Source organism: Gadus chalcogrammus, chromosome 15, assembly GCF_026213295.1.
Source record: "Gadus chalcogrammus isolate NIFS_2021 chromosome 15, NIFS_Gcha_1.0, whole genome shotgun sequence".
In the NCBI taxonomy this organism is placed as follows: Eukaryota; Metazoa; Chordata; class Actinopteri; order Gadiformes; family Gadidae; genus Gadus; species Gadus chalcogrammus.
Genome location: NC_079426.1, coordinates 12,312,264 through 12,429,763, shown reverse-complemented (window position 1 = coordinate 12,429,763; position 117,500 = coordinate 12,312,264). Strand labels below are relative to the sequence as shown.

At 44.2% G+C, this 117,500-nt stretch overlaps 2 protein-coding genes across 2 annotated transcripts; one reads left to right on the top strand and one right to left on the bottom strand.

The window, feature by feature from the left end:
• Positions 1-13,627: 13,627 nt before the first annotated feature.
• On the top strand, positions 13,628-60,987 carry sorcs3b (sortilin related VPS10 domain containing receptor 3b). The gene is made up of 27 exons (XM_056609951.1): positions 13,628-14,107; positions 28,731-28,798; positions 32,458-32,557; positions 32,801-32,959; positions 33,226-33,299; positions 34,326-34,390; positions 35,243-35,361; positions 37,446-37,535; positions 38,233-38,412; positions 40,709-40,855; positions 42,677-42,779; positions 43,088-43,164; positions 43,717-43,808; positions 44,643-44,750; positions 45,469-45,586; positions 46,132-46,265; positions 47,520-47,633; positions 48,369-48,540; positions 50,011-50,197; positions 51,353-51,486; positions 51,844-51,967; positions 52,714-52,826; positions 55,710-55,844; positions 56,136-56,235; positions 57,429-57,534; positions 57,992-58,152; positions 60,552-60,987. Exons 1-27 carry the CDS (start codon positions 13,628-13,630, stop codon positions 60,614-60,616), a joined length of 3,525 nt encoding a protein of 1,174 aa, XP_056465926.1. The 3' UTR covers positions 60,617-60,987.
• Positions 60,988-65,036: 4,049 nt separating this feature from the next.
• Positions 65,037-104,202, bottom strand: LOC130404998 (VPS10 domain-containing receptor SorCS1-like). The gene is made up of 27 exons (XM_056609950.1): positions 103,579-104,202; positions 93,655-93,722; positions 93,017-93,116; positions 92,587-92,745; positions 90,966-91,039; positions 89,569-89,633; positions 87,537-87,655; positions 86,984-87,073; positions 86,160-86,339; positions 84,644-84,790; positions 84,049-84,151; positions 83,548-83,624; positions 83,043-83,134; positions 82,279-82,386; positions 81,253-81,370; positions 80,835-80,968; positions 79,303-79,419; positions 78,102-78,273; positions 76,675-76,861; positions 74,987-75,120; positions 74,315-74,438; positions 73,221-73,333; positions 71,809-71,931; positions 69,802-69,901; positions 69,067-69,190; positions 66,911-67,065; positions 65,037-65,362 (listed from the first exon to the last, which is right to left on the bottom strand). Exons 1-27 carry the CDS (start codon positions 104,200-104,202, stop codon positions 65,304-65,306), a joined length of 3,666 nt encoding a protein of 1,221 aa, XP_056465925.1. The 3' UTR covers positions 65,037-65,303.
• Positions 104,203-117,500: the final 13,298 nt, after the last annotated feature.

Genomic DNA, 117,500 nt, shown 5'->3' with positions numbered 1-117,500 from the left:
TTATTGAATTGATAAGACATGCCATTTGTTTGTTTTTACCAAAATATACATACTGCTCCTTTATAACTACTTCTCAACTTCTACTCTGTTGGTTTGATTCCAGCCACCATTGTTTTTAAAACTAATAAATAAAACACCTCTCTCCTCCTTAGCCTCCAAATCAATTTTTTATCTTGAGTTGTTCTTGAACGTCAATACGATAAAAGGTACAGGACAAGAAAGCAGGCTTTTTATTTTGCATCAAAACAAAATGTTCTCAGACAGCAGAATAACAGCACAAGCCCTTACATGTTCTGTTATATTGTGGCAGTTGAAAATGGGTACAGAGAAAAATAGAAGAAAGCAGAAAAGGTCTTCATATAGAATTTACAATGAGAAATAATAATAACACATAAAAACTCTTTCAAGCCAACCTTATTTCCCTGCATTTTCTCTCTCTCTCTCTCTCTGTCTCTCTCTGTCTCTCTCTCTCTGTCTCTCTCTCTCTGTCTCTCTCTCTCTCTCTCTCTCTCTCTCTCTCTCTCTCTCTCTCTCTCTCTCTCTCTCTCTCTCTCTCTCTCTCTCTCTCTCTCTCTCTCTCTCTCTCTCTCTCTCTCTCTCTCTCAGTTCACTGGGCTCACCTGTTGAGCTAGTTGCACATTTACAGGTATACAGTGTTAATAATGAGATGGGCAGAAATGGCAGAAATGCCTTGCTGATTTTTCTTTCGCCGTGCAAACACGCGCCACAAACACACACACATTTACATTGCTGCAATGTGTGTTTTTTTGGCTTTGCTGATTCATGACATTTGAGGCATTATTTGGTAAGCGTTGGTCAATGCCATCATTCCATCCATATCCATAATGTATGACCGTCAGGGCTTCTCATTCACTAGAACATTGCAAATCCAACACATTGATATATTCATAGACGTAGTTTCACCTTGGCTCCACTGTCTTATCATTTTTCATTTGGTCCGTGATATTGCCAGAGAGATGTGTGCAATTCTCTCCTCTCGTCTAGCCTTGGAATTTCCCGGGATATCGTTTCTTATCTCCTTTTGGAGTCATCGTACTCGAGGTTAAAAACCTTAGGGAGGGCTCCCGGGTAGGGATAGCAAGATATACTTTAATATACCGATTATCTAGCCTGGCTAACGCCAGGCCTCATCATCTCAATCTACATTGAGATGAGGTCTGGAAACCACACATTCATTTTCTCGTATTTGAGCCGTGGTTTACGATTGCCCGGAGTCGTTTATTGGGCACTACGAATGTCTATCATATGAGTCTGTACGTAGCTCATAGCCAATCGTATCAATTATACCAGATGACTTACGTAGAGCGACAGAAATTCGATGAGAAAGAAGATGAGGGGTGTGTCGAATAGACGTCGTCATCGTCTTGCCATTCCTCCCCGTTCTGTGATTGGTTCCCTATCTCAGGCGAAATTCAGATCCATGGAATCCAGGCTGCCTTGCAGTGCAAAATGAAATCGCGCGCAAGGCTGCATTGGTATACCGAGGCAACCGATTATCTGGGTGAAAAATCTAGTCCTTTCATCAGTGATTTCACAGGTCTATATCTACCATATAGTTACTTTGGAACATCAAGTTTTTGATCAAATGTTTATTTAATTAAATTTCACAGCGTCTTATTTTGAGGATATTTTCCCACATTCAAGGTGAAAGTTGCACAAAGGTGAAATTAATCGGTTGTTATACCCTCCGTCTCTCTTTGTGTGCTGATTGCTTCCCTCTCTATCCTCCCCTCCATGATTCCCTCGTGAGAACCTTAATGAATCATCTTAATTGCCATTCACTTTGAGTACATTTGGGTTTGTTAACGACGATTAGCTGATTCTTGGCTTGTTGTTTCATCATGAAAGAACTGAGAAATCCTTTCATTCAACATTAGTATTCGACCGACAATTTTAATCTAAGCCTAATGACCTGGTCACCGATGCACAGTGCTCTCTTGGGAAGAAGTAAATATATTCATATCCCGAAAAGCATAAACAAAGTTATTTCAATGCTACAAACAAAATAATAACCGCGCCGCATTTAAAGGTTTTTAAAATCCCTAAAAAGCAGAGATAGTTTATAACCATTAGGAAATAAGGTTGGGGGGAACAAAAGTGATTCAAATATCCAAAGTATTAAGTGAGCAATGAAGTTAGCGGGCGTTTAATTGGAAGACTGGCGCAGGTTCGTCGCCCCAGTTTCAACCTCAAGGAGCGGCTAAATCCATCACACCCCGAACAAAGCTTGCTAGCGCGCCGACCCCCAGCTACGCCGCCGCGCGACTCTCCGATTTAATTTAGCGGTGTGCGGCGAGGTCGTCTAGAGCCCAGCGATGTTTGATGAAGGTGCCGTCACCCTGAATGAGAGAAGTAATTATCACAACAACACATTCTAAAGCCCTCCATTAGATTAGGGGCCACTTTAATAGACCCAGAGTGGGAGTGGTGTGGCACAATGTAATTGGTTAGCTAAACAAATGACACGCAGAGTGAAGCTCCGCCCCCGTCCCCCAACACCCCCTAAACCCTCTCCCCCGTTCCTCTGCGGAAAGCTTCACTTGACCGCTTAAATCTTGTTTCTTACTTTGACATCTCAGAGGTTCGTTTCCTATTCTCGCTGTTGCTGCCGTGTGTCTCCCCCATCTATAATACATGCAGAGTCTTCAATGGGCCCCGAGGTGCACACAATAAGACACCGGGGGGGGGGGGGGGGCGGGAGAGAGACAGAGAGGGAAAGAGAGAGAGAGAGAGATAGATAGACAGGGTGGATGAGAAAGGGAGATAGAGTGAGGGAGAGAGAGAGATAAATGGACAGTGTTGGACAGAGCGATAAAGAGAGGGGGGAAAGCGGGAGGGAGAAAGAGAGGGTCAGAGAGAGAGCGAAAGATAAATAGAGTGGGGGAGAGAGCAGATTATTCTGTGGCTGCGCCTTACCCACCAATACAAACTGTTTGCTTTTATTTGTTCAATAGGTATTGATTGGTTACTGATGAGTATGGGGTCCTTTATTACTCCGCTCAAATGGCTGTGCTTAGTGCTAATGAAGCATGGCTTAAAGGTGGTTTGTTTTCTCACTGGCTCCACCCAGGCTTACTCTACCTGCAGTCTCTGGAGCCTGAGCCCCTCGCTAGTCACGAGATGTTAAATGTCAAGCTGGAAATAACGTTGGCGGCTTTTGGCGAAATGTGGGATAAAAGGTTTATTTCATGTTGCACCGGGTTCCAGCCCTACAGCAGCGTATTTCATATTATATTTAACATTGTGTGCGTTTACTTTCCGCTTTGTATTCTATGTGAGCTGGGATTGAGGGGTTCTTACTGACGAAATTTAAGGGATTTCTGTGGACTGGACTGTGGACTCGCTGGTGTCAGTGTGGTTAATAGTTAATGTTGCATGCATCAATTATGCATGAATAAATAAATGGCGTGTGGATAGTGTAGGGGCCACGGTGCTCACCCTAGCCACCTGTGACTGCCTAGAGTGTTCATCGTAAGGCACTGGGATCGATCCCCCCCAATGTCGAGGGTCTTGTGACCTATAGACCCCCCTGAGCAAAAATGCCCCCTAACCCCAACCCTGCTTCTTAATGACCCAAATCTGTATTCACTGCAAGTCCCTTTGGGTGAAAGTGTCTGCTAAATAACTTAATAGTGGCACTAAATAGTAAATATACCTTTGCATGGCATAATGAGTGTCATCTGTGTCAGAAAGATTATCATAAAAATATATTTATGCTTATGCATGCATCATGCTCTCAGAATGTCTCGGGGTAAATACAGGGGACTTTTTATTGTTATTTAGGCTTGTTGTCGTGCTATGGGTTTCTCGTTTCCAATTTGCACAATTGTGACTGAGAATACCCTGAATGCTATGCAAATGTAAGAGCTGCAGTCCCTGGTTGCAACGAGCGTCAGCACGCAGGGGCCTGTGTATGAAACGGTTGCTTCTATTATTCACCTTGATCAGTGTCCTGATCAAGAATACCCCCTACTCTCCCCCCTGCATTCATCCCACGTAAGTCATAATTATTAGAAGGGAATACAGCAACGTCGGGCATCATGAAAAGTAAATCGCAGAATCAAAGGCCAGTTTGGAAATATCTGACAAATAAATAAAATAAAAAATGATAAAAAATAAAAAATAAAATAGAGCGAGCACCGGCAGGAGCGAGACCACGTTCGCCATATCGAGCCTGAGGAACTGAGGAAGGTTATTATCTCGGACAAAGTCAATTCCAAAAAAACTCCTTTTACAACCTCCCCACACCTCCACACACGAGCACCATCGCTGCCCCACAAACCTAATCTAAACTGCGTGAATGACAGCTTTGCAAAACTCAAAAAAGGGAAAAAAAGGAAGAGGGGTGGTGAGGGAGGGAGGGAGGGGGTTGGGCTCGAAGAAGAAGTAAAAGTAGAAGAAGATGAAGAAGAAGAAGAAGAAGAAGAAGAAGAAGGACAAGAAGAAGGACAAGAAGAAGAAGAAGAAGAAGAAGGACAAGAAGAAGAAGAAGAAGAAGAAGAAGAAGAAGAAGAAGAAGAAGAAGAAGAAGAAGAAGAAGAAGAGAGAGAGAGAGAGAGAGAGAGAGAGAGAGAGAGAGAGAGAGAGAGAGAGAGAGAGAGAGAGAGACTGAATTGGAATTGAGGTGCGATGGAAGGGAGATGGGTTGGGCTGCTCTCTCTGTAGGAAGATGTAACAGCCGCCCGGCGCAGCTGTTCCCTAGCCGTGTGCGGTAGAGTTCGTCCCCCATATATGTCGCACCGTCACCCCACCCACTTCGCCCGCCCGACTCAAGTCCAGACAGGGGGGGAGATGAGATGAGGGTGTCATGTTTCTATCTTACTGTGTCATAAGGCACCCAGCGAGAGGGGGGGAGGAGAGGGCGGGGGGGGGGGGGGGGGGAGGGCGGGGGAGGGGGGGGGGGGGCGGGGGGGGGGGGGGGGCGGGGGGGGGGGGGAGGTTGATGGGAGCACAGAGATGAGACAGTGACAGTGGTTGAGGTGGAGGACGAGGAGGAGGAGGAGGAGGTGGAAGAGGAGAAGGAGGAGGAGGTTTGGTTAATGTAGGCTCACAGGGAAGTCTTAAGCCTCCGTGGTAGCCGGGGAATGAGAGCACAGTGTGAACCGGAATGTGCCGACACTGCACAGCGCTGCGTCAGCCTCTCCCATCATTTACTGCCACCGGAAAGGCACACACAATTTCATTTGTCCCGAAAAATGAGAGGTAACGGTGTAATGGATGTAGGCAGATGTCCTCCCGTGACTGATATCCCAGTGTAACTGCTTAGCCAGCTATGTTTCTCTCTCCACCCCCCCCCCCCCCCCCCCCCCCACCCTCCCTTTACCTCAACACAATATGCACTAGATTCATCTTAACAACAAACTGAGATGTCGGCGGGGGGTGGGGGGGTTGTGTTGTGCTTGATAAGACTCAGCCTTCAGCGAGATGCAAGGCTGTCTAACCACTGGGATCGTTGAATGCCCAGCAGATGTTACTCAGGGCCGGTCTAAACCCCGCTAAAAGCTGTGCACTAGGAGTAAATCTGTCCCCTTAATGGTTTATATAGCGAAGGCCACGTTGCAAGCTGCCATAAAACAACAAACTGTTGTATTATTTATTCATATTCCTTCATCGCTTCTTGTTTGGCTGATTGTTGCCGGCATCATCAGTGATGTCCAAATCCTTTTTCTATTTTTCTTGGCTCCTAAAGAGGTCTCCAAATGAGGTTTTGTAAGACGTGAAATTATTCACGAGAGGGAGCGATTTGAAATTCAAATTTGCATCCGAAGACTGACTGCATGGCTCTCCATACAGGAACGCTAAGAAGAAAGCTACTAATTGACTGAGGAGAGCGGAGCAGTCAGGAGAGATCTCCAGACACAGTGGTGAGCAGTGCATCAAATACAAAACAGAAAAACATTCCAAAGGCGAATCGCCTTGACAATTGAGAGGGAAAAAAATATATACATCAAAACAGCATCTTTGTTGGAGTTTGTGTAATTCCTTAACCGCGCGCAGTATTCAGCGAAAGTGCACCTGGTGGGATTAGGGTAGGACTTGAATATAGCTCCTTAGCACAGTGTATTGATCCCAGAGTATTACTGTTTGTTTCCACCCTCCACACCTGCGGAGGGTAGTACCCTTCAGTATTTGCCTGGTTCCATCACCTGAATCCACCATCCCTGCCCAGAGGTTCAACATTAGTAGTTCTAACTGGAGAGACAGTGAAATCCGCGAGCTGCTGACCATCATGGGAGAGAAAGCTGATTCAGTCCCATAGAACGAAGAAAGATGGTGAAAGATGGGGAAAGATGGTGCGATCTATGAGAATGTACCAAAGGAACTTTCTTTACAAGGCTTTTGTCGGGATAAAAAACAAGTGGTCAGCAAAATATTTTTTTTTTGGGCGTTTTTGCACTTGTAAATAGTTAATCGCGTTTGTAGCCTAAACTCAGATGTGAACTCATTCTTGCATGAGAATGTCTTGAATCATAAAAAAATAAAAACATTCAGAGTATGCAAATTATTCTAAAGAGGTCTACTCTCCTTGTGTAGCCCCGCCTTCTCCAGTGAACCAAGAGAACCTGCTCCTTGACGAAGGGGGATTATACCCCCTCGGTTTTACACAGGCAAAACAGTGAAGTTGCAGGGCGTACCAAGCCGCGGCCAAACTGGCTTTGCAGTGTAAAAATGCCTATTCAGAGATCCCGTCCTCTCTTTCTCTCACCGATTAACACACAGCTAACACCCCCGTTCCAGCCGTCTCGTCATGAGATGAGCTCTCCTGAGACCCGGGGTGAGCGATCCAGGGCCTGGTGTCACTGGCTCGAGGGGGACAGGGTTCTACATGCATTTCCACAGACCCAATCAGTGCCATGAATAGGCTGGACTCGAGAAACAAATTTGCTGACAGAATCCATCTGAGGGGAGCAACGGAAAAACAACACGGTGACTCCTGTTGAGAAAAGTTTGGAGTCTGCCTGGCATCTTCAAAGTCTGTGGATTCTGCCATTGAAGCTGTTTTGAAACAAGAAAATTGGCTCCAAAACAACAAGAAAGCCACGTTACTTGCAGAATCGCTGTAACACCTTGGTCTAGGTGAAAGGAACCTCGCCCGGTCTCTGAGAACCTCTCAGACGGAAGGAACTTCAGACGGAATTATGAAGTGGAACAAAACAGAAACACCAGGCATGATTTTCAGGCTCCTACAGTATAACATGTAACACCCCACTACGTGCTCGTGTACATCAATTAAAACGGAGTAACGGGAACGATGCTCGTGAAAGCTGAATTCACGCCGGCGTCGGAGGTGCCGTTTCGCATTCCCGTCAGCGGCTGGCGTGCTTGATGAACGGACGTAATCTGAATGGCGCTCCTCTCTCCGAATCAGCAGGGAGGGATGGATCGGGAGGCTGTCTGGCTTCAAAAGAGGGGTTAGATTAGGAGAGGGAGGAGGAGAGGATCAGGGGAGCGCAAGAGTGAAACATGTAGAGGCGGTGAGAGAAACAATGAGACAAAGAAAAGGGAGAGGGGCCAAACAGTGTGTGTGTGTGTGTGTGTGTGTAGGTGTGTAGGTGTCTATTGGGGCATGAGTTTCAGATGTGTGTATATGCCTTTGTGTGTAAGCTTTTGTGCGTGTGTGTGTAAGCGTGTGTGTGTGTGTGTGTGGGTGTGTGTGTTCGAGTGTGCCTGTGTGTGTCTGTGCACGTGTGTATGGGAGTTTGTGTTTGTATGCGCACGCAAATATATATATTTGTGTGTGTGTGTGTGTGTGTGTGTGTGTGTGTGTGTGTGTGTGTGTGTGTGTGTGCCTCGAGTCGAAAAACAACAAGTAACCTTTGGCCCAGTTCTAAAGCTCTCATTTAGAAAAAAAACACAACTGACAAGTTGCCAAGGGTTATAAGACTATTGATTTTTTCTTCCTTCATTTTCTTTTTTCTTTTTATTTATTTCTTTTTCTTTTTCATTTTTTCACACACCTTGGGAAAGTCCCCTCTGGTTTGAGTTTTCACCCTTTATGGTAAATGCTGTAAATGTTGTGTGGGTTCAAAAAAAATCCCATCATCAAGAAGAAATATCTTTCCTTTGGCTACACTCAGCGCCTGTGAGAAATACAACTGTAGTAAACAGATATTACCGGTCTAAACCGGGCTTGTTTATGGCACCGGGCAGGCGGGATAGTGATGGGGGAGTGTGATGGGCTTCCTAATGTGCACACTTCCTCTCTTATTCCCATTCCGGACATGCGTCTCTCTCTTTTTAACGCAGCCATGAATCTGGCCCCGACTTTAAGAACAATTAAACCCAACAATAAGCGACTTTGCGATTTGCCCGCGGCCTGCCTTGATGCTCGTTATATTGTTATGGCCGGCCGTATATTGTTCGCAGCGGCTCGGCACTCTACGCTATGAAAAGTCCTTACTTTGAATCAGAGATATAACATAATAAATATGTAACAACATCGATATGTATGTTGGCTCCGTGTCGACCAATTAGTATGTATGAACATGAATAATTTTCTCTGAACGCTGGAATCGCGGAGCGCCAACCGTAGGATGTGACGCCAAGCTAGTATGTAGCCCGCAGGACTGCCTTTGACGGTGACATCGGCTGTGACTGCTGTACAAATCTGTAGGAAGTTTGAAGTAAAGATCTCAGCTTCCAATGAATAGTGAAGGACTAAACACGTTCAAAGCGCTTCTGCAAATCCAGAGCAGATCTTTGGAAACCGAGGGGGTTAGCTTCTTAACACATTTGCTAGCTTCTTGCTATCATACCGAAGTGGTTTTGCCTACAAGCCTGCACAAGAACATTCTCACAACTGCGTAGCACAAAGACAAAATGGGCTAAAATAAGCCGATATTTCCATTGAAGAGACAGGAAAACAAAGTGGGTCAAGTAATATTCCTTTGATACCAGCTGGTGGGTGCTCACCAGTCGCAACAAACAAACACGCTCATTAAGAGCTCCGTAATTGCATTATTGTATCTGTTAGTCAATTACTTCAGTCGTGACTGCGATACTATCAAAGAAAAGGACGTTTTCAAAATATCTATTTTCAGATAGCCTACACATTTTGTTTCTCACGGGAGTCGCCAATAGTGCAAATAATTACATTGAAAGCGCACATTGTTTGCAATACATTACCAGCAAGGGTACTGCTGATGAATGCAAGGATATAAAAACACAAATCATTCATTTGTTTTGAAAAGATTGATTACGGGCCACAAATGGGGTTTCGAAAGTTTGCAACATTATAGCAAAGGCAAATTTAGTAAATCGTTTTAATACCTGCTCGGCAAATTCCCTATAGGAGACAGCTATTACACGAGGCCTACTTATCCAGGTGCAAGAAAGCCTTTTAAAACAAACACATTATAAAGATAACGGTGTGATAGTGATTTGCAAATGAGCTCCTCCATGTCCGGTTTTATTGCGCTGGCCAACTGTGCGAAATTGCTCCTCCCTACCGAGATTGCAAAACGCTTGTGTCTCGACAATAAACTCGCTACCAGAGGAAAATAAACAAATAAACTAAAACGTTTTCCCTTCCGCCTTGAAAAGGATGTTGTTGTTGTTTGTGTCTTCCCCTTTCTTCCTTTCTGTTTTTAATAGCGCACGTGGAGCGAGCGCCGCACAGTGTGTCTCCGGAGTGTGAGTGCGCGCTGTCTGGCTGATGGCCATTACGCCCGCTATAGCGCCGCTCCGCCGGGATCACTGGAGTGTTGGAACTAACAAGCTGGGGAAGCGGGCGGCAGTGGAACCACAAATGGGATTTTTGATTCCTGATGGCTCCCGGGTTTGGCTCCCCCCTCTTAGTCTTCGTCGATCTCCGTTGTTGCAGGGTTTTTCTACGTTTCCCGCGTTGAGCGCACGTGTGTGTGTGTGTGTGTGCTTGACCCGGATGACGCACGGGTGGAGCCGATAATCTCACTAATGATCTGCACTTTATAGAGGAGGGCAAGAGAGGGAGAGTGAGCGAAGTAGAGTTAGAGAGAGAGAGAGAGAGAGAGAGAGAGAGAGAGAGAGAGAGAGAGAGAGAGAGAGAGAGAGAGAGAGAGCGAGAGAGAGAGAGAGAGAGAGAGGTAGTGATAGAGGTATAGGGTAGAGGTAGAGCGAGAGGTAGGGCGAGATGGAGCGAGAGGTAGAGAGAGAGGTAGAGCGAGATAGAGCGAGAGGTAGAGAGAGAGGTAGAGCGAGAGAAGGAGAGACAGACAGAGAGCATGAAGGGTTAAACAGGCCATTACACACAAACACTCACACACAGACGCACACCTCTGCATGCACATATGCACAGGCACACACGGACACACCCTTATACAGCCCCATGCAATCACACAGTCTCTCTCTCTCTCTCTAAGCTCACAACAGAAGCCCAAGACACACTCCCTGTGCTCCAAGGTTAGGCCAGATTAAAAGATGTGTCATTGATGGAGGAGTACCCCACCACTGCCTCCCCCATCTCTCTCTCTCTCTCTCTCTCCCCCCCCCCCCTCTCTTCTCTCTATCACCCTGTCGGTGTGTGTTGCGTTGGAAAGCGGTCCACTTCATCTCCGCTCCATAATGGGTAAACAGAATGTGATCAGTCCAATTACCCCCTCGTGGCGGAGGCATTCTGGAGGGGAGTATCCCGCCGAGGGAGTCGGCTCATGGTTGGGGGGGGGGGGGGGGGCGGGTGGTCACACACACCTGCTGCCCGGCGCCCCTCACTCGGATGCGTTTCAATTTGTTTCCACAGCTGTGGCAAAAAAAAAAAAAAACCGACCGGGGAAACTAAATGGAGTCCAGCGGAAGGGAGGTGGTCAGCCTGCCAATGTTGGCCTTTGTTCTGCTCCCTGCCTCTACAGCGGATTACACTCCGGGGCTACTGGGTAGTGTAGTTTTGGAGGTAAGACCTTAAGTCTGACTATATGTTCAGACCGCAGCTAATGAGGTTCTGAACCAGAACTTTTCAAACACCCTAACCATGACTCATTACTAAATGCTAATTATCCTGCCACCTACATAAGTAAAGTGTCTTGAACAGGGCAGATGTGCCGACTTTTTATTAAAGTAGTTCCTTAAGTACTATGAAATAAACATGAATGAAGGTTCATCCTGATATGAGGTTCTTGGTTCCAGCCCAATTTCCACAGTCTTGAGGCATCCTATAGAGATGGATGCTGTAGCCCGCACCTGCCCCTTAATGCCTAAAGGTACGGCCACACTGATCGCGTTACGCGCGTAAGAGGTTTAGAAAATCGGCATTTTTGCATAGGGAACCATTGGTTTAGGCGCGTAAATGCGTTACACGTGCTACAGCGTTACACGCGCTTAGACGCGTTTTACCCACCTAAATAACTCGTTCAACGCACCTACGTGCACAACGCACCTACGCGCCCAACGCACCTACACACAGAGTTAAAAAAATTGAACTTTTTACGTTCCTATGCGTGATGCTTAGCCGCGATAGCCAATCAACATTGAGCTTGACCCGACGTCACTGGCAGAGAGACGGAGGACAGGTGCTCCGCTGCCTCGCAGCTGATATGGAGCACCTGTAGTTGGTGTCCTGACGGGAGATCCTGGCACCAACCCGGGCTAGCAGGTCATCGAACATGGCCCCAGTCAACCGAAAATACTGCTGGAACCGACCGTCATCCAGGCGGAGTTCCTGGAGGAGGTGGTGAAACTCACCCAGCTGTGAGTGCCTACGGAGGATGTCATGCACCCAAACACGACGCCGTTTGGGTTTCCTACTCTCCTCGAACTCCCACAACAAATTCAGCGCAGCGATGGTGGTGATCTCAGCCATGTTTGTGGAGCAAAAGAAAAGTAGGCGCGTAAGGCGCGTTAGGCACGTTGAACCATTTTTTTGACACACAATGTTCAAGTGGCAGATTAGGCGCGTCACACGCGTAATCCTACGCACGTAACGCGTTCAACCTGGCCGTAACTTTAAGCTACGGCCACACCAAACGCGTTACGCGCGTAAGAGGCGTAGAAAATCTGCATTTTTGAATAGGGAACCATTGGTTTAGGCGTGTAGATGCGTTACACACGCTAAAGCAGTGCGTTAGCCACGTTTTTACGCACCTAAGGTGCACAACACACCTACGGGCGGGGTTCAAGAAATTCAACTTTTTACGCTCCTACGATAGCCAATCAGCAAGCAGAAAGAACATGGACGACCAAGTCATCGTTACAGTGTGTTTCCTACGTTCCTCGGACTCCCACAACAAATACTGCAAAGCAATGGTGGTGATCTCAGCCATGTTTTTTGAGCAAAAGAAAAATAGCGGGGGTAAATAAGTTTTGGGCGGGCTCATCTAGCTGCGTAGGTTAAGGCGCGCTAGGCGCGTTGAACCATTTTTGCGACACACAATGATCAAGCAGCAGGCTAGGCGCATTACACGGAGTAAGCGCGTAACGCGTTTGGTGTGGTCGTGCCTTTACGTCATGTTGATGTGACTGTGACAATGACATCTGTGACAATGACTCTGTCACGTTGAATGAAAACATTGGCAGAATTGTGTCATTATTCAAGACACTTCCATTCATCTGAGCAATCAATAGGTAAATCATGTGAAATTATTTCACATCACAGATTATTATGTTTTGTCTCTCCCAGTTGATGCAGCCATAACATGCATCTGGCTTTCAGCAATATAGGCTACCTGAAAAAACATTTTCATCAACAAATAATACCACAATACTGAAAATTGAATTCCCAATGATTAAAAGCAAGACTTCCAGAACGAATAGGAAAACGGTTCGATAGGTCGTTCCGAAATGAAGAGAAGGAAAATCCTGCACTTTTCAAATATGAAAAGCTACAAGTTTACAGGGACGATTAAGTTCATGTAAACTTTGAAGATGTTTCTTTATTAGGCTGGCACATTACCCATTCCCGGCTGCACCCCAACACCACGTAGCCAGTCGATGCATTGATGGAACCACTCAAAGCTGCTCCGACCTCAAAGACTCTATGCTCTCCAAGCTGGAACCCCGCTTGATTTGACTTTTAAATAAGCGTACCACTGAGTGAAAACCACACCAGTATTGCTATATTTTGTTACAAAGGAAACACAATGCAAAGCCAATATATATCCAGGATCACGAATAGCGCTTCCATCGAGAGAGTCCTTTCGCTCACACATTTGGTAATAAAACGCTAATGACGAGGTGTTAAAACGATGAAATAAAATGACGAGGTGTTAAAACGATGAATAAAACGATGAATGGCTGCATTAGTGTTGCTTTTTTATTTATTTAATACTGTTGCTTGTCGTTGAGCAGCGGCTCCTTGACGAACTCTAAAAGATTCCTGCAATTTGCGCGCTCTGCCAGATGCGCAGCGCCTCCCCAACCGGAGCTCACTTGGAAACGTTCCTGGACTGGAGCGGGAGAGCGGAATATAGGCTCGTAACGGCGGTGCGTTACACTGATCTGACTCACCTGAAGTAGCCACAAACACACTTTTCTACAGTTTGGTTATCGAAAATACTGTTCGGTGCCAAACATGTTTGGAATTTGGTCTCTGTGGTGCTCTTTGGCGTTCGTGTTTTCTCATTTGGACCACAAGTTCGGGGCACGCGGTGAGATAAGTTGCCCGGCATTGAAACGCAGGCACGAGCGTCTGCAGGTGATGCCGCCGGAGACAACGGGTGTTAAAGGCTCAGTCGTAAATAACAACAGAACAGAGTTGCTCAACGGCTTGACTGTGGAATACCCTATTGTTGACGACGGGGACCCCAACAGTGACGGAGCGCCGCAACAGGATCTAGCGAGAGAATCCGGGATGGAGGACCCATTTGCTCAAATCTCTGCAAACCCTTACCCTAACCCTGACCCGAAGAGCAAAAGGAGAAAGAGGACAATACGGAGTGTGGCGAGGAGACACGCCGAAGTTTTCGAGCGGATACCAGTGGGTCAGGCTGGGCCAAGTCTTCTGGAGACCGCGCAGGGAGTGTACAGCTCCAGGGCCGAGTACAGGCGCAGCGGGGAGGAAGGCAAGGGGTCCGGCCAGCGGCAGACTGAGCCCTACCTGGACACCTCCACCTTTGCTTTGGCCGGTGACTCCGCGCACAACCAGGCGATGGTGCACTGGTCTGGACACAACAGCAGTGTGAGTTGCGGGTTTTGCGATCTAAACATGTTGCAGCACTACACCACGCACACCTCCGAGAGGCCAACCAGATCACCATTTAACCAAGTATTGATTATAGTAGCTTTATTATTAACTGATGATAATAATAATGTTTTAAAACACTCCTTTCAGTCGTCGTCATGTGGTGCCATTACGCATGGCGCATTATTCTCCATACGCGCGCGTGTGTTCATTGTGGATCAGTGGTTATTTAGCTTGAAGTGTGAAAAAGTCCCATTTCACCCTGCCTTAAGATTCTGTATTACACGATGTGCTGTGGTTGTCTTGCATATCTTTGTCACTGCTCGTGAGAAACAAATGGAAAAGGCAAGCGCATTACGCGACGGTTTATGGAGACCAATCGTGGAGACGTTAATCTATACTTCTTTACCCCATCGGGCTTTAGACGACACGTTACAGAGCATCACTTTTACGACTCAAGCAGCACAACGTTTGTAGGTTAAAAAAATAGACTTTGAATAGGCTACCCTAGCCTGTTGCAATGGTAAAAAAAAAAAGATGCATTATCCGATATTAATCACCTGTTTAAGTGCCCGTGTCTTAAGCAGTCATAATTAAATACTTGACAGCTTCAGGCATTAGAAACACAGTGTGACCTTTATGAAGCCGACGCATGCACGTGTCTCCTCTTAACATTTGACTTTACACATTGTTGATTGCAGTCCTAATTGTCTGCCTGAATAGTCCTACATAATTGCGTCACATTCAATAAAGTGCAATCCCCCCCTTACACTTGATTGCTAAATGGCTGCTGCGGCAAAAATTCGAAATGAATTTACCTCACCGTCTGTATACATTGGATTATTCTCTGTAGACATCTGACAATCTCCTGCTGGTGGTTGTCCAGTTATTTCTTCATTCTACAGAAGCTAGAAGCACAGCATATAAATATAGGCCTTTCTTTCTTTTAAACACATTTTGAATGGAATACTATGTCCCGGCGTTAGCTAATGCGTAACCCCCCATATCTTTTCATCTCTCTTTGTCCTTAACATTTTCTGTTCCCTTCAGTTTTCTGACAATTCATTCTGTTCTATTCTGTTCTTTTCTATTCTCTGCTCTCCCCTTATATTCTATTATAATATTTTATATTCCAATATGTTCTATTCTAATGCTATTTTATTGGATGATCGATTGGCCAGTGGGTCTACTGTGCCTGATTCAAAGGTTCTGGGAGCAAAAGAAATGTCTTGAATGAATTTGTCATAATTTGCAGCAATTTAATGAATCTTCACACATTCATTCAGGTATCCCTCCTCTCCAGTCTGAATTACTTAATCGGCTATATTTTATGTTTTTTATGATTCTTGGCTTTTCTAAGTGGGATGATAGGATGATGGGAACTTTGAATTAGATTAGTGATTCCAATCTAAAATAAAATGTAACATTTGAGAGAAGAAAAAAACATCTGAACCAACCCGAGGGGCTCAAAGTGTTACCACGAGTTCAGTTCGGAAAGACGGAAAAATAAATATGTGAATGACACTCAAAAAGGAGTCCGGCACTCCCCTCCCACAAATAATTAGTCACCATCAAATCAATGTTTGGTTCCAAATAGACTTGTGTTCTCCTTGAAGTGAACATCTTACCAAGTCCCACCCATCTAGAGAGGCTCCATGAAGCAGCTCCTCAAGGAGGCACCGGGCTAGTGCACCATGCATTCACATCCAGTATAAAGCTCTGCCACTGCTGGTACTGCAGCACAAGCTCCACTCCCTGCAAGAGGCAGAGACTCTCTGGATCTCAGGGCCCCCTGCAAAAACAGAACGAGCTGAACCCCACTCCTCACCTCTTCCACTGATTCCCCTCAGGGGTTCCTATTGTTCTCGCTTTGTCCTCGCCATAAGAACCCCGCCCAGGGCGCCAAACTACTTGTTTTTGTTTCGTTTCCCGCCATTGTAGCCATCAGGACCTCCGACGGGCCCCCCCGGGCTGGCGTTCCTCTGCATACCCAATCAGACTAAATCGGTTATTGTTGCACATCATCTCCCCGTTATAAATAGATAATAAAGGTGGTGGTGGTGGTGGCGGTGGTGGTGGTGGGGGGGGGGGGGGGGGTTGGCGGAGCGGTGCCTAGGGGGACACCTGTGTCTCCAAATGGTTCATTAGATAGAGAGCCATTCCGTTTAGCGTGCGCAGGCTGGCTCGCACGAGGAGCTCCTTGATCCATGAAATCTACTGGAGTGAGCCCCCACCCAATACACGGAGGGCCCCGGCCGTAGACCGTGGGTGTATGGGGGGGGGGGGGGGAATGCGACTGTCTGGCTCTGGGAGAGAAAAACACTCACAACCCCATGTCAATGCTGAAATTGCATTTAGGAGTGCGAGAGGAAACCAGGCATTTTAAGCGGGAAGGTAACACTTGAATAAAGACTAATTCTAGTCAATAGGCCACCATATTTCTTCTAAGATCTACAGGATGCAGTTAAAAGAATGACATATGATGTCTGAGTGGAATTTGATTGCCTTTGATTCATTTGGCCCTTCTGTGTGAGCTTATACTTCAGTAGGGTACTTTACCCAATCTACATCAAGCCACCTGAGTATGGAGAGAAGCAAACTTCTCCTGGATTTTGTTGAGCGTATGCATGACATGACAATGTGACATTTACAGATAGTAGCAGTAATTGTGAAAAATATCAAGATCACTTGCTTTGTCCTCCCTCCATTTTGTCTTCTTCGTGTCCTGGTGTGGGACCCAGCCTGCCCCCCCAAGGGACATGCCCCTGTGTGTGTGCGTGTGTGTGTATATATATATATATATATATGATTCGAGTACAGGTCCCTGTGTGTGTGTCCCTGTGTGTGTGTCCCTGCGTGTGTGTAGGTGTGAGTTTGTGTGTGTGTGTGTGCGTGTTCGAATGCATGTGTGCGCGCTCACACACACACACACAGGTGTGCGAGTGTCTGTGTTTGTGTAGATGAATCTAGCAAAGCTCAAGCCTTAAAGGGTCTTTAAAGGTTACAGCCCCAAGTCATGTGTTTGCCGGAATGCAGAGAGGAACTGCAGTGTGTAGTACACGCGTACAACACAACATGTACTACACAACACACACACACACACACCACAGGACAAATCTTACATTGGAAAGTTACAAATCCACTTACAACCTACTGCCCTTTACCAGTCTGCATTGGAAGTGTGTTGAAAAAAAATTCTCCCCAATATGAATAATTTCCCCCTCCGATATGAAAAGTACGATTTCCCACTTTTATTTCAATGTACTTTTCACATGGGAACCAGTTCGTGGAATAATTCAGTAGGATCCTAGTTTTTAGCCCCGGGAACGGCATGCATGTGTGCCTTTGTCCATGAATCATTTGTGCGGCGGGACTGCGAGGCATTACATCAACGTGGGTTCTGAGCACTTTCTTGGCACTCGCGGTCTAGTTTTGCCCCACAAAGTGCATTTTAAGTACAAAATAAATGCCTCCCTTCAGTCGTACGCTCAAGAACACTCTTCACTTCTCGGGGGTTTCACTGCCTCCTTGCTTCCCTTCTTTTATCACTCTCATTTAGTGCGAGCTCGCTCGACGCTCCTACCGTCCCTTCCATCTCTCTCTCTCCCTCTCGCTCTCTCTCTCTCTCTCTCTCTCTCTCTCTCTCTCTCTCTCTCTCTCTCTCTCTCTATCTCTCTCTCTCTTCCCTCTCGCTCACCACTTTCTGCCTCACTCTCTCTCACATATCAATTCAAAGACGTATAGCCTTAACACAAACACAAAGACACACACACATGCACACAGACACAGAGACACTTTTATGTTGTGGAACTTATCAGGGATCAAGCATGCGCAGCATCCTATTTGATGTGTTTTGTGATGTATTAGCTAATTAGCTGTGACAACACAATGATATAGGCGGCTCATTTGGATGTGACTCACTCTAACGTAACCCCCAAACCATAAGAAAGTGTGGGAGGTGTTTCTTACATTTAGGTAATTATACATTTTAGGTCATTTAAAAATGTTCCTTGTTCATTAAAAATATGGGGAAGTCTTTTTTTTTTGCCTAGTTAGTTTATGCATACAGACATAAAAGGGCATATTAATTCATTGATTCTGCACACGGCCTGAAGAAATTAGTCTAATACATAAAAACATGTTTAAAGATGAGAGGAATTGTACTCCACTGGCAGTCAAATTAAATAACGATTTAACTTTAATATTTACATTACTTAGCGTTTAGGCTTGACAGAAACTAATTCCCTGTTACTACAGCAGTAACCTCACTTAAATAAATAAAATGGGTCACGATATTTTTAAAGATAGATTTATTGTATTTTTGGATGCTGATGAGGCAAGCTCTCTGTGGTAATGGGGTTATTGTCATGTCATTGTTAACCGCTCCCTGTGGGTTGGTCGGGGCCTGGTTCTCCAAAATACATTGAAAGTCATGGCCGTACGCACGGTCATATCATGTACATCCATGACTTCACGTCTCAGCGGAGCAGCACTAACTTCAGCAATCTCCCCAACACCTATTATTCCCAACCGTAAGGATTGTCTCAACCAAAAATCTAATCAAATGCTTCAGTAGGCTATGTCCTGCAGACGCTCTGGGTGTCAGGAGGACCCAATGGTCTGTACAGCTGCACATGTAGACACCGCTGAAAATAAACAAATAACAAGAATGCAATTTCTTGGTATTCCTTCATATTTTCGGAATTGCTTGATCTAATGATGAAGACGTATGGAGCATTTTGCATGTATCCGACATTGATTAGAAATGAACAATCATCGTTCATATTAATCTATGGCACAATATTATCGATAACCAATTCACTCAAAAAATAGTGCACATTTATATCTTTAGTGCTATTCAATTAATACTAACTGTCTGTGATCTATGCCCTTATCAAGATATTTTTTATTTGCATATCTGGCCTTCATAACAGCTGATGCATTGTTGCTATTGTACAATGTGTGTGTATAATTTGTCTATGCATGCCATCAAATCATTGCCAAATAATAGTTTATTGTGGAAATCTTTCTTTCCAACAACCCAGTGTCCAGCGGCCGCTGTTGTGTGTGCATGCAGCCTATATTTTGTGTGTGCATGCAGCCTATATTTTGTGTATGTTTTCTTCCTTGATCATTATTCATAGACCAATATTGTATGTTCATCAAGGCATACAATTTATTTGTGAAGGGCTGTAATGATATTAGAAAACATGCACAGCAAAATATTTTTAAAGCATATCAGTGTAGAGGGTTGTACCCCAACCCCCCCCAACCCCCCACCCCCCATCCCCAGCACCCCATACTTCAAACGTGTTCCCATGGCGATGTGCCACTCTACTTCAAGCATAACAGAAATTGACCTACAGTGAAGGTAGTATTTTCCACAGTCTAGTTGACACGCACACTGTCCAGTTGCACCACTAGGTAGATGGTCTTCTAATGTATACTCCGATCCAACCTGATAAGCAAAGCACGTTACATGAGAAAGTGTCTTGCTGAAACTACAACTGCAGAGGCAGTACAATGTCTTCCAGCTAGTGATGAATAACCCCCTCCTTCCACCGAAATGGTTAGTTTATTGTTATTTTACATGTTTTTCTTAATCCTACATAATTGGAAATCTGCAAACAAAAAACATTTGTGAAAGTTATTTAGCTAGATTTGGGTTAAATTTGTCAAAAATTTCGTCGCCATCAAAAAAGCGATTGAACAAAAAGAACAATTCAGCGGGGAATGTTTACCAATGACACCACACAGTTTAATCATGTTTTTTTTCCCACCATTTTATAAAAATAGAGCTCTCTTCAAGTCGATTATCCTAGCTGCTGATTTCAAGACAGTCATGCATGCCTTTATCTCATCTGGGATATATTACCGCAACCACCTCCAGTGTACCTGGCCCAATCAGAAGAGCACCTTCATGTTACAGCTAGAAACACTTCTAGCCCGCCCTCTAATCTAGGCCAAATGGGATCACGCTACACCCTGTACGAAGCCTCTTTATCATTTGCTGCCTGTCACTTAGGATTTATTAAAATTATTCAAATGACTTTTTATCACTTTTCCAGTTCAGATATGGCCTAGCCGCTTAAGTGCCCTGGTATAAACCAGGGTAATATACACCAGGCCCAGGTCATGTGGCAGGCCTCTGCGGTCCTTCCCAAGGTCTGATCTGGAAGACTATCCCATTTCTACCCCTTACCCCTTCCCATTACCTCTTCAAAACAAGGGGGAGGGGTAAGGGGAAGGGGTAAGGGGTAGAAATGGGATTGGGCCTAAAGGACCACTTTAAACCAGGAGAGACCAAAATACCAGGCTTTACAGATTGGTGCAGCTTTATCGTGTAAGAATAGATACGCTTCCACATACTATTTAAAATAGAATCAATTTCCTTTTCGGACATGTTTTAACCTTACTTTAACTATTAATTGGACTACTTTTTATTTTTTACCATTTCCGTTATAAATTAAGTATTCCTTGTATTCTGGTTCCTTATCAACCCAACCCGGTTCATATTACCATTGCAAGAGGGAAAACATATTTGTTGCTTCAGCAGTTGGATGCTGGAGAAAATGCTTTGATCACAGTGGTCTGTATCAACCAGGGTTCAATAGGGTTCTCGATGTGAATCAGAAACCCTTTAACCCCACGTCAAAAACACATCAAAATGCACTTTAACATCTTGTCCAAAAAGATTGATAACAGCTGCTTAGGTCTCCGATTTTCCTTTTAATCTGTTCCCTGCTAGAGTTAAAGGGTCAAATAACCTGAAAAAAAAAAACTTTTCTTCAGTTGAAACCGGCTCCCATCGGTTACACAACGAGTTTGTCAGCTGCGCATCCTAGCAAGGGTGAGTGTGACGTGGTTTCTTGACAATGTTTGACAATTCCTCTCACACTCTCAAGTGTCAGTATTTTCTAAATCCTTTCTTACTTTTTGCAACTCATAATATAAGTTCTCCTGCCATAATGAGGGTTTACTTACCCTTTAGTGAGTGACAATATCCTAACTCGGGAAAATTTGCCCTTACAACCCTCTCCACCAAGCACCGTAGTGGCAGTAGAATTAGCTCACCAACCCTGTTACCTTATAGAACATTATTAATGAAGCCAAGATGTTTTTTTCATTAACTAAAACATGTTAGTTTTGTATTCTCTTTTACGTTTGGCACATCAGCCTCTTCCGGTGCATTTCATTTCCTCTTCAAGTGGATCACAATACAGTCAGGATTTATCTTCATATCTGAGATCAGAACACTTCATTGGCCGTACGGAAAAGGAATTAGAAATGTTTGAAGTGCATACACAAAAGATATGCACGCAGACAGCACTGTCTGCGTGCTGTCTGCACGCAGACAGCATGCAGCAAACAGCCTAATCTGTTACTCATACTGTTTACCAGAGGTTTGTCCACAGAAGGTTTGGTTTGGCACATGCCGCCGCCGCCCCCCCCCCCCCCCCCCCCCCCCCCCCCCCATTTTCTTTATTTTTAAAGGCCCACTCGTTCAGAATTTGACTTATTAAGAAAGCACTCTGAACCACTCTGCCATCTCTGCAGTGTTGTGGTCCCCTTGTGTCATTCTTTGCCAATCCTAGGCCAGCCCTGGTAAATGAGGGAGGACACGCCACGTTTATATGACAGCTCGAGAAAAACAGTCATGCTGTTCACCAACCTCGAGATCAAGGAGCAAATGATGATGGGTCACCCTGGGCATGTTACGACAGAGGTGGTCACAGACCTAACCTCGTGGTGACTACTTTTTCACACTTGTGTTTCCAACGAGTGCTTAAATGTGTTAAATGTCACACAAAGAGACATCATGTGGTGGAAAAAAATGGTTTCTAACTATAGATTACCATGTGGTAATTTAGCCTTTAGTACAACAATTACTATTTAGTAATTTAGCAGATGCTACTTTTTCGAAAGATACTTGCAGTAATTGCTCATACATGTTATTAGAAGGTAGGTGTTGCTGAAGGATTTCCACAGGTCAGACTAAGGCCATGGGGTATGACCCAATAACTTGACTGTGGGTATACACCCTAACAACCTGATTACTCGTCCTGTTTAAAAGTTAAGTTGAAATAGTGATGTCATTGGCATATACAATAGTATAATATCCACAGTCATGTACTGTTCAGCCTCTCACCTAACTAAGAGGTATGCTTGACATCTATTTATTTGTTTGGGAACTATTCACCGTGTTTTGACCGGGACCACGCCTTCGTACTGTATAGATACTGCAGTAATTATACATTATAAAAAACGGAATAATAAATGTAAATAATGGAGCACAACAGAGAGGATAAATATTTATAACAAATGAAAAGATTTTCTTAAGACAGTATTAGTATCCACAACTCAGCCATTATGGGGAATAAGTGTATAAGTGATTTTTGAAAGCTGAAGACAAACCTGTGATTAGATTCCCTTCTGGAAATCAAATTACATGCTGGTGCTGGCGGCATGACGGAAATAAACAACCACAAAAAAACAACAAGAACAAGGGCATAACGTCAAAAACGTACTGCCACTGAAATTAACATAAGACGACAACAACTGCTTTAATGTCCATCCCGAGTGGCCGTTCCCCTAGCAGTGTAGGCTACTGGTTTGTCACCAACAATAAAGGGAAAAACAACCCTGTTATATTGAACCGATGGAGCGTTTCCATATTGACCAATCAGGACATTCCTTTGTCAGTAAACAGCGCTGCATTTTTTGAACCCTTTCAAAATTAAACCAATTCCCTTAATTCTGCCCCCCGAGATGACTGAATTGATTTGTGGGAAAATCTCTGAGGCTTGACGCACGGAGGATGCGGGACCCGGAGATCAGCAGTCGGAAGGATGCATACAAGCACCACCTATACAGGGATGGGCTAACACAGCACCATACTCCCTCCACCAGGGGATTTACACAATGAAAACACAGTCCGTCCCCCAGAGAATGCTTTCTCTCCCTTGTAAAAGTTCAATCCATCACGAGATGGACTCGGTGGCGCACACCGCAATGGTTGAGTTCTGCTGCTAAGTGGAGTCTTTTGAAGGCGCAAATTAAGATGTTGCCTTTCACGAGGTGCCGTCTCCTTGAGATGCGTTTTCGTTTCATTTTGTCCCCTCATTTCGACAACAACAACGACAGAGCCTTTAATGAAAATGAATGCAAATTCACCCGCTGATATTCCTCTCTCTCTCCACAGGTGTTTGCCGGGAAAAATCATCACGCCTAATGGATGCATGAATAACATTAATTGTTAATCATGTGAGCACAAACAAAAAGTGTAACCCATTATGTCTTTAGTTGAGTTGATTCACGGTTCAGGGGGGGTTGATACACAGGTCTTTGTTTGTTTTAGAATTGCCCGTTTTATATCAGAACTATGGGATCAGGAAAAAATAAAGGATACCAGTGAGCGTTGCAACTCTTTGCTTCCGCAACACTATCACTATGCTACATAATCAATTCAACACAATTAATTCAGAGCAGAAACGTAAATGTAATCTCAGTGGAAGCAACCTATACGGCATGCAGTCAGTACGCATTAACAATGTGTACAACAGCGGACATCGAAGGCAGAGCCTAGAATCCCGACTCGTGCGTCAAACCTCACCCTGCCTGTCTCATAATCCGCTCCACAAAAAAACCCTAGGTTCTCCACCAGATCCCGTCCTTAACCGGAACCTTCCTCCCGAGTGTTTCCTCGGTCTCCCCTCCTCTGTGCTGAGTCACACTAACCCTATTAGCCGCCGCACCGCCTGTCCCACGGCTCACCGGTGACATTATTCCCCCATAACCCAGGGAGGGGGATGATGGATAGAGATAGCATAGCCGTTTGAGCAGCAAGCTCGAGCTACAATTAAAGAGATTAATTGATCAGGCGAATCATTTATTATTTTTATCGTTTTCCTAATTGCCGTTTCTTTATTGCTCCTGGCATCCGTCTGTCCAAGGAGCAGGAGACAGGAGGGCGGTATATAAAAGTTGAACATCTAATCTAACGTCGGTATTTGACAACGCCAACTCCGCTGGCCTGGACGTGCCTCCAGTCTGGTCTGCTGGTTTCGGTGTCAGCCGTCACCATGTTGAACAGTGACAAACACGTGGTGTTGGGTTGTTGTTTGTCTGTTGTCGGGACATTAGTGGCCTCTCGGGCTCTGTGTTGAGAGGTTCTCCCCCCGTCGTGGCACACCATACACACACACAGATGTTTAACAGGACACAGCCGTGTCCATTGGGGCAGGATAGGATCGTGGTTCAGGGGATTTACTGCCAGCCCAAACAAAAAAAAGGTGCTGGGATTCCAAATTCCCTCCAGTAGGCAACCTAGAGACAGATGCCCTAGGGCCTAGCATCTACCTGCTCAGTAATGAATTAAATTCATGGTAAGTCGCTTTGGATAAAATGGTCTGCTAAATAAAATAGGCATAATAAAAAAATAATCCTATCAATGGTCCCTAATGCCGTGAGGGAGGTCAACCAATCACATCAAAGCAAACCCACTAACTAGCTCCTTACAAGCTATCATGGGTGCAGAAAGATACAAAGGTGTGAATTAATTTATTTATAGTATATAGTATATTCAATTCATGAAAAGTTATAAATATACAGCTTCTTTTGATCATTCTTGCTCCTAATTTGGAAATAAGTAGGCAGAATATACAGAAGGTCTTAGACACAGGGTCCCGGGAAACTGCTTATTTCTTCGCTTAAGCTTGTATTTTCGGCGGCGTGTGGTCAGTGTATTCATGCTAATGTGTATATTTCTGAGTTGTGCGCATGCGGCTAGGACGCTAAGTACTCCTATAGGGACGAGTCAAAGTGTAAATGTTACAGGAGCCGTCATCCATGATAATGAAAGGCATCTGTGATCAGCCGTTGGAATTTAACCTGCGGGTCCCCTGGAAATTAATTTGGATCCTGAACAGCGGTCCCCTGTCGTCCCCCCAGAACAAGGAGCAACGCGACGGACTGCAGAAAGACAGACAAAGAAAGGGACAAAGGAATAAAGAAAGAGGGCAAAATGGAGGGGGAGAAAGAAATGGGCTTCAAGAATTAAGCACTTTTTTTTTATTTAAAGAAAATGAAATGAAGGAAGGTAAAGCAAAAAGAAAGAAAAAAAGAGAGAAAGAAAGAAAGACAGGGAGAAAAATTATCCTTTAGAAAGGCTTGATACGGAAATAAGACAGAGAAAAGCAGGAAAAGAGCAACCTTGCGTAGCACTGGGTAATCTCTTAGCAGTAATAGGTCTGTTTCTCGCCTGCCCGCCCAATTAGAGGAAAATAATATTCGAGGTAGCCTGTCGTGATGACGCTTCGCTGGGGACTGTGTGAAGCAAGGTGTTGCAGGCACATCGCAGACCCGGTGCACTGTAATGAGAGCTGGGCTGGAGAGACTCGCTGGAGATCTGGTTAGACCATGGAAGAACAAATCCTGTGGACAGGTTGGGATGAGACACATCTCTTTTGGTGTGTCCTTGTGTGTGTGTGTGTGTGTGTGTGTGTGTGTGTGTGTGTGTGTGTGTGTGTGTGTGTGTGTGTGTGTGCGTGCGTGTGTGCGTGCGTGCGTGTGTGCGTGCTGTGTGTGCGTGCGTGCGTGCGTGCGTGCGTGCGTGCGTGCGTGTGTGCGTGCGTGCGTGCGTGCGTGTGTGTGTCTGTGTCTGTGTGTGTGTGTGTGAGAGAGAGATATAGATGGATCTATGAGATGAATAGGTGCAATGAAGATAGATAGATAGATGAGATAGGTACAGTAGATAGGTATAGCTAGATAGAGAGATAGTGAGATACCGTAGGTAGATAGATCGCTGAAGTATATAGATGGATACAGTAGATGGATGGATAGATAAAGTAGATAAGTTGACACAGTAGATCGATAGAAACAGTATATACAGTAAATAGATAGACACTAGATAGACAGATACACAGACAGATAGAGTTGGAGACATAAATTGTGGTTGGAATGGCACCTATCTATTGAACCACTTCAACAAAATCTGATCTTTGAGTTTCCAGAGAGCATCTCTCCATAATATACATTCCAATTTTATTTTAATATGCAATTATTTTGCCCCGCCTGGTCCGCGGAGGACAGAAAGCGAAAAAAGCCAGCCCCCAGAAGAAGCCACCAACAACTTGAACAGGGAGAGTAAATTAAAAGTAACGGAGACGAAAAACGAGGAGCGAACGACAAGATAAGGGGAACACTTAACTCCTCAGAGGCTGGGAGCCAATCTTAAAAATGATTGGTTAACTTTCCCGGGGCAAAGCTCCCTTTTCCCTCACATCAATAAAACATAAACATGAATAAATGCACAGCTTTTGGCCTTCCAGGGTCCTTACTTAATTTCATGTATGCAAGTGAGTGATGATATGCACGGCTAATTGTATTTGCCTCAGGGCTGAATAGAGTTGCCGCTGCCATTCTTGTTTGTCGGTCTGTCCTTTTTTTTGTTTTGCATTTACGGAAATATACAATACAGTGGTAGGAAGTCCTTCGAGTTGACACCGCATTTCATTCCTCCTCAATAAGCGTGCTGTGAATCATCCTGAGCCGACCCTACTTTTCCACGACATTTCCCCGCTTGTGATGCGCGTGTAATCGCAACCCTGCGGTGCAATGACTCGGACGCAGATTGGCGTCGCCTATCAATAATTTCTGAGATGTGTGCGGTGATGTGCTTTTCATGTTTCCACCGGGGGAGGATTCATCTCAACAGTTGTCCGCCTCACCAGCCCACCAGTCCCTGAAGTGGACCCTCTGTGACCCCGTGCATGACTGAGGGGACGGGACAGACGGACGTCGGTGTCTTTAATGAGCCATTTGTGCAGAAACGGCCTTGCGTTTGACAAAGCTCACATTGACAGCTGGGGGAGGAGGGGAGGTGATTTAGCGACACTATGTTTTGCTTGAAAAAGGTTGAGGCTGGAAATGTGTTTCTGAGCCTCCTACTTGGGCTCTGTGGCCAGGTCAGCTGAAAGGACGGGCCCTGGTTCAGTCCCCAGTGTCGGCAGCCAAACCTGTAGACGACCTTGCTTGAGATGCACCTATAACCCCTACCAGCATCAATTACATGTAGTGTGTCTCCATTCATTATCAGTCGCTTTGGATGGAAGTTTGCTTAATGAGTTGATAGTCAACAGTAACCTTATTTGAAAATTAGTCCATGAAGTTGGAAGAACGGGCAGAATTATGAGTCTTAGACATTTATAAAAACATTCACTACTTGACTTTGATTGCCATAATTGGGGTGGTGGCTGGATGTCTGGCATTTCTGAGCATGACGAACACGAGCAACTCTCATCCAAAGTGTGTTTCCTGCATCCTCCAGCAGCCAGTACCAAGGGGTCGATATCAAGGGCCACAGAAGATGAAGCCACTAATGATCAACACTGTGGCAGTTTCCCCTCATCATTCTGTCTTTTTTCATTTGAGTTATTGTAAAAAGCGATTAGTGGGAAACATCAGAGCCATTTAACGGCGTCTTGCCTCCAAATTGATTCAGACTGTACCGGTGCTCTGAGCAGACACGGTGTGTTTAGTTATGCAAACGGTTATCTCCCGGCGTGATTGGTTAATTAACCCGTAACGCAGATAGTCCGGGCGGCGAACAGTGGTCGTTTGAAGGCTAAATCTCGGGGGTCAATTGGGTTTTTAACATTTTCCACACAGGCTCGAAGGCACGTCATTGTTCGCACAACTCCTTTTTTTTCTCCCATCTTAATGACTTGCTCGCTGGGTCCTGATAGGTTAATGTGTTTAAACTCACTGTAATTGAGCTTTCGACCTATCTTTCAGCCATCGCTCTCCATTTTTTCAGCCCTCATTAATATCCCATGTGCTCCCGTCTCTACATTGGACGGCTGTCTGTGCTGGCGTTGCCGTCGCCTGGCTCCACAGCCGTAACGCAGGTGCCCCCTGGTTAACCGTCTCTTATTAGATCCACGCTTTATAGTGGTCCCCACTGGAAGACGTTTTAAAAGGCCATCAGACAAACAATAATGCACATCGCACATCATTTAATTGTGGCTGCCAGAGGCTCTTATAATGCGTCTCAAGGTTTTTTTTTTTTTTCTTCGATAAAACCCGAACTGCCACTGTCCTCAAGAACGACGAAACGAGGACGGGATATTTCTGTTCTCCGTGTGAGACGCAGAAGGAGGTGGAAGAGAAGGGGAAAATTGTCAGAGGAAGCACACGCACGCAGGCAGACGGTGTGAGTGCCGGCGGTTTGCGTTGTCTGTATTTCATTTCTTAGTTCAGTGAGCGATGTGCAGGTGTCTCTGTCATGCAGGTGTATCATTCCAGCTGAGCTACCGACACCCATACACACACACACACACACACACACACACACACACACACACACACACACACACACACACACACACACCAAGATCACCTGTCATTTGTGATGTCACACGTAGATAACGTTTATTGCAATATGATAATGCAATAAACGCCCCCCCCCCCCACCCCTTCTGCCCAGACACCCCTCATTCTCATTCCATGTCATTAGCAAAATTCAAGTAAAACATGGTTAATAAATGGATGCATGAAGGGATGTAAAAAGGGGCCTTTAATTGACGTTTAATTAATCATGGGTCTTGTTGCTATGCTGCAGGTGATCCTGATATTGACCAAGCTGTACGACTTCAATCTCGGCGCTGTAACCGAAAGCTCATTATGGAGGTAAGGAGGAGGGGGGGGGGGGGGGGGTAAATCAATGTTTATGTTGTTGCTATATATTATTTGACTTTTGCCTTCTCCATCTAAATATCAAAGCAAGTTTCCCCTACACCACCGGCGAAGGGTAGGGATTGTGTAAAAATGCAAAGTAAGAAGCAGAGATGCAATTGTGAGATAATGTATTCATGGGGAAAGTAGTATATGGTAAGTATGATTTATTTCACTCTCCCCACTGTGCAACAACAGAGTTATGGGGAGAACCAATATGAAATATGTTTTAATAAAGTGGTGTAGGAACCCCACCCTGCACCAGGGGCCTCCCCCCTCGGATACACGGGAACGAGAGGGGGGCTTCGGATGAGGACCACGTCCTTCTCCTCGTAAACCTCTTTTCCTATTATGCTGTACTGGCCGGGCTTGATTTGGTTTGACTCGGTTTGGGGCAGCTATTGCCGGATTGGTGTCCTTCACAAAAGGCGTGCCCGTTTGAAGGTATGTCATTAACTGATGAAGCGCTTGTCTTGAGTCAAACGACACAACAACATAGACTTATTGTAGCCTGTTTAGTTTTATATTGTAGCCTATCGTCAATTGGATTGATCCGTTGAAAGTCCATTTCATATATTTGGTTTGTTTCAAATTGACGGATCGCACCAAATGATATCCGCGGTGTGGAATTTAGTTTGATGTTCAATAGGCCTCCCCTCTTTTGCCATCTAATCTCAATAGCTCATTGAGTGACGATTTATTTGAGATTAGACTTGTTTACACATTTGCCAATGTTTAACACATAGTTCCAAGAGTTCCACATGATGTCCTTGATATTAGGAAAAAACATGTTGATTATCTTAATCAGCGATCTAATAGTGTGAAATATTGTCCAATGTTTAGTCTTTAGAACAAGAGTAATCTGAAAGAAATCCGTCCTTTTTCAACTAGCAATTTGGTTTGCAAGCATCATGCTAAAATCACTGCAGTGCACATGTCTCTAAACTTTCATTAACCTTTTATAAATGACATAGTTATATGAAGAATGAATAATAACCAATCCAGCTGTTGAACTATAGCCATACTCTGCGTACATGGCGTGCATCTCAGCCACAGGAACGCACAATTATTGTAACAAGTGTCAGGGGACTTATTCCGACACTTTGAGAGACAACCTGTTGCTCCTGACATCGAGCAGGGCTGAGCGGGCCGCTCGGAGGCGGGTCAGTCGCGCTTTCCCCCTACTGCAGAGATGTTCCATCTCGGGCCCAGCTCGACACAACACAGCACGTTCAAATAGGCAATGGAAACACAAATCGTCACGGCACAGTTTGACTTGGCGCGAGTGCCAATGGAAAAGTGCCATTGCCTTCAGAAATGATGAACCATTTCCAGGGTTGAGTTTTTCTCCGAAGGCAATGCATTTCTAATGTTATGGGATGAGCCCTGGGTTTGCATTTATTTTTTATCCATGCTTTTGTGAGCTTGGTGAGCTTGTCTGACTCACCGAGGCAAAGGCACGATTAAAAATGGGAACTAATTAAGATACATTCGATGTGCGTTGTGTTCTATAGTCACCTCTCCCCGACCTCTGATATCATACCTGCTTTTCACTTCAGCTCCTATGGATAAGTTTCGCCAATTTAGTAACGTTTTGCTGAGATTCCCCAAAAACCCAAAGCTTTTACAAGAGACTATATTGTCAAATTCTCCAAACAGTGAGGTCATTAGGAAATACACACAGAGCACGGGGTAGATATCAGCTTCAGGGGAGCTGCGGTCAGGATTTATAAACCACATGACAGCCCACGTTGTGTACGGGGAGGTTTTCCATCAGCCAGATGTCCGCTTAGCGACAGTTCCTTCGGTAAATCAGAGCTGAGACGAGGTGTGCGGCCCGGCCGGGTGGATATTGAGAAATGCAGTGAAGAGGTTTTCAATATAAAACAGTTTTGAGGTAGTAATGAAAAGAAAAAAAAAAGGAAGTGGAAAGGCAAACCTTTCCTTTTGTGTGTGAAAACAACATCAATTATTGATGCCGGCAGCCCCCGAGTGGGAAAAGTGTGGTAAATGTGATGTGATGATCATCGGACGACTCCCGGAAGCGTTCCAACAATCCTTGAGTTTCCTTTTAGTGTAAAACCTCTCATAGTGAGGAGTTACATGAAACAGTAATAAAGTATTGTAATATTCAGGCAACCCATAGACTCCCTTGGTTCAAAAAGCCCAAACACAACGTTGTGTCAACGGAGAGAAATTCTTAAAGCACAACATTCAGGTGTAAAGACTTCTGAAACAATGTCAAACAGCAAATGGAATGATTCGGCTTAATGCACAGGTAGCCGCTGGAGACAGCAGGGGTATCTATCCAATTACGCATTGAAATTACATTTGGAGTCAGTCAGGTAGAACTTGAGAGTGGATTGGCTGTTTATGGCAAAGACAAATTCAAGCATAAGGACTGTGGAGACTGCAGAGACGAACACACATGCATGAAAGAATGCGCACACACATGTGCATGCACACACACACACACACACAGACTCACACTCACACTCACACACACACACGCACACGCACACACACACACACACACACACACACACACACACACACACACACACACACACACACACACACACACACACACACACACACACACACACACACCATGATTCACTGAGAGGAGCAGGTGCATTTTAATGTGAATGTATCCCATTTGTTTGTAGCTGCTGGCTAACTCTGTGCTCTGCTAAGGACATGAATACTCCCTTATGCTGTAATAAGGAAGGGTACAGCGAACGAACAAGGTCCCAGCAACATGGGAGCAATTATTATTAGTGTCTCCTTTGTGTCATGAAGTAGCTCAACAGGGCGTCTGGCAACCGCAAGGTTGCTGGTTGGATCGTGGGCTCCTCCTAGCCAAGTGTTGAGGTGTCCCCGAGACACCTAGCTCTAGTCACCCCCTGAGCTGGCTGTCGCCTTGCATGGTTCACATAGGTGTGGGTGAAGGAATGTGTGTATGAATGGATGGATGAATGAATGAACGTGTGAACTGGTGTATGAATGGGTGTATGTATGCGTGTATGAATTGTGGGCTATAAAAAAGGAGTCCATTTATCATAAAATAAAGTTAAGTAAAAAGCCCATTTTTTTCTTCTTGTTTGTTTGACTGCCTTCTTCGTTGTTTGTTCGCTTGTTCGCAAGAAGTGTTACTGAGAATGTGCACAACATAGTATACACTATTATAAAGTTGATAAGATTCCAGAGCACAATCAAATGTCATTCTGATAGTGTGTTTAATTCATGTAATTGCGAAACGTACGGAATGTACTCATCTTGCAAATGCTATTATTTGATAGATTCTAAAGGTCTGAGGTTACAGGAGTGTCGAAATGTTGGAATGAAAGGATAACCGGGGAATACACACAGGTTTAAAGGGCAATACATTTGACAATTGATTCTACCTGCTCTGCATACAAAGTCTAGCCTTTGACGCAAAACCTAATATACCATTTGCGAGCCTACAGTTCGTACTGAACAAGCCAAGATGACTTTGAGAAACCCGAGGGTTAATCAATAATTATTAATCCTTAGCAAGTCCATTTATTATTGCAATTTATGTATATCCATTTCATTCGTTGATTTGTTTATACTTATTTCTCTCGTTTCAGATCCGTGAATTATGGAAGCACTTACACAAAAATGAATGACAAAATCCGCTCGAGAACGGTGTTGAGTTATCTTTATGTATGTCCGACCAACAAGAGGAAGGTAATATTAAAATCTCCTTGATATTATTTTTATTTCTCTGTACAATAGGCCCAGATCTTTTATTCACATCCTATATCCAACTATAAAAGCATAAAGATTTTCCCCCTCACTATCTCCCCCCCCCCTCTCTCTCTCCCTCTCCATCCCTCTCTGCAACTCCCTCCATCTTTCCCTCGCTGCCTCTCTCTCTCTCTTTCTCTCTCTCCCTCCCTCCCCCTCTCCCCCTCCCTGCCTCCCTGTCAGATAATGCTGCTGAGTGACCCTGAGATGGAGAGCGCAGTGCTCATCAGCTCTGATGAAGGGGCGAGCTTTGAGAAGCACCCCATTAACTTTTATATACAGAGCCTCCTCTTCCACCCGGCTCAGGAGAACTGGATACTGGCATTCAGTCACGACAGCAAGGTAGCCTGGGCAGAAAGCTTTCTCAACGACTCTCACCCTCTCTCTCCCCCTCTCTGCCACCAAGAGAGGCTCTGAGCTCTTAAAATGATATGTAAAATAGTCACCATAAAACTTCTTGTTTGCATGCTGATTGTGTTCCGGTTCAACTCTTCGCTTCATAACGGGAAGTTTGTGGTGTGCAGTGATATTATCTTAACCCTTACCCTGTATTGTGAGACTGTGACAGTGATATATGTTTATGTATATATTTATTTCTGTTTTTGCAGTTGTACAGTTCAATGGACTTTGGAAGGAAGTGGCTTCTCGTGCACGACAACGTAATGCCGGGCCGATTCTACTGGTACGTTCTTAACACACAAGAACACAAGCTGGATGTTATTCCTCCTTGTGTGTATCTGACTGCTTGTAATTGCCTATAATCACCATGTTTATAGCATTACGTTAGCTAAGGGTGATCCACTGACAGTATGTCAACAAAAAAATAGGATATTTTTCTCATGTCAACCACGGACAAAATAATGTGCTCCTTTTCTTTTTTTCCCCTATTTCAAAAACTAAAAGATATGACATGCTGTTTTTGTTGTCACTGTCATTTTGTTATCTGGTCTGGACGAGCGTGAGCTAGTGAATATTAATGCAGAGCTATTCATCCCATCTTGTCACTGTGTGCGTCAGGGCCAAAGTGGCTTTTGAGCTGAGCAGAAGGAAAGGCATGATTTTCGAGAGTCCCCTCGAACCGAAAGTAATGTGATGAATAAAAGCTGAAATAGGAACAAGAACAGGTGCTGTGGCACCCCATTACCCCCTGAAGACTAGCATGGTATAGGATCATATATTATATCAGAGTATGGCTTTGCATGAAATAGAATGAACAATGAAATAAAATACATAAATAAAATACACAATTCAAACGGATCAAGCATCATGAACGATTTAAATTTCTGTTTATTAGGTACAAAATACTCCTCATTTCATTGAATTTGTCAATATTCTAAGTGTCCAGTGTAAAGAATTCAGGATATCAAGATTAATTTAAAGAGAGCTATGGGATAACTCCTTGTCTCCTTGCATTTAACCTTTCTCACATGTAACACACACACACACCCACATTACTCTGATCCTCCTCTTCCTCTTACCCCTCCTCCGCCCTTCCTCCACCCTTACCCCCCATCTCCTCCTCCTTCTCCTCCATCTTCTTCCCTCCATCCTCTTCCTCCTCCTCCACCACCCCTACTCCACTCCTCCTCTCCCCCTGGTCCTCATTCCGCATTCTCCTCCCACTCCTCCCTTCCTCTTCTTCCTCTCATCCTCTCCTCCTCCTCCTCCTCCTCCACCCACTCCTCCACCCTCTCTTCCCCTTCTGTAGGGCAGCGGTGGGCTTGGACAAGGACCAGGACGTGGTCCACATTGAGACTCGTATCGCTAAAAGCCGTGAGTCGTGTTAGTCCGGCCGTTAGACTGTCTGTTGGTCAGTCCGTCTGTTAGTCAGTCCGTCCGTTAGTCAGTCCGTCCGTTGTGTCAGTCGTTAGACCGTCAGTTAGACCGTCTGTTAGTCCGTCTGTTAGACCGTCTGTTAGTCCGTCTGTTAGGACGTCAGTTAGACCGTCTGTTAGTCCGTCTGTTAGACCGTCTGTTAGTCCGTCTGTTAGACCGTCTGTTAGTCCGTCTGTTAGGACGTCAGTTAGACCGTCTGTTAGTCCGTCTGTTAGTCCGTCTGTTAGTCCGTCTGTTAGACCGTCCGTCTGTGGAGCAAGACCCCGTGGACCCCCGCCCCGCCCTTCGTGGTTACCACGTGGTCACCGGGAAGACGAGAGCGGGAGTCCCCCATGTCTTTTAAAGTAGACTAGAAATCTACGGGAGAAAAAGGGTAAAGTTACACAGAGCTTTGATCGATGCTTCGCCCTCCTTAATTATTCCCCGGCGAGCCGGCGGGAGAAGCCGAAACTCTGGCTAACACCGCACCCTGCGTTCTGTCTGACATAAATTGCGTTGGCAGTTCTACGGCATGGAGGGGGGAAGCCCGGAGCCTGGGCCCGGGAGACGGGGGCCCTCGCCCTGGGACGTAGCACTCAACGGCTCCGTGGGGGACTGGATCAAATGCTCTCATTATTAGACGGACCGGTCGACCTCAGCCACTATTCAGTCGCTATTTAAACGGCCCCTCTCCTGCTGCTCATACTGCGTCCTTCCGACGCACGCCTCGTACCTAATGCATGTTCTCTCAGGCGGTAGATGTTGTACCAAATGATATCTAAATGGATGATAATGTGTTCTCCCTGTCAGGAGCCCAGTACGTGCGGTGCCGGGCCCAGCGCTGTACAGAGGCCAATCGGCAGTACCTGTTCCCTGGGTACGTGGACACCAACTCCCTGGTGGTGCAGGACGAGTACGTCTTCACTCAGGTCTGTGGAGAAATGCTACTATACTATAAGCTGTACAGTACTATAGAAGACATGGCTCATCTCATCTAAGCTGTACGATACAGTACTAACATACTGTACTATTATATGCTATACCATAGGGAATCTATACTACATAGTAGTAGCCTGCTATCTTATACTATACTGTGCTTTCCTATTTTGAACAAAACTGAATTGCACCATTTACACATTACTGCACTATGCTATGCTATACTGTACTTTATTATATTATGATATTAAATCAAATCTCTATAGTATTTGATTAATCCCAGATGGGAGATTACACCTGAACAGATAAATAACATATCTGCTATACTACGCTATGCTAAGCTAACTATATTACACTACATCGTGTGGTGCTATGCTACACTACACAATGCGAAACCATCCGACAGCAGCTGCTGCACCCTCAGAACACTCAGTACTTCCCCGTGTGACCAACCCCTCCTCACACCTGTTACCCGGGGCGACGAGCTGAAGCCGGGGTCCTGCTCTCTGTATAGTGGGCCGGACTGTAAATGGCAGAGCGGCTGCGAGACGCTCCGTCGTCCGCCTTATTACTGTTCACATTAACATTGGTCTCATTAGCCAAGGCCGGCCATGTCGTTAGAACGCAAACTTCCAGTGTCCCCTGCCGTCATTGATTTCCCTCCCCAGCCGAGGAAGATTGTGTCTCTGCGGGCCGTTGTGATGCACTTTGCCTAAATAACGTTGACTAAAAACCCCAAACAAATCACTTGCACACACGCACACACACACACGCACACACACACACACACACACACACACACACACACTTACACTCAAACACACACAGAATATAACAGCAATGTTACCCTAACTTTGGAATGAGTCACTCTGCATTCGTTGCAATAAGAATAAACATTTGCATGTGTCTGCATTTTCTTTCCCCCCCCCTACATTTCTTTATCCATAAATTGACTTTGCAGATATGATAAGATGTCACAGAAGCAATATCTCATCGCTGACCCAATTTCTACCCCTCTCTGCGTACTTTATTAACTTTCCAAACTTGATTGGAATGGCTTCAAACTGATGGGAAAAAAAAACATATATATATATATACACAGCGATGTGCGATAGAAAAAATTGGCTTCAACACAATTTGGGAACTGAGTTTCTGTGAAACGCGATCATGACAGCGAATGGCATGAAGGGAAAAAAGAAAAGGGAGAAGACCAAACTGGACATGTTGGTCGGTGGCGTGGCGTCCCCGCACTCGGCCATGGTGGCTCACTGGTGACTTTCTCCTGACTTTCACTGCTCGGGGGCAGTTAGATTTAACTTGACAAAGAGTAATGAGGTTATCGATTGGGGCTACAACGAAATAAGCAGTCTTCAACACCTCCGCACTCTCCCGGGGACCGAGGAGAACGGCCAAGTGCAACATCCTGGAGGAGCGCGGCTCGGGAATAGCCAGTCCATTGATTTTCGATAGATTATTCTATTAGGGCCCCTAATGTAGTGTGGTCAGGGACAAACACCATCTCTCTAGTTGATTAGAAAATAAGCAATCACATGGTGTCACTGTGGGCCGTAAGTGGAGGCGAAAAGTGGGAAATGCATAAGGAATCTTTTTTTTACTGAGGCTGGCTATGGAGGTACTTCTGGCCGCCTTGTTTTGTAAGCCTCTTAGCTTTATGCTAATGGGGATAATGATGTCCTTTTTTCCTCGGCCGGTGTTATTATTCTCTGCCTTCCTCTGCGCCGGATCGTTTGTATTGGAGAGTCAAGTGGTGTGAGAAAAGTGTCCTTATGGGAGTGTTTCATCTAGTTATCTCAGGAGCACAACACCCTTAGATCTACATTTAGTTTACCGTGTTCCTATATTAGTGTAACACTTCTCCTAATCCTACTGGTGCTACAGTCCGCAAGCTCGGAGAAAGATTCAATTGTCGTTGACAGAAATAACACAGAATAATACGTCTTCCAAGGTTTCACTCTGAACCAATACCGTGGGAATGTAATTCTATAATTCTCATGATTGCCTTGGCATTATTTTTGGATGCCTTTTTTACAGCATCTTTGTATTTGTGTTTTCCAAGGTGACAAAGTCGGGGAGGGCCAGCTATTACGTGTCCTACATGAGGGAGCCATTTAAGCAGATGCAGCTGCCTAAATACTGTCTTCCCAAGGTAAGCAGCCAGAAAACAACACAAACACTTATGTGTTTCATCTCATCATGAGGGTCATGCATTGTGCGATTTGTCACTGATGATCATAATATTGCATTGCGTTATTTTGAGAACAAAATTGCAACCCGTTGCAATCGCACAACAGAATGCATGAGCTCTCTTTATTATCTGTCTTTGATTTATTTTTGTTTGCGCTGTGTGTGTGTGTGTGCGTATGTGTGTGTGTGTGGGTGCTTGAAAGTGTGTGTGTGTGTGTGTTTGTGGGTGTGTGTGTGTGTGCATCTTACTTCTTCATCTTCCATTCCATTATCATTTAGAATATATGCATGAAAAGCCTTGATAATGTTGTTTTTGCTTTTTGACCGGAACAGATAGAAAGCACAACTGGATGTGCCGTTTACCTCTAAACACATGTTGTTCCCGCTGATGTCAAACCAATTAATCATTAATCATTAATCATGTTTTGAGACACATTTTAGATTTGGTCAAATTGTTCCTTGTGTGCCCTATTGTGCATGTAACACGTCAGATATTAACTAGTTAACTTAAGCATGGAAAATAATTGGATAACAAATAGTTTTATCTATAATTCAACACACAAAATATGTGGATCACTAGAGGACAAACCTACAATAGGCTGTATATTATCTGCAGATGGATCTGTATGGAATGTAGAATTCTCTCCCTCTCTCTCCAGGACATGCACATCATCAGTACAGACGAGAAGCAGGTATTTGCTGCAGTGCAGGAGTGGAACCAGAACCACACATACAGTCTGTACATCTCGGACTCCCCCGGGGTCTACTTCACCCTCTCCCTGGAGAACCTGAGGACCAGCCGGGGCCCCGCGGGTAACCTGCTTGTGGACTTCTACAAGGTATCTACCGGATGTGTTGCTTGCTCTGGAAACTGTGAAAGTGTAGGCAGTAGGTAGCCCCGAAGCGACCCGGGTAGCCTTCCAACCTGCAGCCTTATGCTATGTGCTGCCTTTTCCTTTGCTCAAAAGTGACTCACAAGCGAGACTGACTCACTTGAAAGTAAAGAATAAGGCATGAGCCAAGTTTCAAGACGAGCAACTGGACAGAGTGCAGAAAAACTGAAGCTATAGGAATCTGAAAAGACAAGTCGATATTTTTTTCTCTACTTAAAGAGATGAAGAACTGCACACTCGCCTGTTCATGAGATGCTCTTCAGACATGTTTTGAAGATAAGGAGGGATTCAGCAGACTGTAGGAGGCAAACGTCCATACGCGTATAAGAGTTCTATAAATAAATCCACTATAGTAGCTCTGTTGCAGGCCAGAAACTGTTTTGAGTTCCTTTGTAACGTTGAAACAAAGTCCCATTACTCAAGGGATAAAGAAAAATATATATCAACTGAACTACCCCACCAAACGTCCAGGATGAAGGTTCCATACATCCATGTGAAAACTCTAAATGCTTCATTGCAGGAAAGGTCCAAACATAAATCCAAACATGTAGTCCAATGTGATTAAAAAAGTAATCTCCGAAGAAGTCAATTTGAAATTTGGCCCCTGCCCCATTTAAACTCACGCTTTAACTTTTTAATATAGTTCTGAGTAATATAGCCTAGTTTGAGTGCTTCTCTCGTTTCTCACTCTCCACAGGGCAGCCATCTTGGTTGCCCTCCAAACAAAACCAAATTGTGGGCGTGGCCAAATGATATACAAATATAGGGTTGGGTCATGGATCCACCTGGAAAGAGGGTGTGAAGGGGCATGACGGCTGATCGATCAACCATAATTTATTAAGCTATCATGAACATTCAGATCAGATAAGGTAGCATAATAATGACAGGACATGTCTATAAAGCAGAGGTTTTGTTTAACATGAAATTAATGCAAACAAAGAATCGAAACACACGTCAAATTACATTGACATCTAAACGATCCGAGTGTTTGTCACCCATAAAGGGGCTTGGCCATGAGGTTGTGATAATAACCCATATGTGCCGGTGTAAGTGCCATATTGGCTCGGCTACCAGATCGGCTCGGGGTCCGTCGTCTGCTGATTACGTCACACAATACGCTATCTACAGCAATAAGGTATTTTATGGCTTAAATTAAAGAGCCTGTAATGATCTTTCATTTTGAACATAGACCATTCCCAACCTATCTGTATGGATAGTTTTCTTCTAAAAACAAAACATCCCTCGGAATCATCTTGGCTGTTAAGATAAGCCGTCCGTGTTGCCAGATTGGGCACATTTTCAGCCTGATTTGGCTACTTTGAATCACGTTAGGCTGGAAAAACGGGACATATGAACACAAACCGAAACTAGACAGACCTACTCGCGCTCACACATGTGCTCGCTGTGGTTGCTATGACGACAGCCAGAGCTACAGCACAAAACAGCCAATCACAACTGTCCCTTAGCAGCCAATCACAATGTAGCCTACGCCCATTCAAGCGTACAGCCAATGATATTGTGTAACGTAATCAGCAGACGACGGACCCCGAGCCGATCTGGTAGCCGAGCCAATGTGGTACTTACACCGGTGTGGTGTATCCCTATCCCTACACAATCCCATGAGACATGGAACCAAACAAAAAAACCATCCCTTAATGCCAGGCCAGGGGTGATGTTCCCAAGAATGCTTCATATTCAAATATCAGGAGGATTTTTTATTGTACATTTATCTTCATTAGTCTCTGTCAGTGAGCGCTCTAGAAGCATGACCTCCTATTTTCTAAATCTTTCCATTTGTGTCATCACAAGTGGGAATGTCCACCTAGAAGTATGATGGTGGAGACATCAAACTCTATTCATCATGCACCCTATTAGAACAGTCTATTCCCCTGTGACATTGCTCGTGGGCGTGTCAACTCAATGTGTGATGTCAAAAGTGAATTCATTTTCAAAATGAGAGTGGTTGTGTCCGCTCCAAAATGTGATGTCACAAATGGATAGATTTGAAAACAGAGTCGCATTACAGTTAAGTTAAAAAATTGTAGTTGGTTGTGTCCACTCCTAAATGGGATGTCACAAATGGATAGATTTGAAAACTAGAGTCTCTTTACAGGTGAGTTAAAAAATGTGAAAGTGGTTATATCTACTCCTAAATGTGATGAAAACATTTAGGAGTTTGATGCATAGAACATGAAAAAAAATGTCTATGCATCAAACCTTGTTGTTCTCGCTTCATCTACAGGTGGAAGGCATCCATGGCATGTACCTGACCAACAAGCTGATAGACAACCGAGTGAAGACCTTCATCACATACGACAAGGGCCAAACCTGGGCCCTTCTACCGGCCCCGACCACGGATGTGTTGGGCAACAACCTCCACTGCGTACTGGTGAGTTCCTCCCTTGCTAGACTAGACACAGTGTAGTGTGTTGCGTGGTGAACACATATTTTAACAGGGAATGTATTCAGCAGCTATTTTGATGTGTAAATAAAGACGAAAGATACCAAAGGCCTACCTACTAATAATAACGCTATGTGCTCATAGTGCTTGAGTGAGTTCTCTTTGGGAGAAAGCGATAGTCCTGCTGTGCAATCGCATCAACAGCTTTGCACAATGTTCAGAGCACCTATTTGCGTTGCGGTGAATGGAAGTAGGCCTCCCTTCACACCACGGACGCCTGGAGTCAAGGAACATTAAAGCCCTGCTGTAACCGACCTGGACCTGGACGGCTGCGCTGCTTTTTGCGTTATTAAAATCAGATCAGGAATTGAAAGGGAAAACGCTGATTTGATTAAAAAACGTGATTCTGCAACAGCGGTCTCAACCGGCTCCCATTCAGGCAGTTTAGGATACGCGTTCAAATGTCTGTTGGATTTTATTCTTGGCACAGCTGCCCTCTTGAAAAAAGTGTTATTAAATATTGATAAAACAGTTAAAATAATCATCGACTGGTGTGATGATGAGCCTTATCACGTAACATTATTAAAAGCAAAAACATATAATAATTGCGGTGAACAGACAGCTCCTGTGGCTCCCGACGTGCCGCTGATGAACACGGAGACGTGGTCGACGGAGCAGGGCCGGGCGCTGTGCGTCGTAACGCTTTGCTGCTCACTGGAGATCACATGCTGCTTCTCAAGTGGCGCATGCAGTTGATTGTTCCTACTTGTGCGTCGACTTGCGTCATAGCAATCTCAACTGTGGCTGAATTACGGCTTCTGTGTAAGCGCAGCCTGTGACTTGCTAAGCTTAAACAAATCAGTTTGATTGGTCAACTCAAATATAAATGTTATATAATTGATCAATACAAATAAGCTAATGTTTCTGATTGGTGGGATGCAGCTCATTTGAGTGGTTGCACACTCTCCTCAAGACCAGCTGCACATCTTTATTTCTATTTTGAAAAAAAAAGCTATATTACCAAGTCTTAAGCAGAGGAGGAAACAGCTGGTTAGAGGAGACATATTTAAATGTTTGTGGCTTAGTGTGCGAGGCCTCGCGTTGTCACGTTTCGTTGCAGAGGTGAGACCTCCATTAACCTGCGTAAATTAAATTTACTCCTTCACCGTCGGTTCCTGACTAAAGACGGCTAGATTATTCCGAATTACAAGCAAGTGCTCCCTGTGCCGCCCCTCTCCCTTTATTATACATGCAGTCTATATGTTTGATATTGATTTAATCTCATCAAATGGTTGATAGGGAAGGTTCTCTGTAGAACCGGGGTGATGTTTGGACAACAGGTGATGTTTGGAACACAAAGTTTGCTATTACACCCGAAGTCTCCTCGTGCTCCTCTCAAACTAACTCCCGTTGTTTGAAAATCTCTATTGACGTTTGCTTTTTCTTCCACAAAACGTTTCACTCAGAGAGATAAGCCGAGATGATTTGAATCAATTTAGCCAGATTTATCAGTGCATCTTGGGGAATTTTAATTACATGCCTTGTCTGCTCGAGAAAGAGGGAAAAAAATCCTGATGCCCTCCGTTGTGTCCTCTCTTTCCTCTCTTTCAGTCGCATTTTACTGCCAGAGAGATGAGTAGAGCAAAGCGCCATTGTTTCATAAATAAGCTCTGAAATTGTTTTAGCTGTAAAGGTAAACTATAGCAGCAGGCCAATCTAATCTTTTAGTTTCCATCTGTTCCGACGAGGCATATTCATGTTGTTTAGAGACCCCTTCTTGATGAGGATCTGTTTTTTTCTTATGGTCAGCCATTTTGTTCACTGCATCTGCATCTGGAGATGTCAGAGAACCCCTACACATCTGGACGCATCTCCAGCAAAGACTCGGTGCCCGGGATCGTGATTGCTACAGGTGAAGAGGCTCCCAAATCCTAGCTTTTACTGTTTTTATAGCTGGGAATGGTTAGTTATGAGCCACTCCTGGCGGAAAGGAGGGCAATGATGCATCGAATTAAACATTATATTGGCACATAATGTTCAACTTTTGAATATCAAATTATTTTCTATCTTCAGATGAAAGTAATGCAGTGAAAAATACAGTCCTTTCATTAAAAAGAATGGATTCAATGCATGAGATATGTTAATGTTTTATTAAAAGGAGCTTCGATATATATGTGGTGCATGGTTTTACTTGCTAACCGCTCATCCTTCTGCGCCCAGGAAATATCGGAACGGAGCTGTCCTCCACCAACCTTGGGATGTTTATAACATCTGATGCGGCCAATACCTGGAGACAGGTATGATACCTGGCTAGTAATCTAGAGCCGCGGTTTCTTGGGGTTGCTAACCTACTCAGGGGATGACTGCATGCTGGGTTGTAGGAGATTGCTCATTTATAAGCTATAGATACTTGATGATGCATGCTTGATTACAAAATAATTGACAATGCTTGAAAGGTCTCGCAAAGGCCCTGTATATATAAACACACTAATGAAGTCATTATTTTGTACCCCATGAGTGTGTCGTGTGATGTGGAGGGTTAAAATGATTTGGTAGCAAATACAGGCTTGGGTTGCAAGGCTTTTCTTGGAACCATTATGACACAAAGATACGGTGCATTCATGTTGAAGGTGGATCCGCATGGCCGATCGCAAGTGTTTGCTGGGATTTGAACATTTTGACATTTACATTTAGGGCATTCTACAGACGCTTTTATCCAAAGCGACTTACAATAAGTACATTTGTCATAAGAAAGTGAAAACATATATATCGCTGTTGGTACAGTAAGGATGTTCATAGAGGTGCAAGAGCACCAACTATCGCTAGGTTTGACTGTGTGTTTTCTGCAGATCTTCGAGGAGGAGCACAGCGTTTGGTTCCTGGACAATGGCGGTGCTTTGCTGGCCGTTCTCCACTCCAACACCCCCCTCCGCCACTTATGGTGAGAGGAACTAGCTCAGGACTGGTCAACTTTGTTCAGAAAATAACCATATTTTTTATACTGTATATGGCCCTATATATCCTTTCACCGAGGCTTGTTCATATTCAGTCTATCTTCTTTTGAGATGCATTGCTGGGAATATGTCGGGGGTAAACCTTTGCACAAGTGTTTGTTTGCTGCCAATTTCCACGGAGACAATCAATCTTCCCTCCACTCGAGGAATCTCCTCAGCTCACAGCGCCCCCCCCCCATTAAACGTTTACTTCTTTCTTATTTTGCTGTTGAAGCGATGATCAGGAAGGTATGATTACAGTTGACACATCAGTGCCTTTGTGTGCATCAACAGCGCTATAGAACACTGCGAGAGGGAGGGAGCTGTTTTGTTGCAGCTTTTGTTATGCCCTTGCATGTTGTTATTCCAGCACAGTTTTTATGTAAATTAGGGTTTTTCATTGTGGAATATGAGAATGAGAGATGCGTTGCCCAGGTTCTCTTTTCGTTGACACCGTGTCAAACTTTATACTTTGATTTCCCCCAGTTTTCACTCCCTCTGAAGTCTCAAGGAATTAGGTTCTAGAAAGGGTGTTTTGTTTTACTATATATTAACTCTGTTCACATGGAATTGTGCTGTTTTCAAATTTGTTCAAATGGCTTTATTTCCAAGCAACTTTTTTATCTAAGATTGTATAGTGCCTAATGTTTACTTTTATTATCCTACACTATCCTTACACTATCCTTACACCATACACAATTCAATCACACACAGGCCACTGTTAGAATCAGGACATTAAGCATTGATAACTTGTTGTTCTTTGTTCTTTTTGTCCCCGATAGGATCAGTCTAGATGAAGGGAAGAAATGGACTCGGCACAGCTTCTCCCTGGCGCCTCTGTATGTGGACGGCGTGATGATGGAGCCAGAAGCTGAGAACCACATCATCACGTAAGATCACAGAACCCAGATCACTCCACCATCAGAACAAACCAATCGCACTGCAGAAGCGCTGCTGAGCTGAAATGACGATTTATTATTTAAGTCCTTTAGTGGAGTCTTTTATCCAAAAAGAGCCTTTCCTTGAGGGTGGAGGGAGGTCATTAAGGAGCAGGTGGGGCTGGTAGGGCATCTGTCTCAAGAACTTCAAACGGGTTAAGCCGCGGAAATCTGAGGATTGATCCCAGCACCTTTCTGACTGGGAGTTGAACAAGCTGGCTACCCTACACTCGATTTTAAATGCCACCAAACACAGCCAGCAGCTAGAACCAGAGCCAAGATTTATCGTCTTTTTTCTCTCCATGAACTTTAGACCAAAATAGTCTTGTTTGGTACGATACTGCCACGTGTGATAGGTTCGGCTATGAAGCGGTGTGTGGCTCGGCTAGAAATAGACCCCATGCCGAGCTCACACCATTTTATACCAAGGGCTGTCGCTAAGCTACATCTCTTGTGTTGTTTTCATCTCGGGAATAAAACCATTTTTTAAAAGCCCTTGTTATCTCCTGAGCCTCATCCCAGCCTTGACAAGTCGTCGACAATAATAACGACTGGTTACGTTGTCACCCCCCACTCCGTCCAGATAAGGGGCCATGATCCCACACCAGCCCTCTATAAATGGGAAGGGATCTCCCATTTCATGTGGTCTTGTCCGTTTCCCCCCCCACAGGTTTTTTGGACACTTCAGCCACCGATCGGAGTGGCAGCTGATCAAGATCGACTACAAGGGCATCTTCAGCCGGCGCTGTATGGACGGTGATTACCAGACATGGCACTTACACAACAAGGTAACGCACCTCCTCTTGACATGTGGAGGGCTATCGAGTTTTATGCCTTTTTGTCATGTCACCATCAAGAGACACTCGGTGGGGGTTGACAGCATAATCCCGCTGATGGTCGCATGACAGTGGTGGTCCTTCTAACAACATGTATTTTCTGTTCGCCTTCGTTCTTTTCCTTCTTCATCTTCCCCTATATATTTCTTGGTCTATTTATGTCTGTCTTTTTCATCACCTCGTCCTTTTTCTCTTCTTCTCTGTCTTCCCCTGTTGATTTCTTGAATGCTCCCCTATATCTTTCTTTTTGTCTGTCTTTATTTTTTCCTTTTTTATACCTGCATCGATTCTTTTCTTTGTTTCGATCATCCTTTCTTCATATTTGTTCATCCTTCCTTCCTTCTGTCCTTTTCTTCTCCTCGCCTTTCTTTCTCTATTCCACCCTTTCTCTCTTCCCCTATTTCCTTCTCCTTTCCTCCCTATCTCCCTTTCCGTCTCTCCCCTCATTCCATCTCCTCTCCTTCCCTCCCCTACCTCCCCCTCCCTCCTCCCCCCAGGCCGATCCGTGTGTGATGGGGGAGAAGCAGGTGTACATGAAGCGCCGGCCTGGTAACCGCTGCATGCTGACCCAGGACTACTCCAGGATCTACTCCTCTGAGCCCTGCCCCTGCAGATCCTACGACTTTGAGTGGTAAATCCCCTTCATGCCCCCCTTCTGGAAACAATGTCATCATATGGCAAAATGTATTAATTCTATTTCATGCATCATTCATTCATCCATTCACTCGTGTGTATATTCATGTATTCTTGCATAAATGTTCTCCCCGTGTACACGCGGGTTCCCTTACGGGCACACCGCAGAACAAGTTAACACGTCCGCCCCGCCGACCGTCGACAAGGCGCGGGCCCTATCCCCAGGAGCTGGGGCCCCGGCGGTCCCCTGTGGGGCGCTGCTCCAGGCAGGGTAGGACGGGTCCACTGCAGAGGACTGTCCCATAGGGGGATTCCAAAGTGTGTCTTCCTCTTGTTAAAATGTATCCGAATCCAGACTTCGCCACACATTCTGTTCCGCTTGTCTAGATTATTGTTGTGATGAAGGGCATATCCCAGGAGTAAATAATAATCTCAAAGTGGACCTTCAGTCATCTGAAAATACCCGTGACCCCCCCCCCCCCCCCCTCCTCCACAATCCAAGTCCAGTGTTTTTCACACCCCTCTGCAATAGCCATAGCAGTGGGGTGCATGATCTCCCCACTATCTCCTCCTCTGTTCATTTATCCATTCCTTCATCCATCTTCCCTAACGGTTCACATGTTTAATAATTGACAATGCAGTCGATTAGCAGAAGCGTCTTAGAGTGAGTTATTTTAGACCAATGCCATTAAGGATCAGGTAGGTCGGGGAGGGAATCTCGCTCAAGGATGCCTACAGTTAGTAGGCAAATGTTGGGGGTTTGACTACCTACTAGACTATTCTGTAATGAAGATTGGTCTATTATCCCTGACTGAACAAATCCCATGAACCTGGGATAAAATTCATTTATGTGTGTATATATATATATATATACACATAAATGAATGTGTATATATAATATATACACATAAAATGATAAATTTATAATATGCCTGCCTTGTCAGGAGAATTAATTAGAAGTATGCAAATCTTAGATGTAGGTTAGTAACTCTGCGAAGCGTCTTCAAATTAGCATAATGTTAAATGACTTGTTCGAATTTCATTAATAATAAGTGAACTGCTAAATGCATTTTAAATATCTTTTATCCATCTGTCCCTAAATTCCTTTTGATCTTTGCTTCTTGTCGCGTGTCTAGTCGTCGCCCTTATCGAGTCATGAACCCATGATGTATCGCCCCTGCTACCAACGCTGTGGCTGTAATTATTCCATTAGCGTGGCTTGGGTCGCATTGATTGAGTGTTGTTTTGGCAGCGATTATGGCTTCGACCGCCAATCGGACGGGAAATGTTCCCCTGCCTTCTGGTTTAATCCCAACACCACCACTAAGAGCTGCAGCACCAGCCAGAGCTTCCTCAACAGCACCGGGTGAGCATCCAGTCTACTACCGTCCATCTACTGAGTCTGAGTCAAATGAACTACCCTCTATGTAATGAATCTGAGTCTAGTTAACTACCCTTCATCTAATTAGTATGATTCTAGTGAGCTACCCTCCATCTACTACCACTGAGGCTAGTCTAGTCTACTACCCTCGATCTGCTGAATCTGAGTCTAGTCTAGTCTACTACCCTTCATCTACTACCACTGAGGCTCGTCTAGTCTACTACCCTCCATCTACTGAATCTGAGTCTAGTCTAGTCTACTACCCTTCATCTACTACCACTGAGTTTGAGTCTAGTCTCCTCTAGTTACCTCTATCTACTGCCACTGAGTCTAGTCTAGTTGACTACCCTCTACCAACTGCCACTGAGTCTAGTCTAGTCTCCTCTAGTACCCTCTATCTACTGCCACTGAGTCTAGTCTAGTTGACTACCCTCTATCTACTACCAATGAGTGTGAGTCTAGTCTCCTCTAGTACCCTTGATGTACACCACCTGCAACTTCGTAACATTCACAGAAATATGGGTCATGTTTTACATCAGATGCATCCACAGGAGAGCGAGTGGAAGAGAGAAAATACAACAGCTTTGAGCTTCCCCCGTCCACCCAGGGCTGTGTATTAAAAGACAGAAGAAGAAAGAGTAAAAACAACAACCCGGCTTTTGTTGTTGTTGTTGTTGTTATTGACTCAGAGTTGGTATTGATGTTGTCTCTCTGGTAAAGGTATCGAAAGGTTTTGTCCAATAACTGCAAGGAGGGAGGGAGGAGCGTGTTCTCCCCCAGGAGGCAGGCCTGTCAGCCCAGCCCCCCCCGGGGCCTGCGCCTGTCCACCAGCCAGGGGGAGCTGGCTGCGCCCGCCGGGACCAACGTCACCTTCCTGGTGCAGCTGGACCAGGTAAGAGGGGCTGGACCACCTTAAGACGGACTGCACCATCTAGAGACAGACTGTACCATCTAAAGACAGGCTGTCCCACCTAAAGACTATCTTAGACTATACCACTGACTATGCCACCAAGACAGGGTTTAAGATGAACTGTACCACCTATAGTCAGACTCTACCGGCTATAGACAGACTGTATATTCTATAGTTGGACAGTACCATCTATATACAAATTGCTACCTATGGTCTGACTGAAACATCCATAGTCAGACTGTACCACATAGGACTGTCACATGTATTTTCTGTACCATCTATAGTTGGCCTGGGTAGACTGGGCTTTAGACGGAATACAGCACCCATAGAAAGACTGTACCATCTAAAGACGGACTGTACCACCTATGGGGGACTCTAGAGTCAGACCATACCAACTCCCGCTTTAGGATATTCTCGGCCTTGGCTACCTATGTAGACAACTTAAAATGGGATTCTTTATGTGTATATATGTTTTTTAATTGGTGAATATGTGGTATCAATTTCCCAATATTATATAACTCGGTAACACTTTATAATAAGGTGCCATAATAAATAGAAAACTAGTCATTACGTAACCCTTTGTTAATATTTGTTAATTGTTACTAAAATATCTATTTGGCACAAGTTAATCGTTTTTTTTCACTGACCACAGAGTGTCGCTGGTTAGGGTTAGGGTCGTGTGTTAGGGTTAGGGCCGTGTGTTATGGTTAGGGTTAGGGCTTGGGCCGTGTGTTAGGGTAAGGGTTAGGGCCGTGTGTTAAGGTTAGGGCAGTGTGTTAGGGTTAGGGCCGTGTGTTAGGGTTAGGGCCGTGTGTTAGGGTAAGGGTTAGGGCCGTGTGTTAGGGTTAGGGCAGTGTGTTAGGGTTAAGGCTGTGTGTTAGGGTTGGGTTAGGGTTATGCAAACAACTAATATTTAATTAATGATGAAAAAACTATTAACTTGTTCCAAATAGATATTTTAGTAACAATTAAGAACTATAAAAATAAGGGTTAGGTAATGACTTTTGAGTTTGCAATTTATTAGGGCACCTTATTATAAAGTGTTAGCTATAACTCCCCTGTTCAGAGTATATAAATATATTTTTTTATATTAGCATATTCATAGTTAGAGATGTGAGAGTATCGATCCTATAATACTGATGCATCATGTATCACTATAAAATATTTCATAATGTTAATAAGTGGTATTCATGGCACCATACGATGGAACTTGTCTTCTTAAACATCTCCCAGACTTTAGTTTGTCATCTTTCCGTCCGAGTCAGCCTCCCCGTTGCTGTCTCCCTCATGTATTTATTTCCTCCCAAAATATAAAAATATTTCTGACACATTTCTCCTGAAGTACATCTCCACCCTTAAGTGGTGTCCACTCAGCTCCCAGTCTGGGAAGGGGAATCCAGCCCTAAGCCCATCTGACAGACACCCCTTGTCCTTTATCTCTGGGCCTGAAAGGGGGATTCTCAGAAGACCCACATCCAGCTGCACTTTGGGGACGGCATTAAGATCACATACTCCAACCTGAGCCGCACCAGCGACGGCATCAAGCACGTCTACAGCGCCACCGGGATCTACAGGGTGACCGCGCTCGCCGAGAACAGCCAGGGGTCCGACAGCAGCACGCTGTTCCTACACATCACCAGTACGTCCCCACAGGGAGAGAGATGAAATCTCCCGCTGAGTCACTCTGGCCATGGTGGAGATAATGGAGAGGTCGACCGACGGGGAGTCGATTCTCGATTCCAATTCGCTTCAATGCTGAGAATCGATTTAAAAAATAAACAGAGTTGGAGTTTGACTTTGGCCGCAGTTTCCACTACATACTGTGGAATCGAAAAAGATAAATGATTAGTTAAAGGCCTCGTCTTTACCAATCTGTGTTTGATTCCTTTGGTCTGATTTATCTCACTGGGTGCGTGTGTGGATTGGGTATCAAAGACGACGGAAATATTAAACAGAATATTTATTTTTTGATATTTGGGTCTATACGATAAATTTAATTGGGTAATTTCCAATAAGTTGGAAATCAGGACCCTCCATCTCTTCAGCCCTCGTAACAGTCCATCTGGCTGGAAAGTCCAGAGCTGTGCGTGTGTGGGTAAACTTTGGACTTTCCACTTAGTTTGCAGTCTGGCTTTATCATACAATCGCAAACAAACTCAATCATGGGTTGAAGAGCGGCTCAAAATTTCGTAAACAAATTAAATGAAACATTAGATTTATATCTTCTCATTTCTCGCTGCTGGCCTCAACCTGTGGCTGTCGATCATTTCATGGATTTTCCAGCTGTTTTAGTTAACAAGGAATCAATTTTCATTTCAGGAAAAATTAAAAAACCCTGGAGCCTTGTGAGCTTTGACTCTTTTTGTAGAGTGCTCAACTGCGTCCACTGTATATACTGTATTTATATATTCCATTGTGGTGGATAAACATCTTTGGAGGTAGTTTGTCTGTCTTGCTAGTTGTTGACGCTGTAAGCAAATGTGTGTGGGTTTGTGTGCATAGTGTGTGCATGTGTGAATGTGTGTTGGGGTTGGTGTGTGAATGTGTGTGTGTGTGTGTGTTTGTATATATAATGTGTTTATAGATCTTTGTTTATAATGTATGTGTGGAATGTGTGTGTATAATGTATGTGGGTGGGTTTGTGCGCATATTTTGTGAGTCGGCGTCAATGCGTGTGTTTGTTTTTGTGTCTGTGTGTGTATATTTGATGTGTGTGTGTGTATAGTGTATGTGTGTGTGCATATATATATATATATGTGTGTGTGTGTAATGTATATGTGTGTGCGCGCCTTAGGTCCAGTGGAGCGTGTTCACCTCTCAGCCCCCATGGTGGTGAGCAGGCAGAGGGAGGTCAACCTGACCGCCGTGGTGTGGCCCAGCCACTCCAGAACACTCACCTTCTTCTGGTGGTTCGACAACAGCTCCGAGGTAACGATCGCCATCAACATCCCCCGCCGCCCACCTCCCCCCCGTCCTCCCTGGTCTGATGCCGAGGACTATTCTCTGCTGACGCTTGGCTCCAGCCAAGCTTCCGATGAACGGAAAAATAAAATAACAGAATGTGTCGCTGTTTGAATGCAGTTGGTTTGGGTCGCGACCCCCCCCCCCCCTCCCCCCACTCACCCTTTGCTTAAAAAGAAAATAAAAACAAAAAGGTAAAAATCTGAAATGAGAAAAACGACAATATATCCTAACTAAAATGTAAATATTTCACTTTGGCTTTTTGTCTCCTCCCCTTCTACCGTTTGACAAAAAAAACACCAAAAACAACAACAACAACAAAAGCCCCTGATAACCTTGGAGGGAACAGTGTCGCACACCTTCCAGAGCGAGGGGACCAGTAAGGTGACAGTGCAGCTGTCCTCCGGGGGAGTCGTCATCCAGGACTCAAAACGTATAACCGTCAAAGGTGAGCTAGAGAGACACACATGGAGAGAGAGAGACAGAGAGAGAGAGAGAGAGAGAGAGAGAGAGAGAGAGAGAGAGAGAGAGAGAGAGAGAGAGAGAGAGAGAGAGAGAGAGCGAGAGAGAGAGAGAGAGAGAGAGAGAGAGAGAGAGACGGAGAGACAGACAGAGAGAGAGAGAGAGACATAGAGTGACAGAGAGATGGAGAGACAGACAGAGAGACAGAGAGAGAGAGAGACAGAGAGAGAGAGAGACATAGAGTGACAGAGATATGGAGAGACAGACAGAGAGATGGAGAGAGAGAGTGAGATTGACAGAGAGATGGAGAGAGAGAGAGTGACAGAGAGAGAGACAGAGGGAGAGAGAGACAGAGGGACAGAGAGAGAGAGAGATAGAGAGGGAGTGAGTAATAAAATTGCAGAATAACCTTTTAATTGGGAAGGGGGCAATCGATGTGAACATGAATATGCAAAAAGGAAAAAGGAAGCACTTGAAGCGAAGCGCTTACGTTGAAAGCGCTGCCGTGTTAATGTCAAACACAGGCCATGTCTAATGAGCAGAATGTCACGCTCCGTGAACACCGTATCTCCGACAGCAATTAACTTTGACTCCCCGAAAATAAAAGACACACTTAAACTACATGCAGGGATTATTCAGAAATCTAATTATAAAAGAGGCAATTCAACTCGACGACGCATAGTTTTTTTACGCTTTTTTTTTATCTGAAATGTTTTTTGCCCCTCCCACCAGAGCTCTTCAAGTCACTGCTGCTGTCGTTCTCGCCGGCGCTCGACGACCACAACCCGGACATCGGAGAGTGGAGGGCTGACGTGGGGCGGGTGGTCCGGAGGGCCCTGGCTCAGGTACAGCCCCCTCATATGCCCAGTCACCTCCTGGAAAACCCCATTATACACCTGGTCACCCCCTGGTAGACCCCCTCAAACACCCAGTCACCCCCCTCATACAGCCAGTCACCCCCTGGTAGACCCCCTCATACACCCGGTCCCCCCGGGTACACCTGGACCTAGGGCTGGGCGATATATCGAATATATGCGATGTATCGCGAGATGTTCTCCAGGGGATGTATAAAATGCCCCTATCGCGAACATCGAATATAATGTTCGCGATAGGGGCATTAGGGGCAACGAGTATGCCGCCGGCATACTCGTTGTGCTTTCACGCGACGGGGCGACAAGATCTCATACAAAGTGAACGTAGAGACGCGTATCTGCCAATCAGCGTTCAACAGCGTGGCCATTGAGTGACATGTGTAACGTAACAGCCAACCAGCGTTCAACCGTCAAACTCGGTGCAGTGCAGTCCGGGGTGAACTGCGGCACAGAGGAGAAAGTGATTGTTGCCGTTTGCGACTCCCGGAGCTCTATATATAATCATATATAATATAATATAATTGTTTATATAATATCACGGCCAAAAGCTCTGTGCGCTTCCTGATGGCCGTAGCGTGGGGAGCTCTCATAGGGATTGGGCTTCTCAGGGTTTGTTTAACGCACAGCGTTCCCTTCTCTCGCTCTTTCCTGTGGTGTCACACTCACTCCCCCCGCCCATTGCGAGTCCACGAGATTCTCATGGACGCGCGTGTGTGACGTAGTCTGGAAGGCGCGCTGCTGTAGGTGTGTGTACCTCCGACCGGTGAGTGAGAACAGCCAGAGAGAGAAAAAAGGATGGAAACTGAGGATTTGGTTTCGAAAAAGAATAGCACTGGATCCTTCGTCTGGCAGTGTATATATAATAATTATTATGCAAACAGTTAATAAATAATTAACGGTTTGAATAAATGCTGTGTTGGTAAATCTAACTTGCTGTGATTTTCCTTTTCTTATGTGCAAGTTCTAAATTGTTCCAATAGAAAGCACTAATGAGTTTAAACAATATGTTGTTTCATGTAATCTACATGCAGACTTATGTTTAAGTAATATTAGAATTATTACTGACGTAACATTATGCCAGACATGGTTGAATCGAGCATTTATGATGTGCTCTAGAGGAGATTCAAAATATATCGAGATATATATCGTATATCTCGATATATATATATATATATTGTATATCTCGATATATATATATATCGTATATCTCGATATATATATAAATATCGAGGTATTCATTTTGGACCATATCGCCCAGCCCTACCTGGACCCCCCCTGTACACCCTGTCCCCCTACACCCGGTCCCCCCGGGTACACCTGGACCCCCCCCTGTACACCCTGTCCCCCTACACCCAGTCACCCCGTGTAAACCTGGACCCCCCTGTCGCCCCCTCCACCCATGGCCCTTCAGGGGCCACAATCCGCATCAGCAGTTTCTCTAATGGCTTCTAAAATGCTTCTCAATGTGACTCATATGTCACATCCTGGCGCGTCCAAAGGGCAATGTTGCATTTTACAATGCTCTAAAACCAGTCCATTAATTAATGACTCAATTAACCATCAATTAATTCTTGAACCAATCAATAAATCAGTTTGTCACAAAGTGTATCAAAAAACCAATTAATCCATAAGTAAATCCATCAACCAATAAGATATAAACTCACTGAACTCACTCATCAATCAGTCCATCGCAGCTGAGGGAGGAGAGAGAGGAGCAGTTGTTATGCTGCCCAGACGCTTCCGGTGGTCATGTATTTTGCACAGGCAGCCTCATCTTTTTTATGCAGAATCCTTTAGTGTTTGTCGCTACGCGATGGGAAAAGAATTCACTGCTACCGGCTGTTTCACTGCATCTCCACAGTGTTATTCAAGAAGGTTCTGATTATTAAAGAATAATGTTGGAAAAAGCTGTCCTTCCTTGGAGTATCCGGCTAAAGTTACAAAGACTGTATTCGTCGCTCTCACTTTATGTGTAGTGAGATGCTGGCACGGAAAATGTAGCCGGCTGTACAACTTTAAATTAGAAGCTAAAATGTAATATATATAGGAAAAAAAATCTATATGTGTGAAAAATAGAGAACCAACCCTCCAACCCCTCCCATCAGTTTTTTAATCATGTCAAGAAATGTAACCTTACCCGACTCTCCCTGCTGCCTGTGGGCTGATTTCTATTTAGTTTAGACCAGGTTTTTTTTGGCAGGGTTCGCAGGAAAATAGGAAGGAAATGATGTCTAAAATGTCAGTTCTTTCATAGCATCATTTGTACATTTGATGTGCATTATATAAGATGTTATACTCATGCCACTCCCATTGTCTGAATTTTAACTACCGTTATGTTTTTATTGATGATGAAAATTGACATTGGTTTATGATTGTTACTGTACTTCCACACCAGAAGTTCATAAAGTTTGGCTGCAAATATTTCTGTTCGCTTTGGTCGCTCAAGTCGCTCATGACGTACAATTCAAAAGTGCCTGCCGGTGTTCCCGGGGATCCACGCAAGCGAAGAGCGTCTACATTCCGATTGGCTGTCAGTGTTTTGCCGCTGAAACACGTCAACAGTTTTCAACTTTTTTTGGACGCTCTGGTCGCTCAACTTTGGCCGCTGGTAGCGTTGGTCGCTTTGGGCGCTTTGGGCGCACTTGCCCATAGAAAGTGAATGACTTCCGGCGATTTGGTAGCTCAATTCGCTTCTGGTTTGGACGTACAGTTACTGTCTCAATCAATGCTTTGAATGCAAGAGCTTGAGCAGGCTGCAGTTTACTTACCGGCCAAAGGGGCCAGTAACGAGAAGTTATTTTTACTTTTAACCTTATCCTTCTGTTATCTTTATCCTATGGTAACTTGTGGATGCAGGCGTCCGGCTTCCCAGCGGACCGGCTCCTGGTGTCGCTGTACCCTGGCCTCCCGACTGTAGGGGAGCTGTTCATTCTGCCTGACACGCACACGCAGTCTGAGCACAAGAAGAGCACACAGGAAGCGCTGGAGAGGGTACGGAGACATTTTGTGAAAGTCCTTCAAGGGAATGACTGCGGCTAAACTTAGCTCTGTCTGGATGTTGTTTAAGGATTGTCCTTTTAATGTTAAAAAATTGTCCTCGCCCATGAGACACACTGTGAAAGACCTTGTGCTTCAAGTGTGCTGAATGAATAAACCTGCCTAGGCCATTTGTGTTCTGCTCGTTTTACCACTAAATATTATTATCTGGGGTTTGACTCTTTGTATGTGTGTATGCGTAATTTGCGTATGTGTGTGCGTCTGTGTTTTGATGACCTCAAACAGGTGTCTGACACGTTCATCAACGTCCTGAACCAAGGCTTGATCCAGTTTGAGCTGAAGCCTGAAGTACGCATCATTGTGTACATGACGCAACAAACACTGGGTGAGTTTGTTTTTAAAGCAAAGTAAAATACGTTCTCAGACTTACTATTAAGTCGATAAACAGACGCTCTCATCCATATCCACTCTAAGTGAATTCAGATACAAGTTATTCAGGAGTAGCTCGGGCAGCTGGTGTATCCTTCATTATCAATGATGCCTACAGCTTAGTCAGCGTACAGTAGGGATTAAACCAAGGATGTAGCTGGGAATCAAACACCTTAACAAAAAGACTCCTTTCCACCACGAAACCTAACCCTAACAGCACCAACATCACCTCCGAAGAAACAACTCTTACACACACACACACACACACACACACACACACACACACACACACACACACACACACACACACACACACACACACACACACACACACACACACACACAATCTGCTAAGATTCATCTGTTATCTCCAGGATGTTATGACATGTATTATTTATTTATCTATGCATTTCATCTTTGTTTTACAAGGCTCCGTATTGCCCCCCTCATGCACTGAATCAAACCTTTCCCCTGGCAGTTATCGTAAATAAACACACAACAACACTTACCATAAAATGTGGACGCCTCCCTCGATCTCTCCCTAACCCTAACCCTGGCCGTGTCTCGTCAAATACATTATGTAGGCGGGGCAAACTTTGGATATCAGGTCTCTGTGAAAACAGGTGATCAATTTGATGATTGACACGCAAGGTATTTGATATTCAACCGGGGTCGGTCAATGCGATATTAGCATATGGCTAAAGCGCGTGGACAAGCGGGGCCGGTGTCGGCTTTACCCTTTTCATCCACCAGCAGATCCGTCTTCATTGGTTGTCGGAATACAAAAGGTCCGGAGGGCCTTCAGAGATGATCCCCAAAGGTCACACCCTTCATGGGCATCTTCTAGGTGGAAGGAGGGGGGTGGAGGTGGAGGGTGGGAAGGACCTGTGATTTCAATATCACACCTCAGCACTTTAAAAAAACATGACTAAGCAAAGAACCTCTGTATGTGGGAGCCCTGGGGAGGGAGTGTCCTTACATTGGCCCCTGGGGATAATTCTTTAAAGAGGCCCCCTAGGTCGTCCCCAAAGTAATTAAAAAAAGAAGACAATTATTTTTCAATCACACATCTAAACATGTCCGACTCAGAAGCCTGTATATTATACCGAGCAAACATCACCTTATTGGATTTTTCTGCCTTTTTTCCAGCGCCTCATGTGGATCCGGGGTCCATCCACAGTGGGCCCGCCCTGCTCATGCTGCTGTCGGTGGTGTCCGTGGGCCTCGCAGCGTTCTTCATCTACAAGTTTAAAAGGTGTCCTGCCGTGTGCCTACTCATTACAACAGCGTCTTGTAGCCTCACACCCATATGTTTTGATCTCTAGCGTTGAAAGGATCTTTTTTATGGAACTTATCAACCGACGAAAACATTGTGTGTATTTCTACAGTTGCCAGTTTACACTGTTATTTAGAAGCCTTTAGACACTTTTTTAAAGTTTGCTATTGCTCACCGAGTTTGTGTTTGCCAATTATGCACAGATCCCAGCTTCCAACAAAATGATTGGTTGAGCTTGAATGAGCTGGAGATCAGCTGGAGTCTGATTTGTAGGACTAGGGTTACTCATGAACCCTTACAAATGCCTACACTAAAGAATAATGCTTATAACTGTATTAAGTAATGCTTATTAAGGGTTGATAAATGTACCCTTATAAGCGCTACCAGATGATCATTATTATCATCATTGTTATCATTTCACTATTTCTGTGGTTAGGAAAATCCCCTGGATTCACGTGCAGGCCGAAGACAGCCAGGAGAAGGACCCGGAAGTGATCAGCACGGTGGGTCAGAACGACAGCATGTCAAAGGTCAAGCTCAGCGAGTTCCCCTCCCAGAAGGACCTCCTGGAGAAAGAACTGGAGATAAGGAGCAGAGGTAGGTGTGAAGCTCCCTTAATCTAGGATGGAGTTCCCTAAATCTAGAATGAAGCACTTCTAAGGCTTTGTTCTAAGGCTAACTCTTTTTCTAATAAGATGATTATATTCCTTCCTTGTAGCTTCGAGCGGCAGTGTTGAGCACTGTTTCAACAATTGGAACAGTGGCTAAAATGGCGATCAAGGGAAACATCTGGAGATTTAGGCAGGGAATGTGTTGAATCGCTATACATGGGCTATTTGAATTCAGCCTAAATCTAGTGTGAAGCTCTCTTAATCTAGAGTGAAGCTCACCAAATCTTGAGGGATGCTCTCAAAGTCTAAAGGTTGAATTATCCTATAATTCCATGTTGAGCAGACACCGTAGATACACTGCGAGTTATTTTATCTATGATCCTGCATCGGGACTTTGACATCTGACGAACAAACGTCAGCAGGACTCACTAATTCAGTGAACATCTGGTGATCGCTATAATGTGAAGATGATGTTTAGTACAGATTCATATGCATTCAAACCTTCTCAACTCATTTTTCATGGATATCATGTACATCTTCAAAGAGGTAGAATCGTATACTGTATGTCGGATATTCGTTTCAAAAGTCAGTTTTGGGGAAGTTTGATACAAATATTGTTAAGTCAAACAGGATATAGGAACAGGACATTTTGGATTTTCAGGATATTCTGAATGAATTTGCTCAAATGTCGAATCCTGTTGGGTCGCATCGAAGGGATCAAAGTGGAAAAGTTGAATTGACTGTTGGAGCAGACTGAAATTAAAGGGCTTCAAGCTTGGTTGGTCTTTGTTCCGGCATTACAAATGAGTTGCAGTGAATGCCGCCACTCATTTATGCTTAACCCAAAATTCTCATTCTCAACCTCAACCAGTATCGGAATAACAGCAGAAACATATTCAGTAGCCTGTCTTTCAAATTGTCAGCCCTGAATGAAATTAACATTTATTCAATTAACTTGACTCTTTTGTCCAAAGCGACTCCAACAAATTAATACATCCAATATCGGCTCAACTCAGTATACGTTTGTGGAACTGGACCCCGCAAGTAAGAATTGTTTACAATCAAAATATATAAAAAAAGTGTTATGACAACAACGATCACCAGTCAGCTGGGATTGACAACCCAATTACCAACATGTCCTCCTCCCTCACAGTATTGTCGATCCGCCTGGTCATGCGTCTCCAACTTCTACCAGTCTTCCCACCGTTTAATTGATTGTAAATCAACATTCTTGTCGCAGAGTATTCACACACTGCTATTCGGCTCGTAGGAGCGTAACTCAGAAGAACGACGACTGTGTGAGGAGGCCAGCATGCCGTCCGCCGTCCTCTCCTCAACCGTGCGATCAAACCACTCTGTGCCGAAGTGTGTTGGCTTTCACCACACGTCCGACTCGCCTTCGACAAAGTTGCCTTCGATAACAAAAGCTGAAACTACCACTGAGAGTAGTTGAAGCATAGCGCTGGCGTGTCTATGTGTTTGCATGTGCGTGCACATCGTTTAAATGATGCACCTGCCTTGGTCACAAAGAAATAATGTCAAGTTGACAAGGCAAAGATTTTATTTATTATTTTTGGGGGAAGGGGGGGGGGGGGTGCTGATACCGGATACCTGCGGTGATCGCTCCCAGAGGAAACACAATTGGAGCCCAGCTGCCAGCAGTGAAGTGTGCTTGACAAGAGCAGCTCCACGTTGATCCTGACTGTCCAGCGAGGGGAACCACAGGGCCACTTTTCTGGTCCCTCAGCACTTTACCCCTTTTCTTTTCTTTTTCCGCCACTATATTTCCCCTCACTTTTCTCCCACGACCTTGCAAACTTCCAAGTTTTTTCTCTCCGCACGGATTGTCTTTTCCAAACTATTTATTCTCAAAGGGGCATAGCAGCGTGTGACTTCAGTTTCGTGCTAGGTTGATTAAATAAAGTCGCTTCCGGCTGCGAAAGCTCCTTCTAATAGATTTCATTACCGTGCGCAGATTTGTCTGCAATTTCTGGCCGAGGCACAGATAAATAAGAAAGACAAACTTAACGTACGTTATAATATCATATCATACGAGGTAATTTGAGCAAATTCACGTAAAGGTTAATATCATGTAAATGTCATGTGTTAAGGATACTCTGTGGTGGGTTTTTAATTTAGCTGGCGCTGTCAACCCCTATCTGCTCCTTAAAGGCATGCATCTCATTTACAGTGAGTTGAATTGCAAAGTAAGTGTATTTTAAAGGATGTATATTACGCCTGGTTCTCTATTCAGATACATAAACACAATAACTGGTAGGTTGATATTCAATTTCAAGATAAACTATCCTTTTGATTGTGAATCAAATAAGTTTTGCTTTCCCTCACTTCAGCCCTATTATTGTTTTTGTGTCGCTTTATTCCCAGGAGGAATGGGAAGAAACATGGAGAGAGTAATCACAAGGGAGTTTCCGAACTGCACTAACGTCTGATGTGGTCGTAGTCGAGAGTAAGTACAGGGTGGTTGGTGTAGTGATCGGGATGAATGATGTTTCGCTTTTACAGAACGTGTTCATCAAACACTGTTTTCTGCATTGGGACGCCACTTTTGACATTCATTCATAGAATATCATGAATATTATTATCGTGACGAAGAAACAAGTATTCTACAAAGCTGGACTTTAAACGTGTAAATACGTCGAACGAAAAAGATATGTAGTTACATGTGTTATTATTATAAAGTGATCTTTGACGGAAGAATTTTACGACACAAACAAGATAAGGGAATTGGGGAATTGGCGAATGTATGTGGCACCCTTTTGGATTTCCAGAAACGTGTGGCTATATATCATATAAACTGATATTGTATATTTAGTTGATTATCAGGGATGGGAAATGGTTCCCCCATGATCTCTTAGACGCTGATACATAGTGAATACATGTCATTGATGAATTGGCCATGGACGCCTTTCTACTAGGTGTTTCAATACATGTACTGTACAAAATAAATGATGGAATGTAAAAAAAATATTATTCAGTATATTTACTTCTTGTTATATTGCAGGACCCAATGAACAGGCCAAATGGCTACCGTTATTCTTGTTTTTTTTACAATATTAAGTTACATTTCTTTGTTTTATTTACTGTAGCACGCCTAGTAATCTTAGGACACACACACTCACACATACACAGTGTTCGTGGTGATTTTAAAGTTGACTAAAGACGAAGAATTAACAAAGATTTCGTTTTTCTAGTTGTGCGGTCGTGCATGATATATCAAATGGCTCTTTTCGGTTCTTGTTAACGTGAACATTCACTTGTTTGGGATCACATTTCTTACTGTGAACAAATAATTGTTTTCAAATTGTTTTCAAATAAATGTATTTTTTTATGGAATTAGGTTTGTTGTTATCGTCATTATTGATAGGATTGAATATCGTTTTAATGCGTTTCCCTTGGTCTCTCGTGCGGAGAAACAACTGGGGCGTGAACTGATGCAATTCCCTTTGTTTCTAACGCAACACTAATGAATCTCAGCGCGAGGATCTATTTGTCTTAATCCATCCGACCACGTGGTCTCAGACTCCCACCATATTATGGTCTGGACACGCCATTTACACAGGGCTTAGGCCTTGCATTTGCCCTTAAACAACCCAAGGGCCAACTCTGTTATGAGATTTCTGTAAAGAAAAATCTCTCTCCCGATGGACACCAAACGTCTGTGGCATGGCGTTCCCAACGGGGCACTGATGTTATTACACACCCTGCTTTAAATCAGAGTGGAGCGTCAATAAAGCCACACAAAGAGGACGAAAAAAACCCGATTTTAACAAATACATGTTTTCCCACTTCAATGCCCTTTGTGCTAGTCGAAAAAAACAACAACACACGTATTATGTTCTGTAAAACAAAAGGTCACGAGAGATGGAGGAATGAGTGTGACGTCTTCGGTCGTGCTGTTGCTGCACCCACCGTTCCTGACGCCCTGCCTACATCTTATACTTTTCCTGTTCCCACTTTCAACAACTTAATGTCACACACCAATCTTCATCACTACCGAATCCGTCAGCTCCCCCTGCAGCGAGTCTCTCCCTCCCATTCCCTCCCCTCTCCTCCCTCATCTCTGTGTGTGTTGTGGTTGTAAATGAACGAGGAGGCCTTCAACCTGCCGCCAAGGGAAGTGCGTTTCAGTCCACAATCAAATTGAACAGTGACAATCGCTAACGGATGATTGGTCACGGCAACACATGACGACGCTCAATAGAAAGAAAGAAAAAAAAAAATGAAGGAAAACGAAAATGTGCTCATCAATTTCACACCGCTGCTAACACAATCTCGCCTGTTGGCTATTGTTGTCGTGGGACACTCTTCTCGCAAGGTGCTACCCTGCCGGTGGATTTTCTCTCCTAGAAGACACTATTCGCTGGCTTTCCCAGGGAGGGGGATAATTAATTTGTTGCACGGCAAGAGAGCCGGAGAGCAAGCCTATTAAAATCACTCTGGGCCACTTGAGGCGTTTTGTTGTCCCTGCCAATCGCCCCGACGGTATTGTGCGAATAATTACAGCGGCACAGGGAATGCTAAGTAACCCGAGGCACAACGGAGGAGGACGGGGGGACGGGGGACGGGGGGGGGGAGACTGGTTTGATCTGGTAAATTGAAATTGTCTCAAACATCCCTTTTTAGTTCCACATTCAATTTCCCTCAGATGAGTGACTCCATCACTTTGGTAAAAAACAGATCCAGACTCCAGCATGGCTCATTAAATGGGTTGATTGACTAAATGAAAGGTCAAACAACTTTCCATGCGGACAACAGCTTGTACCTCATGACAAACTGGTGCTCCACATGGCTGACTTGGCCCGGGTGCCAGTGCACTGAAGTCAGGATTTAAGGGGCATTTTCTCATGTTGTCTAACTTAAGTTATCTACCCTGACATCACAAGTGGGAGTGTCCACCGAGAGAAGTATGATTCATAGATTGACTTTACCAACTTGACTTTCGTACTTATGATGTCACTACAGGGTCAACTGGCTTGTAGTGGCTAATCGTTGCTGCTGGTAAAATAGTAGACCTTTAAAATACTGAAGTATATTACTGAAGTAAGGATTTACACTTGTTCAAGAATAAAATTAAGGTTACCGCTTTTATTCTGAAAACCTCTGTGATTTCGTGAGCAATAAAACCAAAGTCAACGTAACACACAGAATGAAGCACATCAATAATAATCATATTAACAAATGTCTCGCCTATCCCCCAGAAAACTGTGGTATAGTTCACAGGTCTAGCGTTTCACATCCAACCAAGACTCTCATTAAGGAGACCAACAGAGCGGAAAAAATCTTCATGCAGAAATGTACAGTTTTTATATATCCACACGTTGCGTATTTAAGAACCTTAGCACATGAAGCCCAAACAGGTTCCATATAAATAACCAACCACAGGATTTAAAAAAAACATCAACAGCAACCCATCCTCCAGTGTCGGTCTTGAGAGAGTCCGCAGCATCGGGGGTGTGGGGGTCTATTCCACGCCGCGGGCCAGTCCACCCACGACCGACAGAAGAGGGACGTAGGCAATAGAAAAAGTTTTCCAATCAATGCGCCTGTCTGACACGCCAGTGGACGGGCACAACAATCGGAACACAAGAGGAAGAAGAAAACTCAGTTTGCGCTGAAGGAGAGAGCAGTTCAGTTGCTTATCCCGGAGAGACAAGACGCGGACCGCGGCTCTATGCGTAGGTAGAGAGCCCCTTGCTGACAGCAGATATGTCTTCGGTATCTCTGTCCCTTGCAGCCAACTAGACCGACACTATTGCAGCCCTTTCGCCTCCCCCACCACCCACCTCTCCTCCCTCTCACCTCTCTCACTCCCTCGGCTAGAGTCCTTGGAGGGGGAGACCTGGATCAAATGAAAGCAACGTCTTCTCGTATGAACACGTACAGTTAAACCGAGGAGAGGAGGAAATACAAAATGTAGCAGCCGTCAAGCAATATGTTCTGGAAGCAAAGCAAAGCCCAGGTAATGGCAGAAGCTGCAATCAACAAAGTTGTAAAACATATTGGTATTTTTTATTCTATTTACCTTCCCCTTCAGTTCAGTACTGTGTCAGTACTTTGACAAGTTAGTACCCTTGAATGCACTGCACTTGTGTTATAGATAAAGAAATCTTTATTTTCTATGAGCTGAATGATGTGATTTTATGTGGCTGATGCCTGTTTTGTTTCATTGCATGCACACATCACATACAAATGTATAATCTACCTCCAAACAGCGAATGTGCAAGGAGATGGAGGAGAAAGGGAGACGTGTATCTGCAGGATTCATTTTGGCATCAGTTGTTTCTTCAATTAATTTGTCAGGTTGTGGATTTGAGTGCCAATTTAAATTGTACTCTTTTTCATTCACTCGGCTCCAAGTCCCCCAAACCAGGACATGACATATCCCTCTAATAAACTCCTATATTTTGTGTTGGATAAGAAGTACACAGATGTGGTACCCTCCCGGATGGTAATTTGATTCATCTCGTGATAAGATCCACAGATTGTGGGTAGACATAATAAAGAAGCGAGTTTGTCTCATAGTCGTGTGTAATTTCACACACCGCCACCAAGTCCTGTGGGCTCCCCACTGCACCAACACCAGGCCCCAGATCTGTTCGATAACCATCATTCAAAATGATATTATTGTACAGCAGTGTCATGTTTCTTTCCCCACTGTTTTCATATATATTAGATCCTAGCTCTATTGCAGACACATGGACAGACCGACACAGACGCATGGCACAGATCTCAGACAAGATAAAACAATCTGAAAAAAAAAACACGCTCACGCGTTGCAGCTATGTACATACGATATTTACATAAAAATCGCAAGAGTTCCTTCCAAAAATACAAGTGCTTTGAGTCAGAGGAGAAAAAAAAAGCGCATTGTTTATTTTTGAGGAGCATATTGGCATATAAATCTGTACACATCTTCTCCCTCCGCCATGGTGTAGCGGGCAGCGTGGTGAGCGCTTGTCTATCCACGCACGAGCGGCGGAGAAAAAAAAAAGAAGGAAACAAACCCGGGAGTATTCACCGAGGCCGGGCCATTTCATAGTCTGTGTTTCAGCCACGGAAAAAGCCGACTGCCAAAGAAGACGTATTGCTCTTCCACTTGGCCATAGACTCCCAGCGTTAAGACACATGGGGCGCTGCCTCCAAGAGTTTGATGTCTGTTCGGGAAGGCAGGTAGCCTGGCAGTAGAGGGAAGGAGGGAGGGGGATAGGGAGAGGAAGGAGAAGGAGAGGAAGGAGAGGGAGAGGAAGAAAGAGACGGGGGAATTATTTTATTTTTATTTATTTATTCTCGTCTTATTATGCAGCATTGAAGTATTAACATATCCACCGTCGTCTTTTTTTTGTGCGTGTGAGTGTTTCTCTCCCCCCCCCCCCCCCCCCCCGCCCGTGTCAACCCATCTATCTAGGCCGCGGGCATGGAGGTTGTTCAGCTACTTTAGGTAAATAAATCAGATGGAAATCGGATCAGGAGGAGCAGATGAAAATGCTTTCAACGCTCCGCTGCTTTCCCTCAGACACTAATTAATTTATATGGACAGCGGGGGGGGGGGTACCCCCACCTCCCTCACACTGCACAAACAGTGCACGAACACACACTTTTAGAATTGCCTTAACACACATGTAGATTGGTCACGTGGTTTATTAGCACAACCCACACGGGGGTATCTAGTCTCTGCTCCATTGGCTATTGTGTCTGTTGTACAGCCTGGGGGATACGGTTGGGAGCTACAGTGTTCAAATAGAAGCCCACAAAAGTACCTGGTTCGATTCCCCCATGTCTATAGCAGCCTAACCTGTTGGCAAGATGCCCCTCACTCCGCTGCCTGCTTGGGAGATTGAAATTGTAAAATAAATGATCAGATGCAACAACAGAAAGGCCGCGAGGAGATACAAGTGTGCTATCAGGTCAAGGGCAGGGAACAGGGAACCCCTGGGCTCAAACTCAACTGAACAGAAAGATAACAATGAAACAGCTACAGCGTAGTGTGATTCTGTCTTTGCTTCTGGTTTTATATGCAAATACGGAACATGAGTGAACATGAACGTCTGCCAAACGGTGGTACGTGTTGTAAACAATGCGTTGCTTCAATCAGTGTCTGGAGACATGAAGCTACGAGAGGGTGCCAGCACTCTGACCATCTCTGTTACAGTGCATCTCTTCTATTCACAGCTATCAGCCAACAGAAATATTAGAGCAAAGAGCATTTCCATGGGCGACTCACGCTTCATGCCTGCGCATAAGAGTGTTTTGGTGCACTCCCAGGGTAAAGGTGATCAGAAGCAGGGGTTTTCAAACTGTGGGTCGCGACCCACAGGTGGGTCACAGCAGGGCACTCAGTGGGTCAGAGCAGAATGCGTTTTTTTTTTTGCTCTTCACAAATCGATATGCACGCCTACTTACTTTGCCGGTTTCTTTTGATCATTAGCATTTTTGATGACTGGAAAGGGTACGCTGTATTGATGACCGAAACTGCGATAAATGTAAAAAGACAATACGCTAAAACGCTAAAAGTGGCTAAAATCCTGTCATGTTGACGCCAACTTTAGGAATAATCGATGATGGGCAATTGCTCTGACTCTGCATCAGTACAGAAAAATATAACGTTTTTAGCACAAAATATTTGATGGGTCGGTTTGGGTTCCAAACCTGGCTCATGGCCTCAAATGGTTTGGGAAACGCCTGATTTTAAGCAGTTAAAACAACCAGGTGGGAGGGGCATTTACCTCGGCGCGGGGAGTCCATCTTCACGTCGAGGTGCTCTAGTGATGCCATCGCGCCGCCCTGGACGTCAGCAACCACCATAGAAGTCACCGTGGGAATCACTTCCTGTTCCTTCTCCGGCTGCTCCACTGTGTAGGCGTCGCCGCGCGGGGACTTCCTGTTGGGAGTTTGGGAGCACAAAAATTAAAGCGTCTTAAAAGTTTTTACTTCCAGCCTGAAAAGTGCTGGCTTTGATCCCTCATTGAATGCAGCCTGCTCATTCATGACATGTCAATTAAAGTAGAAATTACCATCTGTGAAAGGTAGTGGCTAGGGTGTTCGATTCCCAGCCTGAAATTTACTGGGTTGATCTCCAAAATCTGCTTCTTTGAGCAAGATGCCCTCCCCACACTTCCAGGTCCTTAGTGGAGCACTAAGGAAAAGTCGTTTTGGCTGTAAGCACCTGCTAAATGCCCAAACATTTTAATAAGAAGATACCAACCTGCTCTTTGACTACATATAATTCAATGCCGATCTATTTGAATAAAATTGTATGCTATGCAACTGAAACCAAGCCAATAGTAGTCAACAGGAATGTGAAGCACTGAGCTATTTCATGGTTGTGTTGTCACATGAGGGCCGGTCGGCCATCCTGATGGATTGCGGCGAAGATATTTTGTCTTGCAGCATTTCGAGAAGCAACACAGCCCTCCATCCCCGCCTTCATTTTTCAATCAATACTTTTTTATTTTGTGCTACCAACAGCCGGCTTCGAAACAAGATCCTACCCGCCGCCGTTTGTTTTCTCTCCATGACGTTGAGTAAAGAAGAACATATAGATTGTATGAATAAAAAATACAAAAATACTTTGTTTCCAGGATTGGGGGGGGTGAATAGACCTTTGTTGGGCCCCCTAGGAGTTTGTCCTCTACCGGACACGTGTCGTGGCACGGTCGTGCCGACGTATAATAAATGCACTCGGAGGGCTTATCTCTTCAACCTTAGGTGCCATTCCCCACGCTGTACCTCCCACCCAACCACTGTGTTTAGCATTTCCCGAAAGGTCAAGCTTCTCCTTGTCAGACAGATGAATATTGATAACTACGGGACTCTGACACCCGGTTTGCCATGCGAAGAGAATTGATTAGGCTGTCATTCCATCGTAATACTCGGCCGATTGAGACAGAGGAGAATTGTCTTATTCCTTGAGGCTATTATTGTGTCGCAAATGTCCATAACTGCAGGATGTATGGCGTCTGGATACTCTGGGGCCGCGGGGCGGGAACGTTTTGAAGGTGTTTTAAGGAAGGGAAGAGATCAAGTCAGACTGCGATTACGTCCATTATGCTAGACACGTGACCCCGCCTTCCCCGTCGGTGGGGACGCTGAGCCCTGCTAATCTTCTGAGCGATGACTGTTGGGGGTTCCACAGAAAGTGCAGACTGCAGTGCTTTTTCTGAATGCGCCGAAAGGTTGGTGGACCAATCGGACTGGGAGGCGCCGCAGTATTGAATCGAGTGATGAAGTTGCGTGCCGAATTTGAGCTTGGTAAGAGTTGTTTGTCTCTGATGATTGTTTTCCAACAGAGTTGTCCGTTTCCCCCAAAAAAATCTTTAAATTTTAATGATGAGCTTTGGGCTTTAGAATGTATTGAATGGACACAACAATAAGTGGTCATGACGGAGGTTGTGGGAGAGAATAAAAATGAAATCAAGCACTAGTCATAAATTGGGAAAAAATGTTTATTTGAATAAAGACAAGATGGCAAAATAAGAGAAAAACTGCACTTGTTTGTTGTCTTCTACTTGTATTTACTTGTCTCAAGGCACTGTTACCGCTTCTACCATTGCTGAACCACTTGAACCGGTACCATGTGTGGACCCTGCCTCGGTGGACACCTGCGGAGGGAACCGGGTTTGAAACAAAAAAACCCTGACCCCACCTTTAAAAATGCTGGCTCCACTGTAAACTCCCCTTCTATTCAGCGGAAGGAGCAGTGGAAAAGGTGTGGTGCAGAAACGCCTAAATCAGAAGGTGACTGGGCAACCCCATCAGCCAGAAAGTCAGAAGTGATACACGTAATGGCATGTGTAGAACCTAAGGAGAGAGGGTCATCTAATGCGGACCACTCACTCTACAGGTGGTGTAGGGGTTGGGTTGTCTCATAAGGTGGCTGTACCTTTTGAACTTGTATATGGCGAAGACGACCAGGCACATCAGAGCGATGGACACCAGCATGATGACTGCCGCACCGCTGTGATGGTGATTGTAGATGCCACTCTCACTGAGGTCCACTAGGGGCGCTGTCACACCACCACATACAAAATACAATCAGTGAAGTACAGCACTATGGAGGGATTTCTATGAAAATACCACGTATATAAAGGTCTAATCTAGTAAGACTATTCTTAAACAAGTATATTACACACCTTATATACAATGATTTCAACAAAATTTGGTTAACATTCATGGCTTTATGGTATTTTAAATCTACACTGATGGGATAGTATAGTGTAGTTTTGCAAGTTCGAACCCTGATGTGAGCGGTGTCTACCTGTACACATCATGTGAGTAAAATGCCATAACAATAATTATTACAAAATATTTAAAATCACCTTTGAGTCACTTCGGATAAAAGCAGAAAATAAAATTGCTAAATAGCAGACATGATGTACTTGCGATCTTTTAAGGGAACAACAGATGTCTGAGCTGAGACTAATGACAACAGAAAAAGGACTAATTAAAACACGTTTAGAGACAACCTCACATTAATCAGGGAGCGATTGATTAAGAAAGAGTCACACTTCACATTTCAGAGTACCTAACATCTCCCCATGAGACAGTGTGTCTGTCTGTCCGTCTGTCTGTCTCAGAGCAGTGAGAACAGACTGGGGGCATTAGGAAGCAGACTCACCGGGGGAGAAGCGCGTGGCGTACACGTTGATCAGGACGCCCGGCCTCAGGCTGAACTTGATCAGGTCCTGGTTCAGAGCACTCATCAGGACCTGGAAGAGCTGAGAGGGGGGGGGGGGGGGGGGGGGGGCAGTGGTGAAGGGATGAGCAGAGAACCTTCTGAAAGCATCGACAGCAGAGCAGCCAGACTCCACTGACATCAATATTTGAAGTATTCCCATATGATTGCAGACTTTCTACAGGTCTCTACTGAGTCTCTGTCTGTATTTACCATTTGTTCCAACAGGCATATATTTTAATGTTAATATACACGTGCACACAAATGCGATTAAAATACACACACGTGCGTGGACCCCATCGGCATGGTGGGGGTCCCGTGAGCATGTAGTATGAGGAAATGAGAGAGTGTTCTAATTTTCCCTCCAAAGTGCTCAGTTTCCTTGTTTTTCACACCTAAATGAAGCGCTCATTAAGGGATCCCGGAATGACATCCAGAGCCCATTTGACTCCTTAGTCATGCCTCACTAATTCCATCTCCCACTTTCTCAAATCTTTCTTCCAACGGTTAAAATTAGACCGCGCCACGCAGTATGAATAATTACTTTTTATTCTAGTGGCATATCAGGGTCAGTAAATCTATTACACATTTTAATGGGCAGCTCCACACACAGACACACACATACACACGCGTGTGTTTGGCCATGTGCCCGCACACACATTGACACACCTACAAACACCTGCAGGTGGACACACACACACAACATACTGAAAGACACACATATACACAACATACAACCAACCACAACACGTAATCATAGATTCACACACACATTGCACAACGAAAAACGCATAAAGACGCCATGCACTTTATATCTTTCCTCACCTATCTCCCTCGCTCATAAACACACACAAACACACACACAAAGACATATATATATATATATACCACAGAAAACCGTCCTCATTAACTAAACATTTAATGCCAACACACACGCACACACACGCACAGACAAACACACACACACACACACACACACACACACACACACACACACACACACACACACACACACACACACACACACACACACACACACACACACACACACATACAAAAACAACCACACACACGCACAGAGCAACTCCGGTGCTCTGAGTCGGGCAGGGATGTGAAGATTTATGACAGTATTGTGTGCGAGGCAGAGCCAGGTAATCAGACAGCCTTTAGATAAATACGTCTTCGTAATTCCCTCCGTTTGCTGTCGGCCTGCCAGCCCATCGTTCTCTCCCTGTTCTGGCTTCAATTACGCCATTGCATCGATGTAATTAAATACCCATTAACTTGGTGCAAGACAAACTATGAGCCAACCAAATTATTATTCTTCCTTTATATTTATTTTCTCCCAAAGAAATTGCGGTTTATGATTAAACAACATGGAGCATGCCTACCTGGAATACACTGTGATGATCGTTAGTTGCTCATGCATATTCAAAGTGCAATGCCATAATTGATGAATATTGAATTTGTCCGACACTGCGGTGATGTGCACGTAATGAATGGTTGCCTGCAATATATAAACGCTAATAATATATATATATTTACGCATAGTCTGATTAAATCTATCAAAATGTATCTATGCCCGTGGATTTATTAAATTTGTATGAGCTATTCAGTAAGGCGCGTCTGTATATCGTGATGTTGTTTTAACCTGTACTAGATAGCAGTGACATCGTAGTAGATGGGTGAAGAGTGCCCTCTAGTGTTAACAACATACAATACACCTCCTAATTGTCAATGTTGTAAAAGTCATTACAACATTCATACGGAGAATGTAGCTTAATAATGTACACCATGTTATTATAGAAAGGGCTTTGTAGTATAAAACCATGCATTTTTCAAAAGATCAGCCTTGCAAGATAAGACTGTCAGGCCGTCAAACTTGAAAAGAGATTCAAACCAAAGTAAATATCTCCCATCAAATGCTGGTACTACTAATATATGAACTACCTGATCCAGATGGGCTGACTTGCCCTCCCCGCTTCCGTCTCCGGGTACGATGAAGACCTCAGCAGCCGTAGGGAGTCCAGGGAACACGGACACCAGGACCTGCTCCCTTCTGATCCCCGTGGCCTGTGACGCCCGGACAGATGGAGAAGGATCAGCAACAACACGGGTCATGATACAGAACCACCAGGGTTAAACCATGAAGACGCATAAAATGTATAAAATATCTAAATGTGAATGTTGTACTATGACCTATGACCTTTTTTAGTTCAGCTTGAGTCCAGCACTCTTTGAATCCAGTAGCGTGAAATCCTTTACTTTACATCTACCTCTCAAATCTGTGATTCTCTTTAATCATCCCATCTCTTAGTTCTTGCAGCCCCCCCCCCCCCCCCCACACCAAGTTGCTAAGCACTGCAGCACTGCAGTTTCACTGCCCAGGAAACCTCCACATGAACCTCCACCGACTATCACTTGGCATTTGAAGAATGAACGCGTGCAATTAAACAAATAACTATTTGCGTCCGCCATCGCCTCCGCCGCGTGGGCTGCTGTGGCGGGACCCTGGTGCCATGAAGCCCTCCTTTGGTGGCATGGCGGTTAATTTCCGTGTTGGGAGAACGCCGCCCCCACCCCCCCCACTGTCTTCTCTGCTAAGTATTGCTCGGCTAAGTGCGGCCACGCTCGCGCTGTCAGCCCGGACCACGCAGATCAGCCCGGACCGCCCGCCCCGAGCTGACAGCCGCTGGTAAAGGGCAGGGTGCTTTTAAGTGAAAGCAGAGGTCTGCCGTCTGGCTGCCAGTGCAAACTATGCTAATGTCTGACAAGACAGAAGGTCAGAACGTGAATGTTTCATACGCCGACGTTGGTATATTTATACATGGGTCCTGGTATCTAGGTCTTTTATGTAACCTGCTGCTTTTCTGACATTCCTGGATACACCCCCACTGGGGGATAAGCGAGGTTCAACCTACACTCACAAGCACACACAACCGCGTGTTCGTTGTGTCCTTGTGTTTTGCCAACATCTGTATCCCTTTAATGAGCCGTGCGCTGCAAGGTGTTTGGACAGGCAGCCAGGGAAAGGGATAATTACACGGCTAATGAAGGTGAAAAGGTAGTGCAAATATATATCAACATGACAAATACAAGCGTGCACACCAAGAGCTATTTGCTCACGTTGCGCTCATGAAGGATTGTTTCTTTTTACTATCTAGAAACGTGCTTCCAGAATCTACTTGGGGAGTAAGAGGCGTGTCTCCAGGCCTAGATCTGGGGTATAAATAAAATAACTCACTCTGCGATGGCATGTACATTCTCAGCACGGCTCGGGGAAAAGTTCAGGCTGGGGTTCAGCTCCCGACTGAGTTATTATGGACCACCCGAGCGCCGGGGAATGTCTGTAACCCGGTTACCTGGATCACCGAGGTCTTGACCACCCGGCTAATGTCCTCTCTCCACTCCGCCACCCCGGGGTTCAGTTCGTCCAGGTATGGGGAGAAGGCCAGGACATTCGACCGGAAAGACTCTGCAGTAAGAGGGGGAAGAAGAGAGAGAAAGAGAGGCAGGGGGAAAAAGAGACAAATTACAGTTCAATATGGGGAGACATCCCGGATCGGTGTGTTCTTTGGGTTCCGTTTCCCCGTTCAGTTCGGACCCATTACAACTGTAATCTGTCAAGGCCTTTAAACTCAACGTATAGGCTTACCTTTGCACTTGATGGTTCTTTTAAAGAAGCTGCGAGGCGTGTTCTTTGGTCTAAATCTACCTCTCAAAGGTGTGTGAGACTCAGCTTTTGCTGTTTCTTCTTTGTCCCGTTGTTTCCCTTGTTAGGCCTGGAGTGTCCTTTGCATTGATTGATTTTATCTGATTTGTTTGACACAGTGAGAAGGTTCTAGATCAGTACTTCCCAGGCTTTTGTATGCGTGAAAAGGACTCCACTTGTATCTGCTCCCCACATATGGTCTTAACCCCATGTAATTATCAGCATTCGCCAGCGACATCAATGTCCAATTGAACATATGCCAATAACGCTACACTAGTCACTTGTTGCTAGTCTTTTTTTTAGTCATGGGGACTTTTTAAAGCTTTAGAAATTACTATTTTTACCTGAAATGCACCAACAAATATCTATAGCTTAAGGGGAAACTTTCAGAAGCACACCATTCATTCAAGTCAGATACCAGTGACAACACAGTCCGACCCAATTGCAGGAACTTCATTTTCTCTTCTATTCCGACTACGTTTGCGTTGCTTTTTTAAATGTGCGACCTGTGAAACCCAACCAGATTACGTAGAAAGCTAGAAAGTATCTAATTATGATTCCGGACGAGTCAGCAATCCCCTGCGACCCGTAATCGCAAATCAGGCAACCGTGAGTGGGTGCCCTGACCCACATATCATGAACCACTGTTCTAGATTCTGCTCTCTGGGAGGAGGGGGGGGGGAGGGGGGTAAGGGCAGGTCTTGAAGGTCAACGGATGGGGGTGGGGTCTCCTGGGGGTCTCACCGTACACCGCCACGGTTCCCTGGTCCTGATGGACGGTGTTGCCCGCGGACGCCTGCACCACCACGTTGTGGAGGCCCTCCCTGGAGAAGGAACACGAGATCCCCGCATCTAGGGTCACCACGGGCTGGAGGGCGAACAGACAGACGGTCAGACGTGGAGATAGGAAAAAGAAAGACAGAATGAAGCAGAGAAAGAATGAGAAACGCAGACGGACAAACGAAGAGGGCTAGAAAGAAATAGACATAAAGACATAAAGAAAAAGAAGGCAGAAATACAAACAGTCAGAAAGGAAAGAGTGAAAGAAAAGACAAAGAAAGAAAGAACACAGAAATACAAACAGTCAGAAAGGAGTAGACGAAAGAAAACCAGAAAAATAATCAATGAAAGATGAACGCGGGCCATTAAGTGGAGACAGAAAAATAACAGGGATAAGTGAGTGTTATAGCAGCACAACATGTGGCACAATGTTGTCAAATAAGACAACTTGAAACCTTTCTGGCTCTTACTGATCCGTTTATTTTTTACACAATGTTTGTGTTTTATGTCGCTTTCCAAATTGTATATGTTTAATAAATCAACTAATAAACTGAATGCCATTTTGGTTTTGGCAAGAGGCTAAGTCACTTTCACGCCAATAAAGCTTTACGACCACAACAGCGAGGGGGGGCTGACCTCCGTCTTGTTATCCAGCCACCAGTAGTAGGTGACGGCCCCCACGTTCCCGGGCTCCAGCACCGTGGACAGGTTCACCGCTCGGTTCTTCAGGGCCACCGTGGGAGCCAGGAGCCGGACCCGCTCCAGCTCACCTTCAACCGGGACACACACAGAGGACACCGTTTGAAACCCAAAGTCAAAGGGTTCTATGCTAATGTTCATTCAGTGTAGGGAGACAGTCGAGATATGATCATACTTTATAACACAGCACAACATACAGGATGTTGATAGAAATCAAAATGGTTTAAATATGAGGAAAAAATGAACAAATAAATACAGAAAGTATATTTATGTACACAATGCGAGAAACTAGACATTTGTGTATGGACTCCTAGCCATATATCCCTAACCATACTTGTCAAAAAAACAACAACACAAACACAGCAAGTTATGGCAATATATGTACGCAAAAAAACAATTTTTTTTATGTACAGTATAACATGAAAATAGCACATTCTGCAAACTGGTAAAAAAAAAGAAATTCTCTAAAATGAAGTGAGTGGCGTCAAACTGGGTAACACAGCCTTTAGCTGATTTGTTTCTTAAAAGAGAAAAGACGGAAAAATCTATATTAATATTCATTCCAGTCACGTATGGCTGCGACTCCTCTGGCCTGATTCACCAAGAGGCAGGGACATAGGCAGTGACTTTTGTCATTTCTGTTCCCTTTCAACAACTCTGCCTTCGATAAAGCCCACAGTGGTGTTCCACTCCTCCCAAACGTTCCTCATGAAATCATTCCCGAGGCGCGAGGGCAACGACACAAGAGGTTCTGTGAAACCACTGAGCATAAAGTCAGGGCCAAGAGAGAGGGAGAGAGGGAGAGAGGGAGGGAGGGAGGGAGGGAGGGTGAGTGAGAGAGGGATACATCATACTATTGCTCCATCTGTCTGAGGAGGAGCGTGTTACACCTAATTAACCTCTCGCCACGACCGTGTGATTTGGGCGCTCGCGGGAACCGTTGGCCAGTGGTATTAATTAGAGACACCTGTGCAAGCGGGCCTCTGACCAGACGTGGTTATGGGCCGACTGGGCGGCGGTGGAGACCTCATTATGTGGTTTGGCATGTCAAGACCATTACAGTGCGCTGCCGAGTCCGGAAGGAGCCAAGGAAGTCTTGGTGTTCAATACTTAATAAGTCAATTAGCAGACTTTCTTTATTCAAAACGACCTGGAACTGAAATCAGATACAAGCATGCCACGAAGAGGCAGCGGCACCTTTGCACAAGGAATCCTACGGGATGTTGACATCGTTGGAATCAAACACAGTTCCTTTCGGCGGGGAGACCCTTGCCACTCATCCTGAGTTTTTATCATGGTTATTTTCCCACATTGGACTGGGCTGTATTATGATAATATTTGATCCCCTAATGTCCACAGTGACATGCAGGCTCAAAGCACAGGATGCCCTACCCCTTTACCTGCTCCTTAAAGAAATGGATCTGAAATCACTGCAAGTCGAACGACAACATCTGTTCAATGACTCAATAGTAACCACAGGGGGAGTTCCCTAAAGAAAATACCCGTTGTTGGTTCTTGATTAGTCGCTGTATCTCCGATCAACGGGTGTCATGGCAACCATGATAACCATGGTAATACGTGGGTGTTTTCTCATCTGCCACTTATTTTGTAGTTTGCCGACTCACAGGAGACGTGTAGGAACAGGGTGACCCGGTCCGACCCCAGGTGGTTGCGAGCCGTTGCCGAGACGTGGTAGATGCCAACTCTGTTGTACATGTGGCGGATCCCATCCTCGATGGAGCTGGTGTTGGCGTACGACACCGCCGTGCCGTCACCAAAGTCCACCGTGATGCTAGTGGTGGCGCTCGCACCCTGCAGACAACACAACACACCAAACAACACACATAAATGTGTAAGGTAACAACAGTGTCAAAACTGGCAAAACAGGATATTGTCCACTTTCATCTCAGCTTCCAAGAATTTAAGTCCAATAGAATCGTAATGAAATGTACATTGAAATGATAGTGCATTCATTAATTGTGCAAAATCATACATTAATTGTGCAAAAACATACAACTCAAAACAAACTAACACACATTAGTTTGCTGAGATGGAGATGATAATTTCTCACTGGGCCAAGAAATCCACCTAGTGACGCACAGCCTATTAACCATCACCCCTCACAGAAACAAACAACAACAAAAAAACAAAAAGACAAGACAGAGCGATTCACTGAAATGAATACCCAAAACAAAACACAAAAACACGAATGACCACAGGTCACACATTTATCTTTTTGTTTTCAAGTTTGGTTTTGTTTGGTCAGTTTCCGCCATTTGTGGTCAACTTCAATGACAATTAGTTTCTCATTTCAACAGTCTCATTGTTTACCACTTAAATTTGTTTCCCCCTTTGTAACAGAATGAGCCAGGAAAAGCATGGAGGGATTTTACGCCAAAATCGAATCTACCTAACTTGTTTACAGTAGGTAACATGAAAGAAACATTTACCGGTACATCATTATAATGTTTACAATAATAATAGAATAAACATTGATATTATATTATCATGATATCAGCACGATTCCATTCCCCTTCTTAAATGAACAGCAGTAACTTACAAACCTAAACATCTTTAGTATTTATAGTTAATGTGCTAAAATGGTTACTAGCTCTTGTACATGTTTTTCAGTTCCTTTGAAAAGCAGTGCACCAATATAAATCTGTTGCATGTTCCTTCCTTATGTGTTAACTTACTTGGCTAATAAAGAGCTCCTGGATGTGATAGCAGTGCAGTGTGTTATCAGTGCCAGCTAGTTACATTTGAAGGATTGAGGGAAATCCCTTATGACATTTTTCGAACTATTATTCATCCTGGGATTTTTTCTAAAGAAAAATATTATTCTTTAGGGATATACCATGTCCTGAAAGTAAGACTAATCTGAGCATCAAGTCACCTTTTCTACAATCATGATTACATTACACACACACAACACTTTATAGACGAAGAACACAAACACAAACACACACACACACACACACACACACACACACACACACACACACACACACACACACACACACACACACACACATACTCCTGGCGTCAGCACCTCCTCAAGGAAGACGAGGAGGGTTACGTTGTTTCCCAGCGGGGCCACCAGGGTCTGCTCCATGGTGAGCAGCTGCAGGCCCCTGGGGGCCGAGCTGGGGCATCTCTGTCGCCTGGGGCCCGGCCGTGCCCCACCTCCCACCGTGCAATTATTGGACAAAGCCCTGCGGTACCTAGGACACACACACACACACACACACACACACACACACACACACACACACACACACACACACACACACACACACACACACACACACACACACACACACACACACACACACACACACACACACACACATTTTTTTTTTATTCACTTTGTTCAACTGTTGTTTTTTTAAATGTGTGTTACAAAAAAATTTACATTTACATTTATAATGAAGGAGCAGAGACACACACACACACACACACACACACACACACACACACACACACACACACACACACACACACACACACACACACACACACACACACACACACACACACACACACACACACACACACACACACAAACACACGCACACACACACACAATGGAATACACACACCAGAAAAATATAATGTGTTATTTGAAGCTGACGTATATACTCTATTTCTGCTGTTCTTTCCAAAGAACAGCAGTATTTCAGCAGCTGTATTTCTGATATCTTTCTCTCCAAAAACCTTTTTTAATCCTGCTTTCTCCCTCTCTGTTCTGTATAACTCTTTACCTATCTATCTATCTATCTATCTATCTATCTATCTATCTATCTATCTATCTATCTATCTATCTATCTATCTATCTATCTATCTATCTATCTATCTATCTATCTATCTATCTATCTATCTATCTATCTATCTATCTATCTATCTATCTATCTATCTATCTATCTATCTATCTATCTATCTATCTATCTATCTATCTATCTATCTATCTATCTATCTATCTATCTATCTATCAAAACACAGTGTGATAGATGGATAGTCGTGATGTGAATGAATACATTACATGTACAGATGGATGCGTAGCTTTCATTTCTTTATAAAGGACTACACTTCCAGAAACACACACACAAAAACACACATTCACACAAAACATGAGGAAGGTGGCAGTATTGAGTCACAGTTTTTCATCAAAAAGCAGAGGATAATGTTAACTCAATAAAAGTGTTCCCCGCTATCCACTTCTATAACACCTCTCTCTCGCTCTCTCTCTGTACCCGGTTCTGTTGAGGTAGCTCTCAGTGGTAACGGGGCAGTCTCGGGACGCTGCTGTCGGGACAAACCAGAACGTCGGCGAGCAGCTCCCATCCGTGCCCCTCTCGAAGCCGTAGTCGCTACTCAGTCAAGCCGTCGAGTTGCCATGGAACGAAACATGCACACAAATTAGTTTTCAAATGTTCACAACCAATAACTGAACAATGTTTCAGTCTTGTTGGAGGCAGAGGTAAGGTTATTTACTGTATATCATAATGTAGGCACAGTGTTTTTGACATTCATTCTGATAACTTATTATACTACGAAAAATATATTGAACTTTAAGCAAGATAAATAATGAGAAAATGATCTGATTCCCCTTCTGTTACAGCATGCATTTAAAACCTCCTAAACATTTGTCTCTAGCTCCTTCACTTCGCCCTGAAAACCCAAACAAACTTCCCTTTAACTTCCCTGGACTATCGGACTTCAATTGTCACTGAAAAAGCAACCTAAAACATTCCCATAGTTTGTATATATATACAGTATATTTATTTCCTAGCATTCAACATAAAATTCAATAAAAACATATCTTAACCATCTAAACATATTCGACATTTGAAAACTACAGTCTCCCTAGGGTCTTCACTTGGCTCTGAAAACTCAAACAATACATCTTCCAATAGTTTGCAGGATATATATTTATTTCAATGCGGCGGTATACAATAAAATACCCGTCTTAACCATGTCAACAATTCCAACTTTCTGATTTGTATTATACTCATCCAACTTCACTTGGCACATATAACTCAAACCTGAACTCTTCTTACTGTAGGATATGTATATATATATATATATATATATATATATATATATATATATACACACAGTATGTGTGTAGATAAATATAAATCTTCCATATCAAACTTCTCAATAATTGAAATCTACCTTCTGCATTTGGCACAGAAAACTCAGAGTCAAACATGAACTCTTCCTGTTGTTTGTATATACTGTATATATATTAATAGTAATTATCCTAATCATTCTTGAAAATTCAAGTCTGTAGTCGCTCTACCTTCTGCAAACTCAAACATTAACTCCTACTGTAGTTTGTACATATTATTTCCTAGCATACAACATAAAAAAAACACATCTTAGCTACATCAACATTTCTAGCATTTAAAGTCTGTCTAACTTCAATTGGCCCTGGAGACCCAAACATGAACTCTTCCTTTACTTTGTATGTTTATTTCATGGCAATCGCCAGAAGGAAAAAAAAAAAAATCTCAACCGTATCGAAATTTCCACCATTTGAAGATTATAGTCTGTCCAACTTCACTCGGCCCTGAAAACCCAAACTCAAGCAGCAACTTTTCCTGTAGTTTGTATATATTTATTTTTCCTAGCAGTGGGTATAATAAGAAAAAAAAACAGTCCTGCCTGTGGAGATTAGGAGAGTGTGATGTATTGGATTCACTGATGCAGAAAAGAAGCAATGTGCTCAACCGCCACCACCACCGCCAACCCCCCCAAACACCAACAACCCTGCTCTCACCACTCAAAGTCCGCCTCGGTGCACGGACATGGCACTGAGTCGCGGGCGCGCTGCTGGTCCCTGGTCTTCACGCACCGGGCGCTGCCTTTTAATTTCTGGAAGGTTCTCTTCACGCCCATGATGCAGACCTCCCCCTGTAAACACACAACGTGCTGTTGTTGTGGTCGGTTGGAGTAGGGGTGGGGCTGGACTGGACCTCATGTGACCCGACATCAAGTATCAGGTTTATTCCTTGATAACTAAAATATTTTTCCCGAGCTGAGGATGAGAGGGGGCCTGTGACGCCCTTTGAGACTATGGGCTGGGATGGAGGGCTTCGCCCCCGATAACACACATGACAAATAATCAAGTGCAATAGACTTGACTGTTTGTCGTGTGAGACGAGTAGTGATCAAAATAGTAGCTGGCCTGGCCTTACCTCGTTGTGTAGCTGCCAGGTCAGGTAGTCGTCCGGCTGACAGCGGTGGCTGAAGAAGGACCGGAAGTCGATCTTCACCAGCTGCCACTCAGATCGATGGCTGAAGTGACCGAATATTCTGCACAGAAACAACACAGTCACACTCATCTTCAGCATCAACGTTTGGTCGCTGGGCGGACGCACTTATCCGGAGTGACGTCGCAGAGCAAGGGTGCGAACCACCGGGGCATATGAGCAAGATTGGGGTGGGTTGGGAGAGTGCTGAGGGCAGCAGGTTTCTGAAACGTGACAGGACAGGGTAGCTGGAGGAGACAGGAAATGCTCACAGTAATGTAGCACACTGCCCAAGCGACCGCTGAGAACTAGATCAAATGCTCCCCAAGCTCCCACTACAATAAGCATAAACAAATAGCAATTTTTCAAGTGATTACACTTTGAGACGGCAAGCAAACAAAAATCATCCAAACGCTATTTTCAGTTCTGACCTTTAAGTTAATAAATGGAGTGCTTCAATAAGGTGCTATATCAATAGAGCAATATTTCCCCTCAACAATATTCTATTATAGTAGATAGCATAGCGCTGTGGCTAGGATGTTCAAATTCCAGCCATAACGTACTGAGTTTGAACCCCTACGGTCCGCAAAGCTGTAGACATCCTTGAGCAAGAAACCCAGATACCTTCTCCTGAACAACCTGTTTCTGGATCCACCTGTATGTCACTTTGGGCTAAACACATATTCTAAATGACTAACTATATAATAGTTAATATTATACTATTTTTCAATGCTAGAACATGGGCATCAGTCTCAATATCAATCCAATTTGTTCTAACCTTTGTTCAATCTATTGTAACTGCAGTTTCCTTTCGTTTTCTTTTTGACTTGTTAATGCATTTCTTTTGTGCCGGTAAAACCGGACATCGGTCCGGATCTCTTTCGGTTCAGTTTTGTCTGTCTGCCTGTCGTAACCACGTCTATCGGTTGGACACAAGGGAAGTATTGAGGTTTTTGTAGCAAGTCTACGTACGTCATAATAAGGGTGTCCTCCCCTGGCTCCCCCAGCACCCCGTCCACGTAGAGCGGGGAGGAGGTGAAGCTGTACTGATCCCAGCGCTGGCCTTCATCAAAACTCAGCCTGGAGGAAGGAGGAGGAAGGAGTACAAAACGGGTGACTAGGGAGACCAGAGTTACAAAAAGAGGTCAGCTCCATCAGAAAGGAAAAAGAAAAGTACATTTTGCAGTTTTTCACCAAGACATAATGTGTATTTTCGAGGTCAGGGTTCCCTAGGTTGGTGTATTGTTAGGAAGGTCGGAGAACAACAACCAGGTGACGAGGGGGATCAGGGCTACAAAGAGACGTTCCATAAGAGACATAATAAAAGCGCATGCATGTAACGGTTTTCCCTTGAAGATCTGTGCTTGTTTTTCAAAGACAACTGTGCCATATATGACGGATTCAGAAGAAGAATACCGAGACTAGGGAGTATTAATGCAGTTTGATAAGTAAAACTGTTTTGCCTTGAGACATATTGTCTATATTTCAGAATGAAACAACGATGTATGGTTTGGGAAAAAGAGCGGCTAGGGACATTAGCCGCAAACAGAGATGAATTCAATCATAATGCAAGTATCCAACTAAGAAAGACAAACTGACTAGGGGGCTGACTGCAAGAAACAGACCGACTACGGGGGGACGGCTATTACAGAGGTGAATTCAATCAGAATGAAAAAAAAAAAAAGCGAAGGCATGCACACATTTCCCTGGAAGGCATAATGCATATATTTCTGTACCAGATATGTCTTATGGGCAGCGGAGTGTGTCGTATGGCCACCAGAGCACCTCCCTGGTTCAGAAACAAGACGCTGTATTCCTCCTCAAACACCTGGGAGAGAAAACCAGAGCAATTCCATTTACACCGTTTGAGCTGGACTTGTTATTGCAGAGAGACGGCTACAGCAAACATCCACGCATCTGAATATTTGATGGTGTGGATGGCAATTCTCCCAGATTCCGACAAACTAATTGCCTGAATTGAAGGTTATAGGGCCAGGCCACCCTCATCAGAATGTATATAAACATAATTTAATTAATGTATTTTTAAACAAGACTTAATCTCTCAAAAAGATATTCACGCACACTGAAGTTAAGCCAGTCAAGTATCAATTGTTTGTTAGGAATTGTTATTCACCCGATTTTCTTCTCTAAGCGGGTTTATAGAAGCCGAAAGCAAAATCAATTCGCCCTCTCTTTGATATGAGTTCACACTGCCCAGAAATGCAAAAACAAGAGTGCTACCTCTCTCCATGTGTTCCCGGCATCAGACGTAATGAAAATGCTGACGTTATTGCTGGTTAATTCAGGGCCCATCACACCTGCGCACAAAAAAACAGCTATTATTTAGAAGGACATGTTTATAGTCATCAACAGAAAGAAAAAAACAATAAACTGACAAAGGTCTCCGATCGACATGAATATACCTCATTTTGCAAGAAACATTTTCAAATATGCCAGTTTGAACCTTTAACACATGAGGGTACAGTCATTCAGGCCAAGCACAGTTCATGTGTATCCTAGCAGAAAAACAATCCTATGAGTACAGAAAACCATTTTTGCTCCACTGTCAGAACTGTAACAGGAAATATAGACTTGCTCGCACGAGAATGCTGCCAACAGAGGTACCATTAGCTGTGGAACAAGCGACTATTAGGTAAAGTCGAGGGTCTACCGCCTGTTTCCGTGGCAACCAGCCATCAGCCGAAAGAGTTGAACATTTACCGTGTTGCACAACTTCCTTACCTGACGCAATTATAATTCCTGGAGCTGAGTCTTTGCTCACAATGTTCCCTGAAGTGTAAGGGTTCTCAGACACATGGAGGTGCAGGTGCAAGGAACAAAATGGCTGACAAACAGGAGGATATAAGAGAGGGAGAGATATAGGCAGACATTAGTCATAATTATAGTTATTCCCTGAGAACAGACAGGGGCGGGCTGATACCTGTCAAAGTAAAAGTTATTCCCTCAATATCATTATTTCACAGAACCTCTGTAGAGTACGACAAATCTATTGTTGGTTTAATGTGAGATCCAATGACACATTGAACCCCTCAGAGGATCCCATATGTGATAAAAACACATTGCACAAAAAAAGTAAGGTTAAGTGTTTTTACTGGTAAAGGACATCTTTCCGAATGCCAAGTGAAAATTTGAATATTTTTATAATAACTTTGATGTCTAACATTAAAAATACGATTTCCCCTCTATTTTGAGGTTTTGAAAGGGCTCTGAGCTTCTTAAAACACACACACACACACACACACACACACACACACACACACACACACACACACACACACACAAACACACCCACAAATCTATATATATAGCCATGTACCTGTTCACAGTATACCGTGTTTCCCTGGAGATCTCTTGCAGGAGCCTGCAGTAGCTGCCAGTCCCTCCCCTTGTTGTACGTTATGTAAGTTCTCACTTGGCCGTCAACGACTTTATTTGACAGGAAAACTCCCTTAATCCCAGCTACCTGTAGTGGAAGGTGGGCGGGGGAGGGGGAGGCAAAGTTGTCAAACTTTCCACTTTTCCTACAATATATCAATTGATACTCAAAGTTAAAGCACAAACGAAAAAGGGTTTGTTTGCAACAAGAAAAGGCGTCTGGTCACATGCAGTTTCTTTCTCAGACAGAGACGACTATTTTGGATCCTTCTGTAGGGATTCAAAACAAAGTAAAAGCTCAGTTTCGAGACTTTGCTACTTTATCTTTATCCGCCGAGAGGATGCAACGACGATGCAATCCAACCATTCCCTCGGTCGTCCTCGCATGGCCGCATTTCCTTTTTTATTTTGATGTTGTGCAAATCTTTGTACATGGAACAAAGTAAAACTTTCCTCGGTCGGTCGGCCAAGGGAATACCATCCTGTCGCAGGAAGAGAAATGACTGCAGTGGAAGATAATCTATAGAGGGAGGCAGAAATCTGTAGCTTCCATCCAGGGTCTTGAAGCTTATACAGGATTTAGTTGAGCCTTTGTGTCCTGTGTGTGAGGTAAAGTGCTCCACTGTGTGGAAGAGAGGACAAGAACGAGCTAGAACTGGCCTGCGTTATGCTAACGCTGGTGTCAGGACCTCGTTGGCTTGGTGCCGGGGAGCAGCGGCGCTACTAAATGTTTTAGTTCAGGTCACCACGAGACCACAAGAGAGGAGGGAAAGAGCAAACAAGGTCCAGATAGGGGTTGAGAAATGTAGACGCTTCGGGGCAAAAGCACAAAGAAGATGAAGTGAGCCGTCTTTGGCTATTTATACACAATAAACTGGCAACAGTCTGCCGTAAAACTGCAAAGCTGAACTGGTATCTCACAATTGATCCATGCAGTGTGCATTCGGCAAAACATAGTCGGTTGACGATAGAGAAAATTATGGATGGATGGATGGATGGATGGATGGATGGATGGATGGATGGATGGATGGATGGATGGATGGATGGATGGATGGATGGATGGATGGATGGATGGATGGATGGATGGATGGATGGATGGATGGATGGATGGATGGATGGATGGATGGATGGATGGATGGATGGATGGATGGATGAAAAGAGGGATAGGTGGAGTGATAGAAGGCTACATTCAATGGATAATGGATGAGCAGTTGGAGGGTAGATGAACGGATGATGGATAGACAGACAGCTAGATTGATGGATAGATTGATAGATTACATGGATGGATGGATAGATAGAGGTTGAATGATAGATTGGTGAAACATGGATGGATAGATGATTTATGGGAGGAAAGATGAGAGGGGGATGGAGGGAGGGTTGACAAGACTATGTGTGTACGGATGGCCAAATGGAAAGAGTGATAATTTATGCATGGGTGGGTGGGTGGGTGTTCCTACCTCGTAGAGGTCTATCATGACGTTGCCCTCCGGTCCACCACTGCTGACCACATTCTCCAGCACCAGGGTGAAGAACAGCCCTCCCTGCTCAGACGTGTACAGGTTGTACGAGTCGTTCTGGTGCCAGTCCTGGATGGCTGTCACAACTTGGTTGTCATCCGTGCTGATTATCTGCAAGTCCTGGAAAAAGGAATGGCAGTGACAGCCACGTAATTAGCAAGAGGATGCTGAATATACGATGGCGACTGTGGAAGACATCACTGACTGATGCTCAACGAGGAAGCTAACTTACTGAGGAAGCGAAACCGACTGATACTAAAGAAGCAAACAAACTTGATTGTGGGAGTGTGTGTGGGTGGTGGCGGGTTGGAGCAGCCTCACCAGGCCGTGTCAGACGGATGGGACTCTGGCGCTGGGTGAGGCTGCACACCGGTTGTGCATTGGGAAATCAACGTGCACAGGTTACACCAGCCACCACCCCACACACTCGGGAGAGAGATCTTCTGCATGGCAGCATTGATCGCATCGTCATGTATCATCGTCTGCAAGCCTTACAATAAACCAGTTTCCAACATCACCTATGTGGCTTGTAGCAACATGGAAATTGCTACACTGATGCTAAGTGAGGAAGAAAACTAAGTGTCACTTACGGAGTGAGCTAATTGATGTATAAAAAAAGAATTAGCAGCCAAATGTGATGCTAAATGAGTGGGTAAGATATACAATTTGTGCTAACTGAGGGAGCAAACAATGAACAATATAATACCAAATATCCGCTTTACTCCAGTATGTATGAAACTCGCCCCAACCAAATTGTTTCTCACCTTGGGCAGCGTGTACTTGGGCAGCTTCATGGGGTAGAAGGGGTTCCTTTTATAGGACACATAGTGGACAGACTGCCCCGCTATCGGCACCTGGAACAGCAATATCACCCAATCAACGTCTATATGCTTTAAGTACATTGGCTCGCATCACATAAAGCCAAAGACAAAAAAAAGTAGTGGAGAAACACATCATGGACAGATGGACGGCACCTGAAAAAACTGTTCATACCTAACATCTCTAATCCTTTTCTCATCCACGTGTCTGTATGCTTTATTACACAAGCTGCTATCCCCAGAAAAGCAGCAAAAACAAAGAAGTAGTTCATAAAGAGTACTTGGTGGGGCTGGAAGGGGGGGGGGGGGAAGGCTTAGGGGCCTTACACAAATACATTCAGTACAAAGTCATCCTTCATCACAATATTGCCCTCCCCCTCCCCCTATTAGTTAATGAAAAGTGGGGGAATTGCACATTAAGCAAGCGATTCAGCGCCGGCCCTTGCATCGCCGTTTAATTGTCTTTTAATGAAGACGGACCGGGCAATAAAAAACCCACCTGGATGAACACGTACTGGTCCTGAACCACCAAGGAGTCGGGCCGGATGAATCCCGGGAACGGCTTGCCCTTGTTTCCTTCCGAGCAGTTCTGTAGCTTGCATGTAATGTACTGGGAGCCTGCAGTGAAGTGAAGGAAAAGTTCATAAATAAATATATAAACACAAATATAACCTTCAGCGTGTCCTCCATATTGGGTCTAAGCATCACTTACGCTGATGGCATCCTAAGCCAGTTCTTGGATACAAAACAAAACAAAATAATAATAATAATATATAAGCCCTCTGAGGTCAGTGTCTGAGCTCACTAATAGATGAACGGAAAGCCACAGCGAGAGAGGCACATAGGGGGACAGGGTGAACGAGGGAGAGGGAGAGAGAAAGGGCTGTCATAGGCAGAGACAGAGAGAGACAGAGAAAGATACAGACAGAGACAGAGACGTCCTACTGTCTTGCCCCAGAGAGAGAGAGACACACAGACACAGACACAGACACAGACACAGACACAGACAGACAGACAGACAGACAGACAGACAGACAGACAGACAGACAGACAGACAGACAGACAGACAGACAGACAGACAGACAGACAGACAGACAGACAGACAGACAGACAGACAGACAGACAGATAGATAGATAGATAGATAGATAGATAGATAGATAGATAGATAGATAGATAGATAGATAGATAGATAGATAGATAGATAGATAGATAGATAGATAGATAGATAGAGAGAGAGAGAGAGAGAGCTGTCCTCGGGTCTTGTCCCAGCGAGAGAGAGAAAGAGAGACAGAGACAGAGACAGAGAGAGAAAGAGAGACAGAGACCGAGACAGAGACAGAGAGAGAAGAGAGAAGAGAGACAGAGACAGAGACAGAGACAGAGAGAGAAAGAGGGAGGGCTGTCCTCGGGTCTTGGCCCAAGAGAGAGAGTGAGACAGAGAGAGAGCGAGAGAGGGCTGATGCTCCTCTCCCTTGGGACGAGACATTAACACTGTGAGGGTCTCTTCCAGAACTGCTTCTCTCCGCTCCGTGGGCCAACTCGGAGCCGGAGCCCGGGCATCGCAGAAACAAATTAGCTTAATCGCATGAGAACCGTTTTCGGCCTGCCAATTTAGATTTCGAAGCGACGTCCGGGCAAAAGACACACACATGAAACAAGGGAATCTAGCTCTCAGGCATTCAGTTGATTAAGCTGTTTCAATAGGAGCCCTGGCGCAAGAGAAAACATTTTCATCTGCTGTCTGGTTTTATTTCAAGAAGGGTAAACAAGCAGGCCTAATTAGAACAGGGCGGCGTAAACCCTTTTGTACGCCTGCCGAAAAATGGCAGCACAATAATTATCTTGGAAGAAGTGCGTGTCACTATGTGTTTGTAGCCTTTTGTGTGGGATAAGATAGTACTTTAATCACCCCAGATCGTGCTGGCATGCTAGTCTCCGGAGGAGCCCTCTGTGTAATGATTTGGAATCATAAAAATTCATGAAATTAAATCAAATTAAGCCAATAAAAGACGGCAAATCCCTGGGCTCGGTCTGCGATGCAGACTACCTGTAGAAGGCATTGATGCAAAAGAAGCCCTAGCCCCTACTTGCTGCTAAAAAACAGTTTATGTGAATTTACTGTATGTCCCTTTGGATAAATAAGTCTACCAAATGCATAAATAGCACATTTAATTGCTTTAGCGGCTATGCACTCAGCAGTTGTAAGAGGGTCCTCAGACACACATCCACACCTTCCAGTCCATATTCACCCAGGACCCACCCACCCACCCACCCACCCACCCACACACACACACACACACACACACACACACACACACACACACACACACACACACACACACACACACACACACACACACACACACACACACACACACACACACACACACACACACACACACACACACACACACACACACACACGCTTTGATAACCCAGCCTCAACTGCATGTCACTTTGACTAAAAGTGTGTGCTGGAGTCCTAAATGTAATGGAAATGTAAAATAATGCACTGGAAGTGTGTACTTACGTCTATCAGATACACTGATCTCCAGGTGAATCATTCCTTGCTCTTTATCCAACCCCAGTCGGGACCTGCAACAGTTAATACAATAAGAACTTTATCTATTAAACATACTTTAATATCTGCCCTCTGAATTTAATCAGAACAATGAAGACTGCAGTAATTATTGTGAAAATAGATAAATAATAGATATAATAAACATAAGAAATTGTAGCCTCCATACATATACACATATACATATATATTATGTAGGCTACAATTTGTTAGTTAATTAGTTACTTCTATTCATTATAATTATTTATCTATTTATATATATAATATATATACACATATAATATAATATATATATACATATACATACATACATACATACATACATACATACATACATACATACATACATACATACATACATACATACATACATACATACATACATACATACATACATACATACATACATACGGACACAATAGCTTGAATTATGAATACCAACACTACAACAGATGTTTCTATTTCCAACACATTGACCTAAGCGTTAACCATTTTTACTCATACAATAATAAGCTGAAAGACTATATATGAAAGATATGTGGTTGGAATCCAATGTTTAATGGCAGCAGTTAAGTGCATTTTGACAGCGAGTGTTCACTTGTTGCAATAATGGCCACTCTCAGGTCTAAATATAGCTTTCTTGTCATTTTCGATTCGCCATCTGGGGTCTGAAGTATGGTATAAAGTAACAGACCCGCCCGCGCCTCTATCGGCGTTTGGTAATTGCTTCGCGGACGTTTTTCACCTTTAATAGACACTTTGTCAAATCCCACGTCGCCGTTCTATTGGCCAACAGGCGACCAGGGACAGGGTGCTCTGGGTTCCCATTGGTGGCTGAGACCACACTGATAAACTGTGGCCTGCTTAATTGTCTTGCTTGGGCCGCCATAAGTTATGGTTAATGTGTGGTTGTCAGCTATTAGATAAGATAAGGTTTTTTTTCTCCCAGGGCTAAGTTTGATATAAAGAGACATTTAAGCTGAGCTCTTCACGTGTGAACGGCTTTTATCTATTCTTTAGGCTCCGTTAACGACAACAGCGTGGCTAGAGCTGACATTGACAAACCGTCTCACGTGGGAGCCTTTTTTCACAACACCAGCCTCATCCATCCATGTCTGATTTACATTGTTCTGTATTCCACAAACAATGCAAGTAACACTGAAACAGATTTAAGGGTATGTTCACAGTACTACAGAATACAATCTGTTCATATTATGATGGAATGAATATACTATAGACTATAGAATGTTGAAAATACATAAATGTATATAAAGTCCAATAACATTAGAAAAAGTTAAAAAAACCGACACATGTGTTTGAATGCCGTAGGCTGGTGTATTATTCCTCACCAGTAGAATCTGTTGGCGACGACGTTGTCATGGACAAGCTGCCATCTTCTCCCAAATTCGACAGACACATAAAGCTGGGAAACAGAAGGGGAGACATCGGGCGTGATTAAACGAAATGTCTGTTGTAAAGAAATAACCAGCAGAGGGCTTTAGTCCTTAGAAATCTTTTGGCAGTTGTAACTTGTGTAATTTGGTGAAATTCTTGGATTAGGCACCTAATTAAACACTTCTGAGGTCGATGTTATGCTTGGAGACAAAATCACCAGAGAACAGTTGTTTCCAAATGGTAATGCTTCCATGCAAACAGTTAGATGTTCAAAAGCATCGTGGTTTGACATCGGACATTTTATTGGCAGGGTAATCAATCAACTGTGTGGTACAATTTTGCCAACATGATAAATCAAGAGCTGGATACATTTTTCAATAGGAATTATGGGGGATACAGTATTTCCGCCTTGCAAAGCCTCCTGTTGTTCTTCCTTCAACTCTCAGGTATTTTATTTCATTTTATTTGTCAAGAAAAATCACAAATCTCAGAAAAACATTAAGTCACTTTCAAATAAAAAAAATGCTAGCAATAGCATCAAAGCAAACTTTGCCAAGAGATCCTTTATTTTATATTTACTGTTGTCAAACGGCAATTGATGGCATTTGACAAAGCTTTCTGGCTCCACTGGCTCCATTTATCCATTTATCTCCCTCTAACCATGGCCCGGCATTTCCTCACTGAGTATCAAACCTTTCAGAATCAGCTCTTGGAAGTTCAGTCTGATGCCTGTTGTGCAGAGCATGGTAGACAGCATGTTTTTGTGTGTGTGTGTGTGTGTGTGTGTGTGTGTGTGTGTGTGTGTGTGTGTGTGTGTGTGTGTGTGTGTGTGTGTGTGTGTGTGTGTGTGTGTGTGTGTGTGTGTGTGTTTGTGTACGCACTGCAGTTGCCTTTGTGGTTCAAAGGGTGTGTTTTATTTTGCGTGTGTGTGTGAGCAAATTGGTGTTTGTGAAAAAATGGTTGTGCGTACACACACAGGCAGGTGTCTCCGGTGCCTCAAGCTGTGTGTTTCTTTATTTTTCAGTCTGTGCTAGTCAAAAGGCGTGCAAGAGGGAACTTTGTTTCATTTGATGAGAGTCTCTTCTGTCAGCTGCCTCTATATCTTTATCAAGGACATGGTACCATGCGCTGGGAAAAGGCAACTCTGCTGTTCGTTTTAAGGAGAGGAAAGCAGATTTAGCCGGCTGTGCCTTGGTGTCTTGGGTAATGAGGGTCCAGACACAATTAACAAAATAACAGAACACATTTTCCGGAAGACAAATTGCCTTAAATAAAATATCCAAAACTTTATTTCTCGACTTCGGCTTCACAAAGCAGAAAAACTAAATTCAATAAACGACCTGAAGAAAGGTAATTACGCAAACATAAAAGACATAAATAATAAATTAATAATAAATATTTCAAGATCCATCGCAAATAAACAACAAAACAACCCCAAACAATTATTAGAGTTCAGATTTCTCCCTGAAGCCTTAATGCATTTTACTTTCCCTTTCATGTCTCTCTTCTTTTTTATTCTACCTTGACTTTCAGTTTCAGTTTCACCACGCCCGGCTTACTCCGCACACACATTACCTTCTGATCGTGGCTGTAGGCCAGGATCCAGTCCTCCTGCTCGGGGTGAAAGAGCAGGCTGAGGATGTCGAAGCCCAGGCTGTGTCTCCGGTAGGACGCCCCCTCGTCAGCACTAATGAGCAGACTGCTCTCCACCTCGGGGTCAGTCAGCAGCATGATCTGAGATGAGACGAGACAGGGCCATGAGGAGGAAATGGATAGACGGCGCCTCGAGAGACTCCCATCCAGGGCGCTCAGATGTGCAATCAAATCCTATGGAGTGGATAATATATCACATTTCTATATAACTGGGGCAGTGCAACGTTGCACCAAAAAGGAAACTATAGTTTTTCTATCCAGAACCGGCCGTGCTCTTATGGGAACGATAAGTATATGCTTTTTTATAGCTGTGTTTCTCTAATAGCTGCTGTAGGCGAAGAGACGGGGGTACCTTTCTTTTGTTGTTTGGACTGACGTACAAGTAGCTCAGTATCGTCTTCAGTCCCACTCTCTCGTTCAGCTTCTCGTAGGTAGTTCCATAGTCGGTGGACCTGAAATGGGAGTTGAAGGATGTAGTCAGTGAGCTGTTGTGACCGGATAAAGGATGATGGGATGATACTTTACAAGTTCAAAAACACTGATGAGGTCTTGTAGTCTCAAGTGGCCAGCAGAAAATGACAAGTAATTTACTAATCATATTTTAATGAGCCAAATTAAGTAATTATTTTCTCTGTACGGTTCAGGATGCCATAATCACCAGCAAAACCTTTGCGGAAAAAATAAACAAAATGAATTAAGCAGCAAGAATATGCTTTATTTTGTAATCTTTCATTAAAGGGACAGTATTTTGCCATCTGTTGCAACAGTTGGCCATCGGTATTTCAGAATTTCTGTCAAGGCTGGGGCCCTGTCATTTGGGAATTGTGAACATGATATGAAAAGGCATCTCATCTCCATTGTATCTCCATGAAGCATTCCTGCACATGTATTCCTGCCAGTCCCATCCAAGTTCTTAGTCGAAGGAGATAACACAGTAATTGCAGACCTTGTATTGGCAAGGTGGAACTGCTAAGAAAATCCATCTCTTACCTCCATAAAGAACTCTCCGTAACTCTGCCTGTGGTGAAGTCAAAGTATTTTGTCAGCATAAGAATCACCTAGAGAAAAGACAACAAACGATCAACTCAAGTATCAGTACAAGCGCCATCTATTCACAAACACTTCTATCCAAAGCAACTTGTTTGAGACACATATAGGGCCCTATCTTGCATCCGGCGCAATTGACTTAATTACTGGCGTATGTGTCGTTGCTAGTTTGCAACTGACGCAGAGCGTTCTTTTCCCTCCTGCCCAACGCGTCGGTAAATTAGGGAATGATCTTGCACCCCAAGGGGCGGTTCGGCGAAAGGAGGTGGCGTGTTCTGGCGCAAACGTTCCCTGGTGCTATTTTGCAGTTTCAGAAGCCACTTGCGCCACAAACCAGGAAATACCTGGTTTAAAGTCAGTGGCGTGTTGTTCAGATGCTATTTTAAGGGCGCATGCATAATGTTGCTTGTGCACCTCGCGCATACACTTTGCTTCTCTCATCTACCTAGCCACACATTCTTGGTAAATTATTTGGGAAAGAACAGCTGATACAGCGGTAATAAGTTGACTGCGAATCACAATGCATCTGCAAACACCGCACAGCAAACACATATTTTCTTGACACAGACATCGTGTACAAGCCCATACCTTTTAGGATTGATGAGCATTTGATTGTGAGAAACATTGTTTTACCGCGATTGAGTGTTAAAAAGAATGAATGAAGTGTGTGTATTTGTAAAATAATTAATGAATGCGGGTGCGTGTGTGCGTCCATCTGTTTAAACACACACAAACTAAACACGTAACGCATAATACAGCCCATGGCAATGTATATTAACGGGGGGACGCATGCATATTAGGAACACAAGTTGATAACGATAATGCATACAATACTGATAAGAAACAATGTTTATAATGTATTGAGTATATAAATACCGTAAATAGAACCACAGTTACCGCATATCATATGTGTGTTAAGTTTTCTTTGCCGAAATTTATTTGAGGACTCAGTATTTCTGAAGTTGTGGAAGAAAACCTGCATCTGTCTCATCGGAGACTACAGATGCGCTGTCAAAATATCAACTTGTCAGATTCAAATGCGCTAATGGCTCTTAAAGGGGATGGGAGCTGGCACTCTCATTGGTTTATTGCATGTTACGCCCAAACCACACCTACAGGTAATTAGGCTAATTCAGACCAAACCTTTTTAGATTTGTGCCGGAGGCAAGAGTAATTTTTGCGCCGGTAAAATAGCGACATCGCCATAGAACCGCCCACAAAGCTACTTGCGCTTGGTGCTTCTCACTTGTGTTTCAGACCGTTAAAATAGGGCCCTTTGACTATTCTACTGGACTATCCTGCCCCCAGCATTATTATCAGTTGTATAAAACCAAAACAAAACAACACTTTTTGTATCGATAACATAATGGGTTTTGAATGATATCTGCCTTAACAAGGAAGGGCTAAAGGGTTGCCGGTAGGCATGGGCTGACCCGGCTCAGGACCTTTCTGTGGGAAGAGCAGTATATTAAAAGCAGCGTCATCTTGCCCACCGAGGTAGATAAAGATAACTACGTACTTTTATCATCCCTGTGGGGAAATTACTTTTTTGAGGCACAACAATACAGGACAAAACTACTAACACAGTAGACACCAGAAAACAATTGCACATTGTTCAAACATAAATAATATACACTTTCTGAAAAGGTACTAGTGATTCTTGAGGGTGAGGGAGTTAAAATAGTTAAATAAAGGGATGGATGTATAAAGTATTAACCGAGCGTGTGGCAGTACATTTATTGAGATGAATGGCTGGCATGTACTATTATTTATTAGCTTTTTGGTGCCGGTGGAAGGGTGGATGGGGCTGTAAAATACTACAATCGGTGAACTATAAATAAATAAACAATACGTCATTCTGTCATACCTGGCACGGGCGTCCATAAATATCTCAAGGCATCTCTTTGGAATAGGATCGTAAAAGTGACATAGTGTTGCAGAGGTTTTATACGAGCCTTTACTTAATATGAATGAAAAAGCAATAAAGATTGCAAGATAAATTTCAAAACAGCCCCACATGTTAATTAACAGCAGCAGGGATAGGGGGGTTGGTGTCGGGGGGGAGGGGACAGGCCTGTTTGCAAATCCTTTAACAGAGAATCTCCCTTTTCTTCTCTGCTTGTCTCGAAGACTGGACCACAGCACTCACGTTACGGAGGGGAACAAGTTAAAAGTTAATGATTTCCCTACTTTACCTCGAAAGCAAAGACAACAACATAAACCTTTTCAATAACAATGTTCTAGCTGCACGGATACAAACCCAATTGTACAGGCTGCTGATAGATCGAATTCTGCTGTAAGACTGCATCAAATGCACATTTATAACACGGGTAAAATGGAAGTCATTCTATGGTGCTTGGACAGTCGCTCTCTGCAGTCACAGAGATGAGAGCATTACATTACATATAGTATTAGCAGTAAATTAGCAGACACTAAATGATCAGGCCTAATAAGCATAAGTGCTGCTGGCTATACACACGTTATCCCCATCAGAGATAAGGCAACACTCGGGGGAGCTCCAGCTCGAAGGCAATATAAATTACTGATATTAATAGAGACCGTCTTCCTCCTACTTCTCACTCTCTCTCTGCTCTCAGTGTCCCCTGCTCTTCTGCGGTGCCATCATCGCTAGGTTCACAAAGATCTCCCTTGGTCATTTATTCTACTTAGGTGAGACAATATACTATTTCATTTTTTTGAATCGACCCATGGTGAAGGCAGAGACGTGTCAATACTGAGCAAGTGTATGGGTTAGGGCATCTTGCTCATGGATGCCTACGAGTTAGGCTGTGGACATTTGGAATCAAAACCAGCACGTTTGGGTTGGGAGTAGAACACCATTACCACCAACAACTATTCTATCCTTCCCCACCACCCCATCAGTCTAATTGTAGATGACTTATTTCTGAAACATTCTCGTCTGTTATTTGTTCAAGTCATGTGCCGAGAGTCGAGCGAGTAAACAATATGCTTACTGAGGACTTTTTTCATTATTCATTTAAGCAAAGGACAAGCGAACACAATAAAATGTATCAGTCCTATTAAATATCTTGTTGACTTCCAAACAAACCCAGCCATACTGGACATTGACATAAACAATAGAACAATCCATATTAGTTTACAGAGATGGACAAATTACTTTTCCCCTTTGTTTTGCAAGGCAATTAACTTTATGCATTTCCTTGGGACGGGGTCCAGTAGTAATGTCCTGTATCATTTGTATGCACAACATAGAGCCAGCTGGAAATCCAGCTTCTCTGTGACAGTCATTGACAGGGAAAGGTAAGTCCCCCATGCGTACCGCATAATACTGCTAACCTATACAGAATCTATTCAGAAGGGCCTTCCAAGATGGTGTCAATCACACTGCAGCTATCTAGTGCCGGGTCAAAATTTTCTTTGGGGGATAACTGTGCTTTGTGCTGAATAAAGGCTAAAGTTAACTTCACACCAGTTTCCATATCCTCCTCTCTGATTAAAAAGAGGAGCATAATAGGAAGTAGAAAGTGTACCAGGATGATGGATTGATGCTATTATTAGACCGTTGTGTTGAAAGTATTTGACATATTTCCTTTCTTCCTCCAACATGCGGCATGCTATTGATAAATAGAGTTTAGATGTACAGACAGACAGTGTAGCGATAAGGATAGAAAGATGGACAGATGGAAAGAACTCCAAGGAAATCAAAGGTTTTCGAGTCCTATACAAATTCACCTTACAAAGGAGAAGATATGCAAAATGCAAAAATATGCGTTGTTGGCTGAAAAGACTTTCAGGTTTTCTTGAATGAACTTCACATCCCTTCATGTGCAGTCCTTGTCCTGAAGGCTCCTCTCCAATACTGAATACCTGTGTTACCCTAATCTCTGACCGGATTATGGCCATCCGTACACCCGGCGTACCAACAAGCTCTTCTACACCTTCAGAAGGGGATTACTTGACATACGAGAATGAACAAATTGATTTTCAAGTCCTAAATCCTGTTCAAATCTCCGACCTACTGACAAAATGAAAAAAAAAATGCGGTTGAGTGTCGAAGAATGAATAGGGTTTTAACAGAGATTTAAAGGGCTTAGGTTGAAAGGGATTAGCCAACGTTACATGAAGATGTTATGTGAGCAGGAATAGAAAAGGACGAGTGGAGTGTAGATTTAGATGGGAGGAACGTTAGGGGGGGAGGTGGGGGGGGGGTCCATTAGCGGGGGAGAGGGAACACCTGAATGAGACAAATTAATCGGCATACAGAGCAGGTATTACAATTCCCCGCACTCCCTCCCCTGTGCTCGCTGATCAAGGCTTAAATCAGCTGTTGGAGTTCAATTCCCTCGTCTATAGACCTGCCAGCGTGTTTAGCCGACGCAATTAAACAGATGGATGATTCCATATAAGAAAAAGCAATTGCAGCACACGGTTCCTGAGCAGAACAGGAGAATATCGAAAAGCAAATCACAGCATTACCTGAAAATAAAAAGAATGAAGACATGGTGTCGGAAAACACAATTAATGTGACGTGTTGTTTTTTTTGACCTCATGGGGAAATGAATGAACTAATGTGGTATTTTCCACTGGAGCATTTGCTATGATTAAAGTCACGCTAAATGCCCCTGTTGACTATCTTGCTGTTAACAAGGAGAGTACAGAGAGTTTTATTGTTATATATTCCACAATTTATTTAATTTACCTTTCCTGTCCCTTCCCTCGACCCAATTCTATTTCCAGCCAACTCTACAACATACTAATGGTTTATTATCTAGCTTACTCAACCATGTTTAATAGCTGTGGACGAGGTCACTGCACAAAACTCTAATGCAATTTTAGTAGCCAAGTCTTCTGTACACTCCTACACAGTTTAAATGAGCAGTCCCCACTTGCCGCAGCGTAATATTGACCTGATTTCTCACGTTAACTGTAATAAACACAAATAATCTTGGCAGTGCTTATAATCTCGATAAATTAGTAACACACAGAATAATGGGCCAAAACGCCTCATGGAATTCTACTAATCCAAAACCATCCAACTCCTTTATGTCCTTTAGAGATATTTACATGAAATATTTATATATCGACATAAAACAACAAGAAAACAATTCCATGCCTAAAAAAATGTGTTGATGGCCTCTGGGGCCGGCAAGGCACAAACTTCATAAAAGCCTCAACATGAAAAAGTGTGCCTATGAAAAGCACATCCCTATGAAACAGCATCGCTAATCTCATTGACAAAAAGCGAGAGCTGTCCGTTCCAATTCACACGTTTATAATAATTGGCGAACTGAGGCGTAAGCAAAAAGAAGGAAAAAAAAATGGTAACACATCAAGTGTATCTTTATCGCACTTGTTGTAACCCCGAGAGGGACTGGTCTGCCACATCAATTCACAACTCTTTATTAACACAGACAATGTTTCCGAACAGAGCAGATGTTTGATTCGCTGGTCGTTTGAAGTCAGAGCGGCTGGCTTCCTCTCTTCTAACAGGTCAACAAGCTCATACATTATGGAGTGACTTCACAACAGAGTCGTCAAAATAATATTAATATCCCTTTGGCGATGCCTCTCCCGTCTACCTTTTGAGGGATCAAAGTGTATTTTGGTGACCAGCTCTTCAAGTAAGAACCCTTGTGGATAACCTCATGCTTGCCATGTTATACATTCCAAAAATGTCCCGTCCCTTAATACGCGTCATCCTGTGTCACTATAAAAGGAGTTTACTTCTGATAGTCAGAAAATATCTCAGGCAAGCTATGCTTCAGTAGTTAAATAAAAAGACACCCAACTTTCTAAACAGTTGAACGCAGTTGAATATAACTCCAATAAATTCCTTTTAATCCCACTAACCACCAACTGAAAAGGTCCATACTCCAAAACCTCATGTTCAGAAAAGACCCTTAGTATATTTATTTTATATCCTGTAGGAATACAGTTTTTTTTCCATATTTTCGATGCATTCCTTGTATGTAAAGGTTCACTTGGCAATACAACTATTTCTGGTTCAAATGCTGAGGTTGGATAAGCTAGCCTGGGAGTAAACACCACAGTTTCATCCTTTCAGCCCTCCACGGCTGGCTGCACCAACAGCTAGGACAGCAAAGGCTTTTCCTAACGGTAAGGGTGTTTTGGGCAGCGATTGATTTACAATTATGGGTGTGGCTTTACGTTGTTCAAGACTCGGGCCAATCAGATTAAATAATAGTAAGAGACAGTCATGCTCTCTTCGCCCTTCCTGAATCCTGTTTGAAGTAAAGAAACGGTATTCTGTGCAGGTTATATTTCAAAAGGGCTGAAATTATGCCACCAGGTGTGGGTGTGATTAGCCATTACAAGACAGACAAGCTGGACATTCCCACTTGTGATGTCACTAAAACACAGAAAGAGACCGATTTTCAAACGGCTTGTAATGGCTAATTACACTCACACCGGGTGGCATAATATCACCCCTTTAACATCGTTACTCAGTGTAATTTTGATAGCACCATAGCTACACTTTCCTTGGGCGCCGGCATTGCTTTAAATTTCCCAGACTGCGGGGCTCCTTGCCTCGCCATGCTGCCTTTGGAAGAGGCTTTAAACAGACTTGAGGCCGGACTGATGAGTAGAGAAAGAATGAGTTGTAGGGAAATCAGGAAGGTCTCACAGAGTGTTGCCTTCCAGCCAAAATGCACTGGGTTCAACCCCCTGCCTGCAACATTCTTGGGTAAGGTGCCTACCAACCCCTTCACAACTTAACGACCAGCAGCTGAAGTCACCATTAGCAGCTTCGGGGGAGAGCGTCCGCTAAATGATTAAATAATGAAATAGTAATAGCGGTGGAGGGTCTGTGAGGAACACTGAATGAAACATCCAGCAGGCAGTGTTCTTAGGATACTGCTCCTGCCTCATAGCGCCTGTCCAACATGTTGGGGTTTCCAACAAAGATCAAAGCGCTTGTGTTTATATGTAGATCAAAGAAGAGATGCCTCGTGGATTGGTAAATAGATTGCGTATTGGTGAATAGATTCGAGTAGCATATAGCATTAGTTAGTAGGTAATACAACAAGGGTACATTAATTAATATTAGTTGTTAATGCAGTAATAAGATAACTATCTGCTGATTAACAGTAAACTAATGGTCTCGTCAAAATGTGTTAGGGGGATTCATGTTAACTAAGGGAGTCTTGTTAACCAAGCAAATGCTGTTCGTGTTAACTACAGTATTCATTTATGCATTATTTATGTAAGCCCAACCCATAACCTAACCCCTAAGCTAATGCTTTATAATTGTGCATATTACTGCATTAACTAACATTCATTCATGGTTGTTTAATGTAACCTTATTTAAGTGTTACCAGTTAGTGAGCTACTTGCTATTGTCTTATTTATTCCCTGACCGTGACATGCATTGCGAAACTGAAAAAAAAGAGCAAATTTGACTTTGGAAAAATATATTTCTAAACTCTTGCTGGCACTGACACACCCATGGGGATTGAGAATGCAGGTGACCAACAAAAACTCAACAGAAAGGCGAAAATTTTGTCTATATTTAGAAACAGCCAATTGCAGACTTGTCTGTAAGATATAATAATTGAATAGGGAAACAGCAAAGAGGTTGTTAGATTGTGGTAAGATAGAGGTGATAACAATGTGTATAACAGCGCGCGCGCGTGTGCATGCGTGCGTGCGTGCATGTGTGTGTGTGTGTGTGTGCGTGTGTGTGTGTGTGTGTGTGTGTGTGTGTGTGTGTGTGTGTGTGTGTGTGTGTGTGTGTGTGTGTGTGTGTGTGTGTGTGTGTGTGTGTGTGTGTGTGTGTGTGTGTGTGTGTGTGTGTGTGTGTGGGTGTGGTAACAGTGTGTAGTGAGTGTAGTATTGCAGTTTTTCACACCAAAAGAGGATTTGGTATACGTCTCTGAGAACGAAAGTTGTTAAGACGGTTTAAAAAGCCCTCTGGCTATCACTTGTGTGATTTAAGGTGTTAAAGCGTGGGCTAAGGTGAGAGCGGGAGCAGGAGCCTAAACTGGGAGTTAAAACAGAAGTTGGCTCCAGATTACATTTACTAAGAACAGGCTTGTCTGTTTGTGGGAGGTTCAACACGTCTTGGATCTGGATGTAAACTGAAGGCAGCCGGCCCTGTTGTCTGAACAAGCATGGAGTACATGTTTGAAGTGTTAAAGCAAAAGATACAAAGGTTCAATCAAGAAGAATGGAGGAGTGAGTGCATAGCCAGGCATGGTTTATCCATGTAAGGTAATAACCACAGGTGAAAAGAGCAAGGTGCATCCAATAGGATCCAAAATAGAGCAGAAGAGAACAATGCAGAGTGACCATATTGGAGTACATGAATGAAAATCATGTCCGATCAACAGACCAGCAGTCATGATGGGTTTTCTAATCCACTATTTCATAATACCCGTGTTTACTTGTTTCACATTTCATATGCTAAGCATCCCTGGAAGCAGGGATCCCTCTTCTGTGTTCCTTCTCAAGGTTCCTCCCCTCTGGGTTATGGGAGACTTTTCCTTTAAACCCCTCAGACAGCTTAGGGTTAGGGGGTGGGGGGTCTTATAAGTGGGCCTGTAAAGCCATTGAGGCTGGAACTGTAATTAAGGGTGAAACAAATAAACAATGACTTGACTACAATAGTTCATTGATGGCCAGTTAGTCCTGGAACAAGCTGCAGACCAAGCATTTCAAGGTTCAATCGATATTTCATAAAGCCATAACTAGTTTAGCGCCTGCTTCCCTCGACGTAGAATGACATTCAACATTTGATTCCACCTATCCTGGGGCTGATATGCCTGCCGTCTGCAGTGAGTTGTCAAATGACATTCATCACTATTATTTTAGGTCTGTACAACACTGGCCCATTAATATGCATATTAAGACCTGGGGCGCTGCACATAGCCAAATACATAAATAGCAATCAGGCAGGGGACTGGCACAGTCCGTCAGCCCAGTCATCGGATGGAATATTTTCTAGACAAATTCCAAGTTACCAACGTGGAACCAACTCCCTTAAGTCGCCAAACAGATTTATTTGAACATAATTTCCATTTGAAAGATTTGCAGTTTCACGGAGTGCAACTAAAAATACAACATTATTCAAAGAATCACAACAGCAAATAAGGACAGCAATATATCATTGAACACTGGCATGCACGCAGGCGCACACACACACACACACACACACACACACACACACACACACACACACACACACACACACACACACACACACACACACACACACACACACAATTCTAAAAAGACATGCACACACATGCATATGCGGGCACAAGCACAGATGCTTGCAAACACACACACACACACACACACACACACACACACACACACACACACACACACACACACACACACACACACACACACACACACACACACACACACACACACACACACACACACACACACACACACACACACAGGGCAAAGGGATCACATAAATAACATGTTATAACATGTTAATAACAATATGTAATGTTAATGCCCTATTGGAGGATAACAAAAAAAAGAATCTATATTTTCAATATAAGATTAATTACTGTATATAAGACTTATTATGTTAAATAAATCACGTGAAAAACTGACTCAATCTTTATTCAGAAACATGTTTTCGGGGGTTGGTAAATGTCCTGCCTCCCTGCTTTACTGCGCAATGTGCCCAAGAGAGAAGTGAAACGCATGAGCACTCAGGATGACGCAAACACAGGTCAAAATAGACCCACGTTGAACTCAGATTAGGCTAATTGACGTGTTCATTCACTCAGAAAGATCCCGACTCTCACATCTCCACCGGCAGTAACGATGAGTGAGGACAGTTGGCCGAGCAGGAGGTTTAACGTTGCGCAAAAATTGGAATGAACGACCCATCATACTCACGCTGCTGTTCTGTCCAGACCAGTGCACCATGGCTTGGTTATGGGCCGAGTCCCCTGTCAGGGCGAATGATGTGCTCGTCAGCTTAAACTCAGTCTGGCCCGAAAGCGAAGACGTGTCTTCCTTACTATTCCATTGCAATTCGGACCAAGTTTCACTGCGCTTTCTTCGACGCGTAATCACAGTGTGGTCATCTTCGGACACGGCGTTGTGTTCCCCCTGCGCCCGGTTCGTGTGTTCGACGCCATGTGGGACTCTGCGATGGGTTGACTCCCCGGAGTGATAAACTTTCTCTTGGCCATTGAATGCTTCCTTTCCGGGAAAAAATGCTTTTTGCCTTAACTGTTGCTGATGCTCTCTCCACGAACTTTCTTTTAATCCCACCGATCCACCTCCGTCGACTCGTTCACCGCTCTCCGGAGCCCCTTCGTCAGATGCGCCTTCGTTTAATCCGACAAACTCACCGCTGTACCGATCCCCATCCATCGACCGGAGGTCCTGCTGCTGTTGGCACGGCGGGGAGCATCTCGCCTCCGCTGTCGTTACGCACACGAGGGAAGTTAACGCCAATAGATAAACGCACTTCGCAACGGGCAAATACGGACATGAAACTAAGTTTTTCTCCATTCTACGTCAAGTGCCGTGGGTCATTCGCGTTGAGAACATGAACATTTCGCTGTGGAGCCGCCGTTCTGTGTCATCGCCTCGACCGAGTGGAGTCCGCACTGTGGCGCGCCGGGGCGGTGCGCGGTTAGCGCTCCTCACACTGATGCAACCGACGCGTCAGAGGAGGGGCTGGGGGGGCTGCTGCTTCTGCATGACGGGAGAAAGTCATTATTTCCCCGCATCTTGATCGCAACGTTTAGCGCGGAATTCAGTGTTTTTCAACTGTTGGGGTTGAAAGGTTGATTTTGTTTGTAGACAATTATTGTCCGCTGCGTAGAAGGAAAGTTGGCCCGACGCGCTGGAATACTCCAAAGAATATGAGTAAAGCTTCGGCATCGCCCGTTTTGCATGTTTAATTTTCACTTCGTTAAATATGACAGGCGTTCATAGGCCTATAACTGTTTGTCTACTCGACTCGTTGGCTGGTTTACAGTTTTTTATTTGAAGACGAATACCAAGAAGAAAAAAAAGAGAGCAGCCATTAGTGGATCCTAACATCGCCGTATATAACACAATTACACCTCACGCAGCCAACGGCCAATTGAAAGCTATTGACTATCCATTGGGCGGCGATCCAGCAAACTTAATGTTCCACCGTTAGAACAACTCCAGCCTGCCCTGCCCCTATGATTACTTTCTTTTTCTGAGCAGCGTTTAGTCAATAGCATGGGGAGGAGGATGTTGTTGACTAGTGACAGATGCCGAGGCAGCGACTCCGTGTATCGAACTCACACACACACACACACACACACACACACACACACACACACACACACACACACACACACACACACACACACACACACACACACACACACACACACACACACACACACACACACACACACGCCTCCCCATCGCTCTCAACGAAGACGTGCGCCCTCTCCCGCGCACGGGTCAACTGCACTCATTGGAAGCCATTAGCGCGCGGCCTGCACGGACGGGCCTGTCACAATCCGTTTGAGTTTGGCCCCCGCCAGACGGAGGGAAACCACTCCGTAATGCAGATTGATGGCTGATCGAGAGGCGGACAGCGGCTAAAGCGGATCAGCTCCGGATTGGAACAAAGTAGATAGCCGGGTCCTCGCTGTGAAAGAAAGTGCAGGAGTACCGCAGGACCAATTCAAATGGATTGAATAAATATTTAATTATCTTCGGTTTTAAGTTATGTTCTGTGGTTTCGGTTGCCTGTAGGAATTGGATTTCCAAGTCTGAGTTGTAGGCGTTTGACTAGAATGCATGTGGCAAATCATGCACACAAAGCAGCCGAAATTCAAACAGTCATTCCAGGCATCAAATAAATGCGAAAATGGAGATTACAAGAGTGGAATTCATAAACCGTTTGAAGAGTGCATTGAAAGGGAAGAAATAATTGCACAGCAAACCGGCATTGATAAATATACGGCTGAAATGTCACAACGGAGCAGGGCTGATTCCAGAGCAAGACTTCACACATTGATGTCACATATCTGTTCATAACAAGCAGCCAGGAGGATGCATTGACTTTTACCAGCAAAGACTGCTGCTTCAGCTGTAAGCCGGCCTGCATGAGAAACCGCTAGGGTCCCACTCACCACTGCTCTCGGGCTCAGGAAATACAGCACACATAAGGAGGTGAACAAGGACTCAATCTGTATTGGCTCTTTCTATTAATTCAATACGGACCAGCCATTTGTTAGACTATGGCGGGGAGGAATAAAGAAGGGTGTTGGGGGGGTGGGGGGGTACTGTAGTAGGCCTACCTACTCAATGTCAACGGTGCCCATCCACTTCACGTTTCAAGTTCAATTTCCACATCCTTTGTTACCCACGAGCAGTAGAGCAACGTGGCACACCCTGATCAAATGAAAGAAGATAAAAAATGGGGTTTAAGTAACAGAGCTCGACCGACAAGGCGTATTACAGTACGTGACACGTACTGTAAGCCCCACTGTCGTCGTCATCGTCTTAACAAGACATCTGTGATTGGGGGGTTAATCATCATAAACAGCAACACATGAAAATCAATACAGAACCAGACACCGCCCTCCTCCGCCACCCTCCATCTGCAAATGACTGCGGTACGGACGTGAAAATGGTCAGCTCCTCCTGACCCGGAGAGGGTGCTTTGATGGGTATTGAGATTGAATAGCTTCATGGACACCGGAGAAATCCAATGCAGTAATTGATACAGCAAAGCGCAAACCCCTCAATTATGGACGTATGAAGAGACGCAGTAAAGTGCAGAGCAGAGAGGAGCCCCGTTGAAGTATCGATTTCCATTTGATTTCTGCAAAATGCCTTTGTCTAGGTCTGGATGAATATTTTACTCCTTGACGTCTTTTTCAGAAAATCGTTGCGGTTTGTTATGAGTTCTGCATAATGAATTAATAAAGCGCGGCTCTGTGCTATTTATAGGGAGGTGTAAATGCAAATGTGGTGGCTTGACTTGCACACAAGCAGCCGCGTCATACATTATTAACAGAAATGTACGGGCGTGGAAACAGCGAGGTGATAAGAACAATAGTTACCGATTAATTTATTCCATCCTTTTTTTCATTTTTTTTTCAAATGTAATAATTTCCATGATTGTTCTAATTACAAAAGCTTAAATTCCTGGAGCCTCCAAGTGGCTGCGGTTGCCCGGTCGATGCCGGACGGAGGGAGAGGTTTGAACTGCAACGGCAGCCGTCGAAGGGCCCAGCGGATCCGTGCTCTGACAGCCAGACAACACGGACCCCATTAGGACTATAGGGTTGACAAACTGCCACGACACAGCCAACGACGGGGAGCCATCAACTCCCACGCCATTCTTCGAGCGGTAGAAGTCATACTCCCCATGGAGAGAGACAGGACGGGATATAGTGCAGTACCGGGTAGAGTGGGCGAATCCCAAGCCGAGGTGCCCTTGTTTCAATCGCCAATGTCTGCATCCTGACCTGTTGGCCCCCTGCGGAGCAAGATGCCCCCCCGAAGCCCTACTGGCTCAGGAATGACATGTATCTGAATTCTGAATTCACTTTGCTCTCTCTCTCTTTCTCCCCCTCTCTCTCTCTAAGAAGTCAAGAAGGCACATGCAGTGCACAGGAGGTGACCATATCCCTAAAACCCATCCCGGTGAACTTCCCGGAGAAGCTGTCTGCACAGGGGAAGATCGACGGTAATGAAGAGAGTCATGTGTAGGGAATGAAGACTCAAAACAACAAACCTGCCCGCACCGGAGCCATGGGGCTCGTGAGCCAGTAATAGACAATTTCACCCACCGCACGGCATCCCCGGAAGAGCCAATATATATGCAATGCTGAAGAGGGTCTGGAGACAGCCCACACAATGGGAGGACTCCTGTCAATCAGGTGTGCCACTTGTCTATATACTTTCCCCCACATTCCCTCCCCAATAACGTTGCATGTTGAATGTACAGTAGCCTGGTGTTATAATAGGCTCATTGGACTTTTACAACTAGTACTTGAAGGTTAATCCAACGTTGTCAGGAGTCTGGAGACAGCTTCTAAAGTGCCCTGATCCATGTCTTTGAGATTTACAGTTGGGCCTGAGCACATTTGACTTTTATCAAGCGGCACTCAGGGAATATGCTGACGGGTATTGATCGCCATGACAGACAAGGGAACAGTAGGCTACGTGATTAATGTATCCTTTATAACGGCTGAAGAAAAAGGTATATAGCCAATATATAATGAGGCGATATTTTGCCAACTATATGGCCAACAACTTTCTCCCCTCGTACCACCTCAGGCAATTGTACTTTGTCACTGTATCATTTTGCATAATACAAACACTTGGAAACAAAACATGATTAGCTTTTTAAACATTACAAAGTGAAGTCAACAGTGAGTAAGACGTTGACCGTGACAAACAGGGAAACTGCCAACCTTGGTCGGGGGGGGGGGGGGGGGAGGGAAGCAGGCGGTAGCTGTCCATGGTGCTGCCTCAACAGCTTAATTAAACCAATCACATTTCATTAAAGATTTGCAACCGACATCATGACTGCGTGCCAGAGTGGAGAACACCCCCGGTCGACCCAGCGGACCCCTCCCCTACTGATGGCTGCATTGTGGGCACGTCTGCCACCAGGATAATGGGCCTCCACATCCAATTAAACTCCAAATTGTTCCCGCTGCAGTGTGAGAGGGGCTTTACTGTTTCGGCAGATTTATTCCGACCTGCCTTCCGCTAGCTAACGAGCTAGCTAACATGGTACGGGGGGTCATGAGTGTGAGGGTAGGGATAGAGAAGTATCACGCTTCCGTTGTGGGGATTATGCAGGCTACATAAGACACTATTTGTTTGCATCAATGCAACCACCGAGAGCTCACTCATATTCGTAAATAAGTAGTTATTTTATTACATTACGAGGCCGGTACATCTTGTTTAACTATGTGTCATAATGCCTAGACTTGTGTTATTCGCTGCTCCAATGCCTGCATATCCCTCACAGGATTAATGTTTATCTTGAGGATGCTAATAATCCTAAAGAAGTTGAGGGGGATGACGATGACGATTGCACGATTATTCAAAACAAAAATAATAATCCAATTGATACTTGTATTGTTCATCAATACATCGCTCCGATACTGACAAATCAAGGCATTACAGCCCGTCAATACAGCAGGTCGAGTGTGTCAAAATGGTGGGTGTGTCAAAATGATCCACCGCGCACACACACACACACACACACACACACACACACACACACACACACACACACACACACACACACACACACACACACACACACACACACACACACACACACACACACACACACACAAACACACAAGCTGTATCGTTGATCCAAGGTTATCAGTGAGATTGTATTTTAATTTATTTTAGAATCCGATATGTTCTGAACCAGGGTGGGATGGAAAATCCTGGCAGAACAATGATAGCAAATGCATGATTTATGCATCAGGGTTTTTAAGTTTGAAACAAACTTTAGCCGGGGCTATACATTCGATGTACCGTTAAATATGAAACCGTCGGTATACAGGACGGAGCTCTCGGGTCAATATTTGGCATAGAAAACACGATGACCTTTCACATCTCATGTGCGATTTGCATCTTCATGAAGAAGAGGTGTCGGTGGAGTTTATGCATTCTCAGATGGTTATTCATGAAGCTTCACAAAAGAAAGAAAGAAAAAGGTCACTGTGCATTGCTATTCAGAAAGTGCACACGCTTTGAGATAAACGTTCAGGTAACACGCACAACTAGTGTTGTACACAAAGCAATGCTCTTTTCTCTAATGAGGTCAACACAAGTCTTTCTTGGCTAGAGGAAAGGCCAAACGAAGGCAAATTAATAAACTGTGCATTCGTTGGGGGGGGTGGTTATGAAGGGGAAACTCCCACACACATCCTTATGAGTTATTCACAAAGTAAAATCGAACTCCATCACCCTACAGAGGAAAACCCTTTTCATTTTCAGGAATGCCTTTTAGCAAGCTGGGTTAGAGAAGGAGAGAGAGCGAGAGACAGAGAGGGCAAGAGTGAGAGCGAGAGACATCCGGCAAGATATCAATTATTAATCAAAGCTTATATCACAACCTAGCAGATCAAAAAAGCAATACTTGAACGATACTACTAGGGGGCATGTTGTATATTTAGCAACCTCCAGAAAACACAAAATCTCAAAGATGGAATGGTTAGTGTTTTTCACATCTGACATGAGCGGGGGCACGACAGGGGCGTGTTCAGGGAGCAGCCTGGGGGGACACGCGCCGCCCCAACAAATCGTATTTGCCACCCCAGGTGCCACCCAATTATCTACGCTTGATTGGCTCTCTGACCTGTTTAACGAGTAAACCCGAAAAAATAGCCTGCCAAAAACCCAGAGAAGAATAAGAAGTTTGATTTGAGTCAACTAAACCAATCGTCAAGAAGACTTTTCACCAGCAGCACCAATCCGATTTGCGTGCCCCAGGTGTTTATTAGCGCTACGCTCGGCTGTAGGAACTCGCCCCGGTGTTTATTAGCACAACTCTCAGCTGAAGGAACTCGCCCCGTTGTTTATTAGCGCTACGCTTGGCTGTAGGTACTCGCCCCGATGTGGATGCGCAGACAGGTGTCACAGTTATCAGAACAGCAGACAGTGATTCTTATGAGAAATGTACTTATTGTAAGTCGCTTTGGATAAAAGCGTCTGCTAAAAGCCCTAATTGTGAATGTAAAGGTAAATGTGTCTTCAGCCTGGTCAGTCTGAGTAGAAAGTAATGGCCGACACAGGCCCACATAGGGGGCATTTTAAAAGACAGAAGCCAAAAAATAAGCAATTCAGTTGTGGAGATGGGAGGTGAGTCAGTGTAAAATAAAGGGAAGGCCCACTCTGTCCACCACAAACACATTGTTTTAAAGAATTTTAACAATCAACAGCTAGAAAGTCCATAACTGGCCATGATAACAAGAATATTAAAGTTATAGCCACCAAAACACGGAGTCACTGACTATAGGCCTAGGTGTGTGTGTGTGTGTGTGTGTGTGTGTGTGTGTGTGTGTGTGTGTGTGTGTGTGTGTGTGTGTGTGTGTGTGTGTGTGTGTGTGTGTGTGTGTGTGTGTGTGTGTGTGTGTGTACTTCATGCCAACACTGCATAAGGGCTAGGGGTAGCATGAAGTTCAGGCTTATGACTTGGTCCACCGAGTCAGAGAGTCTGGACCCTGGAGCGCCCACATACAGACGCACGTGCATGTGTTCCTTTATAATTTATTTGACAGGCATAATGTTGCAGCATAGGGGACCTGTCGGTCCTGTGAGTATCTTTGTACCGTCTCCTATCAGAAGCTCAGGATATCTCTTCACGTCAACATAAGACACGTGCTCCGTGCTTTAAAAAAATACATGAATATTTGATGATTTTGCTAGCAGGCTACGAATGGAAGCGCACGAACGGATTTGCATTCCAAACTTATGCAGGAAACTCCTTCGTTTACTTCACAGGCTTTGAAAGTGCAAAAGGACTGGCATTTATTATCTCTCTCATTAAACTCAATGCCAGAACAGGATTTTAGGCTTTAGATGAGATTTTCCCTGACCACTCCTGGAAATTATTATTCTTTTTGATCACTTCTGAGTCAAGTAAAAATAATATACCGCATTGTTCTTTGTGTAGTTGCATGACACAAAATAGGGTGCTATTTTTAGGATCTTTCTGTGCACTGTGTGCACTGACGCCTCAGTTGCTGCCAATGCACAGATGAAACTGATTTGACAGCATAAGCGTTGTTAAACACAAAAGCTTCCATCTCAATAGATAACATTGAGCCATCGCTCGGTAGGAGAGCCCGATAGACATCTCCCTCAGGTGAATGCATCATTTGATAATGACTAGATCCTGTTAACCTTTGTTAAGACATTCATTCAAGTAGCTTTTAACAGACCACTCGGGAGCACGGCTCTTAGAAGAAACAAGAATCATTAAACATTAAAAATACACGGTTCATTTTTCTCTCCACTGAACATAAAACATTCAGCATGCAGTCAATGGAAGTGGACGGTCAACGAATCTCATAAAAATGTTCCCGTCCGGAATCCATTGACGTATGAAAGTGGACTTCTTCAAAGACATGACACCTTGCTCTGGGACGTCGTCACTACATCATTAAAACTTGGTCCTCAAAGCAAGCTACTCATCTCTGCTCCAACCGCCTCTAGCTCTACAACCAGCAACACAAAGAAACACTGGTGCGTGTCAGCAGGTACTACATGCTATAGGCCTTCATTTATTTTCACCCTTGCAACGTTTAATTAAACTTGTGACGAGTGTGACGGGACGGGTGGGTGGGGTGTGGGGGGTTTAAATCTTGACGTTAACCAGCGGAAGGTTGCAGGAAACTCATTTGTTGGAACGTCCCCCTGTGCGAATTGTCCCGAATCCTGATGAGTCAGCCACGCCAAGCATTATACACACCTCATTATACACACACACACACACACACACACACACACACACACACACACACACACACACACACACACACACACACACACACACACACACACACACACACACACACACACACAAACACACATAACCAAATATACACACACGTAACCATACATACATTCATACATACACATAACTACGCACGCACACACAGACAGACACACACATACACATCTGGACTGGCAGATCCCTAAGGGGGAGCTGATGAAAACATGCACACACATGTCGCACATATAGTCACACATGCATGAATGAAAATGGACACAGACACACACATCTAACTGAACAGGGGTACACACACAGACACATGCACACACAGACCAGAACACGGGTACAAAGATACATATACACAAAACACACACAACTGAACACACTCACAGGCTATTCATTACAATCAAAATCTTTTCTTGATTCTAAAGGATTCTTGATTCAGTGCATAAGGGGTGCTTATTTCAGGGTCTACTCCAGTCTGCTACGAAAAGCTGTGTGGCAAATCAGGGCACGAAGCACAGTACAGTGTGTAAAAGATAATGTTATTTTTATATTTGAAAAAAAATAGAACCTCATTTCAATAATGTTAACACATAAAGGCAAACATAAAATAACGGATTTGTGGAAAGTAGTGAATGGATTTAAAATCATAAAAGTATCTGGATCTTACCTGAATCTATGTTTTTCACCCAACCCCTAATATGCATACATATTTGCATATGCATTTAATATCAGCAATGCAGATGTAGTGACAAACACACACACGCACACATTAAATCCAAAAATGCAGTTTATGCATATGCAGATCCTCTAATCATCTAATGCCTGATCACCCACCTTCACACACTCACATAAACAACACATGCATGCACACATGCATGTCTCAGCATACACACACACACACACCCACACTCCCATTTATACTGCGTGATTTACAGCCCATTTAACACACTCGTTTGGGAAAGCATCTACAGTATAGCGACAGGAGGGTTCTAGCTGTGGGCTGTATCGAGGATGACCTTCCACAGAACGGATCGCACAACTGTTACTCATTGTTTTACTATGTATTTTTACTATGTATTTACTTTCATTTAGCACAGCGTGTCCCATCCTATCCTTTTAAGTTTCCGGCACCCCCACAGCCCTTAATCGACAAGAATACCAACCACTTGGAATACTTTTGAACCATTCTAATTTCATCATGATTCGTATTGTGATTGGTATAGGTGGTTTGAAATGGAAGAAGCTGTGGCTTACTTTCGTCTCTGGTCTATATTTCAACAATCGGCATCAACAGGCAACATATTTAATGTTTAATAAATTCAACACATTATCAGTTGACGTGGTATTCTTTGCTTTGTAAGTTGAACAAAGCTAAATCAAAGACTGCCCTGGAACGTGCTCAGTTCGGAAACACTGACTTTCCAGAGAATACAGAGAATTCCGACACGCGTCATTAAAGATGAGCAGGTAGCTGTTAGGGCCTCTTCCTCATGGATGCATACAGGTTAGGCTGCGGACAGTGGGGTTCAAACCAGCAAGCTTTTGGCAGGGAGTGGAACACCCAAACCACCCAACGCCCTCACTTTTTCACCAAAGAATGTGTTGTTTACTTTTGCACAAATAACGTTTTGGACAGCCCCTACATACAGTACCTAAATTCAGTACCATACTCAGTTTTCTATTTTAATTGGAAATTCCCTGCAGTGCTACATCGTTCCGTTACAAAATATAACCTCAGCAGTGTTGTGCTTTGGTTTCCAATGGTTAAGCACGCACACACACACACACACACACACACACACACACACACACACACACACACACACACACACACACACACACACACACACACACACACACACACACACACACACACACACATCTGTTTTGTATTTGGATGAAATATCTCAGACAGCATACATCCTCGGACCCAAGGGACCCCGATACACACATGAATTGTTTTTATCTTTCTTCAGACAAAGTGAGACCAAAGTATTAGCCATGTCGAGGGAATCGCAAAACCAGCTTCAGGAACATGGGAGTTTCATATCGACAGAAACGCCATACTCTATCTGGCCGTGTTGCCGTCCCTCCAGACCGCAGAGTGGCGGCGTGTGGGGGAGGGGGCTCATGTGGGGGAACCAGGAACAATACATGTACGTCCGCCATATCGACTTCCTGTATTAGAGTCTGAGATTTATGTACACTTGCACCACAAAAGACTTGGCGTTCTGAAAGGCCCACATGAATCAATGGGCTTTGGAGGAGCAGCTTTTTACCTAATGGGGAGTGCCCTGGTGTTCTGAATTAAAGGGCATCATCAAAAATCAATAATTGAAAATAACTGCCACTTTTGGCCGTCTGTTTTGAAAGTATGCACACAGCAGGTCCCAGGAGGAAACCTGAAGAGAAAGACTACTTTTTGTTTCTATTTCAACTTTGTACAGTGTAATGTGCAGTACATGCATGCGATGAGAACAATATATGAGTCCCATGTAAAAATACAAAGAGCTGCTTATAGTAGCAATACATTTTGTAATTAAAAAATATGGCCAACAGTAGACCCAAGCAAACATACCATTATACACAGAGATGTTCTGAACACAGAATGTATAAAAAAAAAACATTGTTAATGTTATAAAACGCACAGCTTATTTTAATACAAACCCTTCCCATTCAACAATATTAATATAAAATATTGCATAACTTATTCCAACACACATACCTGCAGTAGAAGGAAAAAACCTGTCCGCCTTTGGATCAACTTTGGTAGTGTGCTGAGCTCACAGTATCTGCGTTGATAAAACAGAATAAAATACATGACTGAACACCACCTGAACAGCGTACACGAAGTGGAGAAAGTTCCTGGCGAACTGAAAACCTAATTAGCATAAATTTACGAAATGGGACGCCAATTCGTTTCTTCTAGTTTTCAAATTAAACTGCATTACTTTCAAAAGAATAATAAAATGTACAGAAAACGTTCCACAGTAGACACTCACCTCTTGCGTCAAAGCAACACCGTTCTGAGACAGTATGGCAACACGTCGAGGACAAAACACCCGCAGTTTACTTTTACATATGTCAAAGCGACATAATGTTCTAGGACAAAAAGTTACAAAAACAACACACTCAAACACACACGCACGCACACACACACACACACACACACACACACACACACACACACACACACACACACACACACACACACACACACACACACACACACACACACACACACACACACACACACACACAAAGACATACATAGCCTTAGGAAAATAAATAACACTGGTGTTAGGACAACAATCTCCCCCTGAAGCAAACAACGACTCTGACCTGTTGGCACCCTGTGGAGCAAAATGCCTCCAAACCCACTTGCTTATTGAATGACATCGGAATTCTCTCTCTCTCTCTCTCTCTCTCTCTCTCTCTCTCTCTCTCTCTCTCTCTCTCTCTCTCTCTCTCTCTCTCTCTCCTTCTCCCTCTCTCTCCCAACACATATGTCAGTCTTCTGATGAACTTGGGAGGGATTTGAGCCCTTAGGACTAATGGGCCACCTGTGGAGAGGTTAAGCAATTTCAAGTCACATCTTGAATAAGAGAGGACACGGAGGACCTGACATTTCAATCGGACATGCAGTTGAAAGATCACCACCGGCTTCTCCCCAGTCCACAGGACATTAATGCTTGGCGTCACCTGACCAGGGTCAGTAAAATTATTCAGGACTCCAGCCACCCAAACAACATGTCCTCTGCTGGCTGAGGCCGGGGAAGAGATGGCATACGGGTAGGGCAAAGACAGAGAGACTCATGCAGAGCTTCTACCTCAGAGCCATATGGTTCCTGAAGAAGAAGAAGCATGTCAAAAGGTCTATGTGATCCCCAACCCCCGCCGAACCTACTGACATGCCCGCAATAGACTCTCACAGACTCTATCAATAACTCTCAGTGGAATATATACGGCACACCGTCACTTTAACCATATGCTGCTACATATGGCACTTTACATTTAATACTGCTTCCTCCAAGCATCGTCTGAACCCATATGCGTATGTTTGTATGTATAGAAATAAGTCTCATCTACAGTGATTTAATTTATTTTAAATAATTTTATTTTTTATAAACTACATCAACTATAAACTACTATTTAATCAATCTTATACTTTACATTTAATATGTACGCGCAGTCAAAGGAGTAGCATTTCACTGCTAGCTGTGCAGTTATTTATGACTTTGAATGGAAAAATATCTTGAAAACACACACACACACAGGCTTGCAATGACCTAAAATCAAGCTTTCAATTAGCACACGTTTATCCAGAGCAACTAACAGGTGAATGTAATCAAAGCAAGCAATCAGAACTGGAGTGCCATGAAAGGAAATCCAAGTAGGTACAGGTAATAATGGATAATGTGTCTCTTATCTTAAACACGAATAGACAATTTTGAACAAAATAATTATTGCTGATTGCAGCAGCAAGCTTCTATTCTATAAAAAAAGAATTTCTAATGATACACACTCGCCTGAATTTGGTCTAGGTCAAGTTGCCTTTTGAATGCAACACGTGATGGGATGGGACTGTTTCGTTCGCATTGTGGTCGCAGTTGTCTTTTAACCCTGCTCTATGTAGATCTGTCGTGCACACATCGGAATCGACTCTGGATCCACAGGGTATGTCTGTGATTGTAAGAATTTTGAACAGAGCTTAAACAACTTTGATACAACACCCCTAGTTGTTTCCACACCTCTCCATCAAATGTGCTAATTGGGCGGTAGCTGCATGCTTTTTCCCAGCGAATCAAAAGAGGAGAGAGACAGATAGAGAGACAGTAGATGTATGGAGATGTTCTTCCCCCCCCTCCCCCTCTGTCATCGAGATGCACACTCCCTGAAGATTTGCATCTCTGTGTAAAGAGGCAGAGACCAAATACCTCCGAGACGACTTCTGTGGCGTTCTATTCCGGGTTGCCGATGCTGAACAGACACTTGTCAGAGAGGGCCAACATAAAGGGGCTTGGGGGAACAAAGGAAAAAGAACAGTTGCTGGTTCAAATTAGTACTGTAGGTAAGTCGGAGAGAGTCATACGCTGACGTCAAGTCAGGGCTCGAGCCGTGAAAACCCTATTTATGGAGCTGTGACTCCACTGTCGAGGTGCGAACAACGCGCGACCTCACCGTACAGATACGCTGAATATATTTCTCTGTGAAAACATCTACAACAAGTAGAGCACAGCCTTCGTGAGGAGGAGGAGGAGGAGGAGGAGGAGGAGGAGGAGGAGGAGGAGGAAGGGGTGGGGGAGGAAGAGGAGGGGGAGAAAGGAGG

Bases quoted from the DNA above. Each gene is read 5' to 3' on its own strand.
- LOC130404998 (XM_056609950.1), bottom strand. From the start codon at position 104,202: ATGGAGAAAAACTTAGTTTCATGTCCGTATTTGCCCGTTGCGAAGTGC. The intron at 82,387-83,042 runs GTACAGAAATAT...TCCTTCCTCCAG, and splicing joins CTGCCCATAAGACATATCTG to GCTGAGTTTTGATGAAGGCC. The intron at 67,066-69,066 runs GTACAGCCACCT...AACTCCCAACAG, and splicing joins GCCATATACAAGTTCAAAAG to GAAGTCCCCGCGCGGCGACG.
- sorcs3b (XM_056609951.1), top strand. From the start codon at position 13,628: ATGCCGCCGGAGACAACGGGTGTTAAAGGCTCAGTCGTAAATAACAAC. The intron at 45,587-46,131 runs GTAACGCACCTC...TCCTCCCCCCAG, and splicing joins CATGGCACTTACACAACAAG to GCCGATCCGTGTGTGATGGG. The intron at 47,634-48,368 runs GTGAGCATCCAG...TCTCTGGTAAAG, and splicing joins AGCTTCCTCAACAGCACCGG to GTATCGAAAGGTTTTGTCCA.